This window comes from Anastrepha obliqua, chromosome 1 (genome assembly GCF_027943255.1).
Source record: "Anastrepha obliqua isolate idAnaObli1 chromosome 1, idAnaObli1_1.0, whole genome shotgun sequence".
Taxonomy (NCBI): Eukaryota; Metazoa; Arthropoda; class Insecta; order Diptera; family Tephritidae; genus Anastrepha; species Anastrepha obliqua.
This window is the reverse complement of record NC_072892.1, coordinates 153,153,514-153,272,489: the sequence shown is the minus strand read 5'-3', so window position 1 is coordinate 153,272,489 and position 118,976 is coordinate 153,153,514. Positions and strand designations below refer to the sequence as shown.

The 118,976-nt window shown below is 37.1% G+C and overlaps 1 protein-coding gene across 2 annotated transcripts; it reads right to left on the bottom strand.

Moving 5' to 3' along the window:
• Positions 1-11,501: 11,501 nt before the first annotated feature.
• On the bottom strand, positions 11,502-112,713 carry LOC129244984 (uncharacterized). Of its 2 annotated transcripts, none has more exons than XM_054884126.1 (7): positions 112,342-112,713; positions 32,266-34,004; positions 32,057-32,170; positions 24,093-24,245; positions 23,569-24,013; positions 18,713-18,989; positions 11,502-11,596 (listed from the first exon to the last, which is right to left on the bottom strand). In XM_054884126.1, the coding sequence occupies exons 2-6, from the start codon at positions 33,752-33,754 to the stop codon at positions 18,779-18,781; spliced, it is 2,412 nt and encodes an 803-aa protein (XP_054740101.1). In that variant the 5' UTR covers positions 33,755-34,004; positions 112,342-112,713; the 3' UTR covers positions 11,502-11,596; positions 18,713-18,778. The 2 variants fall into 2 exon arrangements, with proteins under 2 accessions (XP_054740101.1, XP_054739287.1); XM_054883312.1 differs by having other exon boundaries at positions 18,728-18,989.
• Positions 112,714-118,976: the final 6,263 nt, after the last annotated feature.

Genomic DNA, 118,976 nt, shown 5'->3' with positions numbered 1-118,976 from the left:
TCCAATACTAACAGAGGAGGCAGGCTATTCTAAGAACAACTAAAGCTTGCATTGGCTTTGTTACTCTTCAAAATCGCAGGACTTTTGATATTCTTACTGAACTAATCCCTGAAATCTCACTGCCATGGGATATGACGCTACCGGCGGTCAGTCCTGCCAAACGCTTCAAACCAGAAATTGACAATAAAGCGGGTTGGAAAGGGTTATCTAAAACCAAGAGGCAGTTGTCTGCAGACGGGCGAAAAGTTACTTGGAAGCGCTAAGCGAGAATTGAAGTATTTTTCAGGCGCAAGTCTACGCAGTAGAAAGATGCGCTCACTATAACTTTGAACGCAACTATGACAACAGCAGCAAAGCTATACTTGCTGATAGCCAGGCAGGATATAAAGACACTTTTTCCTCGTTTCACAGTGCCCCAAAGCCGGTTTCCAGATAGCTGAGAAGTGAGAGCTTACTTTCAAGAGAAACATGAAAATTAGGATCTAGTAACCAATACAGCCGTAGTAGCCGAATAGGTTGGTTCGTGACTACCATTCGGAATTCAGAGAGAACGTACGTTCGAATCTCGATGAAAGGCCAAATGAAGGAAACGTTTTTTCTAATAGCGGTCGCCCTTCGGCAGCCAATGGCAAACCTCCGAGTGTATTTCTGCCATGGAAAAGTTCTTCATACAAAAATATCTGCCGCTCGGAATCGGCTTGAAACTGTAGGTTCCTCCATTTATGGAACAACATCAAGACGCACACCACAAATAGGAAGAGAAGCTCGGTCGAACCCCCAAAGAGGGTGCACGCGCCAAGGGTGAAGGGTGGTAAACCTACCTGTAAGGCAGCCTCGGTGAACGAGTATAGAGAATAGGGGAGAAGTCAGTCGCGAGCAGTCAAAGATACACTGTCTTCCTTCCTACATACATATATATACCATATATAACCAATTCAGCCTTATGCGTTATATTCCTAGAGCCTTCATTTTGGTGAAAATATTGGTTGTCCATGTAAGTTTGTTATAAAAATGTATGCCAAGATATTTTGTAACGTTGGCTTGGCAAGTTTTTCGATTTAGTGTAAAAGTGACTTGGGAAGTTTTAATCTCGTTTGGCTTAATGCGCCACTCTTTCAACCGATGAGTTATTTTATCAGTCCTTTCTGCAATTTTTGGGAGACCACCTAGGAGTGGGAGTCAATTGTAAGTACGGTATTGCCATCCGCGAACGTTCCAACCATTGTTTCTTCAGAATCTGGTAGTTCGTAAGCATATAACAAGTATAAGATGGAGCCCAGAATACTGCCTTGGAGTACACCAGTTGTACTTTGCCATAGATCAGACTGTTTTTCGCCTAGTTTGACAAAGAAATATCGTTTATCGAGGTGGGACTTAATAGAGATGTAATCATTTATTGGAAGAATGTATTTTATTTTATAGAGTAAGCCGGCATGTCAAACGCGGCCATGTAAGTTACCGTTTCTAGTAAAATAAAGCTCTTTTAGTTAGCAATTTTTATTTCTCCGCTTTTACGAAGTGTTTTCTCTGCCAGTTTGCCAAGAAGTGAATTATTCTACTATTGACAGAATTTAGGAAACCAGAAGCTACACATTTAATCTTCTATTTTACCCTATCTATTCTGTTGTCACTGCTGCTGCCAACGCCTCCGCCTCTGCCACAGTTTGTTGTTGCAATTTTAGTCTCATTCACTTGCAACTTTATGGCAATGTTTGATAACACTGTGCGACAGTGAAAATATACTTTTATAGAGACCTAGTACAACTTGTAGGTATAGTAAAACTAAGAAACATGGTATAGGAGAAATTTCCAATACAGCCCCAAAATCTCATTTTATGGCCATAAAACCGTTTTTCAGTAGGTTGATGTGAACAATCACTCCTAACTTCGCCAATTTCCATCCGATTTCAAATTTGTTTTTTTAGTTCGAAAGAACAAAAACAAGCCTTTTTGACAGTGTGTTGACAATTTTTCTGAAATGACAACTGACGAGACTGTAGACGGAAGTATTCGGAATTTTTTTATTTTTTCTCCATTTTTTCAACTTTGACATCATTTTTGCGATATTATCCGATATTGAGGATGTTTTTTAGTGCACTACTGCTATAGTAAATTTCATTCTGCGTCGAATGAGCTATATTTGACTGTAATTGAATTAAAATTAATAGAGTTGTGTGAGTTTTAAGATTTTATTTTTTTTTTTACTAATTTTTTTGCCTTTATTGCTGATGCAGCACACAAGCAGGTACAGTTTCTGTTATTTCTCTGGAATTATTCTGTGTGAATGTTTTAGGAATAAGCAGGTGCTGTTTCTATTATTTTGTATAATTATGGAAAAGTGAGCTTGAAGCCGGTGTTAACTTATATCGGGAAAAGCCGCTGTGGACTATTTTGTTTTGTTCAAAGGCTTTGTGTATGGTGTTTATGAGTCTACAGACTTGTTCGATGGCACTGTGTTGTTTTCCTAAAACCGAATAGGTGATTTGAGATTATATTTCAGTCTTCAACTATCGGCGTCATTCTTTTACGAAAAAGGTATTCCATTACTTTAGATGCAATAGGCCGATGGGCCGTTATGATTCGACTTTTTCAGCGCTTTTTCCTGGCTTGAGGCCCATTTATACTTTAGCTACTTTCGATGCCAGAGGAACAAAACCAGATAATGTAATAGAATTGTATACAAGTGTGTACGTAAGAAAAGTGAGCCCTTCTTCTGGGAGTTGTTTCAGTACTTCTCCTGTTATTAGGTCATATCCAGAAGCCTTTGTGTTTTAAGTTTTTTTATTACTTCTTTAAACTTGTTTTTCGCGAATTTTTTTATGGGTGGGACCATCTGGTGCGAGTGTTTTGGGGTATCTTTAACTTTTTGAGCAGTGCTTGGAGAGGGTTCGATTTCGTGGGCACAGAACACTCGGGTTAAGGGGCGAGCAAATGTGTTTGCCTTCTGGAGATCTGTTTTTGCCCTTTGTAATTTTCCATTTTAATAGTTGATTGTGCCAGGGTGGCCTTTTTCAATTTTTTATTGCTTGCCATTAAAAAAATAAACTTGGTCCAATACTGCGTTTGGTTTGCACCAGACTGATTTACTGTAGGGCAACCACAAATCCAGTGAATGGATTTGTTGGTTCAACATTATGCAATTGCATTTCCAAGAACGCATATTTCTTGCACTTCATCGGGTAGATCCTGGCATTGGCGAATGAAAGCAAAGCAATGTAGCAAAAATAGGTGTAAAAGCTTGTGTTGTGTGCGTACAATAAAACTGCTTTCCTTCAAAAGAAAACATTCACTTTTTCTGATACATACGAAGAGGGCAGTCTGGATTTATTCGGTTTTTGTTTACATACTACATCTAAACATGCTTTCAGTAAGCCAAGGCTTCGGCAGAAGCGGTCAAAAAAATCTATTTCTCTATAGTGAGTTTATAGTGAAATTTTGCATTCTTTTAATCCTCACCGGGTAATCTTCGTCGATTCGGCGAACACTGGTGCTCTTGTTCCATTTTTCTTTTTATTAGTTGGTCTATTGCATTTTCGTTCCTTTCTTGATAAAGGTTATAGTCATTAAAAATAGTGTTGCAAGCAAACATTTTTCATACAAAATCGTCGATGTGACTAATACCTTCACCTTTAATATATGTAAAATAACGCCACCTTTGAGGATTAAAGGTAATCAATTATTACCTACTGATAATTCAAAATTTCTAAAATATTCATTAGTCCCTTATGTGACACTCCCAGTTGGCATGATTCAATATTACTAAATATTAGAAAAAGTTTTTTTCTACGAGGGCGGTTCACTAAGTACCCGTGTTTGATTATAGAGGGCGTTCCTGAGCGAAGTTGGTGTAAGCATCGTGTGCTGCCATCTATCAAACGACGGCAAAACAAAATTCAGATTGATTGATGAGTTAGTTTGGATTTGCAGATATTCGTGACTTTCGCTAAGATGGAAAAAGGTCAGTATCGTTTAGAGATTCCCTTTTTGTTTTTGGATGGGAAGAAATGCGAGGAGATAAAAGCAGCAAAATTGGGGACGCTTCGCCATCTATGACCACAGCTAGGTATTGGTTCAACGAATTTAAACGTAGACGAACATCCGTTTTTGCTGAGGAGCGACCAGGACGCATGGCAGACGTGGTTACCGTGGAAATCATTCAAAAAGCCTACTACATGATTCTCGCTGATGGACGAACGGAATTTCTAGAAGTAACAGAGGCCAGTGGTGTCGACCGGAATGGCAATTAATATTTTACATGAGAAGCAGTGTTTGGAGCAATTTTAGCGAGGTCCCAAGGAATTTTTGCGTCGAGCTGTCACCGTTAATGAAACCTGGATTCATCATTACACACCAAAAATTAAGCAACAATCAAAACAATGGATTTCTCCCGATGAATCTGCTCCAAAGAAGGCGAAAGCAGTCTCATCGGCCAAAAAGGTCATGGCGACGATTTTTTGGGATGCGAACGGCGTCATCCTTATGGATTTTTTGGAAGAACGATCACTGCACAACACTACAATGAGTTATTGGACCGCTTTCACGAAAAATTGAAGGAGATACGGCCGTATTTGGCGAAAAAGAAGGTGCTGTTTCACCACGATAATCACCAGCACAATTATCCGGAGTTGACGCCGCAGAACTGCATTAATTGCCTTATGAATTGTTGCCATATCTCCCGTATTCACCCGGTCTGGCTCCCAGCGACTGTTTTTTGTTCCCCAACCTTAAGAAATAACTCGCGGGAAAAAAATGTAGTTCAAACGAGGAAGTCATCGCCGAGACAAAGGCGTATTTTGGAGAGTAATAGCGGTCGGCAAACTACTGCTAATAAAGATATTACACGAGTATATTTTTAAATCTATAAATTATGACGAATCGAATGGTACCTTTGGATATCTTTACACAAATAGGCCTGTCAACAGGCATCTGTCAGTTGACTCCTGTCAAAATATAAACGTGCTGCGTCAGTTAGTTTGTGTTTTACAGCTACCTTTATCAGAGTACCCAGTAATTTGAGGAGAAAATGGAAAAAACTGAATTTCGTGTGCTTATTAAGCCGATTCACCCTTAGAAACCCACTGTTTCGACTGTTGTTTGGTCTCTGGTGTGTGGTAATGGATCCATGTTTCGTCCACGGTTACAAAACGGCGCAAAAACTCCTCCATATTACGATTAAACAACGCTAAACTTTCCTGTGAAGTTGTTACTCGATTGCGTTTGTGGTCGACTGTGAATTACTGGGTAGTCTGATAAAGGTAGCTGTAAAACACAAACTAACTGACGCAGCACGTTTATATTTTGACAGGAGTCAACTGACAGATGCCTGTTGACAGGAGCAGTATTTCTTTTTCAGTAAAGGGGTCAGAAATACAAAAAGCCACGGACTTATTGACCCGCCCTCGTACCTTGTATGAAATATATAAATTGGAAAGCCCCACAGGCAGGTTAAATGAAATTAAGAAAGCAGAAATAATTACCCATGTAGGTACTTGTGCATTGTACATACAGCCGCTAAGCTCTTTTGAGTGAAAAATTCATGTCATTTTCTTAGTAACACTGGAACATATGGTCATTTTAGGTAATTTCTTTTAATTATTTTAATAATGCAACACAGAAAATAAGTGACTTAAATTTTTTTCTATTGTATTTACCTCAATGAAATGAAACATGAATTATATTTTTTAGGTTTACTAATTTATTTAATAATATTTTCATTAATATTTTTTCTTAAGCAGCTCGCAGCTCGCAGCTCGCAACTATAAACAAATACATACTATAAATAACAAATAAATAAAATAAATATCAATAAGGAATTCTAATGACTAAAATTTGACAACCCATTGGGTGGCATTTCCATTGAAATTTTACATTAATAAATTAACTAAAATGCTTTTCTTACAAATGAGCGCCATCTTGCCAAGTGATTCAAGTATTTTGGATGCTATCGTCAATTCTTCTAAAAATTGGTTAATTTGTAGACTTGAATTTAGTAAAAAATGAGCTGAAGACATTCAAAAAAAATTGTAACTTTCTTTGAAAATTCGTTTACAGAGTTTTTTAAAGTGAAATATTTTCGCTTCGCTTGACAACTTCAATTTTCATTTTTTTGTATAAAATGTGCTTTTTAAAAACATTTTGTTAAAAGAAAAGCGAAAAAAATTATATATTTAATAAAAATATATAAAATATACATAAAAAAAAATTTCTTTTGTTGAAATTTATTTAATATTGAAAATTTTTTTAAATAGTTTTTTAAGGTAAGATATCTTTGCTTCTTTTTAAATTTTTTTTTTTTTTGGAAAAAAGTGCTTTTTAAAACGATTTTTTTAGAAGACAATCTACAAAAGAAAATTTTTTTTATAAAAGTATATAAAATATTTACCTATAAAAAAAAATTTTTTTTGAAATTTTAATTTAAATTTGTTGAAGTTTATTTAATATTTAAAATTTTTTTTAAATAGTTTTTTAAATGCAGACATCTTCGCTTCGTTTTAACATATACATTTTTTTTTTTAATTTTATTTTGTTGAAATTTATTTAATACTGAAAATTTTTATAAAAAGTTTTTAAAGTGAAATATCTCCAGTTCTTTTTAACACTTAAAGTTTTTTGGTAAAATATATGGTACTTTTCAAAAACATTCTTTTATAGACAAAGCTTAAGCAAAAAATTATTATTTTTTTTTTAATTTAAGTTTTTCTCAAATATAAATAAAAGAAATAAATATGTATTACAAAAAATATATATATACAATATATTTTTGTTTGTTTTAATTTTTGTGGATAAGATATACCTTACATAAAAGATACTTTACTTTTTTACAATAAAATATAATTATTTTTGCTTACACTTTTTTTTTTAATTTTTTGGATAAAATATACCTTTAAAATTTTGTTTTTAAGAAAAAAAGTTACAAAAAAAATTTTACATTTTACAAAAGAAAAGAAAATATAGTGTAGTCTCTCCTAACGGACGCCTGTCTTAAAAGCATAAGCGAACATTTTTTTCAGTACCGCAAAAATTCTTCGGGATTTTTTAAAGTTTTCTCTTTTGAGCAGACAACCCCCCCTGTAACAGGACGCGGACAGTTTTTTCACTTACAGAAGATATTTTAGTTCTCTCATAAGCGAATAGTTTAAAAACTCTGCCTTGGAGTTATTAAAATCAATAAATTTGTTATATCTTTTTTATTTCACTCAAAAATCATGGCAGCAAGTGAGTCCATAGACAGTGAAAAATTGACTTGGAATAACAAATTTCCCTAATGGCGTTAGGACGGTTATACCGCAGTTCCTCAGTTCACCAATTTTATTAATCTAGCTCAGAAATAAATTCAAGTTGACGACGAAATTATATTAATTTAGGTAATCAAGTCATCATAAATGATGAAGAAAAAAATATCAATACAGAAGTGGCAACTCTCGCTGGTCAACTCTTTTAAAGAGGAACTAGAAAATGAGATTGACGACTAATTCACTGCATGTAAAAAGTCTTATTAAGCAAACGATAAAACTAAATCATATTTCTTTATATCACAGCGACCTCAAAAGCATTGAATTGCTTACTGATCTTCATTTATACCACCAAGGTATTTAAATTAACGGAAAAACTCACGAAACTAAAATTTTGTCATTTGTCGTTTTTTACAAATTCTGTTTATTTTGTCAAATATTTATATGTAAATCAGTTTTGGTTTTGGAAATAAAACTGATTAAATATTAAAGATCAGTCACAAATTATTTTAACGTTTTTTTTTATACTTTTTTCATAAGTGGACGCATCCCATAGGGCGACAAATTTTTCAGTCCCATAGGAGTCCACTTAAGAGAGAGTACACTGTATTTCGAAACATATTTTTTGTCATTTTTGAAAAACAACCCTCCAGATTGAAAAATTGGCGTTTTATTAATAGCTGAGAGACCATAACAAACATTTTTAATCATTTTTAAAATAATAATTTATAATAATAACTATAGTTTTTATTCTAACATTTTTTTTCTAAACTTTTTTTTTGCATAAAATAAATTTGCATAAAAAATACTTTACTCTACTTTTATTCAAAAAAATTTAATTTTGTTGTATAAAATGTGTAAAATATACTTTCTAAGAACATTGTTTTAGAAAAAAAGTTATAAAATATATTATATTTTTTACAAAAAAAAATTGTTTTTTTCGAAACGCATATTTTTTGTAATTTTTGAGAAAAAAACCTTCAGATTAAATGTTGTTAATAGCTGTGACTAGGCTCTGTAATCTCTGCAAGTTTCATACTCCCATAACTTTTCGCGTTATATTCAAATCCGTACAGCGAACCAGTGCAAAATACTCTGTTTCTGCCTACTTGCATATGTACAATACTTATACGCATACTTAGCAGCGCCTCGATGGAGGTGCAAGCTGGTCGAATATATGTACAAGTACGCATGCTAACGCATCGCTGGAGCAGTCTAAGTTGTAAGTTATCTTAATTGTGTTGTAAATTATATTTTTATTTATAAAGAAAATAAGGATAAGCCTGGAGATAGCGTGTTTTTTAAATTTGCAACAAACAAATTTTCAAAAACAAAAAACTTCCAAAAAAAAGAACATTTAGAAAAACAATTATATATTACGTAATAAATATACACATTTTTTCCAAAAATATTTTAAGGGGTTTAGAGGTAGTCAGAAATTTCAAAAAATTGCATTTTCTTTGCATTTTCTTAAAGTATAATATCTTAAAAATATTGTGTGAAAATTTGAAGTGAGTCCGACAAATACTTTTCGAGTTATTCAACAATTAACAAAGGTCGCTCGGGCGCTCCCGAGCAGATAGCAAAACTTAAAATGCTTTTTTCTCAAAACTCTGTTGCTTCAACTGGTGATCACTGTGACTGAAAACCCGCTTGATAGATTTCAATAAAATGTATACTACTTTTGAAAAACATAAACAACTCGTGCCTGACGAAGGATTTTTGTTTTCCAAAATTTTGGATTTTTTTAAACAAATAATTGTCGGTTTTTTTCTTGAGAGCCTGAAAAATATTTCCGGAGGCCGGAAAGCTTCGATCAGGCACAGGATTATCTAATAATAAAACTATTTTCTCTTGTCCGATTGATTTGAGATGAATCTCAATGGATTTGTGATCGTCACCGCAAAGGACTTTTGGAGAAGCGGGCGTTACACAAACAGCGATAACCTTTACAATTATTTATTTTTTCTCGAATATTTGCTAAAGCCAAGTCGAAACATGATGTATTAATGGTATGTTTTTACTTCTGTGAATCAAAGCAATTGACTAGCAAAAAAAAAAGTTGTTGAAAAAGTTATTGAAGTCATTTTTCCGGCGTAGTTAGAGGCTTCTTAAACCCTTTAAAGATATATTTAAATTATACTCAAAATATATCATATTAAAAATTAAAAAAAATTTTTTTTTTACTTACGAAGATATTTTACTTTAAAAATCTCTTCATCAAACTTTTCAACACTAACTAAATGTGAAAATTTTAAAATTTTCTTGCGAAATTTCTTCAATTTATTTCTGATTACACTGAAGCCTACAAGTAAAGCATTTTATAGAAGAATTGACAACAATCTTCAAAAAACTTGGATCACTTGACTTGGAATCGCTTATAGGTATGTCTGGATATGTAAGTACTAAGTACTTGAAATTACAAATAAGCCATTAAGCGATAACATCAAGCAATAACTTTTATGGATAAATAAATAAAATCGAGTTTTTGTGTACATTAATATTAACTTAGTAAATGAAACTTTTTAAAACTAAAAAGTACGCCTAGGCGTTGAATTTTTTAAGAGTTAGTTGAACGTATTTAACAAAGGCTTTTGTTTTATAAAATATGACATAATTAATTAAATGACTGTTCAAATGAAATAGTTTATGTAGTTAAATACCACGAAACAGGGTATTGAAATTTTTTAATTTTAAATAAAATTTAACTTACAGTCTGTTACATTAGAGCTTGGACACTGTTAAATAATAACAACAATTGATTTTTCGAAAATTCGCAAATTTATTGATAATTTGGTCGTCAATACTCAAAGCAAATACCTCAGTAGCAAGTTCAATCTCCTGCATTGTCAATTATGGCCTGGCACCGTCGGGGCATACTTTCCAATAGTTTTTTTGCATATTCTATCATATGCGCCTTCCACTCGCTACACGCTCGACTCCGATGTTTCAGATCGTTGTCCTCTTGAAGGATCCAGCTTTCATTTTTCTTGACATACCATTGCTTAGCAGATGGTAACAACGCCTTTTGATATATTTTATTCATTTTTTCAGTACCGAAACCTTTGTTTGAGAGGCACCTCCAAACATAGACCTTGACGGGGTGTTTAACAGTCTGTTGAAGTATCCTACCGGTGCAGGTTGTCAGGCGTGTTTGATGCTCAGAAATGCCCAGAAGGAGGATTCATCAGTAAAAATTACATTGCTCCAATCGCGGTCCAAGTGCCTGCGAATCGTTCCGTAAGATATGTCAACACCTTTTGCTTTCAATTTCACAGCAGCTCCACGTAAAGTCAAAGTTGGATCTTTCGAGAACAATGTGAGCATCCTTTTTTCGTCTTTTCTTGAGACTTTGCTTGCACTTCCGCGATCAGGAAAATCGTCAACGTTACCGACCTTTTTATAGCGATTTATTCACGTGATAACGAACTGATTCGACTTTCCCATATATTTCGCAGCAGCAGTTTGTGTTAATTTGGGTCCTTTTTCATACAAACATAGAAAAATTGCCTCAAAGCGAGAGGCGTAAACAGCACTCATTTGAACACTAAATTTGACAGATAGCTGAATTTTTACAAAAAGCATGAAGGACTGAGAAGAAAGAAATAGGATGCTCTGATTTTTTATCTACGTGTAACAGCGACCACGCTCTTATGTAACAGACTGTAAATATTAAATTTTTAAATATTTTTAATGTATTTTATTTTTAAGTTGCAGTAACTAATATAAATTTATATATGAATATTTTTATTTATTTTAAATAGTATTTATAGTATTTTAATACATTTACAGCGTGACGCATTCAGCTTAAAATAATTCAGTAAAGGTTTAATTAACTAATAATAATTTTGTAATAAAATAATAATTTAAAAGAGTTTTACTACAATAAAATTCACGACATGTTGCGCCACAAATGGAGGCCTAGCCGCCGCCGAGCGAAATTTTTCCCACGGCAGGTGTATAATCAGATTATTGGTATTTCCTGACGAAGCCTGGGCAGACTTAGAAAGAAGGTATACTTAAAAAGACTAAAAACTTGTTTGAAAGAAAATGTTTAACTTATGACTTTAGGTTATTTTTCAAACAATATTCAAGCCTATGCAGCTAACGCTCACCTGTTTAGTTTTAGGATTCTAATCTTGTTACTAACTACAGTAAATAAATAAATAAGTAAACAAATAAATATTCAAATACACACATATAAACTGTCATACTAGTTATTTATACAAAATATAAATTATCAAAATAATTAATTAATTAATCTAAAAACTCAACTTAATATTTACAGAACGAATTCAAAGTTTTGCCGGCCTTTTGCTCTTTTTGTATTTGTCCATCTACGCCAATCAGTGTATCCTTTTGCACTGTAAAAATAAAAAAAAAATTAAAAATAAACAAACAATGAAAAAACATACGAAAGAATAACCAAATTAATCTTCTTAAGAAACCATTTTTATTCGAGGGATCATTTTATTAATTACCAAAACTAAAACAAAACTCGCAACGTGAACGGAAGAAAGCAAAGAAAAGTAGATGAACCTTTCCAAACAATACAGTTATTTTTGTAAGCATCAAAAAAAAAAAAAAAGAAAAAAGAGAAAGAAATATAAAATTGTTAAAGTAAACTTGTTGTTGTTTGGGTTAATTTTTGAAGACAAATATTGTAGGTACCTACATTTCCGAGCAGTTGTTCATAATTTAATATTAAAAATGAATGAATGCTCATAGAATTGCCTAATGAATTAACGAGTATTAAAAAAAATAAAATTGGTATACGAGGTTTGCGCTTTTGCAACACTGCGAGTGATGAGCTACAATTCAATATTTTTATCGATAAATTTGGTATTTTTTAGTTTAAAATTAGTTTAAGTTAGGATAAAAGGCTTCCAAATATTCAAAATTATCGCGTTCTGATACCATATAAGGGCCTTCAGGGGAAGGAAACAGACATAAAGAAGGGGCTTTGGATTAGAAGATGACGACCAACGGTTGCGATTTACCTTCGTATTAATCGCTTCAAGATACTCATGAATTTCACTAGACGGTTGATTTTTGAAGCCGTAATAGCCGCAGGTGTAGCATAAAAGTGGAAACACAGATGACTAAATCTTTACCCGACGTGAGCAGAACAGCTGAGAAGAAGGTGATGAAAAGATTCCTGCTCATTCTCTAAACATCTTCTGCAGAAAGGACTTCAAGCAATTCCAAGTCTCACCACATGAACAACTAATGGACAACGTCTGGTGAGGATACCTACCACATTCGAAATCTGCGGCTTTGTTAGGCTTAGAAGTTCCCTCGAGTACTCCCGATTTACTCGCCACCAGAAGGATTTCGCGACTTTGCATGTTTTCGCACCAGCCCAGCGCTTGCTGAGTTAACGTGAGGCCCATCTTTCCCAGAGTAAACCACAGGTTCTCAAGAGAACACCAACCCTATAATTTTGTGAAGAAACCATCTCCAGGGTTCTCTGTCTAGCCAGTTCATCAGCCCAGTAGTTTTCATCTATGTTGCTGTGATCGGTACCCCAAATTAGCCTAGTATCGAAGTATTCGGATGCGATCGAGAGAGAAGTCAGGCATTCCCCAACTAATTTCGAACACGCAAACAACAGGGCCCTAATTGCCGCTTGGCTACCAGAGTAGATATTTGCGTCCTCTACGTCCAGTAATTACAGAAGTGAGCAACCAATCAACTGCTAACTTAAATTCGACTACCTCGGCTTGGAAAATACTGCAGTGGTCCTGAAGCCGAAATTTGAGTTTTATGTGGAGCTCCTCGCGGAATATCTCCCCATTGGAGCCATCCGTAAACATGTTTGCCTTGCCCCGTCTTCGAATGTTGCACACCGCCCACTCCTCCCTTGACGGAATATGAATGGAAAAAGTTCCACACGGATCTAGCGAGGATTTACAATGATCCAACACCATGGGGTTGAACTCAACTAACATAAATTTACATATAAAGTGCTCACTTACGAGATTCATTGCTTTTTTTTCCTTGTGTTCAAAAATTCATTTCGCCCGAAAGATTGAATTAATTCGTAAAAATATTCGTGCAATGATTTACTACGATTTTTTTAGATTATCGAAACCAGCAACACTAAGTAATGTGGAAGAAATTTTGCCGAGGTGGGCAGGTGACGAACCTTGGATCCGTGTATACGAACCAAAAACAAAACAGCAAACGACAGTATGAGTGCTCCAAGATGAGCTTAATCCAACAAAATTTGTTCGCGGAAACAGCACCTCAAAGCAAATCGAAAAATCTGATCTCGCCGCCCCTGTACCACTAGAAAAATTTAAAACAGTCAAGTTCTGGCGGTGCATAACCATTTATTTTAAAGAATTTTTCAGAGAATTAAGGAAAACCAACCGCCAAAGACGAATCTTCCTTCACTAAAACAATGCGAGCTCTCTCGTAACGACCCGCCCAAGAGAGTTTTTGGGCGCTCAAAAGGCCTAATTTGTTAACTAATGAATTTTTTATGTTCCCGAACATCAAAAATAAAGTGCAACGTCGATGTTTTGCAACACTTGAAGAAGTTGTTAAAGTTTTTAAATGGCCCATTTTAGAGGTGTCCACTTCTAAGTGGCAAAAGTGCTTTTAAAAATTATTCAGGTGAATACCGAAATGTATTGACTTCCAAGAATAATATTTTGAAACCAGTAAATCCATTTTCATTACTATTGTAGTATACTTTCATTATTGAGCGTAAAATATAAAAGGTAACCCTCGTATATGTAGGCTTAATGATGATCAAAGGTTGTTAAGTAAAAAAATTTAATGTACCAAATTCGACCGGGATGAATTTTTTGTATATGGATAAACCTCAGGCTCATTTAAGATTTCTTAAAGATAACCTATGATCAAAAAAGACCGGGAAGGTGATTTTGAATGTTTTTTTCTATGGCCAAGGCGTACCTTCCATCGGGCCAGACAGTCAATAAAGAATATTATTTATCCATTTTGAGGCGTTTCAGATATGCTGTAAGTCACAAACGGCCGGAAATTTGGGCAACCAATTCTTGGATTTGCACACGCCATCCCATAGAGCCCAAATTTTGTTGGATTGTTTGATCAAACATCAAGTAAATTCCATCGTGCAAACACCGCATCCACCTGATATGGCCCCGTGTGACTTCTTTTTGTTTCCCAAGTTGGAGTTAGCACTTCGAGGAAGGAGATTTCAGTCGATAGAGGAGATCAAAGAGAATGCGAGCAAGTAGTTGAAGGTCATTCCTTCGTTGGCCTACCAGGGGTGCATGGAGAACTGGGTTAAACGTTGGTACTTGTGTGTTGCTTCAGACGGATCATATTTTGAAGGTGATAAAATACATTTGCTTAAAATTTAACTCTGTTTTGTTTTATTTAAACTATAGAAGACTATCTATGGTGAAATAAAAATGACAGGTCGCAGTATTCGGTGGGTTCGAATTTGAAGTTCAACGAAGACCATGAACATCCAGAAAAAAGTTTGTTTTATCGTTTTCACAGCTCGTGGGCACCAGCAAACCTCTGCATGCCTTTTCGTCATGAAAGCACTTCTCTTAAAAATTTGTCATGAAACTGTAGTAAAAATTCAAGGCGCGTACCAAAAATTGGGGGAAATGTCGACCAAATACGCAAGAAAAAATGTATGCGCCAATTAATTTATTGTTTTAATAAAATACTGAGCTTGAGTTTGAAGAAGCAAAAAATCATATAGTAAAAAAATCAAAAACATCGTGAATCACATCATAGTTATTCAGTGTTGTCCCATATGTGAATATATAGCGGTAAATACACATCTGTACATACTTATATGAGAGCTTTAATTAGTCCCGCGCTGCCCGCAGTAACATTTTTTTACTCTTCCTTGCTTCGTTTTTGCCTTCCTTTCATATTTTTTGCATCGACAGTTAGGGTCAGAAAGCCTTTAATTTTTTGTTTGTAATAACAAAGCTCGCAGCAACTGATACCAAAAGGAGTAATGTAATCAAAGTGCGGAACATACAAAAATGTTGCATCATTATTGGCAAGAAATTGACGCGAAAATTTAACTAAGTGGCATCCGGCATTGTAGCTTTTTGTGTCCTTCGCAGTACTTCCAATTTCCTGTTTTCATGCATTCGGTGGGATGCAAAATTATAGGTGGGCAGACCGGCGAGTAATTTGTATCCGGGCTAATAAACAATGCATATGCAAGGTGGTCCGTATAATGGCTTATATTTGACAGTGGCAAATCTTTACTGCAAGAAATCTTCACAGAAAGTTAGTATATTTGCTCGAAAAATCATATTTTCTGAGAAAGTGAATTTTTATCTCATAGATAGCGCCAAAAATCGGCATCAGGTCTTGGAAAAGTGGGTTAAGAGGATGTGTTACGGGGAAGCCAGCTACTACTGAAAATCCAATTCCGGAATCCTACACAGATCGTTACACTCTTCATATGAACGCATTTGCAGTTTGATTTTAATCTGTGAATTCATTCTTTGTCTACCGACAATTGAGTACCGACGGGTCACAGTTTCTTCTACGATGGAATAAATCGAGTATCGTGCAGTGGTTGAATTTTTATTTTTGGAAGCTTTAAAAGTAAAGAAAATTTATGAACGAATGTTGAAAGTGCCATCAATTAATACAATAGAAAAATGGTTAAAGGTGCTCGTACAAGTCTCGAAGACGTCCAAAAACAGGGACAACACCAGAAATCGTAAACAAAATACAGGGTATCGTATTTGAATATCACCGGGTGACTGAAAGAGATTCAGTGAACACCCTAAGCATCTCATTGGGCAGTGGAAGCAATATTTTGCCCGAAGTAAACTGTGTGCACAATGGGTGCCGTATTCGGTAATAACAGAACAAAAACACATTCGAAAGTGACTCTCTCAGCATTGTTTAAAGCGTTTTCGAAAGGCTAAAGTGGTTTTGTGTGTCGATTTATCACTAGGAATGATACTACTACCACGATCTTAAATCAAAACAATAGGCTAAATTGTGGTGTGGGTCTGGTTCTTCGGCTTCGAAACAAGTTCGTGTCCAGAGAATGTTGAGTAAAAAATGGTGTATCCAACCAAAACTATCCAATTGGTCCTACACAGCCATTGTAAGGCCAATACTAACATATGCGGCACTAGTCTGGTGACCCGCGATGTATCTATATCTATAGGAGCGCTTAGCACCAGTCCTACTGAAGCCCTCAATGTACTAACTCATCTATTACCATTAGAGTATTAGACTAAAAACAATCGCTACTTGCAGCGCGGTGAGACTCAGAGGAAGCTGGACAACAAAATCGTACGGTCACACCAAGATCCTCCTACATGTACCCTCGCTGTTAAAAATAAAAAGCAGACTACACAGTTCCCGACCTTAATTTCAAGAAAGGCTTTATGGTACATTTTCCACCGAGGGAAGATGATTGGAAGATACAATATTGAAATCTACACTGACGGTTCTAAGATGAGCTGTGGTGTGGGAGCTGGCTTCTTTCCGGAGTCGCTCAACCTATCTCAGTCAATTCGACTTTCTGACTATGCCAGCGTGTTCCAGGCAGAACTTTTAGCGATCAAAGAAGCATGTAAATCACTGAAACTCTACAAGGAATTTGGTGCAAGAGTAGCTATCTTTTCAGACAGTCAAGCAGCTATCAAGACCTTAGACTCCAACTCCATTTCATCTAAACCATTCTTACAGTGTAGAGAGGAAGTAGAATTGCTCAGTCATTGGTTTGAAATTACTGTGATATGGGTTCCCGGTCATAGGAACATACCGGGTAATGAGACAGCAGGTGAGCTAGCAAGAAGAGGTTCAGCACTAGACATAGCAGAGGCAGTCGCCACTCCACTCAACACAATAAAAGCATCCATTGCTTCACACTATCATGCTATAGCTGAAAGAAGGCGGATGCAACTAACTGCATGTATTACAACAAAAAATACGTGGTCGTCGTATAAAATCCAAAGGACGAATGATATGTTAGGATGCTATCGACCAAACATTTCACGCATCACTGCAACTCTTACAGCTCATTGGAAAGTAGGACTATGCAGCCAGACTCAACCTCCCTTTCAATCCCATTTGCAGAAGCTGTCAAGCGGAAGGGGTGAAGTAAAGACTTTCCCATTACTTATGTGAATGTCCAGGGCGAGTTCGCTCTTTCGGTAAGACTTTCTTACAGCAAACTAATGAGATATCAGGCATCGAGATAAAGAATTTGCAGCTATACCTGGATCTCACAAAATGGATCTGTCTTAGAAAAAAATAAAAAAAAAACAGGACATCATCTCACGATGGTAGTGAAATGGCGCTGGTCGCTAATTAAGATTATTTCTCAACCACTTCAACAACAACAACAGCCTATGTTAATATATATGTATACTACCTAGGGGCCCAGTTTACCCATTTGCATCATCTCATTAACTCATTACTTTGACTTTCCGCACTCTGCCGTGCGGCGGTTGAGAAGTGTATCCGATAGCGTGAAAATAGTGTGGACATGGATGCATGACTTTCATCATTTTCGTTTGCTGGTAGTTTTTCTGTGAAATCACAATTTTTTTCTGATCCTCCTCTTTTACTTTTACAGAAATTTCACTCTTAGCTTTTTTGTATATTATCTCAGATGCTATTTTTAGTTTTCTAGTTTGACTCAAAGTGTTAAAAAAATTCTGATTTACACCCACTGGCTATCTGGTTCTTTACAGTTTTTTTTCATCAACACTCCCTTTGCGATTTTTCTGAGCTTTCGTTTATGTTTGCACGTCACGTTTACACTGGCCTTTGGCGTCCTTTGAGACGCACGAAAGTAATTTCGCAGGGAGAATAGGCGACTATTTTAGAAAAGTTTAAAAAAATGTTAAGCAAAGCAAGCAATAAGCACACACAGAGGACTACTACATTCCGCAAGAATTTAAGTTTCGGTTGCACTCATACAGAAATTTAATAAATTTTTGAAGAATAGCTACAAATACGAAATAGAGATGAATTTTAAAATAATTTAATTAATCAACTTAAAAACATTTGTTGAACTTGAATTTTTTGCCATTGCCTGTCGAGGGGCGTCTGCTATTAGCAACAACTTTTTCTATCATCTTGCTGTTTCGTGCACAGAGATTCGAACCCACGCGTCTCCACATTCGGCTACGCAATATACGATTTTTGTGTAAGTAGTTTTAACCAACCTTTCGTAATAAATATCAAAGATTTTTCTCTTAAATGAAAACTTTTTCAAAAGTTTGTTTGCATACAGAAAATATTGAATATTTCCCATAGTGCGTAGCAAAGTATGTATCGCACTTGACTACAAACTTAAATCTATACTCCTACTTCAGTTTTTAGCTATTAAAGATATGAAACTTTCGCATCTTCTTTCCCACTAAACAAAAACATGCTAACTTCACACAGAAATAGTCCCTTTAACACTTGAGTGCTTTTGAGCTTACTAAAGTTCGTTTACTCTACATATTTCTAAATTACTTTTCTCCTTAATTTACATGAGCTTAGGGCACCTTTTGCGCTTTCCTTAGCCTTGCAATCCTTTTGTCGCCATTCAAATTCATCTACGTCAACTTGCGTGCCTGCACCAATTTGTTAATGTCATGATATGTCGAAACCATTGCCGGATTCTCAAAGTCCTTAAATTCTGTGCATCGATCAAACGATTTCTCACAATCAATTCCATCTTGCCCATCCTTGGCGGCGCGCATATACTTGAAAAAGCGTAAAATATCCGGATTGTCGGAAGTCGGCTTACGTAGCTCGTTTAGTTCGCTGCAAAAGGAAAGAAAAACAAACAAAGTCAGTAGAGATAAGAATAACAGATAAAAGTATTCATATTAAATGTTCAACTGGAAGTAAAGCAAAGTAACAAAGCGACATTTGAGCACACAGAATAATCAATGCAAAAGCCAAATTACAAAATTCCACACATTTACCAAACAAATAAAGATTATCAAAGTGAGATTTTTCAATAAAAATGTACAAAGACTGGCAAACTCTTCCTCTCTCCTATCGTACGTATGCCTTACGTTAGCCCTTATAAGCAACGAACAGCAAAACAAGAACAAGGGCAAGTATGTATGTGTGTAAGCGTAAGCAGTTAGCAGTAAGCAATACAGCGCAGCCATTATTATCTTCTATATATGGCAACTAAACTGGTACTTTAACCACAACGCGTATCTTTCGTCTACCTTGGCGTATAAGCAACATTTATTAGGAATACAAAAGAAAAGAGCAGCTCTCATGCTGTCTCGCGTCTCGCGCATTCCATTCAACATAGCAAGCAAGTTTTGAAGCGTAAAGCGCTGGCAAGTTAAAGAGATTTGTGGAAGTGCAAACATACTTTACAATGGAATCAAATAATTTGTGTGGAATTTCATGGGTTTGCGTAGCAGGGAGAGTTTATTAAAATGCAAGTTGAGGCTGCATGAAACTACGCTAGTGCTTTGAAATTGTTTACCGGGCTAAATGAGAAAAATATAAAAGAAAGACTTACAATGGGTATTCCACAATACGATTTGCTCTTTTGTGAGGAAGATTTTCCTGCTACGTGATTTAAATGCTGTTATTTACTTTGAAATTACTTTTTATGATAAAATCGAAGAATGGTTTAGTTGAAGTTAATTAAATATCTGTTAAAATCAGGCAATAGCTGATCGAATGAAAATTTAAAAGGATAGCTTTATGAGCGTTCTAAGGCAAATATATGTAGAACGAATTGAAAAGAATAATTCTCATTAATTTACTATCGAAATTTAAAGTTTATGTTCCAATGTTATATTTAAACAAGGTGGCGCAAAATTAATCATCCAGTTTTGTTTTTGAATAACTTTTTACTAAAAAAACAAATTAAGTGATGGAAATTTTATCTTGATCATTACGGACTACGATGCAAGGTGGCGCAAAATTAATCATCCACTTTTTTTTAATTACTTTTTTACTAACTAAATTTTGTCGTTGACCTTTACGCACTTCCTTGCTGTCGGTTTTTATATAACAGCTGTCTAGTTCAAAAATGTCAGAGCTGATTGACACCATTTTCGCAAAATTATAAATCATTCGATAGGTTGATTAATTCTACGCTGCCTTGTATACTCTAATACATATTTATTTAAACTATTTTTCAAGTCGAAAAATTTCAAGAAAAATTGAACAAATGTATTTTCAAATGCAAGTTTTCCTTAGGTTAGTTTAAACGAGCGGTTTTCGAAGAGTAGAGCGATTCCATTCAAGTGATCCAAGCATTTAAGACATTGCTTTAAATTTTTCTCAAATTTGGTTTATTTTTAAATTTGAGTATATTAGGAAGTGAGCTGAGTTTTTAGTTTTTTTATTCTATATTTTAGAGATTTATTCAATGCTGAAAATTTTCATATGGAGTTTTTTCTTCTTTTCTTCTTTTTTTTAAAGTTCTTATAGAATTTTTTTTATCTTTTAGGATAAAATATACTTTTACAAACTTTGTTCAGAAAAAAAACAATTTTTTTCTTACAAATGTTTTGGAAAAAATGTGTACTTCTGTTTTGTTCAAAATTTTTGGAATATCTTTTTTTGTCATTTGTGATAAATCCTTTTTTTTCTTACTTCTTTTCATTAATAGCTGAGACTATGTAGAGTATTCCCAGAAAGTTTCATAATGTGTTTCCCGAGCTTACGCACTCACATTTCCATAGAAGCGTCGAAACTTTTGTAGATTAGTAAGCAAATATTTAATCGGTATTTTTCGCGTGTTTAAGTTTTAAAATTATAAAATTTTTTGCAAATTTTTTAAGTTAACTTCTTAAATTCGCCACGTCTACAGATAAACCAATTTTTAGAAAAATTTAACCTTCGGTAAACACACATATTTTTTTTAACGCGATACATAAATTTTTTTCCACAAAGAGTTAAATTTTTTATTTACACTTTTTCTCTAAATATTTCGATAAAATAAATTTGAAATTAATTGCTTAACTTAATTTATTCAAAGATATCAAATAATACGCTTGGATTTTATTTAAAATACATAGGGAAAATTTTTATCAGAAGTAGGCTTTGCATTCTAAAGAAAAAAAATGTATCGAAAAGCTATCTTGGACTTGGCAGTAAAAGTACGAAAAAGTAAAGAATTCATAAAAATTAGTTAGTGTGTAATAACTAATAAGTTAGTTAATTAGTTGCATTACGTCGTTTTTGTAGTAGGTTGAACTATATTTTTGTATAAAATTAAGAGAAATTAAAAAATATGTAAAAAATAGCCAAAACTTATCAAAATGCTTGCTTTCTACGCTGACAATGTGTAAGTAAATATAATCAGCATAGTTTGCTTAAAGGTGAATTGTTATCTTATTTTCTATCCTATTCTCTAACTTTTTATCTTCCATTTCTATAAGGAATGATTTTCTTTTAGAGCAATAATTGCATTGTGGTCTAGAAGTCGGGCTCTAAAGGAAAGTGAGGTGGAAATTTTTTTATCTGATTTGGATGATAAAATAATTGATTTTCCTCATAGACTGGTGAACACTTTCTTTAGACATTGACTGTATATGCCAAAAAAATATGCGAACTACCCACTGGAAAAATTTCACTCAATCACATTTTTAAATATGCAAAAACTCGGTGCGCACCAACTACTTTATGAAATCTAATATAAAATCGGCGTGCCAAAAAAAAATTTATTTATATTATTTCCAGATGTCAAAAATAAACAAACTACAACCCATCAAATATGTTGTATGGTGGTCTGAGTCACTGGCTTGAGTATCTTCCGAAGGTTAATACCCTGTCCAAAATACTTGAATCACTTCACAAGGAATCGCTCGGTAGTGGCCTTGCTGTCACTAAACTGTTCAAATTCTTGAGTAAGCGTTGACTAGACTCTACTTTTTTCAGCTCTTTATATCTCGAAAAAAGATCACTATGTGGGGCTCCGAATCTGATCGTTATATGAAAAATAATCCATTGTGATGTTTGGTTCTTAAATTCTTCAGCAAGTGCATAATAAATATAGTTTAGCTTAGTTTTAGTTTAGTTGATATAATCACAAATTTAAAGCTAAATTTTTAATTTAAAGCGATTTTTTAATTTAAAGCAATTTTTTCATATGAAGCCAATGTATATTTTCATTCGGTTGAAAGAACTAAGATATTTTATTTTTTTGTTTGCAAGAAGAAATGCCTAGAAAATACAAAAAAGGCATATAGGATGATTGAAGTGTTAGTTTTTTTATGAAATCAGTCCAAATGTGAGTATCGAATAAAAAGGGAGAAATATCACTTGCTTAGGTAAATACTTTCTTTTGTTGCGCAAGACTGGTAAAAGAACTTTTCAGTTGAAATATCAAGCCTATGGTGATGAAGGCTTAACACCTGGCGAGTTAACTGAGAGTGATATAAGTGGTAGTGAGAATATAAATGAAGCCCACAATCATAAACTCCAAAAAGTCATTCCTGAAAGTCAAAATTGAAGGCAGTATTGCCGTTTTCCCCGCTCGCTATCTCTCTGCTCGCTTAACTTGACGAAATATTTGCATGCGAAAGCAACAACAAAGTTATCGAGTGAGATTCGCCGCTAGCTAGTATGGCTAGAGCTCATTAGGCCGCACTGCCTCACCAACAATGTAATTTAAGGCAGTTCTCTTCCCGCGACATATATTCATTTGCATGATACCAGTTGCTTCAACTATTCACCACTTGCGAGTGAGAGGGCACTTGGCGAAAAGAAGAGGCCTAGTATTGCCCACAAAGATGAATCTCGCCTAACCAATAATAACCAATTCCACTTTGGTATTTTAAAGCATTTGGTGCTAGGTTGTTCGTATTTAAGGACAAGACTACTTCATGCCACCTTTGGATATTCCTGACTGATTTTTTAAAAGTCGTATTTTACTTGTAAACGCTTTCCAATAGTCGTTTGAATTGATACCGCGCAGCTTCTATGCTGTCAGAAAATTTTATTTTTATTATCCGCAGATCCCTGCCGGCCATCTAAACCACTTACTAGACTTGCACTTTGCACGCTCATCAGTGCATTAAGTCATAACGAGAGTAAAATAAATCGGATTTGATGAGAAAAAGTTTTTCAATCTCATTTATAAAAAGGAAAGAATCTCTACTGTCGTTCAACTGATTTTGTTTAATTTATGAAAGTTAGTTTATTTTTGTGAGCATTACCACGCTTTACAAGCACATACACTGCCCTAAAAACCACACTCATCCACAAGCACAAAACGTTGCATCTAAAAATAGCTTCCACATCAAATCCAATTGCCTACTTTTAGGCACTATCTGTCATAAAACAACACATTGCCATTACTTCATCTAACAGTTTTTCTTTCTGTTCTTTTATTTTTTCTAATATCTATTGTACTTACCGCGATAACTGCGCCGACACCAAATTACTATACGGTGCATATTTGGCCGGATTCGCATACATCAAACAAATCAATTTCTCACGACAATTCTCATTATCCGAATTCAATTTCAGTTGAGCAAATACTGAATCCAAACGCGATAGCAGCGGACTGTAGAAGGGATCATAGTTGGAGAGAAGCAACGATGAAGTGGGCACCTTTTGGAAGGTCTGGAAAGTATTGGTGTTTGCTGGCGCAATCGGCTTCGTGCGTAATGGCGCGCCAAGACCACCACCACCGCCCAAACCGCCGCCAGATAAGCTACCAGAAAGTGAACCAGAATTTTTGAATGACGCGGAGCCGATTGTCTGTATTGCACTTAAATAAGTATCTGGCATTTTATTCTGCTGTTCAATGCGATTTATGCCACCTGCCGGATTGTAGGTGTAGTGCGTTTGCGAAGCTTCTGTGGATGACAATAGGTTTGAGAATAAATATGGAAAATAGCATATAAATTTTTTAGGTTAATATTAGTGTCCACTTACCTGCTTGATTGTAAGCATAGCCTTCTTCTTTGGTACCCTCGTCGACCACTGCAAATTTGTCATCATCGAAATTGATTGTATTGTCGCGAAAGTCAAGATCTTGGGGCGCATCAGCTGGGCGTATGAAAAGCGGTGCAGAGCCGGAGACAATGCCTAGAAAGCAAACAATTATTTTTTTTTTATGGCACAACTATGATTAATAACTTATTATACTATAAAGTGGTGCAAAACTAATCACCCTACTATACTATAATTTTTGCAAATGGCGTCTTACGCCAGTCATATTGGACACTTCTGAGTTAGGCAACCGCAGTATACAGACAGACAATCAAAGGATGGTGTAAAGAGCAAAATAAGGATTTCCATCACTCAAAATATTTTGTTACTTTGTAAAAAAGTCATTCAAAATCATGATTGGATAATTCATTTTGCATAAAAGAACTATAATGGAATTTGTTATTCGAGGCACTAAATTTGACAATTTCAGACAAGTAGGGACGTTTCCGATGGGAGACAAGTAACGTTCTCACGGGCGCGCTATGCTCCAAATAGGAAAGATCACATATATCATTTAATTTTATGAAGTTTTTTTTTTATCAAAATATTGGTTTTTTTGTTTACATAAATCATATAAATCCAAGTTTCGGACTTTGAATAAAATTTAAAAAAATTCGACACGAAATATGAAACTGAATCATTAATTAACATTTCTTTTCAATGTAAACATTACTTCAACCAATTATTTTTTGGACTAAGTAAAACAATTTTTTGGTTTAATATCCAACTTGCCAATTACCACTAATAATTTCAATTTGCCCTATACATTTATTTATATAGTTCGCTCTGATTGAACCCTTCATGCATCGGCGACATCAATAGTCTCCGGGTTATCGTTGTACAGTCAGTTGAGTGGAGGCCCCGCTCTATGTCGTCTTTATAGACTTCCAAAAAGCGTTCGATACTTTACATCACTGTGTGATTCCTAATATTCTCGAATGCAAAGCGGTTCCTTCGAAATTGATTCAACTCGTCGAGGCACTTTACACGGGCGGAAACTATATGATAATGCATGAGAAAATCAAAATATTATTGTAGCAGGTGTACGACAAAGATTTGGACATTGTCATGAAAAGCGCCTCGTCATCTAGAGGCGGATCTTGACTATACAGATGACATCTGTCTTCGATCCCACAACTATCTTGCCATGCAAAATTTCTCAATTGATGGTATCGAAACCGAAGATGTAAAACTTTCTGCCATTCTGGCAGCGCTGTGTCGGTCTCTGGAGGTTCGAGCGATGATATTAAAAGCCGAGTAAAGAAAGCTGTGGCAATTTGGAACGCATCACACATTTCACGACGCATAAAATTGCGAATTATTAACTCCAATGTGAAGTCAATTGGTTCCATGTGTAGAAGTCCACGCAAGTGGGGAAAGTTACTGATCGCCATTCACTTGGGAGTGGCCAGGACGATTCTTCTACATATGGTTCAAGCAGCTCACAACGTCCGGGATTAGCCCACGTATCCTCTGGTTAGCTTCCGAACACCCGTTCGGGAGTGAGCTAAAGTGAGAAGGCGAAGCATCCCAGCATAGCTGGTTGTGCGCTGGGTTTGGGACCCGCCACTTAAAAAGCCCCCCCAATGAAAACAGCAACAAAGCCTCGGATGAGAACTTCCAACACTGATGACGACCCCTGCAAACGAAATAAGGAATACGATTTGAGGGCATGCACCTGGAATGTCCGGTCCCTTAATGGGGAAGGTGCCTCTGCCCGGCTGGTTGATGTCCTCGTGAGAGTAAAGGCTGACATCACTGCCATCCAAGAGATGCGATGGACGGGGCAAGGTAAGAAAAACATAGGACCTTGCGACGTCTACTACAGCTGCCATGTAAAGGAGCGCAAATTCGGTGTCGGATTTGTTGTGGGAGAGAGACTTCGTCGCCAAGTACTGTCGTTCACTCCGGTGGACGAGCGTCTCGCAACAATCCGCATCAAAGCGCGATTTTTCAACATCTCGCTAATTTGCGCCCACGCCCCGACGGAAGAGAAGGACGATGCGACCAAGGATTCTTTCTATGAGCGCTTGGAACGTTCCTATGAGCGCTGCCCCCGCCACGACATAAAAATCGTGCTTGGCGACTTCAACGCCAGGGTGGGCAAGGAGGGAATTTTTGGTCCCACAGTCGGAAAATTCAGCCTGCACAACGAAACATCCGGTAACGGACAGAGGCTGATCGACTTCGCCGGGGCCCGAAACATGGTAGTCTGTAGCACCAGATTCCAGCATAAGAAGATTCACCAAGCTACCTGGCTGTCTCCAGATCGAAAAACGCGAAACCAGATCGACCATGTTGTGATAGATGGAAGACACGCTTCTAGTGTATTAGATGTACGTACGATCCGAGGACCCAATATCGACTCGGATCATTACCTTGTTGCAGCCAAACTGCGCACACGCCTCTGTGCAGCAAAAAACGTACATCTACCTACGCAAAGAATGTTCGACATCGAAAAGCTGCAATCACAACAGACAGCCAGAAGATTCGCCACTCGACTCTCACTCCTGCTCTCGGAGAGCACTGCCCAACACACCGGCATGCACGAGCAATGGAGCAACATTTCTCGTTCCCTACGTACCGCCGCCGAAGAAGAAATCGGATTCCGGCGAGCCCGAAAAAACAATTGGTACGACGAGGAATGTCATACTGCCGCCGAAAGAAAAGATGCCGCCTATAGAGCCACGCTGCGATCGGGCGCAACGCGAGCCATGTGGGAACGCTACAGAGAGCTAAAAAAGGAAGAGAGACGTATTATCCGACAGAAGAAACGAGAGGCCGAAATACGTGAGTGCGAGGAGCTTGAGATGCTGGCCAATAGGAACAACGCCCGAAAATTTTACCAGAAAGTTCGGCGGCTTACAGAAGGTTTTAAGACCGGGGCGTTGTCCTGTAAGAACAAAGACGGCGATCTGGTGACTGACGTACAGAGCAATCTTAAATTATGGAGGGAACACTTCTCGAACCTGTTAAACGGTGACAGCTGCGCATGTCATAGAGAATGTGAAGATCCCGATACCCCAATCGTTGACGACGGAGTTGTCGTTCCGTTACCCGACCATGACGAGGTGAGAATAGCGATAACGCGGCTAAAGAACAACAAAGCCGCGGGCGCCGACGGACTGCCGGCTGAGCTATTCAAACATGGCGGCAAGGAGCTGGTAAGGTGCATGCATCAGCTCCTATGCAGAGTATGGTCGGATGAAAGCATGCCTGCCGATTGGAATTTAAGTGTGCTCTGCCCAATCCATAAGAAGGGTGATCCTGCAATCTGTGCCAATTACCGCGGGATTAGTCTTCTAAATATCGCCTATAAGGTTCTAGCGAGCGTATTGTGTGAAAGGCTGAAGCCCACCATCAACCAACTGATTGGACCTTATCAGTGTGGCTTCAGACCTGGAAAGTCTACCATCGACCAACTATTCACAATACGCCAAATCTTGGAAAAGACCCATGAAAGGAGAATCGACACACACCATCTTTTTGTCGACTTCAAAGCTGCATTCGACAGTACGGAAAGGAGTTACCTGTATGCCGCTATGTCTGAATTTGGTATCCCCGCAAAACTAATACGGCTATGTAAGATGACGTTGCTCAACACCAGCAGCGCCGTCAGAATTGGGAAGGACCTCTCCGAGCCGTTTGATACCAAGCGAGGTTTCAGACAGGGTGACTCGCTGTCGTGTGACTTCTTTAACCTGATGTTGGAGAGCATCGTACGAGCCGCAGAACTTAATCGCTCAGGCACAATTTTTTATAAGAGCGTACAATTGCTGGCGTATGCCGATGATATTGACATCATCGGCCTTAACAACCGCGCTGTTAGTTCTGCTTTCTCCAAACTGGATAAAGAGGCAAAGCGAATGGGTTTGGTGGTGAACGAGGACAAAACGAAGTACCTCCTGTCTTCAAACAAACAGTCGGCGCACTCGCGTATCGGCACCCACGTCACTGTTGACAGTTATAATTTTGAGGTTGTAAAAGACTTCGTTTATTTAGGAACCAGCATTAACACCGATAACAATGTCAGCCTTGAAATCCAACGTAGAATCTCTCTTGCCAACAAGTGCTACTTTGGACTAAGTAGGCAATTGAGCAGTAAAGTCCTCTCTCGACGAACAAAATTAACACTCTACAAGACTCTCATCATGCCCGTCCTAACGTATGGCGCAGAAGCTTGGACGATGACAACATCCGATGAAGCGACGCTTGGAGTGTTCGAGAGAAAGATTCTGCGTAAGATTTTTGGACCTTTGCACGTTGGCAACGGCGAATATCGCAGACGATGGAACGATGAGCTGTATGAGCTTTACGACGACATAGGCATAGCGCAGCGAATAAAGATCCAGCGGCTTCGTTGGCTGGGTCATGTCGTCCGAATGGATACAAACGCTCCGGCTTTGAAAGTATTCGATGCGGTACCAGCTGGTGGTAGCAGAGGAAGAGGAAGGCCTCCTCTGCGTTGGAAAGATCAGGTGGAGAAGGACTTGGCTTCACTTGGTGTGTCCAATTGGCGCCGGTTAGCACGAGAAAAAAACGACTGGCGCGCTTTGTTAATCTCGGCCAAAATCGCGTAAGCGGTTATCGCGCCAATTAAGAAGAAGAAGAAGTCAATTTTACTTTATGATTGTGAAACTTGGAATGCGACTTCAGCTGATAAGCTCATTAAAAGTTTTTGTACACAGATGCCTTCGAAAAACTCTCAAAATATTCTGGCCAAATATTACCTCGAATGTCAGCAATATTAGCCAAAGCCAAGCAGAAGACAATACTATTCCAAAGAGATCCGAAAGATAAAATGAGGCTGGTTTGGTCATATTCTACGCAGAGGAAATGGTGACTTAACAAAAGCCGGCATTGACTGGGACCTCCAAGGAAGTCGCAGACGTGGAAAGCAAGCGAATGCATGACTGCTGAAGTCAGAAACCCGAGCCATGCAACTTAGATGGAATGAAGCTAAAAGATTGGTGCACAACAGACCTGTTTTTTTTTTTTTTTTACTTTACAATGATTTGTCTGCTGTTTGGCAAAGTGTAAGTACTCGGTAGAACTCTTTCCGCTCTACAAAATTGAGTTAATTGAGGTTTGGAAATGGAATATCCAGGAGGCAAAAATCAATATTTTCGACACCTGCTTCTCTTCGCTTTTCATCGAGGTCAAAAATCTGGCGAAGCAACCCGGAATATTTGCAACGTGTGTGAAGAAGGTGTCATAGGTAAGTCTACAGCACATAAATGGTTTGCCAAGTTCAAAAATGGCGACCTTGATGTCGGTGGCATGTCCCGCAGGGGAAGGCTTTCTGGATTCGATGAAGAACGTCTCACATCACTTTTGGAGCAGAACGGTCGCCAAACCAGTCGTGAATTGGCGGAAAAAATGAACTGTGATCATAAAACGATACTCATTGACGTTTTCTCAATGGGATTTACCGAAAAGTTGGTGCCTCACGAGCTCAACGAAACTAAAAACAAGAAAGTTGCCTTCAAATTGCTTCTCAACATCTCGCCCGCCATCGAGCAACACGCGGTCGATGCACTGTACGGAATCCTTACGGCAGATGAGAAATGGCGCTTATGCATTAATATGAAGCAAAGCAAGGAGTGGTTGGCTTCAAGAGATACGCCGAAGGCGAAAATCAAGCCGAGTCTCAATTCAAGAAGATCATGATATGTGTTGGATGAGTCTGGTAGAGAGTGCATGATGTACTAGGAAATGCTCGAAAATAATGCCACGGTCAACAAAGAGCTCTACATCGCACAGCTACACCACGTGAATGAGGCTTTTCGACTGAAAATACCTGATCGACATGGTGAAACCATACTCCTGCACTCACAAACCCAGACCCCATGTTGCACAAGTCGCCAAAGCCGCACTCCAAGAGCTCGAATGAGAGGTCCTTCAGCATCCGTCGTATTCCTGGACCTTGCAACAACAGATTATCATCTTTTTCGCTCCCTGTCAAACCATATGAAGGGCGTTACCTCCGATAACAAAGAGATCCTTAAAAACCGGCTCACCAACTTATTTGTTTAAATAAAAGAGTTTTTCACTGAGAGAGAATGTTAAGTACTTAGGACTCATATTAGATTGGAAACTCACATGGAAACCTTATATTGAGGAAAGAGTAAAAAAGGCGAACGTTGCATTATATACTTGCAAAAAAGCGGTCGGTATTAGATGGGGGTTAACACCTCGCGCTACTCATTGACTACATACTTCGGTAGTTAGACCAATCTTAATTTATGAAACATTTGTATGGTGGCCATCTGCTCAAAAGGCGAGTTACGCTAAAATCATGAGTAAGGTCCAAAGAACAGCTCTTTTATGCATCTCTAGTGCTTTAAGGACTACCTCAAACAAGGCGCTAGAAGTGCTAACATATTTGCCTGCTCTAAATCTCGTAGGGAAAAACATGGCCGCCGCCTTGGCGCTTAGACTCAAAAGTATGGCGGTATGGAAAGAATTATGGTTTTACCACGCCTGTATTTTGCACACTCTGAACAGTCACAAACAAGAAATAGACTATTCTATTCCTAGACTTACCTTCGACAAGCTCTTCAAGACAAGTAATCCGTCAAGAAGGGAGTGGCAGACACCAAGGCCATGGAGAAGGGGGAATTAAATTTTTATACAGATGGTTCCAAGCTAGACGATAAAGTTGGCTATGGAGTATTTTCGAAGGAATTAGGACTGGAATTATTCGTTCGACTACCAGGCTCCTCCTCATAAAATATCTCCCGTTCGGAGTCGGCTGGAAACTGTAGGTCCCTCCATTTGTGGAACAACATCAAGACGCACACCACAAATAGGAGGAGGAGCTCGGCCAAACACCCAAAAAGGGTGTACGCGTCAATTATATATATATATATACCAGACTACAGGAACGTTTAACAGGCAGAGGTTCTAGCTATAAAAGAAGTGGCTACATACCTAAATACTCATGCCGTAACAAAAACGACTATAAATATATTCTCGGATAGCTAAGCGACCATTAAATCAATGAATGCGGCTATACTAAGATCAAAGGTTGCACAGGAATGCTGGGCAGCCCTAAATGATATTAGCGTCGTATTCAAGGTCAGCCTTATTTGGGTTCCGGGACACAGAGATATTGAGGGAAATGGTAGAGCTGTTTAGCTAGCCAGAAGGGATGCTGCTTTTCAATTGTTCCGTGATAAAAGTACCATTGGAATACCTTCGGCCACGAGTAAACTAATAATAAAAAACATCGTTACCCAAGAGGTCAATAGGTCATGGGAAGATGAAGATAGATACATGCGTAACAGCTAGGCTACTATAGCCGCAATTAAACAAGAAAAGGAAAAAGGAATTGCTTAGCCTCTCAAGAGATGAATTCTCGAAGGTCATTGGCTATTTGGCACGCATTCCTTGAGATTCGGAGTTTTCTCCCATTAATATTGTAGGAGTTGTAGAGATGAGAAAGAGGAAGAAACAGTTGAGCACTTCGTGTGCAATTGTCCAGCCTTAGCTGGAATTAGAGTTGGTTGTCTAGGTAATTCTCTTTCAATTCTCTTACAGAACTATCTGGCGCGAGGATTAGACCAATCCTGCGTTTCATAAGAGCCTCATGAAAATGAAAATAAATAAACAAGGTTCCCGCGTCGCACAGTGGTATCACAATGGACCTGTAAGTTATTTTTACTCGGATAATAAAAATCATTTTAAACAGAAATCACTTGTATAAAACTCATATAACAACCCAATTGTGCCCTAAAGACTTGGTTGGTTGCTGCAGCTGTCGCTATTCGTCTAAGGAATCAATAAGGATTAAATTCTTTTTGCTGTCTGCAATTAATTTGCCCTAAATTACTGCGTCCTATAAGTATTTATATACACCACACTAACACAAGTTTCGAACAAATATTTAATCCGATTGTGCTTACCTTTGCCCAGCAGTTTGCCAAACGATCCAATCAATGTCGGAAGGAACAACGCGAACAGCAGCGATTTTAATACCTGCAAACCCATGAAAATTGGCCAAAGCGCCTTCTTCAAGCCTAAATAAACCAATTAGTGGAATTGAAGTAGAAAATTAAAATTATATATACCAACGTGTGTATGTCTACAAATCTACGTAGGTATTGTAACGCACCTGCAAAGAAGAGCAGCCGTCCGGATTCCATAGCACGAGGAATATTCACACTCACATCGCCATCTGCCTTGCGTATTATTCCCGCCAAAGGGAGCTGATGCTGGTACTCATGGTGGTGGAGGTGGTGGTGGTGGTGGTGCGGACTGGCGCTGGCATGTCGTGTTGGACGCTTTTTATATACGCCGCCTGCAAGCGGCAACCCATCTGTGGTGGTATGGTTTCTTTGCAGCGCATTAACCAGCTCAGTAGAAGGTGCGAATTGTGCTTTGTTGAAGAAACTCTCAGCGTATTCGACCAGCAATGCTTCCAATTCTTTCATATCATCGCCCACTACATTTTGGGTAACATCAACCAAATTCGCTGGCACTGCAGATGTGTACTGTGGTGGGCCATTAGCTTTGCTGCTATTCGGTAGTTTTCTGTTTTGTACCGCTTGTTGGGTTGTAGTCAAAGGATTTTGCAAAGCTTTGCCTTTGTGTGTGTGTATTGCTTCGGATTCCATATCCTTGGTTAGTGTTGGCATTTTGGTAGCTTTTTCTATACTTTCACCTGGTAGTTTCATTTTATGCAATGTTTTTCCGCGTATGCTGGGCGTTGATTCCTCCGCACTTGTTTGTGTGGCACCGCCCTGAGTTATTGCATTTGTACCTTCAGCTCGTTGTGCCACTGTTGGTCGTTTGGTCAGTGCCTTTGCAATTGAAATTTTTTGCTTAGCATTTACCAGCTCAGTATTGTTGTGTACAATATTTGGACCATTTTCCTTTCCTTTTTGCTCCATTGTCACGGCGATGCGTAGGTCGCTTGCCGGCGGCTCGAAAACGCGATACTGACCTGTTTTGGTAAATACATTCTGTGCAATATATTCTGGACTAATATCCTTGGGGATAATCGGCCGGAAACTATTGTTCTCATCACTCTCCGCCCATTGTCCGTCGGTGGATAACAGTTGACTAAATTTCTCCGCTCGCATCGCTCTGTTATGTGATTTAGTTTGCTCGCCCAAGCGTTCCGTCTCGTGAGCCATTACGCTGCTATGGCAAATGTGTAATATTATTGCAGCAAATAGCAGAAATATCCATGACATTCGGCGCTGGGCAGAGTGTGAATGGAAGACGGTGTGTATGGTAGCAATGTTGGAGCTGCTGGTAACTGTGGTGGGACATGTGTCGCATGCGGGTCGACTTGCCAACCATTTTTCAACATGGGCAGAGTCCATTTGTATATTCGGTTGGCTTATCTCAAGCCTGGTTTTATTTGTACCAACAGCTGGCGTTGTTATCGTCCTTTGGGCTGTGTAGTTTGCTGTCGTCGAACTGACATTCATTTTCGCTGTTTTTGCTGACTGTTTACCTTGTGGTAGTGGCATTTTTTGCCTTTTTTGTTTCGTTTTTGTCACTTTGATTACTCGTGCTTGCCTGCAAATTTTGTCGCCCATACCGTAAGACTCTGTTTTTATGGTATCGTTTCGCTTTATTGCCCACAGCTGCATCTTATTCACCTCATCTCGCGGGAATAATGCTGGGAAATGAAATTTATTATATTTAATTTTGATGATTTTCGGTATCCTTATTTCGTGTATATGTTTTTTTTTTGTTTTTGTTTCTCTTCGACTGGCTGCTATTGCAATTTGTTATTCGGTCTCGGACATTCATATGATTTCTCTCACACTTTTGGTTTCATTTTCAACAAAATACCACTGGAGCTTTTATGATAGATTAGATTAAGCCAATTTTTGTAGCCTGAAATGGTGAAAAAGAAAAGAAATGTTGGATTATAACGCAAGCATCAAAGAAGTTATTGAAAACGTTGACACATAAACGCATATATAAAAATAAGTTAGTAATAAATAAAAATAACATACAGCCAAAAACTAAAGATCTATAAAGCCTTTATCCACCTCGTGCTCGTCTACGGACGTGAGTTATGTACGCTGAAAGTTGCTGAGAATAAGCAGCTAATGCATTTTGAAAGAAAAGTAATAAGATCAATCATTGGCCCTACGGCCGCCGGAGCCAAATGGGTGGATGCGTGATTACCATTCGGGAGTGCGTAGGTTCAAACCGCCGTGCATGAACCTCAAATAATCGAAACAGTTTCTTCTAAAGCGGTCACCCCTCGGCAGGCAATGGCAAACCTCCGAGTGTATTTCTGCCATGAAAAAGCTTCTCATAAAAAATATCTGCCGTTCGGAGTCGGCTTGAAACTGTTGGTTTATTCATTTGGGGAACAAAACCTAGACGCACACCACAAATAGGAGGAGTAGAAGTGCACACGCCCATTCCTTATTTATTTAAGGCAGTATTATTCAAAAAAAAAAAAAATCTTGATACCGTTAATTAAGTTCCAGAGAATCAGATGGCTCGTGCATGTTTTGAAAATGCCCAGAACGAACTACACGTAAAGCGCTTGAATTGCGCCCGGTTGGAGACCGAAGACGTTCAAAAAAAATTTGGAAGCAGACCCTAAAAAGCTAAACGTGAGGCGTTGGAAGGAGATGGCTTTGAATACGGAGAGATGGCGCGTGGTTCTTAATAAAGCAATGGTTCATCAAGAACTGTGGTGCTAAGAAGAAGAAGAACGTACAGTCAGTGAACAATATTCGCAATGTTTTTCATGCTACATTTTTTCGTAATTTTGGTGTAAAGATACAGAACATTCACGAATAGTTCAATAGGAATATTTTAATACTTCTCTTAATTTACACAGCACAACAACCAGCAATAAAATAACAACATCCTGCCCCAGCCTAGCGGAGATTAAGGATGCAATTAAGAGACTGAAGCTCAACAAAGTAGCGGGCGAAGATGACATACAGCCTGAAGCTGCCCACGAAAGATGATCTGCGTGACTACGGCGAGGAATAATCCTACTTCACACCGTCTACAAAAATGTAGCCGCGATCATACAAAGCAGGCTCAAAGATATCGAACGCTCCTTAAGAGACGAGCAAGCTGGTTTTCGCCCTCACCGAAGCTGTGTTGACTAAGCCAACACACTTCGGATTATAGTAGAACAATCAGTTAAGTGGCGTTCCCCGCTCTACATGACGTTAGTAGACTTTAAGAAGGCGTTCGACACTACCAAAAGAGACGCAATATGGCTGGCACTGAGTACAAAGGGAGTTCCAGCCAAGATAATCCGCCTCATCAAAGCCCTCCACGAGAACTCCGAATTGGCTGCTTCACAAAGGCGATATCAGCGATCCATTCACTACCAACGCAGGCGTAAGATAAGGTTGTCCTCTCTAGTCCCTTCTCTTCGCCATCGTGTTTGATGACGTCATGAGCCAACTGACCCTGGAAAAAAGAGGCATCGTATGGAGTTTCAGCAGAAATCTTTAGGACGTGGAATCTGCCGATGACATCTGGCTCCTCGCTCACAAGCCCTCTGACATGCAAGCGAAGATGGACAGACTAGTCGCGCTGGCACACACTGTCGGACTGGAGGTCAACATCGCCAAGACCAAGGCTATGCGAGTTAACCACAATAACGTAAGGCAGATATTGGTTGACGGATGCCCGGTGGAATTTTTCGAAGGCTTCTGCTACCTCGGCTGCATCATCACAGCAGATGAAGATGTCAACTGCAGGCTAAACAAAGCAAGGGCGGCATTCGGGCGAATGCGTACAGTATGGGGTGGTTCGCAAATCTCCAGGCGATCTAAACTGCGAATATTCAGCTCCTGTGAGAAGTTTTTATTGTTGTACGAAAGTGAAATATGGCTGGTCTCCAACGTCATCACACAGACGCTACAATCTTTCGTTGACAAATGCCTGCACTTCATTATTAGAATATTCTTACCGAACACCATCAGGAACGACGCGCTCTGGAGATCAACGAATGAGGAACCCATTCTTACGTAAATCAAACGCAGAAAGTGGCGATGGATAGATCACACGTTGAGAAAACCAACAGATAACATCACGAGAATGGCACTGAACTGGAACTTGCAAGGAAGCAGAGGTTGCGGTCGACCAGAAAATCCTTGGAGAAGGTCGATGTTGCGCGAACTAGCAGATTCCGACATCTCATGGGACGGTGCCTTATGCACCCGAGTGGAGTGAAAAAGGAAAAAATAATAATTTAAACTCACTTCTTGGAAATAAAAAAAGGAAATATTTATTAAAATATACTTGTTTTTAATTTTTAGTCGGTGAAATGAATGATTAGTGACAGAGTAAATCAGTGTTACAGTTTAGTGATGTGGGCTTAAAGCTCATTGAACTCGAATGCAATAAAGTGCAAGTTTTAAATTGCTAAAAATTTCTTCTTTTTTTTTTAAATTTTTCAGCTTTCTCTCTCCTTCAAACGTTCAAGCTTTATATAAAGAATTTGTACAAGACCATCGCGAAGAAAAAGAAAAATTAAATATAAATCAAGAGGTATTTTCGTCAACTTCAACTTTGCACTTTGTTACGCTGTAATTAAATACGCTATAAAACTGCATACCAGAAAACAAAATAACAATTCTGAATAAAAAGTTCCACTTTTTTTTAATTTTGTGAATTTTCTTTTATTTTTAGTTTATGTAAAGAATGGAACTTTAAAGTAGGTTTCTTTTATTGTAGTAATAATTATATTTGTTATACAAAATTTGTGAAAATAATTGCAAATATTTCCAGTGCTTGCATTAACTAGTTCGTAGCAGGAATTGCAACGGAAAACATTGCTCTTCTCTCACTACTGATGAGTGGTACTCTCACTTGAACGGAAGAGTAGTAGAGCAGGTAGCGCGAGATCAATTCTTTTGCTCCGCTTCAAGCTATCTTTCGCTACGGTTAGCAGCTGAGAGCAATAGTAAAATAAGTGTAAGGGCACTCTGCGGTTGGAGTATTAGCAAAAGAACTTGCAGTCGGCCGGAGTGCTACTTGAGAAATTATCCATCTGTGCTCCACCTACCACTACTGCTCTCGTTTCTGTTGCTCTGCTGCTACTCCAATAGCTGCAATTTGGACAGTATTCGTTTCTCTTTTGTTGGATGCATTTTTTGTGCGTTTTGGCGGTGCTACATTAAAAATATAACCAGCAAATTGTGTAGTGCAGGTTGTAGGTATGGTTGAACTTAAAATTACCACAAGTTTCAACAAGTAGGCGAGTGATAGTGCAACAGCAACCGTCATACCAATCATATCAACGGCCGTATAAATTTCAATTTGTCGTTATTTTTTCGTATTTACTTTTCTTGTAACTTCTGCGTATAATTGAATTTGAAAAGTTGAGATTTTGCAATGCCTCTAATATCTTCCGCTGGAAAAAACTTTGTCAAAGTTAACTCCAATAAGCTTGCAGTGTGTAATATATATACTAAATGGCAGAAGTATTCTGTCACTTGAGGGAGAGTTTTCCCGCAGGCAGAAAATACAATTACACAGAAAACAAAATGTTTTGGTGTACCTCAGAGGAGTTGGGGACCATTTTTTTTTGGTATTGTCCTTTGTAAAATTTAAGCAAAACTAAACAACAAATGAAGGTTCGACCCATACTAAAATTAGAAAAAGGTCATACTTTTATAATTTCGAAGTTTTACTCGATTAATGAATATATGCGATACTTTTTGCCAGTATTTATTTAGTGCCCGATAATTTGATCCGCTACCAAAATCAAGTAAAAGAAACGATACTTGATGTCTTCCACAAATGGAGGAACCTACCGGTTTATGCCGCCTCCAAAGCCAGATGGTGTTTTTGTGGAACTCTTTCATGGCAGAAATACACCTTATACGGAGGCTTGTCATTGCCTGCCGTGGAGCGAACGGTATTAGAAAACAAAAGCCAGTACATTTAACAATTTGGTATTTGATGAAGGACGCCATACTACTTTGAAAGTGTCTAAAATTGTACCAGTTCCAAAAATACCAATTTAAGGTGTATACAAAACCAATCAACATCAACAATTCCTTTTACTTAAATGAAACACAGTTTTGTTGAGATTTCAGTGATAGGACTATTTCCATATACACACAATTCTCCACCTCCACATCCCAGGAACTTGCAGCAGTAAAAGTTGGATTTTCCACATTTATGTGGGTTCCACTTGGAGACTGTAATCCTTGAGGATTTAAATTCAATTGTAGCTGGAAAAACATATAACACATCTAAATATAAGTTACAAGCCCAAGAAATATTTGGTGAGCTCCATGTCAAAGTAGCTCACCGAAGCCTCTTCCCTCTATAGCCCTGACCATGCCTCCCTCGCGGATTAGATACCTCGTCTTCAACTCGTGTTGGATATAGTTTGAGGCCAGAAAATTCGCAATATGCGGCGCAAGTAGCGATTAAGGAAGGTTTGGACACACCGTGTGATCATTGCGGGGACCTTCAACGTTTTATAGCCGTGTAGTAGGACGGACTTGACGCATGCATAGAAATAATTCGCAGTTTGACGTGCGCAGTTATGTTATTATTTCGCCAAAGCGGTGCAAGAGTGCCGAACAGCGCTTTGGCTGTGGTAATTCTGCTTTCAACGTCAGTCTCACTTCCTCCATCTGCGGCGATCATATAGTATCTGGAGCATTCCATGGTTCGTACGGGACAGATCGTACGAATTTTTACAGTTTACAACCTTAATTATAGACAAACCATAACTTTTTAAAACGAGTTATTTAGTGCACTAATACTGTGTGGTAGTTTTCTAAACGAAACCTATAAACGTGCTTTAAAATATTCGCATATCTTTGCAAAATCAAAAAAAAAATTATATGTTCGTACGGGACAGCTCCAGTCTACCACTACTCTGAGTTATAGTGAATTAAGTGAAATTTCAGCGAAACTAATATATTAATATTAACAAGAAAACGAAAATGACATTTGATTGTGATTGTATTAGAGTTTATTAACACAATAAAAACATTTAAAACATATTTAGTTTAAATGACTTATAGTGTAAAAATGAAAATGTTCGTACGGGACGCGTACGAAATTCAGCTCTTAAATTTTGATTTTAACGTTCTCTAAAGGGAAAATTTGATGCTGTTGTTATCTTGAGCATGGCTTTTACATGTAACTTCGCGCCCATTTGCTAATATTTCGTGGAATTTGGATATTCCGGGTATAGGCTTGGACGATTCCCAGGGACGAACATCCCAGCTATTTCGGATGCAAAAATATAAAAAATGGATGTTGAAGGACCTAAGCAGCAACTTTTGCGAAATCATTCGCGTTTTGGATTACAGTATTGCTTCCTTGGTTATGGGCTTTTTGATTAACAAGTCTTTTTATATTGCCACCGACTCCGTCTACAACTCCCTTACCATGGGAAGTGGCAAAATACTTCCATTCAAATTGTTTGCTATATCTTTCAGAGAGATATACCAATAAGGATACCATATAACGATTTTTGAATTCAGAAGAAGGACCATCACTCCATATAACTTCTTTAATTCTTTCGACATGATCTGCTGCAAACATTTTATCACACAAATATGTCATGAAGGCGAATACACTTTCCCTGCTCCATAAAGCTGACTGCACCTCGTTTTGTTATGCGCAAGAATAAGACATAGCAAAATCAATTTGAAGTATTCTTGCATGTTCATTATTTTTATCGCTTAGGAATGCTTGTGCTTGTACTCTTTTTATAATTATGTGATACATGACATATGGTAAGTCGGATATAAGGTTTTCGTGTAACTCTCCACAACTGATTTCTTCTGTCTTCAGTTTTACTCGTTGATCGTCTCCTTTTTTCCATTCCTCATAAATTATATTTTTTCCTGGCTCATAAGGTATTACTATTTTACTTCCATTTTTACATGTATCGCACACATTTCTCCAACAGCTTGAATCAAGGGCCGTATCACAGAGAATGTTGCTCCAGTAGGAGCTATTGTAGCTTATTTTCAAACACTTCAATTTTAGAATAAAATTCTCGTGAATCATACATTTGCACTGTTCTGATGGCGTGTCTTTTAATAACAAAACATTTTTCAACTCTCTTTTTTTCTTTTTCGTACTTCTTCCTCTTCTGTATATCTTCCTGGGTCATGGCTTCAGTTTTCTTTTCCTCCACTGTTTCACTCTTTCTTTTTCGTTGTTTTTGAAATCTGGACCTTTTTTTCGTTTCTCGTCTCTCCATTTTTATAACGTGACACGCTATGGTTGTTATTATTTTCACTAATTTTCTCCATTTTTTAGTTAAAAGAAAAACGTATACGCCGTGTTCGTACGGGACAAAATTTAATGACTGAATATTGAACTTATTTGCGATGCAAACGGAAATCAATGCTTTACAAGTAAAAAGAGCACCAGTAGTTTGCTTTAAATGTAAAGTAATCGAAACAAATAAGTTACTCGGATGAGCACAAAAATAACTGTACAGTGTTAAGTGCGTTCGTACGGGACATCTTCGTACCATTTTTTTAAAAGAGCATATCTGCGTTGTTCATAAATAAACTTTGTTTTTAATATTACGTTTCAAAACGTAAAAGTTTGTTCTTTTAACACCAATTATCAGTTTCACGCTATATGTCACACATAATGAGAACTAAGCGCTTGACCAAATTTCGAAAACTAAAAAATAAAATTTTTATGAGTTGTTTTTGTTGTAAAAAAGATACTTCAAACTGAGGTCAAGTAAAAGGTCGATGTTTATAATGAAGATTGATATATTTTAAATACATTAACACTAATATAATCATCCGGAAATGCAATTTGTTCGGCGGTCGAAATTTACCATTTTCCATGGAATGCTCCATCTACATCCCAAGTAGCAAAGAAATACTAAGTGGCCTACATTTCCTTGGCAAGTGACATTTTTAAAGTCAACCTAACTTCAAAAGCCAATTATGTGCAAATGTGAAATCCGTGTAAGTGTATTTGTTGCATAAGTGTTCCACATTTTTTACGTGCATCGTAAAGCTCGCTTATGTTTTAATTGGCCAAAATATTACATCATGTGAAATAATTGTTCATAGCCTTAAAGTATTAGACTTTATAAATGCGGAGATGCGAATTTGCACGATTCAAGTTGCATTTAATTGTATGTGCCGTTATAAATATGGGGGGAAAGTATCATAAACATGCGAGTTCACAATCTCAGCATTTACTTCGATGACATTTTTATGCAAATAGTCAAGCCAACTGTGCATAGGTAATGTTTGGAACGTGATAGCGACAGAGTTTCTTTATGAGCATAGAGCTTCCGGAATGCAGACAGAGTTGTAAATACATACACCAGAGCGGGTGAAATGTGTTCTTTATTTTGCCTAAAAAAATACTGATGACGGTATTGAAGTTAATGGCGTATTTATAAACGGTATCAGATACGCCGATGACACAACTTTAATATCGGACGGCATGGATGGCCAAAGAATGGTCGATAGAGTGACAGAACAAAACCAAATATATGGTTTAAAAATCAAGGTAATAATGTCAATAAAATTAATGTCAGTCGTAGGAATGTCTACAATAATCTTACAATGACAAGTAATGACGTGCCGATTGAACGAGTTAATAAATTTAAGTACCTTGGCCGCTTTATTAAGATAACTGCGATGATTCCATGGAAATTGAATGCCGCATAGAAATGCCTAGAACAGCTGTTTGTAAATGCAGTAGTATTCTAAGAAACTAATTTAAATTTGATTACCATTAAAAATATTTTGTAGCGCTAGACAGACTGAAAAGCTGTTTGTACACATTAAGAATTTGCCCTTATTATTTGTTGCATACTCTGTCGTTTGAAGAATAGCCAATGCCTCGGCAGAAAAATTGGAGCTATTCGGAGTCAGTCAACCATTGGACATTAGGCTTCCGTCATTCTCTACCACAGCAAAAGTTGTACTATCGTAAGTACGTAAACCATCGGTGAAAATCGTTACCCAATCCTTGAAAGACTGCGAATGGATTATTTTCATAAAACGTTGTATAAAAACTATCGCATTCGTGTTAAATGTACGGACAGCTTGAAGATCTACGGCATTTATTGATGCAGGAAGGAGTTTCCAGGGACAATGACTACTAATTTTCGAGCAAGATGCCGGTAAAGATATACCGAGTTTGTTGCAGTTGTAGATGCAACGACGGATGATCGACCAAATTTTGAAAGACCGATTATGCTGAAAAGCGGCCTTAAATGTGCCTTAAATGTTTTAAAAAGAAGTTTATTGGTAGTGCTAGAAAATTTGGCTATTTGTTTAAGAGTGGTTATTTGACATCTTTCGGTAATAGATAGAAGACCAGCTTCAGCTAAAACACACTTGATAGGAAACGTTGGGAAGGCGTTAAGACTACGCCTGACCGCTTAATGATAAGGAGCATTGAGAAGGTTTAGATGCTGTTGGCACACTTGCCGTAAATGGGTAGACAGAAATCGATAGTACGAGTGATCGAGCAATGGTGATAAGTGTGTTTTGATGTATTCGAAGGTGCTTTGAAGCCAAATATTTAATAATGTTCAGCCTGGTGAAAAGGTTAGTTCTTACATAGTATTGAACAGTGGGGTTTGAAATTGTATATATATATATATATATAAATGGCGCTTACACCCTTTTTGGGTGTTGGGCCGAACCCCTCCTCCTATTTGTGTTGTGCGTGTTGATGTTGTTCACAAAATGGAGGGACCTACAGTTTCAAGCCGACTCTGAACGGCAGATATTTTTTATGAGGAGCTTTTTCATGGCAGAAATACACTCGGAGGTTTGCCATTGCCTGCCGATTGTCAATTTTGGTGTTTGACCGAGATTTGAACCAACGTTCTCTCTGTGAATTCCGAATGGTAATCACGTACCAACCCATTCCGCTACTTATTATAAAAAATTACATGAAGTATTTTAAGATTGGTCACGTTCTTTTTTTAGCAAATTGTTTACGCTAAGGTTTGTACGTTGACAATTATGCTTTCGGCACATATGTAGCACTTTGCATTTGCTATAGGTCAGTGTAGTCCCTGAGTATTGCCCCAAGCATTGATATCATTTAGCAAGTTGATGAAATTCCTTTCGACGGATATTTAGTATAAGAAATAGCATCATCAGCATAAATACGGAATCAGGGATAAATTAATAAAATATCCTAATGAAATGAAGCTTCTATGAATACCTAGCCACATAGGCATCCCTGGAAATGTAAAAGCTGATGCAGCAGCCGAAAATACATATTCCAACCCATCATCCATCACTGTCGACACATTCTCATCGAATGTCATCTTTAATGCTATCAACTTCCATTCTTCCCACTTGGAAAAGATTGAATGCCCCCAATTTTATCATTCATACACTCTTATAAACCCTGATTGTAAAAAATCCCTATTCCCACCTTTCCTTTCCAAACACCAGATCACAACTTTCATACGTCTGAGACTCGGTCATACTAAACTAACACACGAAAATCTTCTCCTCTGCTCTCCTTCCCGGACTTGTCAGTTTTGTAGAGGGCATCTCTCAATCCAACACCTCTTAGACCTCTGTCCTCGCAGACACGAATAGGAGAGGAAGGCCGGCCAACACCCAATAAAGGGTGTAAAAGCCAATTATGTATATGGTATATGGTATAGTTTTTTCTAATAGCGGTCGCCCCTCCGCAGTTAATGGTAAGCCTTAACTTTCAGTGAAAGCTTGGTAACATTCGGTTCAGTCGAAGCGAAGTTATTGCGTCTCAAGTGTCAGTATGTTTGTGTCATCGGTGGAAAATTGAGTTTCGAACAAAGATCTAATATCAAATTTTGTTTTAAAATAGGTAAAACGTTAACCGAATTTGAATTGATGAAAAAAGTTTATGACCTATGGTTTATTTCAGAGATGCTTGTGAGGACATAAATGACAATGAACATACGGACTACCCAAAATCAGTTATCACCGAAAACTCCATCGAAATTCTTTCTAAATTTATCAAAAATGAATCGAATTCAATGTTGAAATTCATGAAATCGTAGTTGAAAAACTACAAAATATCAATTTATCACATTTTAACTGATCATCTGGGCCTACGAAATTTCTGTGCACGTTTCATTCCGCAGAAGTTAACTGAGGCACAAAATTTGCTCAGAGCTCAACATTCGAAAAAGCTCATTACAGAAGGGAGAAAAGATAAGAACTTCCTTTACAACATTGCAACGGGTGATGAAACGTGTTGTTTCCAACTCAAACCTGAAACTAAGGGTGAAAGTGCCGAATGGAAGGCCCCAGACGAGCCACCACCCAAAAAATCGCGTTTGGAGAAGTCATTAATCAAGTCGATGCTCATTTGTTTTTACGATTCCAAGGGAGTTGTCCACAAGGAGTTCGTGCCAATGGGCCAAACCGTCAATGCAATTTTCTATGTTGGCGTTTTGAAGCGTTTGTTGCATCGCATTCGTCGAATTCGCTCTGAATTCCGCGAAGGAGGAAGCAAGCGCTTATTGCATGATAATTCACCATCTCATCGATCTACTTTTGTGACTGATTTTTTGACTAGAAATCGAATTTTAACCATCAATTACTCACCGTATTCGCCTGATATGGCTCCCTTTGACTTCGACCTATTCGGAAAATTGCATTTGGGAATAAAAGGAAAACGTTTTGCGTACGTAGAGGCCATACAAAAGGCTTGTACCGACACCGTGAAAGATATTCCGGTCAATGACCTGAAAGCGTTTAAATCGCGTAAGACAGTGATTTGAGGCCAGAGAGGACTATTTTGAATAAATAAACTCCAACCTATTAGAATAAAGTTCCTGTCGTTTCTATTTTAGCTCAGTCGTGTTTATTTTCGACTTGACCTTGTTTGTATATTTTATTTCAGAAAAAAAGGAAAAAATAATAATAATTGCAATAAATAGTTTGTTTTTTATTTAAAGATATAGATAGATTTTCTGTTACATTTTATTTTCTATTAAAATAAGGAGCCTCGAAATCCCGTTTTGAGGTATTTATTATTACTTTTTTTATTTCTTTAGAAATTATGCATGTAGATGACATGAAATAAAAATTAAAAACAAAAATTTAAAAATGTATTTAAATATTTAACAAACATCATAACGCATTTTATATCGCTCCGAATTATAGTGCAAAATTCCGTTTCTTGAGTGTATTAATTTTTCGATACAACTGCTTTACGAAAGCAAGCAAGTGAATTTAAGGGTCCACGCAGCTCTTACAACCATTTGGTTGTTGCCTTCTCACTTTAGTTCACTTCATGACGGTTATCAAGAAGCTATCCAGGGAACACCTAGCCGAAGCTGGAGGTTCTGAGCTGCTTGGACCACCCAACAGAGGAATCGCTTCTGGCCATGGCCAAGAGCATAGCAATCTGAGATCTTTTCGCCATATGCATCTCTGTGAATAGCCCCGTTCCCCGTTGCCCGCTTTTGAGCTACGCTTCCATGGAATTTTTGTTCAGTATTGGCGGTAGAATACTTCAGGCGCTGAATCAAAGTTATATATACTTTTTCAGAACAAATTGACCCGTCTTAATATACAGTCATACTTGCATAAACCAATTTTCACACCTACTTAAGTATGTATGTGTGTATATGAGATGACTTTCCAGGAGAAGAAAGCTAGTCTCTTGCATAATAGCTACACCACGATATAATACTTATCACGCACATATTTGTCCATATGTAGTTACATATGTATATATATGTATATGTACGTGCAAGCATGCAAATACAATTGACATCGGATATGTATCCGATTAAATTTAATTTAAATGTTTTTCACGTGACGTGCACAAAGCACAATTGTAGATCTATACACGCATGAGTAGATAATATTTTGCATGAATTTGTATGTATGTCGCATGGATAAGCAGTTAAATCGGTGATGTGAAAGCGATAACATGATTCAACTGCCATTAAATTGCAGCAAACTTTATAAAGGCCAGGTAAAATAAAAGTAAATAAAAAATTTAATAAAAATAAGCAAAGAGAGAAATAGCAAACACGAAGCAATTCTCGATTACATAGCAGCAATAAAACAGATAAATTTGTAGTGCACACATACACATGTACGTATGCGTGAATGTTCATATACTGCAACAAATAAATACATAAATAACAATAAAACAGTAGCAGTGCAGGCAATTGGCCTCACCATTCGAATGGAAGCGCGCCAATTTTCACTTTCTTTCACAAATTTAATGGCTTTAAAATAAAAACAATATTCCCATACATACACACACACACACTCACACATGTGCATATATGTGCTTGGTATGTATTCCAATCTTGCATGCAATAAAACAATGCAGTTATGGCAAGAAAAATTGTAAAAAATAATGAATTGAAAAATTACAAAACACGAGTGGATAGAAGTTAGCAGCAAAAGAAAGGTGAACAAATTGTTGGTACGAATACCATTGAAGTTAAAATCATTAAATATATGATAATGTAAAATTATTACTCAATGATTAAGCCTACCTATGTACGTAAGTCTCAGGCGACTAACTCAGAAGAGGGGGCAACAATTCAAGCGCACTCAAATGGTGAAGAAAATATAATAGAAAAAAATGAGGAGAAATGCCGTGGGGAATTTGTGCGCATACACCTTCAAAATCTCTTTTAATGAATGCTCAAATACGAACATCTCCAGCGCCAGTGCTTGCAAAAACAAAAAATAAAAATTAAATAAAAATACAAGCATCAAAATTTGATTTATTATGGCAGGTAAATGAAGTGCGAGGGTGAAATAACTCGCACAGCACAGCCAAGTTTTGTGAGTAGTGCATTCTTGTGCCACCAGCCTGTACGATTTTCAATAGACGATGCTCTACTATATACCGATAAATGGAGTATTTATGATGCAGGGAAATGTACATGAAATATCCATACATACATAAAATATAATCAATTTTGACTAGCAGGGATGGTTTGATTTTGTGATTGATTTTAGTTATTTTGTAAATATGACAGCCTAAGTGAGAGCACACAAGTAAAGTATTTTTTAGTGATTACTAATACAAGCCCTTGGGGGAGCCTGTTGCCCTTAGAGCGTACATCCCCAGGTGCCGAATAGAGGAATGCCTTCCAGATATGGCTGGTAGGAGAGAAATGTGTCCCGTAGACACAAAGATGGGAGAAGTAAACTTCGTTAAAAAACGTACTCTAGGCAACATCTGATTTATTTTATCATGTGAGATGCAGTTGAAAGGGGGTGACTGTAGGTGAAGCAAGCGGCTCGCTATAAAAATGTGATATGACAGGCAGAACTGGGTGCCTTAATGTAAAGGGTTTTCCAATAACACGTGTTATTTTCAATAACCCGCTATTTTAGTATATGTCACTTTTAAAGCTTCCATTTTTTGATATTTGACAAGTAGAAACTACGTCATTAATAAAAATTTAACGGTACACGCTTAAACAACGCATTGAAAGTATTAAAATTCACTATAAAACTGGTGAAAATTTGGCAGAGACGAGACGAGTTCGTAAAACTCGAACATTTTTGGGTCATCGTGAAGCACCTTCTCGGACCGCAATACAGAAATTGGTGAAAAAATTCGAGCTGTTGGGACAAGTTAGTGACGTGAAGAATAAAACCCGTGCACTTCGCTCAAGAACAGCCGAAAATATTGCTGCTGTAGCCGAAAATGTTGAAGAAAACCCAGGTTTGTCCATTCTTCGTCGATCTTTGGAATTAGGCATTCCGCAAACGTCATTACACCGTATTTTACATAAAGATTCGGGTCTTAAGGCTTATAAAGTCCAGTTAACGCAAGAACTCAAGCCGCCCGATCATCAACAACGTCGGGTCTTTGCTGACTGGGTCGTTGAAATGCATGAAAATGATCTGGAATTCCATCGAAAAATCATCTTGAGTGATGAGGCCCATTTCCACCTCGATGACTTCGTCAACAAGCAAAATTGTCGGATCTGGGGCTCAGAAAATCCAAGAGTTCTTGTTAAAAAGCCTCTCTATCCTCAACGTGTGACTGTTTGGTGTGGTTTATGGTTCGGCGGAGTCATTGGACGTTACTTTTTCGAAAATGAAGCTGGAGCAACAGTTACGGTGACATGATGATCGGATTTGGATGATATTGATCTGGACAACGTTTATTTTCCACAAGACGGCGCTACGTGCCACACAAGCAACGAAACCATGAATATTTTATGGGAATAGCCCCTATTATTGGAAAACCCTTTATATTCACCAGTGCTGCCCCTACTAACTGGCGTGGGGTTACGCAAGATTGATAGCCCTGCCGTAAAACCAAAATACTCAAGAAACGGGTTCTCCTCCCTATGTTCCGACTAGGAATGACGGTAAATTGTAAGGTTACATAATTTTTTTTGTATTCAATTTATTGTCTAGGAAATAAAAAAAATAAAACAAGGTGGACGAATGAGCAAAAGCTTGTGAAACAACATCAAAACGCATACCACAAATAGGACGAGGAGCTCGCTCAAGATCACAATAAATGTTTCCATCGTTAAAAATATTTTTTTTTATTTAGTAAAAAAATTATTCAAAAACAAAACTGGATGATTAATTTTGCGCTTGGTCTATAAAGGCCAAAATAATAATTTCCATCACACAAAATATTTTTTTTATTTAGTAAAAAAGTTATTCAAGAACAAAATTGGATGATTAATTTTGCGCCTAGTCTGTAAAGGTCAAAATAATAATTTCCATCATACAAAATATTTTTTTATTTAGTGAAGTTTCTGTAAAGGCCAAAATAAAGATTTCCATCACTAAATTTTTTTTTTTATTTAATAAAAGGGTTATTCAAAAACAAATTTGGATGATTAATTTTGCGCCACCTAGTACAGTCTAATAAGTTTAGACTTTTTTGCACAGAGTAGCCATAATATATTTCTGAAATAGGTAGTAAAAGTATAGTCTGTACATATATGTACATAAATCTGAATGCAGTTGGTCTCTTTACCTCTGCTTTCTTAGCTGTTACAGCTATCATACAATAAAATCCAACCAGCGCTACCTTAATCAGCTACTTAGTAGGGTGGCTATCGTAATTTTTTCACTCTCAAGAGCCTTAAAGTCATTTGAGTTGCCAGGGATATGCCCCCTTCCAGTATCATAGACAATAAAAGCTACAAGCTACACTACTTACACATACACAGACAAAAGTAATTTACATTTATGTCGAGAGTTACAAAGAAAATAAAGATGATTAATAAATTTCAATTCAACTTAAATGAAAGAAAGCAAAATTGGTGTAATGATACAATTGAATTATCGTCAATTAAATAAGATTTTCCCATTATCTTTGCTTTTCTCGTCTAGCTCCAAGAAACTAAATTTTAAGGGCATCTACCAATCTTCGCTGAGGCTGGGAAGTTAAAGAAAACTACGCGAATGTGTTGCACGGTGAGATTTTCTTTCAAGCCGGCGGAAAGAACCATTGGCGGAAGAGTATTCTGCAGCAAGCTCCCCATCAGCCTCATAAAAATCTATTCCGACAGTCAAGCGGCAATCAGAGCCTTAGGCTCAATAACGGTGTATTCGAAAGTGGTCACGGAATGATTGGTTTCGCTTTCGGATGCAATTTTTTGACAAAAGGCTCAACTAGGCACCTGGTCAGAGCGACATTGCTGGATTACCTGCGGTCTGGTTATGGAAAGATAGGCTGCACGTCATCTCAGCGAGCGCTGAGCAACTACACAAACATATAAGGCAGCGAAATCCTTCTGGCGACGTGGCGCACATTTAATTGGCTACAAAACTGCGTACCTAAACTGTCTGAAAATAAAATGTTTTTTTCTTTTTTTAATTTTGTCTTATTTGTACACAAAGAGGCTTATTTTCTCCTATATATGTTTTTGCTCTTCTTCATTATTTGACAGCAAAATATAATTCAAAATATAATGAGTAGAAAGCCTCTGCTGCTGGCGCTGCGTTGGCTTCAGTTTACCTAATAATTTGTTATCATGTAAATAATAATAAAGTGTGGCACGAAGGTCTAATCCGTAAGCTCAGAGCGATGCTCCCATATCAATATACTTTGCTATTGGAATCATATCTCACAGACAGATATTTTAGAGTGAAACAAAGACAAGCATACTCAAATATTAAAAAAATTGAAGCTGGTGTACCACAAGGCAGCATTCTTGGGCCAGTACTGTATTTGCTATATACTGCAGATCTACCTGTGTCAAATACAAGTAAGATAGCCACTTTTGCTGATGACACGTGTATCTTAGCCTATGGAAATAACGCAAATGAATCAACTAGAAAGTTACAGGCATCGATAGACGAAGTTGTCGCATGGACTGAAAACTGGAGAATCAAACTAAATGAAAGCAAATCTGTTCACGTAGACTTTACAAACAAGAAAATAGCCTATAACCCAGTGAAAATATCATCTGCTACTGTTCCATATAGTAATACAGCAAAATACTTGGGTATGACTTTGGATGCAAAGCTCAAATGGAAAGAACATGTCAAAATTAAAGCAACTGAAATCAACTTAAAAATTAAAAAAATGAAATGGTTAATTGGCAGAAAGTCTACATTGTCAATACAGAATAAATTATTAATATACAACCAAGTAGTTAAGCCGGTATGGACATACGGCATTCAATTATGGGGATGTACCACTAAAACAAACATTGAAGCTATACAACGCCTGCAGAATAAGATTCTCAGAGACATGGTCAACGCACCTTGGTATGTGCGAAATTACGATCTGCACAAGGATCTGTCGGTGAAAAAAGTCGCTGATATAATCCAAATTCTTGCAAGTAACCATGAAACCAGGCTGAAAGAGCACATAAACCCGGAGGCCGCAGAGCTTACCAAAACAGTCTGCACAAGAAGACTTCGAAGAACTAAGCCACGAGATTTAGTCGCCAACGCTGAATAATTGTTTTTAAAATATTTATAATTGTTTTTAAATTTCAATGTTAAGGATAGAATAATGTTACTTGTTAGCTTATGCTAGGCGTAATACCATGAAATGTATACAAATTTTATAACGTTTCAATAAAAAAAAAAAAAAAAAAAAAAAAAAAAATGTAAATAATTACCAAAATTAAATACATGAATTAATTTGGTAAAGTAAAAAATTATGAGCATTTTTTGCTTTATTTTGACAATGAGCATTTTTTAAAGAAAATATCGCTTTCAAATCTTCGCATAGAATGATGCGATGCAAAGTTCGCATACATCATTAAATTTGCCTCACAAAAGGCATCTGGCGTATAACGCATAGAATTTTTTCTCTAAGAATATAAGCACATACAAACATATTTACAACTTGTTGGCTGTGCACAAAGATATTTGAATACCTACTAAGCTGGAGAAAGGAATGAAAAGAGATAAAATAGAAGATGAATAAGAAGAATATCTGTAACCATCGCTGAAGTGCACAAACATTTTACTTATAATTTTCAAGTATCTTTTTAATAAATATCCTCATAGTAGACTGAATCACAACTCATAACTTGCCTCTTCACATGCACAAGGCAGCATTCTAACGCTATCGCCATAGGATATAAGATTGGTTGTGCATTTTCAGAGACTTATGGCCTCTGGTGACGGACAAGCATTGTTTGACAAGAACTTTATATGTGTGCGTGTCGGCTGATTGACGCTAATATCTAAAATTTTTGATTTTCATCATTCAAAAGCCGACAACAAGTATGTGTGACACGACTACACCCGACTGCACTAACACACACAAAGCTCAGTCAAGCATGCTGGATCGTCTCCCGAGGCCATTAGTCTTTCCATAAATTCTGTGACAAGTTTTACAAGCATACTGCGGGAACCAATTCTCAGAAAAAAATTCCGTTATTTTTGCTTCTTTTCATATGCATTCTCTACTCATAAATGATACTCAGTTTCATAGCAAATTTCGCTTGTTAACAATGGAGTGGGGAGCCAAGGAAAATCGCATTGCGGTGACTGCATTACAAAATTGTGGTAAAAGTGCACGTGAGATTTACGGATTGCTAAATAAACTTAATATTTCGGGAACATTTGTTTACCGCATGATGAATCGTTTTTTCCAAACGTCTGAAGTGACTGACAGAAAGCGAAGTGGTCGTCCTCGCGTAGTTCAGACTAGCGCAGCCATAAAAGACGTTCGAGAAAGACTTCACAGAAATTCCCTTAGAAAGCAGACAATCATTTCTAGGGAAATTAATGTATCGACCAGATCCATTCAAGACTAATTAGGGATGATCTTCAAATGAAAGTCTTCCGTCGCTCAACTGCTCATCTTTTGGCAACGCACTCAAAGAAAATTAGACTCGACATATGCAAACAGCTTCTTCAGTAGCAGCCGGTCAACGACCATGAAAATATTATTTTCACATATGAGAAAATGTTTACTGTTGAAGACTTTTTAATAAACAAAACGACAAAACCTATGCTAAAACTTCTAAAGACACAAAAAATGTTGTTCCAAAGGTTTAGCGTGGCCACCATCCAACCTCCGTAATGGTTTGGTGGCGGGTATCTTCTGAACGCGTTACATCTCTGCATTTGAGTGGTGCGAAAAAGGTATTAAGACCAGGGCAAAAGTGTGGGAACCAGGGCATTCAGCGTGATCGTAGCTGAATGGGTTGGTGCGCGACTACCATTCGGAATTCAGAGGGAACGTAGGTTCGAATTTCGGTGAGAGAACAAAATGAAGAAAACATTTTTCTAAAGCGGTCGCCCCTCGGCAGACAATGACAAACCTCCGAAAACATCAAGATGCACGCCACTAATAGAAGGAGGAACTCGGTCAAACACCCAAAAATCGTATACGCGCCAATTATATGTATAAAAGTGCTCCTGTCTTAGAAGGCAGTTTTGAAACAGTTCAGCAATTTTCTCTTCAATAGAGAGTGTTGGATCTTCCAGCAAGATTCCGATGCAGTCCCTTAGGCAAAAACCACTCAGCAGTGGCTAAAAAAGAATATTCCTGGGTTCATAGTCGCAGAAGATTGGCCATCTTGAAGTCCAGATCCGAGTCTACGGGACTACAGTTTGTGGTGGGAATTGTAGAAAGCCGCCCGTCGAAGATCTCACAGAAATTTGGCGAGTCTCAAACAATCTTTGGTTCGAGCAGCGACATCAAATTAACTTACTTAGACCGTTGCCGATCCATTGTGATAAAAGCCAATAGATATACCTAGCAAAAAGATCTCGACATTACTGTAAAATTTGAGATGGTTACACCCGCCCTTGGAATTTTCTAAGTTACTACCAGACTACATTTAGTTTCATTACTATGTCAGTTACCAAATTATTAGCCAGTAATCACTTCCTGTGAATTCCTCTCTCTCGGATGCATTAACTCACGCTGCAGCAAGTAAATTAGTATAGCCATAACCTTTGTTCGCATTGCAGGTTTGGTTTTTGTATCACCGAAAAGATGTTAGGCGACGCCTCATGACGCTACACTTCTAGACAGCGCCACGGCAGTTCTTGCGTAGTGCGCTTTTGAATTTAATGGTCTTCTAATTTAATAATTATACCTTCTTGGCCTTTAGTTTGGATCCGACACTCGCTTGCAGACGTAGTACGCTTTAAGAAGTACAATTTTTAAATTTTGCTTCTGGTCACTGCTTCAGCTTTTTATAATAATTAATATTGGGAGGAAACTATAAAACTTTATTTATTTTGCCTTCTTATGAATTCTAATTGAGCTTCAAGCCCCATACTTTCGTCTCCTTAATAATATTCCAGATTATGGGCATAATATTGTTTTGCGGAAAAAGAAATTAATTATTTTTGCGCAAATGGGCTACCATTGTTTTATGCTCGATCTTCAGCTACTGGGCGATGCTACGACTAATACCTTGCCGGTCAACTTCGATTATTTCTTTGATTTTATCGATATTTTCGGCGATAACACTGCCCGTGTGAGGCACATCTTTAACATCAAAAATGTCTGAACGGAATCAAAGAAACCAAAATTGCTTTTCACAATTTCAGTATGACTTGCATTTTATCAAAGAAAAACTTTAAAATGTACCGAATTTTCCCTTTGTTGACTTCTATTGCTAAAACCTTGTAACTCCGAACAAAAAACTGCAAGCAAATTTTTTTAGTGTGAAATGTCACCTTGACAACTCGCATTACTTTGAAGGGGTTAAGGAGTAGTACGAATTTTAAACAAATTGGTTTTTTTTAACATTTTCTTAAAGTACGATATCTCAAAATATTCTGTGAAAATTTGAAGTGAATCCGACAAATACTTTTCGAGTTATTGAACAAATAACAAAGGGAGCTCGGGCGCTCCAGGGCTCGCTGGCGAAATTTTAAATTCGTTTTCCTCAAAACTATGTTTTTTGAACTGGTGATTACTATAACTTAAAAACCGCTTGGTAGATTTCAATAAAACGTATACTGCTTCTGAAAAACATAAAAAACTCATGTCTAATTTTTTCGAAATTTCAATTTTTTTTTGTCGGATTTTTTCTCGATAATCTGAAAAATATTTTCTGGGCCGCCATATTGCTAATTTTGCAAAAAAAAAACAACTTCGATCGGGCACAAGATTATCTATTAATAAAACTAATTTCTCTTGTCCAAGGACTTGTGATGATCACTGCAAGAGACCTCTGGAGAAACGCACTCCACACAAACAGCGATAACTTTTGCAATTATTAAATTTTTTTTAAATTTGGCTAAAGTGAAGTTGAAGTATGATGTTTTTAGTTTCTTTAAAATAAATCAATTGACTAGCAAAATAAAATTATTGAAAATCAACATTTTTTTGGGCCTCTGACTACCCCTAACCTCTTAAATTGTTTGATTGACTCTTTACGACACATGGACAGCCGATATACCGAGAAAATAAAGGATTTCTTTCAGTTTTTCAGATAATTTCTTTTGGCTGAAGAAGTAAATCTGAAAGGGTTGGTACCAAGTGTTTTACTTTTTTCTCAAGAATTTATTTTTATAAAATCTGTAATATATTTACCTTTTTGTGTACGAATATTGACATCAAATACTGTTACAAAAAAATTATTTTTCAAAAAACCTATTAAAAAACGGTTAACATGAATACTTTAGCTCTGAGGGTTTGAAAAACAAAACACTAGTTATACAAAGTGGCGCAAAATAACCACCCTATCGGAAGATTTATAATTTTTGGCAAATGGCGTCTTACGTCAGTCGTATTTGACACTTGTGAACTGGACAGCTGCAGTATACAAGCAGACAAGCATTGGAGCGCGTAAAGATTTCTACCACTCAAAATATTTTTTTATTTAGTAAAAAAGTTATTCAAAAACAAAATTGGATGATTGATTTTGTGCCACCTTGTAGTAAAGAAGAGACTTGTGCCTTTCACTCGAACTACCGTAAGCTGATTAAAAAAGGTAAATCATTTATAATGAATTATGACTGAAGTTCGTGTTTCTCTATCTCTACTATTTTTTACCAAAGTAGGGTTTCCCCCAACAATTCTACAAATGCTTATTATAAAATTTTACACTTTTTAGAAAACAAATAACTAACTCTTTATTCTACTGATGAATTAATTCTGCAGCTAAAAAAGTCCAGAACTCAACGCGTAAAAACTCGTTTGTCTTTCATTACGACGCAGTGCGAAAACTAGCAGGTGGAAAAGCTACAAAAGTGTTAGGTTATTATTATAAAAAAAATATCATTAAGAAAAATGCAAAAGCTAGCATTATGTAAATTGCGTAATATGAAAAGGTAAATGCGCAACTGCGCAATTCAGTGATTAAAAAAATATATTTTTTATGTTAAAAAATTAACTGACTTCATTTAATCTGAGTTACATATGACAGACGTAAAAAATTGTTGAAAAAGAAAATTCAAATACAAATGCAAAAAATATTGCAAATCTTCTTTACTGGCATTAGAATGTGAGTTCAGCTATGCGAATATGGCTATGGGAGGTATTATGCCGCCATTCTGGAAAATTATGACAGCTCGTGTGAAATATTTCTGCATAGCTTTCGTGCCATATTATATGTGCCGTATTATTCATAAATATACTCGCATACAGATAAGAGAACTTTCCAGTAGCTGTGAATGCTGGTATTAAGTTAAGTTAGTGCTGAACTAATGCGTCAGATTTAATTACATAGTAAAGAGTGCATCAAAGAAATTCCAAATGCTAAGGTGAGGGGTTCATTACGGTTGACAACCAGTGTTGCTACCAACTAAATTTATTTTGTAGCCAACAATGCAACAAATCTGGCTGAAATGAATACATATTTTTTGTAAATCTTCAAATCATAATTAGCGAATAGTTTTTGCTTTAATTTGTTTGTTTACAAGTGAAACATACATGCATACATACATTGTTCACTAAATACAAATGTACATTCACAAACAAGAATTATTCTTTAAGGGGTTAGGGGTAGTCAGAGGCCCGAAAACATGATGATTTTCAATATTTTTTTTTTTTGATAGTCCACTGCTTTATTTTACAATTTACAATTATTACATAGCATTAACACATCATGTTTCGAATTGACTTCAGCAAAATTTAAAAAAAAAAGTTAATAATTCCGTTTGTGTAGAGTCCATTTCTCCAGAAGTACCTTCCGGTGATCATCTCAAGTCCTTGGAGATTCATATAAAATCAATCGGACGAGAGAAGTTAGTTTTATTAATAGATAATCTTGTGCCTGATCAAAGTTTTTTTTCAAAATTAACATTATGGCAGCCTCAGCAAATATTTTTCAGATTTTCGAGAAAAAAATCAACAATTAATTGTTTAAAAAATCGAAATTTTTGAAAAAAATTTCTTGGACCAGGCACGAGTTATTTGAGTTTTTTATGTTTTTTAGAAGCAGTATAAATTTTATTGAAATCTACCAAGCGGTTTTTAAGCAACAGTCATCACCAGTTCCAAAAACATAGTTTTGAGAAAAACGCATTTGAAGTTTTGCTACTTGCTCTCGAAAGCTTCGGAGCGCCCTTTGTTAATTGTTGCATAGCTCGAAAAGTATTTGTCGAATTCACTTAAAATTTTCACACAATATTTTTAAGATATTATATAATATTTTAAGAAAATGCAAACAAAAAAGAAAAAAAGTGCGTGTAGCGTAGTACACATAACAGAAGTGAAACTCTCAAGGCAGACAAAGAAAGAGGGAGAGATCCGGAAGAGAATGAGAGAGAGGGAGAGGGAGAGAGAGAAAGAATATATATCTAAATAAATTCACAACATTTGCAGAGAATACAAATAGATAAAAATTACAAAATCAAAATAATGGTTTAAGATAAATCAACACTTATTTTATGTTGAATTTCAATTTATAGTTTATGTATTCGGCGGCAAATTACATATGCAGGTATATACATTTGTATATGAAAATCAATAATGCACAAGCGCAAGAACATCATCCTCCTTACATATGTGCATATGCATGTATGCCCAAATAACCTTGACTTATTTATTCACATGTTATAGCTTATCACATTCCTACAAGAAATCAGACACACAAACGCACTAGTGAACGAGTTTCTTCCTAACAAGTGCAAAAACAATTCTGCTCTAAAGCCTATGTGGGTGTGTATGTATATGTACCCACTTTAAGTCCTAGCATGCATACATACACACATACCTACTTGCCTTCTAAACTTCCTACAAAATAATTGTAGTCAGATGATACTATGTACATCCATGCACGTTCAAACATACATGCATATCTGCGCGAGCACAGTGCTGCCTTCTTGCTTCCGTGTACTCTTGTCTTCCACCAGTCGGTATTCCGAATATTGCACTTACAAAAACAAAATACCTTGATTCACGAAAAAGCAATAGCAAGCGCAACGCAAAGGCCGCTTTGGCACAAGAACACACTAGAACACAACAAAAATACAGCGCATTCACTTCATTCGTATGTCGTCCAAGCCCACATTCTAAGCCTAGCGACTACAAAAACAAAATACATTCGTAGACGCAGTCGCAGGGGCCATGATTCTTTTAGTCGCGACGGCGCTGAGCAACTTAGAATATTATATGGTACAAAAACAAAAAATGGGAGACGTAAATAGCCTAAGGTGTATCTAAGATATACATATATAAGGTATAGCTCTCTCTCTCCTTTTCCTCTATGTTATATCTTTTTTCTCTCTCGTGGAACGAAAAAGCCCAAAACGTTGCATGGCCTTGAAATTTTACTCTCCATTCTCGCTCGTCCATCGACGCCTAAGAAGTTTCTGAAAATTCTGACTACCTCTAAACAAAAAGCAGCTCAAATAAAGACTAATTACACAGGCCGACAAAATTTAACCAACATTCAGACCCAGAAACCAGACTATATATTTCCGAAGGTTTATGATGCGCTGAATCCAAATCTGGCCTCAGAATTGCTCTATCAGCTCTGGTTTTCGAGACATCCTAACCTAAAAGTGCAAAAAACCCCATTTTTGCCCATATTTGAGGTTATGTAGCCTTGCAGATGTTTTCTTTCACCAAAATTAAAGGATGGCATCTTTAAATACAATTCTTCTTTTTTCAAATGGCGTTTTGTTTGCTCAAATATCATTTTTTTCGCAGAGATATCGCATTTTGAAATTTTCATGTTTTTTTTTGTATTTTTTGCACTTTTAGGTTAGGATATCTCGAAAACCAGAGCTGATAGAGCAATTCTGAGGCCAGATTTGGATTCAGCGCATCATAAACCTTCGGAAATATATAGTCTGGTTTCTGGGTCTGAATGTTGGTTAAATTTTGTCGGCCTAGTTCCATTAACTCGTTGAGCCCGGCGTCGGTCCCTAGGGACCGACAGTGAACTTTCCGTTTGGCCGGCGTCGGTCCCTAGGGACCGACAGTGAACTTTCCGTTTGGCCGGCGTCGGTCCCTAGGGACCGACAATGAACTAAGACCGATAGTTAAAAAATAAATGTATAGTAATTTTAATGAAGTTTATTGAAACACTCTAAACAGAATATATTTTCAAAGTGTACTTTTGTCTGCTGCAATTCGTTTCTAACTAATCGCTCCAGTCTCCAGTCTGAATATTCCCGATTGCTCGCTCGTTGCCGGCCAAATGGAAAGTACAGTAATATCGATGCCGGGCTCAACGTGTTAAACACGAAAGATACGATTATCGTAAAAACTCAAACTAATAAATTAATTTTAGTTATCAATCCGAATTTTGCATTGACAGAAAAGCAGATATTAGTTTAAATTATTTCGGATACTTTTCCTTGTAGACTAGTGTTATCCGTTAACTTTCAATTGCTTGTGTTTGCAATATTCAGTTCGTACTCTACGGTTATTGGTGCTAGCTGAATTACTTCTTCTCATCTTCCACTCCTCGCCGTCATCTTTGTTCCCTTAAGCTAATGAGTCATCGGCTTCAGGGCATTACGCTCTTCAATTTTCCATATTATTGAATGTACACCGATTTTGAACGAAATGGATTTTAAAGTTTCATCTCTATTTTCATTTCTACATCAAGGTGGCAAGATTACCCTAACTTTAAACTTGCAACTGCTGTCGCCATCCATGCACTACTGAGTGTATCATCCAAGCTTAAGCTGGACTTCATACCACTATTTAATATCAAAGTATTTTCACATAAAATGCACGCGATCCGTCAATAATTAACTTCCCGTCTTATTTTCTTATAAATTTCGCACGCCACATTCGATGGCAGTGCGTATTTCTCTGCAGTAACGAAAAGTTTCTTCGAATCTCACCAATCCATGCTGCGTAGAATCAATAGTTCTTCAGGCGTATTTCTGCCTACACCAACATAAAATCTTTAGCTTATCTTTGATGGAAGCCAAAAGCTATGAGAAATAAATTTTAAATAAATTAATTACCCCTCCCCATACATACATACGCATGCAACCGTTTCAATTGGGCGTATAATTCATTGACCTTTGAATTTTGGCAAAGGCAAATATCACAAATGATGGAATTGTGCCTTACAGCGGCTTATCCTACTACTAGTGTTGCGAATAAAGGAGGCTGCCTCCTCCTTGGCCTTGAAAATATGCAGTAGAGCAGGGCTGGGGTTCACTTAGCGTTTTTATTTCGGCGATGGTTAGCACGTTGCAAAAATGACTGGCGCAAAAAGTTGAGTCAAAATCACTTAGGCGTTTCAAACAAAGGAATATTATTACATTAAAAAATATTATTTTAAGAATGGGCCGGAAGTTGCAAGATATATATTTTGGACGTTATCTGTTCACACTTAAGTGGACAGTTTTTATTTGATTGAAGGAAAAGAAATGACTATTTTCGCCGAATCATTTTCGTTTTGTTTCTATGATATTTTCTTTATTTTCATGAATGGAACTTCAAAACAGGTATGGGATTTTAAAAATGAAAGCTAAGTATCGTGCGTAGAGGAGCAAATAATATTTATATACAGTTTTTCTAATGGATGCATGACCGACAAAATTCAAACTTGTACATAGTTCCTTTATAAAATAATTTAAATGATGCTAAATGGGCTTTATGCTTTTCACGATACGCGTTGTGCAATTCGTTAGTTTTGTGAGAAATTTAAAAAGCGTACGCCATTTTTACAAAATGAGTTCCTTGTTGGAAAAACGATTTGTAGCAATGTTTCTATGTACTTACACATAATAAATGCCCACCCTACCTAAATGCCCAAATTTTTCACGTTCATCTGCAGTAAAATAATTGAAGAAGTCGTGGACATTCACAAGTAAAAAATTTTGACGTAACTAAAAACCTTGACAAATTCCCCAAACGAGGTCCAGAAAACTTTAACTCACTGATGCAAAATCAGAATATCATTGATTTGTTTGTGACAATGCCGAGTTTATCGTTATGCGGAGCTAAAACAGTTTTAATGAAAGGGGGTGTTAATGAATCCAAAGGCACGATTCAAGGTCATTTATGTGCAAAAGACCTTAAATTCCTGAGCATATTGAAAAAACCAGGTCTAATTATCACATATGGAAGAAAAAAACTTGCATGGACTCAGACAAATTCAGAACGGAATTAGGGGGAATAGTTGCACCCGGCGATTCTGGTCTAATGCTGATAATCGACAGCTTCAACGAACTGTTAAGTGTCCAGTTAAGGTCCATGTTTGGAGCTGCTTCTACGAAAAAAGATTTGGTCATTTATTTGTATTTTCCGCCAATTTGAATGCAGCTTTGATGAACGAAATTTATTAAAAAACTTCATTGCCATCAACTCAAACACCAAGGCTCCTACAACACTCAGGCTAAAAAGCCCATTGTATTTAGAGCTCGAGAAAGAGGGTAGATAGTCAAGGAGGAAAGGAGAAAAGTATCAGAGAAAGAGATAGGAAAGAATAGAGGCAGAAACAAAGGTAGTTAGTCCTATGAGAGTTTTCCAGATTCTTTGGCAAATCTGTAGATATCCTCCAGTTTTAGAGAATGAATATTACTCATTCTCATGAAATCAGAACCCAAAACTCGTGCCGTGCTCTAGCAAAGGCAGGACACTCACAGAGAAAATGCACAGTGTTATCCGCCTTCTCCAAGCAAGACAAGGTCCTCAATGAATCCAACGGTGGTAATATGCTGACTCCATGGGTTATGTCCTGTAATAATACCGACCATCAACCGAACGTCTTTCCTTCCAAGTTTTAGTAGAAAGTTTTACAGTTTTCTGTTCGGACTTGTCACGAAATACTTTGCAGGTCTGCAGCGTTCTAGACCAGACCATCGCTCCTTATGTAAATTGCATACATACGTATCTTTCTTTCAAGTTTTTAATGACTCTCTCGACTGAGAGATGCGTTCTTCAAACGGTTTTTCCTATTTCGCGAAACATTTTTCTCTCCTTCCACAACCTTATAATAATTTTTCTTTCACCAACTTTAATTTTCTTTCTTTTGACCTCCATCATCTTTTGACCATCGATAGCTTAGAGGCAAAGAGGGTTAAGATTATTCTTACTTTAAGTAAGGATTGACGACGCCCCTTGAATACATACTTGACTTACCACCGATAAATCTGTCTGCCAAAAACCTTGCAGCGAAATCTGCAGGAAGACTAAAAGCCCTAAACTAACTCTCATACAGAACCTATGAACACAGTTCAATAAAGCAGACCAGATATAGTCAATATGAACTATATGGCTGCTTTAAGAGGGCAAAAAGTTCAAGATCACTACTGCAGAGAGGCTGTAGAAGATTGGCAGCGAATTGTAAAGCTCCAATTCGTTTTTTTTTGGTGGTTGAGGTAGGGTTCAAAATGGCAAACATCGGAAGAAGTTGCGATAATATTATACAGTCTTATGACGTCGTGAGCACATGACTCGAACGTCTGTGATTTGTCGTCAGTTCGTAGATAATCCACCTCTTATTAAGGGCTGATTTTTTTTCTCTGCGTTTTGCGCTGCCAATCCTAGCGTTGCGGATGATGACTGACTCCACCACCCTTACCAGGAGGTGCCTTCAGGCGCCTTGCGGTTCGCTTATGTTTGGAAGAATTCTTGTAAGAGCAGCGTTGACTGCCGCTGCTTTGGAACCCACAGTAGCTAAGTGTTGCTTAAAGCATAGCCGTCCATTAATCATTACACCCAGATACTTTATTGTCTCTTGGGATAGTATTTCCTGGCCACCTATCCGTAATTTCATGAACTCTTTTTTTTTGGTGCAGTTACGAGGACCACTTCTGTTTTTTTATACTGCCAACTTCAGCCTTGCTGCAGGGAGCCATAGTTGGACTCTAGCTGCTGCATCATTACACTCTTCCTGTAGGTGCTCTTGTCCGTGACCACGAGAGCGATGTCATTGGCATAGTCTACCAGTGTTGTTTTAGCCGGCAATTTTAAGCTAAGTACTCCGTCGTACCTGGCATCCCACAGTGAGCGTCCAAGGACTGATCCCTGAGAGACGCCACCAGTGACTTTATATACCTTTAGATCGTCTTCCATATCATACTGCAAGATTCTATCCCTAAAGTAGCTTTGTCTTATACGTATTAGATATCCAGAGACTAGGAGAAGCTGTAGTTCTATTGGGTTCCAGCCCATAAGGACATTAAAGGGAACGAGATAGTAGACAATTTAGCGAAAAACGGCTTCTTTCTATCTTCTATCGGATCTAGTAAACGAAATACCAAAGTCAATACAGTTAGGATAGGATGGGAGAGTATGTCCACTTGTAGGAAAGTAATACATAGTAATGTGTAAGCACGACGATCACAATCGTACTCCATTTATAAATACTATCAATAACACGAAGATGTTGTACAACTATGATAGATGAGCTGACGGGATATAGCCCAGTAGCTGCGTATGCTTATAAGACTTATAATATGGGAATCTCGGATAGCGAGGAATGCAGGAAATGTAGGGAGCAGTGCTCAAAGAAAACTGTAGAGTATCTACTTTCGGGATGTCCTGCGTTAAAATATTTGAGGGCAACACTGTTTGATGGATTGGAAGACCTCTCAGCAGTAGGTTGGAAATGCTTCCTTAAATTTGCAATGGAAACAGGCACCATGCGGGTGGACTATTTCAAAACATATAACCATGAACACCATCTAGTATCGTTATGAGCCGAACCGGTCTATGCGTGACTGCAAGTCAAGCAAACTTAAATTTTGGTAAAAAAGAGCAAGATTGAAGTGCATCAAAAATAGCTTTGATTTTTGACCTTTTTTTATAGCGGTCTTGCGCACTTTCTCGACTTAAAAAAATGATGAGCATTCTTTATATGGATGAAATTGAATAACACCGTCAACAAAAAAAATGTGAAGATTTTAAAATTTGGGTTATATGATTTTTTTGTAGTATAGACTTTACTCATATTAAAAAAAAAAACAAAAATAAAAAGTTAAATAAGACATAAATAAATCGTCAAAACTTTGCAATATGTCGCGAAGCTTTTATTGTCAACATAAATGTAGGTATGTATATATAAAAATTTTTTTAGTGAAAACTACATCAGCTACGCGCATATAAATCAATTCAACTCACGCGTACCCATTTTTCATTTTTTTACTTTCCAAAACTTTTCAAGTACAAACCAAGTAGATAGTCATGAAAATAAGAAAGAAAAAAGTCCACTTGAATGCAAGGAACTGTGTAAGCACTGAGAAAACTTTTTACATTAACATTTAAATAAATTTTTGAAGTGACAAAGTTTGTTATGCCATGTTGACAACTTCGTTTCCACAACCCGCCCATAACAGGAAGCTCTGATGGCTGCAATGCAAATAGACAAGTGTACAACGGCGTCCAGCTGAAAATGTTATGCTAAGCAAGGTTTGTTTTTTTTTTGTTACTTTTGAAAGATCTGTTCATTTGGCTGGTTCGTTGCTATTTTGCGTTATTTTTGCATTTTCGCAGCAATAAATTATTTTACGATTGCGCTGTTTTTCATGTCCGCTTCCTGAGGTGCCTCGTTGTTCGAATAGTTTCATTTTAAGAAAACAGTGAGCATGAAAGTGCAAACTTTGTCGTCTGCAAGTGGCTGAGTATGAAGGTGAGTGTGATGAAATTGTGGCGACACGCTCTAACTGAAATTTGTCATTCCGTATAATTCGGTGCTAATTGGCTGACAACTTCGACTTGTTTCGTACTTTTTTGATTGTATTCTAATATCCTTCATATATTTACTGGTGGCTCAAAAATGTTGGACGGAGTAGGTGCAGGGTATTTGCGCAGAGCTAGGCATCAGCAAGCCGGTCAAGATGACTGATCACTGCTGAATCTTTCATGCAGAAGTCCTTACTGTAGGTCGAGCTGCAGAATTAGGATTCGTAAAGACATCGGACAACTCCAAAGTAAATATTTAAGTTGACAGTCAAGCAGCGATAAAAATGTTCTAAAAGGCAGGGAAGCATAGAGGGATTGACCGCAAACAGACGGTAACAGCGTCATTTGAACAAGAAAACGGCACATTAAAACCGTTAAAGACGATCTGCAGTGGCATCGTTGCAGACATGAAAGGACAGATGGACAAGAGGTGTAACAATTTAGCCACTCGCTAAACCACGAAAATCATATGTGCAGAGAATGAAGATATGTACGCCAGTACGAACTAGCTCTGTCTAGAAAAGAAAGCAGAACTAGCGTAAGTATATTGACAAGCCACAATTTGCTAGCGGCCTTGCATACAAGATAGCCACTACAAATAACGATAACTGCAGATTTTGCAATGAACTGGAAGAGAGCGAAACAGCTGCTATGTTCGTGCCCTGCATTACCTATAGCACGAATGAAATTCTTAAAAACGTTACAGTATGAGAAGTGGGAATGTATCTCGCGATTAGAGCTTTAGAGTCTACTTAGATTAGCAAAAGGCGCAGACTTATTGCAAATTGTCTACTACAGAGAAACGTTTAGTAGGTCTAGCTCCACCTGGCACCACTACAGACCAATAGATCTACTATATGTGATGGCTTTCAGCCAGCCAGGTCAACCAACCTATCCTAATAGTTAGTAAGTAAATACTTCAAATTCAACTGGCAGTATCGCGCCGACAAATAAATATTTTTTGACGTATGAGAACGTGGATTTTGCAGAGAAAGAGTTGTACTTTAAATTACTGTTACGACTTTTATATAAATTCTGAGTACATATATCGAAAAACCATGACGGAAAGAATAATGAAATGTTGTCTATCGTGGTACCGTTACTTTGTTCTCAGCGAATTTGACAATGAGTGACATCGTATTAGCACTGGCATCTCGGAGTTTTAGTTCTTTCTTCATGACATTTTTCTAGCCTGTTCTAATTAAAAGTAGTGTTTATAGTTTTGTAAAATATTCATTTTTTAAAAATTAGTTCAATAATTCACTCAGATTTATTTAGCTTTACTTTTTTTAACATCTGGCCGCATTGCCCGCGATTGCAGTTGATGTTGGTGTTCTTCTGCTTTCGGTAGTCAAATCTCTCTCTCGCTATTGTAGTGTTGCCTAGCTTTGGATATAAAAAACCACTAAAATGCCCATTTAAAGGAAATGAAATACCAAATTTTTATTGAATTACTTAAAGAACTTTGTAAGTGAGAAAAATTGTCTTTAAAATGTGGGTTTTTTTAATTAAATGTGTTATAGTTATATACAATTTAATTTATGAGTTTTTTCTTAAGCGAACGACTTTTTTGCTATATTTGAGGTTACGTAACAAGATAAGGTACTCTTTTTATAAAAAACGTCGTTATGGCTTCTTCAGTATTTTCTAGTATTTTGTTGCTTATTTTAACTATGAATACACCTCTTGATGCGCTAGGTCCCACTAAGGATTTAGGACCGGAAGAAGCGATTGCACCTATATGGTTTTAGTTCGCATTTAGTAAATTCAAACGCTTTTTAAAATGTGTAAAAAGCTGTTGAATATTAAAAAGGGTTGAGTGAAGAACGTTTAATATTTTTGCATAACCTTAAAAGGAGTAAAAATTAAATTACACTAATTAAACACTAAAATCTTCTCAGAGTGACATTTTTTAAGCTACTTTTGTTTAATAATATAGTTGTTTTAACTGACAGTTTTGGTAGCTTTAAATTAAAAAAAGAAACAAACTTCAAACTTAAACATTTTCGCATTTTGGGTAAAAAAAAGCACTAAATTTATTGCGAAGAGCAATGGTTGGCAACACTGCACAACTCAGCAAATGTGACGTCACGCCGAGCAATCTTTTTTCTATCATTCTTGTCCAAAAATTGTGTTTTTTACACTTTTTAGCACTTTTACACTTTTAAGCAGAAATATTCCAAAAACGCGACTTTGCAACATATCAAAATTCTTTGGAAAAACCGTTGACTGGCTTTTGGTTTTAAAAACCAAAACTCAAATTTCGATGGCCTGTATCGACCGTTGAGAGAAATTGAGAATAATTTTTGGAATCAAATTGGACTTTTTTAGTTGGGATATTAATTACACAGCATCTCACAGCGTTTCAATAATATTTAGACTTACCTCAATTATTCAAGTTTTCTCTGCGGGGCGGTACTTATTTATTTATTTATTTATATATATTATTCATTTATATAAACCAAGTTGACAGCTATTGTGCAAAATCCGATTTCAATCTAAGTTTTGTTTAAATAGCTGAAATGTGCAGGCATTTTAAAGCACATTCAATGTGTATGTATGTGTAAGGATATGCAATAACACACGCAAATACATATGTATATGTGTGTATGTACGTTAGTATATCAATTTCAATGGTGAAAATAACAATGAACAACAACACTTCCCAGCCATTTAAATGAACTTGCGTCGGAGCCGAATGCAGTTTATTATGCAATAAATTGGCTGACGCACACGTAAAAGCGTTTAAATGGAAATGGTCAACAATAATATGCGGTTTTGCATTCAAATTGTAGAAATAAATTTAATGTGGTAATCAATTCGATTAAAATGATCAATAATTGGTTTTGTTTTTATCTTGGCATTAAACTCAGTTAAGTCGTATTATACAGAAACTTTCGAATTGGAGTTTATTTTTTAAATTTATGAGGCACACATTTATATAAGAGAATTCATAATTTGTTTATTGGCATTGGCAGTGGAGAGTCTACAGTTTATGAACGATAAATTTTACTCTCTAAATGTACATGCAGGTGATTGCTTAAGAGATTTCTTTACACTATTTTATTCCATTTGTGGAACAACATCAAGTCTCACGCCACAAACAGGAGGAGGAGCTCGGCCAAACACCTAAAAGAAGTGTACGCGCCAATTATTTATTTAATTTTTTTTTAATTGGAGCTCTCTTCCGGAAATTTCAAGATGTATGTTTTTAAGACTCTTTCAAATGTGACGCCTAGATGCACTGAATAATTCCTGTACAGTGCCTTTTTATGTCAGCCTTCATATTTGTCACGCAGACAGATGTTAAAATGTAAGTAAATCACAACTTCTGGCTTCTATCCTATTATTTTAAGATAATTATACACCGAAGAAAACAAATATAACTTAGAAGGATCGGGTGGAACGTCTCATCACCTCAATGGGCAGTATGCGCTAAATGGAAAAAATGAAGAAGGCCGCAAAAAAAATTCTTAAAAATGTCAAACTTATATATCCACGTCTCATCACCTGTTATGATGCGCTGGCAAAAAGTTGGATCCGAATTTACTTGCTCAGGCACGTCTTCAGCCACCTTCTTCCGATGAATTTTTTGAAAGAAATTCAACTCTCTTGGAACGAGACGAGCAGCCACGCGTCTCTTGCCCGATTCATTTTGTAAGATGTTGCGAATTGATTTGTGAGATACGCTAAGGTCACGAGCTACCTCCCCAAACCTAAATGATGGTTTTCCAGCACCATTTCCTCTTTTCATCGTTTTCATCTGTCGAAGACGTTGATGATCGACAAGATCGGTGCAAATCTTCGACGACTTCCCGGTCCTCTGCAAAAGCTTTAAATCACTCGTAGACTCGTGATTTGGATAAAGCTCATTCTCCATAGGTTTTCTGCAACATTTTCAACGACACGAAATTCCGTTCAAAACACAAAATTTAAGACACATTCTTTGTTCGATATTTTTATCCGTAGTGAAAATCGCAGAGCAAACCTGAAGTTGACTATTATAATTGAATGCCAAAAACAAGCTAATTGACAGATCACGCTTAAACTCTGCGACACTATAGAGGACAACGATCCGAAGCACCCCTCCATGGTTGTCAAAATGTGACTCATCTGCAACTGCCCTAAGCTAATCCAAACACTCGCTTGATCTCAATATAACCGAGCATGTTTTAATAAAAATTGTCCGGAAAGAAAAGAAAAGAAATTTTTCAGAACACAAACAAACTGAAGGAAGCTCTGAGAACCGAATGACATAATATAATATTTCACCAGACATATGCCAATCTGTATGAGCTATGCCAAGATGTTTAATGCAAAAATAAATAGCAAAGAATTCGCCACTAAATACTGATCAGGGAGTTTTCTTTTTTGAAATATTATATTTGAAAAACATTAAATTTTGTACGTTTGGACGTGAATTCTATGTTGTTATTTTTATTTCACAGTATAAACATTTTAACGTTTTTTCGAAAGTTGATTAATTCACAGTTCTGTTTCAATGTTGAACAGTGAGTACGTACGATTAAGCGTTTAACCCAATGTATGTATGTAGAGACAAAGAATAATTCAAATAACGGATCTAAGCAAATACGTTTATGCTCGTACGAAATTTATAGACGCAGATGTTTTTAACGAGCCTCTAAGATAACACATGTATAGGGTCTTGCAAAAGAGAGTAAAGCAAGCTATTTGCGGGCCACTACGACTATATTTTTTTTTTATTTGAAACACCTACAAACATATACATTAGGGCGGGTCGATTTAAAAATCGCTCATTGCTCTGTGAAAATCGTATTCTAGGGATCAAAATAAGAAACTTTGCCGAAGGAACCATACCTCTAAAACGAATTCTGATGTCCCCCAATTTCAAAATATCACCATTTTTGGCCTTTACATGAAAAATCAGCTTAATGGCTATGTTTTTTCTTTATTTTTATTTATTTAAATATAATAATATCTATTTTTTCTCTTAAGAAATTTATTTAGTCAGAACATATGTAAATGAAAAAATTAATTTAAGTGAGTTGCAGAAAAGAAACTAAAAAGATCGACCCAAATTGAGGGGACATCAGAATTCGTTTTAGAGGTATGGTTCCTTCGGCAAAGTTTCTTATTTTGAACCCTAGAATATGATTTTCACAGAGCAATGAGCGATTTTTTTGCCTCCCCACAAATCGACCCGGCCTAATATACATGTTTTCCATTATAAGGGTTTTGCAGAAGTGGCGTCTATATGTCGGTAACGAGTAGTTCATATGCGGTATCATCGTCCCTGACATTTGTCAAGCAGACATTTTGGAAATGGTTGAATGTCATTATTGCGAAATGATTGCGTGATTGGTTTTGTTTGGTGAAATAATCGTCTGAATGAGTTGATAATTCAAAGGTTGGGGAAAATTTTCTGCAAACTGATTCTGTCGAGTATAGAAAAATGACTAGCAGACGTACTGCACGTTCTGTTGATATCTCGACGATCTCAACAATTAGACATTCATGAATCGTTTGATTGGCGGTTCTCATCGGCGGTGCAATCGTTTGGTAGAGGTGTTCATGATGAAATTTTGAATGACGTCAGTTTTCGCATTTAATTGAGAATATTTTGAATAAGAATAGCCTTGAATAAGAGAACCTAAAAATGTATATATTTTTAACTTTAAAACCCTTTTTTCCATGCTTCAATTGCTTCTATTTTATCCAAAGAAACTTTAACTTTGAAAAACAAAGAACAAATTGTCCACGATTTCTTTCACAATAGTTTTTTTGATTCATTCATTCTGTAGCAGCCTGAAACGCACAGTGTTGAGAGAGTGGGCAAAATAGAAAATAATTGATGCTTGAATTTGATAGAAAAAATTATGGGTTTCTTTATTACTGAAAATTGGGTAATTTAAAAACATGCTTGCATTACTTTCGTTTAGAAGCTTGAAATTGAATGATGGAATTGAAGAAATTTTTGATTGTTGAATTTCTTTTGAAAATAAAAATTTTTTATTTGATAACAAACTGCGATTTATTTTTTGTTTTTGCTTCTGTTTCTGTTTTGTGTTAGTCTTGATATTACGTAACTTTTTTGTAAGCTTGAAGTATTTCCTTAATGACTACGTTACGAGAGCAATGTTACTTTCAAAACATTATAAGAAAATAATAAGAAAACAGCAAATGAAAATTTTCGTCAGAAAAATACAAAACTTACCACAATAACTTCCAAAATTTTTTGCTCAGTACAAGGGACAGTCTGTTTATTCCAAACAAAAAAGTGTTACAAAAATTTTTAAATTGTAAATTTCAGATTCTCCACTTCAGGTCGGTAGAAAGGAACACCAGCGACAGGTGTCATAATAAAATATTTTTAAACAAAGAACACAACAAGCAATGAATGAGGTTGATATGGCAACATTGCGATCAATCACAGGACATACTCGCAGAGGTCGTATACGAAACAAAGAGATTAGAGAGATATCCGACACGCAAGAGATTATTAGGGGGAGTCGAAGACGAAGAAGAGAATGGAACATTTACGTGTTATGCATACCTCCCACCCGAAGGCCCTCCACAACAACATTCAAACCCGTTTTAATTATTTTTCGCGTTCATTATTTATGTTCATTATTTCTTTTGTATGAAAGTATCTAGTGCAATTGAAAATTTGAAAAGGCTGAGCCAAGGAGCACCAAGAGAATTGGTGGCTCCTAAAACACTTAGGCTAAAAAGCCCATTGTATATAACTCAATTGGTGTATGGGCAAAATTCGCAACACTCTCCAGAAAATTGTATGAAAAACCAACGTGATTATTAAGTCGCTTCAAGTTTGCACTTTAGTTTACTAAAATTTAATGTACCATAAAACTGCATATCTGAAAAAAAGTTTTCATTAAAAGCCTTAGAATGTGCAACACTTTCAAAAACAAAAAAAAATTAAAAAAATCAACGGGATTTGTATCCAACTTCAAACTTGCTTTTTATTATATTAAAATTTAATAAGCTATAAAACTGCATCCAAAAACATTTTCCAGAAATTTTCATTAAAAAGTCCAGAATCGGAATGCAAAAATTGGTGAATTTTCTTAATTTTTGTTTTAAGTTTGAAGCTCTTATATACAAGGTTTTTTGCTAGAAAATGAGCTATACTTTTATAAAAAAAAAATAAAAATAATGAGCAATAAAAAAGTCGAAACATCTTCATCGTGCCATCATTTTTCGCGAGCCGTACTTGCACATTAAAACAAAAAAAAATACCAACAAAATTGTTTACTTTGCCCTTTTCGAAATTTAATATTTAAGTATTTTTTAAGTGTGCATTAAGGATTTCATTTCATAAGCAAGGAAAGCCGCGCGCAACCACTACTAAATAAATAAAATTCGTATCTCGTATTTGAACTTTAAACAAACTTTGTATTCGTACAAACGTTTCATTGCGATTAATTGCGATTTGCGCAATTTCGTTTTGATTTTAGTCAATAACTGACAGCAGTTAATGCCATAACTGTACAACCGATCAGCTGGTTGCCAAGTGCATACAACCGCAGGCTTGACTCATGACAGAAACTAATAAATACAAGACTTCTTACTGTTGGCCAGATAAATATTTTGCGGCGATGGTTTCTATCTTAGAAATGCCTTACTCGTAAGGTAACCCAGTAATACTATTTCGATTTTCATAAGAACACACAAAGCTCTTACATTCAAAGTGAACAAAGAGATAATTAAATATAGTTACTGAGAAGATAATTAAATACATTCACTGAGGAAAGAGAAAAGGCGATCATACGAACATTAGCCCAGTTATCCGCTCTAATGGTTGTAAGCGGCTAAGAAGCAAATTGCCAATGGCACGTCAATTAATTAAGCTGCAACGTTTCTGCTTCTATTAAGCTGTGTATTTATGCTTGGGTACTTATATATGTATATACGTATGAATGTATGTGTGAGCAGTCTGCTTATTAAATAAAGATACCTGGTTGACCGCCGAAGCCAATAATAGGAGTAACGTAGTAAAACGCAGTCAAGGAGACTAGAAGGAATGTAAATATATTATATAAGGCGTGAACAGATTGGAGGTACTTCTTCCCGTAGAGTGTTTTTGACAGATCACGCCCAACTACCGTCAAACTACATAAATATTTTTTTCGATATTAATTGGAATTTCATCATGAAGAAATTTACGTCTCAACAAGGTTTACAAATCGTATAACTGTGTTACGAAAGCCGACGCTCTGTGAAATAAGTTCATCTCCCGCTCAGGCCCATTTATAGTGTTCAATGATAAAACCCATTTTTGGCTATATAAATAAGCAAAATTTGTTGTATTTGGGCTGATGAGCAACCCGAAGCCATTCAAGAAGACCCATGATATCCATTGAAAACAATCGTTTGGTGCGGCCCATGGGCAGGAGGAATCATCGCCCAATATTTCTTCAAAGACGAGGCTGGCGCCAATGTTACAGTGGATGGCGAATACTTTCGCGCCATAATAAACGACTTTCTGATGTCGAAAATTGATGCGCGTGATCTCCACAACAATTAGTTCCAACAAGGTGGCGCTATTTACCGCCAAACAGCCCGCTGACCTCAGAGAAAACAGAGCTAATCCTTCTAACCAACAGACGTATCCCATTAGAAGTAGATATATAAAAGTTCTCCATGCCACCTTATCGACAAAAAGTGTGGTCAAATACCTAGGAGCGCAATTAGACACAAGGTTAACTTACTGGTGGCACATAAATCATGCCACAAGAGCTGCCAAAGGAAGCGGCGTGTTAAGTACGCTCATAGAGAACCTTGGTGATCCAACGCAAAATAAGCGAAAACGTTTAAAGGACACGACGAACTCGATTATTTTATACGGATGCGAAATATGGGCCGATTCGCTAAGGGTGCAATGCCGGCGGAAAACTCTGCAATCGCACCTGCGCTCTCAGAGTGGCTTCTTCATACAGCTATCTGCGGAACCATCCCTATAGATATTCTAGCACAACAGCGCAAACGGTGATGGGAGGCAGGAATCCCAGTACCATGCTTCTCCGATATTAGAATTGAAACGCTCACACTTTAGCAGGCTAGATGGAATCTGAATGATACGGTAGATGGACAGCGAGACTACATACATACATAATTGGCGCATACACCATTTTTGGGTGTTTGGCCGAGCTCCTCCTCTTCTTGATGTTGTTCCACATATGGAGGGACCTACAGTTTCAAGCTGACTCTGAACGGCAGATATTTTTATGAGGAGCTTTTTCATGGCAGAAATCCACTCGGAGGTTTGCCATTGCCTGCCGAGGGGCGACCGCTATTAGAAAAATGTTTTTCTTAATTTTGGTGTTACACCGAGATTCGAACCGACGTTCTCTCGGTGAATTCCGAATGGTAGTCACGCACCAACCCATTCGGCTACGACGGCCGCCTAATACCCGATCTAATAAAGTAGGTAGAAAGAAAGCACGGTGGGGTAAACTATTGCCTCACACAGTTTTTATCCGGACATGGGTCCTTTCGCAAGTATTTGTGGGGAATAGGAAAAGTAAGCCTACCAAACTGCATATACAGAGATAATGAGTATGATGATGCGGAGCACACCTTCTGAAAGTGAACGAGAGGTGGACCATAGAGAGAACAGCTCTGCAACGAGCTATTGATGTACTTATACCTGAAGAAATAATCGAGAAAATGATGATAGACGAAGAAAAATGGAATGCCATCGCAAATTTCGTGGACGATATTATCCGCAAACAGAAGCTTGAAATGGAAACTTATCCTGAAGGGCCTTGAGCATAGGTTTCCCAAAACAGACGACCCTGGAGACGCAGGGCGAGTAAGTGAGTGTTCTTTTTAGGACGCCGACTTGCCCCTCTACCTCAAAGCAATGCGGAAGCGGTCCCGCCAAAAACAACAACAACAATGTGGGTCTAACAAACAATAAATGTGGGTCTAAACAAAAATAACAACGATTTTCCAATCATTGAATTTTCAATTAAAAATCCGATGTTTCTAAATTGAGCACCCTCTACATAGGTACACGGCTTGGTATACATACAAACATTGAACATTATATAATACGCACGCTTGCATTTGTCTGATGTTAAGAACAATAAATTATTTGGTGCTTACAACTTGGAGCCTTTCCGCAACGTGTCGCAGGTATTTAATTTTTTTTCTAACCAAAAATATGCTCTGCAGTTTCCCGTTGTCGTTGTTTTAGTAAGAACTTTTCCACAGCTATAATGCATTCGAATATTTTCCACTGCCTCTTCCACATTCTTTATTCTAGATTGTTTTTGTTTTTTGATTTTACATTCCCTAGAATTTGCATCAAACAGACAGCCTTCCGACTGTAATCTGATATGCAAACGCACACTCTGCACACATTTTCCCGCTACCTTATTATGATACATTTTCTTTTATCATATTTATGTCTGTACGTATTTTTCTCACTTTATTATTCACTCATGTCACTAAGAGTCTTAATGGTCTTTTACTGTTACTGGTAATACCTCCGATGACTTTGCTTTTATCACTTAACTACGTAAATGCATACTTTTGAGTTCCGTAACCATTTTCCATACAGTTTTTTATGTATCACTGCTTATGTCTGTCTACATTAAACTGGTTTTAGTCTAAGCTATGCCGGTCACTGAATGACATTAGAGTAGACATTTACGGTTTTGTTTTGAGCTCTTCTGTTTTAATAATTCCACTTTTTTACCTCTTCGTGTAAAACCAAAATTAACTAAATTAGAAGAAAAACTATTACAGCCAAAAACACAAAACAGATGTTATGTCACTTTCTGACGCCACATACCCGCAGGTCATTACCATGTCCGAAATATACTTCACAAAGTGAATGACGGCAGGTTAAAACGGGATTTAGCTGACAAGCTGACTTGGAGTCGCAGTTGTTACCGCTTGACAATCACTGTGACTTAGAATTACTTATGTAGAATATCGTTCCGAGCCAGCTGGTGTCTACTTAGGCATGCCTAAGTAATTGATGCGGTTGAATGCTTGACTAACGGTACTGAAAACGTTCAATCAATGCTCGAAATACGAAAAAAGTAGTTTGATAGTGTCCATTGAGTTGGAAAGGGTTAACTCTTTCAATATATTTTTTGTATTTAGCTTAGGGTAATGAATGGTGCAGCACGGAGGTACGTCAGGGAACAAAATTCAACTTGAAACGAAACCTCAATAAAAATTGAAATGTGTGCTGACAAAGTAATACGACGTCTTGGACGCCTTTACATTCTCTGTCATTTTCACTGTTCTTCATTTTCATGCATCACCGCAAAATGAAGAGCAGTTTCATCCAAGTCTATATGTTTTTATTTATTATATAAGACAAGTTTACGATGCGTTTTAGTACGCTTTTGTATTTGAGAGTTCAAACTTGCCCATCATTTCATGGTTTTAAGAAAAATGCTATTTATGATTTTTAAGAACGATATAAAGAAATGTTTTTCCTTTACGAATTTCTTGCTCTTCGCGGATGATTCAACAATTTTGTCATCTGTTAAGCACTCAGCGAAAACAATCGAAGTTAGCCGGCGTGTTATTAGTCGTAGTGTCGCACAGTGGTCCGGCGACCGGACAAAATTCAATTTTTCAACATTTTTGAAATAAAAATTTGATAATGCAGATGTTTTCTTAAATATTCAAGGCAGATTTCCTGAAAATATTACTTAATTTAACAAATTTTTCATCGTAGTTTTTTGACTTTAAACATGAAATTGTATGCAAATTGCACTTCATACAAGAGTTTCATTTTCATGTCTGCAAATAAATATTACCATTTGATTGTTAACCAAATATTGAAAAAACAAAAGATAATTGAATATATTAGCGGAAACAGTAATAATTCTCTTAAGTTGTGGTACAAAATCTAATTTTTTTTTTTTTAAATTTCAAAATTTTTCGAAATTTTTTTTTTTAAAGATCATTTTTTCGAGTGGTCCACACCGGTCCACTTGAAATCGACATGAGTGATGTAGCCACATATTTCAACTATGATTTCAAACTGAAACCTGTTGCGCAAATTAAAAATAATGTCGCTTTTGTGCATTTACCCACAGGCAAAACGTTACATATGGTTTATGCAATTTTGTGTAAAAGACAGAAAAGACATCACAGACCCCATCAGCATTAAGAGACAACTAAAAAAAACAAAAAATTTATTAAAAAAACAAAAAAATTTTTTAATATTATTACAATATTAATATGATATATGTATATATAACACTATATACAATAAAATTATATATAATAATATAACATTTTTATCTGTCACTGGAGGAACGGGCATAAGCCGATTAGAATATTAACGAAGCTTCAATACCATGATGATAGTGTGAAAGAATTGAAAGATCAGATTTTCAAGATTGTTAGTAATGTTTGTGAAGATATTAATAGAAAATTAGAACGATCTAACGGACATTGGGGTCGCGTATTAAACGAGAATGCATCTTGGTTAGCTGAAAAAATTGATTTTCCCTTAAACGACAACTTTAAATCCTCTTGATTTTCAAAAAAAGTTCTTGCGCTTTTAAATTTGAAAAATTATCCAGCCTCAGAAAACAGCTCATCAGAAACCGAGGATGCTGAATCATAAAAAAAAATTAAAAATGAAAAACAAAAAAACAACTAAATATCCAAAAAAAAATTAAAAACTATTGTAAAACAAAAATTTAAAAAAAATAAAAAACAAAAAAAGTCTAAACACAAACAAAAAAAGATGAGGAGAGAATAACCTTACCGTAAACCTCCACGTGGTACTCTCTGGGGTCGTGAAAAATGTAAAAATGAACTCAACAGCTAATTACGGAAGTAAAAATGTATTTATAGTATTCAATGAATTTAAAATTTGCTAAAACTAAGGTCAGATTCGTCATCACTGATTCTTAAAACCTCTAAATATATATTTTCAGCTTAATTAAATGAGCTTTTGAATTTTGTCCGCCAACGCCTTCTGGTCGGACCACTGTGCGTCGCCCAGGGGCTAAAGGCCGACCATTAACAAATTTAAAACCATTTGCGCAAACATTTTACGCAAAAATAAATGATTTTCCTCTCCCAAACTAGCATAATTAACAAAATTTTACTAATGTTCTAGAGCTTCAAATAAGAGTGCATTGCCTTAAATCTAAGAAGAAATCGATAACTCTAATGGATATTACCCTTACCGGGTAATGATTTATTAACTCTGTCCCACGATCCCTAAGCATTTTGCATGCATGCAGGATCGCAAAGAGTTGTGCCTGAAAAACACTAGCAATACGAGCATTAGTACTTGGTCTTCCAATAGAACGATTTTCCCATACCTGCCCAACCAACCAAGGTTCGAACTTCGGCATTTATAAATCCAACGCCAGCTTTACTTCCGAACACCCGAAGAATGTGATTGAATTGAAAATTTACTATAATCTCAACTTTCTACACAGCCTAGAATAGCTTTAAAGCGGCAGAAGGTTACAATCCTCGTCGCTTAAGGGGTGCCGAGATCGAAGGCTTAGGGTATTATCAGCAATTTTTTTTTAAATAAAAACAATGAAAAGCGATATATTTGTAGGTTTTTTATTTAACTTCTTTTACATACATAAATGAAAATTTTTTTTTTAATTTTAAAGTTTTAAAAATGGCGCGGAAGTTGACCTTCCCGAAAAATTGGATATGGACGGTGTTGTCCATTTGGGTTCTTCTTTTTATCTAAAACAAAAAAACAAAAAAAAATATTAATCAGTATGACTGTAGCTATGTCCCGTACCAGAAAAAAAAGAATTGACAAAATGACGCGGGTTTGAATCTGACACTTTAAAAATCGTTTTTTTTCAGTTTTTTTAATAAAAAAAAAACGAAATAACTGAAAAGATTCTAGTACGGGCGATAGCCATTGGTATTGTGAGCAACATACATACATATTAAAATTTCAAACGATTCGGTTGAATAGTTTTTTTATTTCAACACCAGGCCAAAAAAATCGTTTCGAGATAAATGAGTTTAAAGTTTGAGGTACAGGAGCGCGCGGACCGCGCTCTACCTACATAATTAATGGGCTGTAGAAGCTATAATATTGGGAATTTTCGCATGAAAATTTCATAGTATATTTTTAAGATACTATACGTTCGAAATATCGAAGCAACAAAAAATCGGTTTTTTTTTAATTTCTAGACCACCGGGTCTACTTGAGAGCTTAATGTAGTTATCGATGGTCTTCGTGTAAATGAAGTCGTCTCGCAGGTGCTCTGGGAGCTACTTCGTTCTACTCTTGATTACCATCAAAGCCTTTTGTATCGGTCCTTTAATCAAATTAGACTGCAACGACAATGATATAAATGGAGCATACATCCTTCGTCAGGTATTTGGCGGAGCATCTTGCTCAGTTTATGGTACGTATCACGATTACGCCGCCTCCGCGTGATTGATGGATACTGTGAGGAGCAAGTGTTGTTCATGGCATATTTATCATACCTGCCGAGGGGCGACTGCAATTAGAAAAAAAATGTCTGTCTTTTTGAGTATTTATATATAAGGATGTATGTGCCACATGTTCGTAGTGGCAACGGGCTCAAGACCACTCGCAACACTACTCTGCTATGGCGAGTGTAATTAAGTAATTTGGAAGTTAAGGAATGGATAGGAGAAATAATAACAAATAAGTCACTTGTGATAAAATGAACTAAACTCTATTTTTTCATTGTTTTTGTATCTAAACACACAAAGAGGGTAAAGGTGGCGATATCACCAAACCTTATCTTTTGAAAGCGTTCACGTTTCACAGGGATAAATTCTCGTTCTTCATGCAAAACAGCTAAAGAGCAAAACTGAGATTTCAGATATTTTCTTTTTATTTAAGCTTGAAATTAAAATGAAGCTAAAAAGCGTAATTATAACTTTACTTTGCTCTAGTTGATATCTCATAATTTGATAGTATCCATTCGATGCCAGTACTATAAGTACTTACGCTCTACTTCGAATCTAGCGAATAGCTTTGGATTTGTAAAAGAAAATGTGTATGTATGTATAGAAGCTGTAAATGTATACGCCAACTCGCTGAGTACTTTCCACTTGCTTTCGCTAAAACACTGTTTTCATTGAGATATAATATTATTTCCTTGTACAAAAACAATTCTCCTCAGTACCGAAACCTTAAACTTGCAGCCCAAAAGTTTGCTTTGCAATGGCAACGAGATAAAAACAAATTCTTACTTATCAGTTTCCATCTGTTCTTTCGCTTACAAATAAGTGTCATTAAATTGTTTAAGCGAAAAGTGGAGCAGCATAAAAACTATGATTGTTCCATTTACACGGCTGGCATACGAGATTCAAATAACTATAATTTCATTAGGGCCCCAAAATACAATAACAAATAAATTCAGTGTACAACAAATGCAACGAATAGAGAGAGACAAGAAAATAATAACAATTTATGCTATGTGACTTACTCGTATATAAAACGAGAGATAGAAGAAGAAACACATTAACAGTAGGAGAAACATATTAACAGACATTGGCCGACTATGCACCGTAGACCAGGAAAATCAAGTTTAAGGTCGGAGAAATAAATATAGCAAGTAAAAAAAACGGAAGACTGTCATTACGAGTAAAAGTACAATGTAATTTAATGCATTCTCTCCTGTGCAGTTGGCGCGGTAAGGGAATAAAACATGGCGTGAAAATTTTAAATAGCGCTAAGATTATCATTCAAGGTAATTGTAGGCCTCGAGTGTGACCGTAAATAATTATTGCTCAAAATAATGATGAGTTGCTGATAAGTGGATGCTAGATGAAATAACTATGTCTTTTGCATAGAAAAATGTGACAAATTATGATAGAATTTGATACGATGGCAATGCCAAAATAAAGAAATATTAAGAAGTGAAGAAGGATAAATTCAGCCCATAGCACTTGGCGCTCTGCTAATGGGCTATCACGACTGGTATTGTCCTCTTTGCTAGAAGGAGGAAGCTTGATGGACTCTTTCTGCCTAAGCTAAAAGGAGTCACAATCCAGCTATCCAAAGCAAAATAATAACTTGGAGTAATCCACGATAGTAAATTCCTTTGAAAGTCACACGTTGAAACAAAGGCATTCAAAGCAACGACAGCCTTTGGGAAAACGTGAGGACTTTCTGCTTGCAAGATCCCATGTATCTACCCAGCTAAGATAAGACCTATGCATTAGTGGTCTTGATGAGTAGACTCTCTCTCGTGAGAGTCAGGAGGATCTTATCGCGACTACTACGCATTGTAGTCATCTGTTGCACCGGTGCTTTTCCGACTACTTCAGGCCCGGCATTAGATGCTCTGGTTAGTCTACCACTACTTGATGTTTTCATCCAAGGAGATACCTTGAAAGCCATCTGCAGGCTAAAACACAATGGAACTTGGTATTGCCTCTGTCCGGCATTGGACAACAGAGAAATCATGGACTTCGGTCCAACTAACCTCTCCATGCCTCTTGACTCCATGCCATCAGAGTCGTACTTAAAAAGAGTTACAGAGTGGTGCTGCCAGATGCTCAATTCTGATCAAACTCTGGAATTAAGCCCGGCAAACACTGTTTCTGCATTTTCACGGATGGCTCCAGGACCAAGCATGGATTCGACTTTGGTGTCTACGTGAAATCCAGCAGGACAAAACTACACTTTGCTCTTGGAATGCATGCATCTGTGTTTCAGGTGAAGGTGTATGCTATTCGAGAAGTGATGAACTTTGTTGTGGAAAACAGATGGAGAGGCAAATCTGTAAGTGTCTGCAGCGACTGCAAAGCTGCGCTCATGGTCTTAGAAAACCCTCTTCCAACCACTTCAAGGATAGTTGAGTCCTGTAAGTCCAGGCTGTACTATGTCGGTAGACACAATATCCTGATGATAACATAAGTCCCGGGTCCCGTGGGTATCACGAGTAACGAGACCTCTAACTCTTTAGCTAGAATGGGATCTGAGGCCAACTTCTTTATCGCGAAGCCCTTTCTGCCACTTACTTCAGCATCCATCAAAGCCACGGTTAAGACTGCAGATGCACAATGGTGATGTTACGTGTCATGCCCGACCGACTGTTGCGGATCCTCCTGCCATTAAGCAGAAGGTACTGTAGGTAGGTGGTTGGACTGATGACGGGCCACTTTGGACGAAGCACATGGAAAAGGTAGGCATCTCAGACAATGCACAGCATGTGGAGAGGATGATGAAACGGCGGACCACTTTCTGTGCGTCTGCTTGTCCTTCGCTCGAATCAGGTTTGAGGTCTTTGGCACTGATGTGTTAATAAACGACCACCTCGGTTTTTGGCGCCCCAAGATCGACTCAGATTTCTTCGGAAGTGGGATAGATTTAAGGAAAATTAAAAGGGAACCCGAGTGCAGTAAAATGGACATAATGCTGACTGACGTACGTGAAATATGGTTGGTACTCTAAGGTTTAAAAACATTTGTTAATTTTTTTTTGTTTAATTGTTAAATTTGTGAAATTTTTTGTATGCTTAGCCAAACCATTTTTCATTCATTAATTATTACATTTACAAAATTACTGTACTGAAGAAATAATAATCATTGCTAAAAATATATTTCATTCACAATCTCTCTTGAATGCCCATTTATTTTTCAAAGGGTAATCACTTCAAATGTGTAGTCGCTGTTTTTTCTGGGTGCGTGAGGTAGGGTTCAAAATGTTTTCGCACTTATACCGACCGTCGTCTACTGCGTTGATTAGTGTGGCCACTAAAACAATGCCTCCTCTACTACTTCCCTTCTTTACAAACATACACAAATATGCACAAATTACCGGTCTGCCTGCCCGCAAGCATTTACCGGCATTTCTAACGCCTCTCTCTCAATCTGTGCCACTTGAGTATACAAACTGAACTTAAATAAGAGCTTAACTTAAGAGATATTAGCTCAGGGTATTAAGAGCTCAAACAATTAAAAGCCCGGGCTATGTATGGACGTGTGTGTGTGTGTGTACTATTTCAACAACTTTCACTTGTAAGTCAAAAAAGCATGAAATATACATATATTGGAAGTTTTGTGTGCAGTGGCCTTTGTCTGTTCGATTATAGATAATCGTTTTCTTGCTATTATAGTTGTTGTAGCCATTAACACTACCAAAAAAAAATTGCAAATTTGCCTAAGGCGTTGTGAACTGCTATGGCAACATTCTTTTGTTTAAGTTTTGTATGCCTGTGAATGAAATATATGCGGCGTATTGCGCGTAGATTAGTACAGAGTAATTAAATTGAAAAAATGTTAGCCCAGCATACAAATCGGTCATATCTCTAACAACTTACTCGCGCTGAAACGAGATGAGTTAACTAAATTGTTATTAGTAGCTCTTTAAAAGTGAATGAGTTGGTGGAAAAAGTGGTGTCTATATAATTCGAAAAAAATTAAATCGATATTTTCATTTTCTGTTACTATCGGGATGCTTATAATATCAGGGTAGTGCCTACATCCAATTACTTTTTTTTTAATTTTTTCTCCGTTGCAAATTTACTAACGCGTGGTAGTCCATTTACCTATGTATTTTCATCTGGTTAAAAATAATTTATGTTAAAAAATGTTAACTTTCTGCCTTGATTATTTTTATGCCGCTATATTTAAGCTTTTAAGTTTGTTGTTCAGGGAGTTTTCAATTTAAACGATTATTTAAATAAATGATTTTTTAGTATTGATACGACATGGCTGGCATCTCGATTGTTGAATACTACGTTTTTACTTGTAATTTTTAATCAAATTACTCTGCGTGATAATTGAAAACTAATTACGCAATCACTGACAACGCGCACTTTTTCGCAGATTTTAATGACAAAACATAGCAGGTTATTTTGAATCTGCAAATTGAAAACGTTGTTCTAATTCTGAAGTTTAACGAAAAAGCTGTTCAATAAAAATTATTTCATAGGAAATACTTTTTTCGTTGCCAATAAGAGTTATTTCCCAGCATTTGCTTTTTACTTTGACTAATTACGCATATATAGAAAAATATTTTTTTCGGTTGAAAATTTGTATTCATCTCTATTTAAGTGCCTGAAATTGCGAAGGCATTTTGTGCCACATTCCGCAGTGCTCCGTCTCTTTACAAAAAAGCAGGAGTAGTCAGAATTTATTAAAAGGATTACATCACTCTAATTTGCCAAATTAAATTGGTTTTTCCGTGTCAGTTACAAATTTTTAGAAAAAGAAGAGTTTTTTTTTACTTTTTGACATTATTGACATATTCAATTCTGTTAAAAATATAAATAAAACGGTCTATAGAAATCAACAGGATTTTCTGAAAATTGAAAAAATAAAACGACATAATAACTGTTAATAATAAACAAAATTGTTGCGATAAAAATTATAACTGTTATACCCTTGAGAGACTTAAATAAATTTATTTCTGCATTGCTTCACTTCACTATTTGTGCTCATAACTACGTATTGTACATTTGCGGTTGTTTGTACAAATAAATTCTGGTATTTCTTCATAAAAACAAATAATCACTATTAGTGCAAAAAATTACAATTAATCTTCAATTAAATAAATAAATAAATAATTGGCGCGTACACTTCTGTTAGGTGTTTGGCCGAACTCCTCCTCCTATTTGTGGTGTGCGTCTTGATGTTGTTCCACAAATAGAGGGACCTACAGTTTAAAGTCGACTCCGAACGGCAGATATTTTTATGAGGAGCAGAAATACACTCGGAGGTTTGCCATTGCCTGCCGAGGGGCGACCGCTATTAGAAAAATGTTTTTATTAATTTTGCTTTCACCGAGATTCGAACCAACGATCTCTTTGTGAATTCCGAATGGTAATCACGCACCAACCCATTCGGCTACAATTGATATATTTTAAAAACGACCACTAAAAATTATAATGGCTTTGTGCAAGTTAAGCGTAAATAGTTACTGGTCACCCACAGCAAACGGATTTGCTCTCTGTTGCCTTCCAACTAAAAATCAGGAGCATAAAACTTTACAGCTTCGCTAACAGTTGCAGTGCCGGGTTAACAGTTGCACTGCCGAGCTAACAGTTGCAAAGAGTAAGTAGGCGAATTTCCGCTTATTACATGATGATTAGAGTTACATATGTGAGAATTGGGAAAGAAATCTCGAAGCTGTTTGATACCAAATGTGATTTCAGACAGGGTGGCCTGTTTTACTTCGTCGTATGACTACATTAATCTGAAGCTAGAAAAGATTATGTGAGCCGCAGAACTTAAGCTCAAAGAGAGAGGCGCCTTAACCATAACCACAGAAATCACTCACTGATTGAACTATCCCATAGGTTGAAACACTGTAATCGAATAGAAGTGACATACCATAATGTCGTAGTCATAACTGTAATCATACAGACCAATTAAATTTTGGTTTTTCGCCGTAACCATAACCACTTTTAAATGCACAAATAAATGATAATAACACGTCGGGTGAAAAGGCCCGGGCCTAACAAAGAAAACCAGTTTTTTTGTTTGTTAGAAATAAGCTTTATTCATCAACGTAATTTTCTAACATTTCAATACCACTTTTGCAGAACCATTTATCTTTTGTCTCAAAATAGGCCTCAGTTTCAGCGACAACCGCTTCATTCGACCGATTATTCTTACCGGCGAGCATTTTTTTAGTTCTGCGAACAGCCAGTAGTTGTTGGGAGCCAAATCTGACGAATACGGTGAATTTGGGAGCAATTCGAAGTTCAATTCATATACCATACAATAGTTTTGCCATTGTTTTACCATCATCAACAGAGCTTCAAACAGGGATTTTTCATAGTCAAATGCCCATGCAATATGCACCCCAAACGTTCCTTTGATATCTTTACGATGTCAGCTAAACTTTACTTTTCAATCATCTACAACCTCGTTTGAAGTCAATAAACCATCGTCTTATTGGTGTTTATTATTATTTATTATTATTATTACTTTATTTTTTATTTTATTTTTATATTATTTATTTATTATTACTTTGCTTCAACGGTATTTTTTCCCAACAAGCAGCAGTGTAAAATTAAAACACGAAATTCTTTTTGATCCATTATTTTGAAAATAATAAAAGTAGCGCCATTCTTAGTAACATAACTCATGAAATAATGAATAGAATACCATGAGGGTTAGTACTAACTGAAAAAGAGGTAAATGGAATAAAACAGGTGTCGTCTACGTATTAGGCCTGAACTTTTAACCCCTTGTGTTATATCACAGTAGAGAACAACCGTTTTTCTTTTTCATTGTTGACACATTTGGTCTTTAAGTTTTACTCTTTTCACCACTGTGCAGTGCGATTACTCTGTACTCACCAACACACTCGCAAAGTTAATTTTGTCGTCCTCTGGTATAGATCAGTAGAATCAACCAGAGTTTAATAAGCATTGGTCTGTAAACTAAAGATTTCGAGATATGGCAGGTTATTTTTTTAGCCTCTTTATTACTTGCATGGTTTGATTCCTCCTTTTTCACTTGGCTATTCTTATTATAATTCCCAAAGTTTTGAAAATTTTTTGTGCTAAATTCAAAGAAAATTGGCCGTTGCCTGATATACATATTATTTCAAATTCAGTAATTTGGCAGTTTTTCATTTGCTATGGCTGTTTCTTTTAATGCAGAATTAACTGATATGCAGCTGGTGTAAAGTTCAAAATAAGGATATCCAGCACTCAAAATTATTTTTTTACTTATTAAACAAATTATTCAAAAAGAAAATTGCAAGATTACTTTTGCGCCACCTTGTACATATGTAAGCTAACAGTCTCATTACGGACAGTCCCAGTTTTGTAGCTCACCTATTTAACTTTGTGGGTCTCATGCCTCATTGGGTTTCAACTATTCAAATCGCGTTGCTTCACGTCACCGTCGAAGCAATCAATTGGGGGTTATGAAGCGCTTGAAGTCCATTCAACTAATTAGCTCATTAAAACATTACACAACTTTCGCAAGCACTAGAAATTCTCCCATGCGATATAAAAAGTATTGCAAAAACTCAAAAAGTTTTTGCTCGATGGGATGATGCGAGTGCAGAGTAAGTTATAAATAGGTAATTCTGCAGAATTAGAGCAGACTAACATAAGTTGCATGCGGCATGTTGCTGTTGTTGCTGGGGTAGAAGCTGGTAGACGTTAAACTTTATTTCTCACCAGAGTTAACTGGTTTTAAACTGAAATGGATGTGCAAAATGTAAATGTATGTATACGTAAATATGCTTGTGTACTTACATATACCTGTATACACTTTCATTGAGCTTAGTGTAGTTGTGTGGCCGTACGCTTTTCTAATTACTACAGTTGCTAAATCTCGTGTTTGCTACGCCAAGTGAGAGTAGCCGATTATTGCTTTTTAATGGATTGCTTTTTGCCCTAATTCTTTGGATACTTTAAGTACAGAAACTTTTAAATGATTCATTGAAATGAAAATTTCTTATTCTTCTTTTGGCATTCTGGTATTTCTTCATACAAAAAAGTAACCATTAACCATTCATAAATTTACAATTAATCATCAATTGATATATTTTAAAATGACAACTAAAAATTATAATGGCCTTGTGCCAATTGAGACAAAATAATTACTGGCCGCCCATATTAAACGAACTTGCTCTCTGAAGCCATCCAATATCACAAGCGTAAAACTTTACAACCTCGCTAACAGTTGCAATGCCGGGTTAACAGTGGGAATTCCCGGTTAACAGTTGTAAATGTAATTAACAACGCAAAGTAAGTAAACGCGAAAATGTTGATAATCTAATGTTTTCTACACTTTTTTAATATTAAATATTGCAAATTTGCATTTTAGTTCTGAATAAATACAATTTGCAATACATAAATTCAAAATATTTGTAAGTTTTATAATATAGCCAATCTTAACCCCTTGCCGACCCTTATGGGGTTACATGGGTTTCGTTGCTTCGAAACATCGACTTATTTTTTTTAGCTTATTAATTTCTACAACATCTCAGGAATATTATCTTAAATTTTCAAGTCGATCCGAATAATAAATTCGGAGATACAGCCTTAGGAAGGTGTGCGCTCCAAATCACTTTTATGGTTACTCAAAACTTTAAACGCGTTTTTCTCGGAACCGTGTTTTCAAAGCCGGTTGTCAAATATTCTCGAAAACTACTCTACCGATCTTGATGAAATTTTACACAGGTGTTTGAAATACAATTTACTCGTGCTTGAACGAAGGATTTTGTTTTTTTTTTTTTCAATTACAACTATTTAAAAAAAGCAAAATGTCAAGCAAATTTGACCGAAATTTTCATTGTTTGCAAAATTGTCTGCCAAAATTCCAATTTTTACTTTTTTTCTTTCCTTCGTTCAAGCACGAGTTTATGGTCTTAACTAAAACACTTATGTTTGTCTGTTTTTTCATTTTTGATGAGCCCGTCAGGAGTTATGCTGACAACGCGGACGCACCTTTTTTTCGAGGGGTCACCGGAAATGACGTCACAAAAAAATTGAATTTTTCAGAAATTATTCTTTAAATATGTATCTATAAAGAAAAAAGTTTGAATTAAATAAATAATTTTTTACATAGAAAAAAAAATATTGAAAATATGCCTTTTTTTACCCGACGAAACCCATGTAACCCCTTAACGAGTCTGACTTGTGATGACAATTTTGGCCCAAACATGAATATGACGAACCAGGCTCGTGAATAGATCGCCGGACCAAACGGGAATAGATCACGAGCCGAGGTCGTGTATATAGTCGGATGAAACATAAACATCACGAGACTGGGTCGTGATTGAATGTTAGTTTCTATCTGTACGCCATCAGAGTTCGTCACGAGTCTCATAATGGCTGTTACATCATATCGCGCTTCAGTCTGATCTATTTACCACGCGTTGGCGCGTAATACTTGGGCCCGAGTTTCGTCGAGCTAAATGGCATGACAAGGGGATAATATTCCGATTTTGATTCAGGTGTCCAACATTCTTGCCAAGGCGTATCTATAGTAGAAGTGGTTCGCTTTGAATGCGCGACAAACTATCAAAATTTTATCTATTTGTCATTCATTCCTTTCTTCTATTCTCTTTCCCTTCAAATTTCTTATTGAAAAAATTTTGTTGTTGCTCGAATTCCACCACCTTGTACAGATTCGCCTTCATTCTTGCCATCTTCTAGGAGGTCTTCCTGGTGGTCTAGTTGTGGTGGGTCTTTCCAACATATACGATCTCACGAGTCGTTCTGTGGGCATTCTTTTAATGTGTTTCTTCCATTCTTTCCGGCGTTTTCTACTTCATTTGATAATACCCTCAATTTCCCATCTGCGTCTGATATCGTCATTCCTCTGGCAGTCAATACTCAAGTAGCTCGTATCGTAAAATCTTCATTTGTGTGGGTTGTAATACCCTGCGTTGTAAGCTCGGGTCGATACGGATTTTACTTTTGATATTAGTTACGCTTATTTTTCCATACTACATCGCGTAAGAACCATCATGCTCGCTTTTATAGTTTGCATTCTAACTTCTTTCGTTAGATCTTTGGATGATCTTAAGTTCCATGACCTGCTCCACACTTTTACCATTAATAGCAAATTTTCATCAGAGAGGGTTTCTTGTCAATGATTTAGTATATGTTACCTGCCGTCTTTGTCTTCAGACTTTGTTTTGCTGCAGATTTCCCAAAGCTTAGAAGTCTTCATTGCAAGTAATCTTCGTCTTCATCAAATTATCTCGTAACAAGTTATTTAAAATTCCGTGTTTATCGTAATAATTGTGAATTGCGAGTTGAGAACCGTACATCCTTCTCAGTATCCGTACGGGTCTCAGCATTTTCAATAAAGAGTTTTACAAAGCAAAATTTTAAAATCCGTCATTCCGCAATAAATAATTTTATCAAGTAGAATTTTACAATTTACAGAATTCTCAATCTAGAATATTGCATCACAAAAATATTGTATCCAACCCTTCAATTACATCTGCTCCTCACCATGGCCGCAGAGAAAAGTTTCGTTGGCGCAACGATGCACCGACACATTTCCTCATTCCGAAGTACCTTTAGTATTGAATTTATTATAGAGAAATGAAAGTCTATTTGTAATTTATTTTCCATTAACTTAATTAAAAACTTGGATATTAGTAATAAATAAAGCTCACAGCAATTTAATGATTTAGTTCACTGATTCAATGTCGACTACTAATCACCACAGCAAATTCTATGCATTCGTCCTCCTCTATTGAATGTAAATATTGATTTCTTCCTCATTAATTTGCTTGACGGCTCATTATCAATTGTTTAATTCATTACTTTAGTTTCGCGCATGAATAATTTTATTGCCGGAAAGCAGGAAACATATTTTTTGATACATCCAGAATGTTTGCTTGTAATATTTCATATCCATTATTTACTTGCATTGCTACATCGCTGCCGTTGAAAATGTTGCTATGTGGAAATGTAAATATTTGGTATATCAGTAAGGTAAAGTATTTCTGGAACAACATCAAGACGCACCCCACAAATACGGGAAAGAACTCGGTGAAGCAACCAAAAACGATTCAGCGCCAATTATATACGCGTACACCCTTTTTGGGTGTTTGGCCGAGCTCCTACTCCTATTTTATGTTGTTTCACAAATGGAGGGAACTACAGTTTTAAGCCGACTCCGAACGGCAGATATTTTTATGAGGAGCTTTTTCATGGCAGAAATACACTCGGAGGTTTGCCATTGCCTGCCGAGGGGCGACTTCGGTGTTTCACCGAGATTTGAACCTACGTTCTCTCTGTGAATTGCGAATGGTAGTTACGCACCGACCCATTCGGCTACGGCGGCCGCCAAGTCAGCGCCAATTACTACTTATACATACATAAATAGGATACAATCTACTTATTGAAAATAATATTAAAATAATATAAAATCAGGCACAAGCGGCCTTAATCACTCCAAAAGGTTTTTGAACTTCAATGCCAACAGAGCAAAATCTGCTCTAACCCTATATAAAAAAGGCCTCAGATTACTCTGTGGGGCACTCACAGGTCACTTTGCCTGCAATAAACACTTTAATACAATAGGATTATCTAGTACAAGACCATACAGGTTCTGCTGTGGTAAAGAGAAGTCTATGGAACACTTAATCACCAACTGTGAGGCATTAGGCCACAGGAGGCACTCTTTTACTAAATGAAAAAATTATTTTAAGCAATGGAAATTTTTTCTTTGACCTACGCGCAGCTGTCTATACAGTCTACAAGTGTCAAATATGATTGTCATTTGCAAAAAATATAAATCTTTCGGTAATAGGGTGATTAATTTTGCGACATCGTGTATAATGTATGTATAGAATATCAACCCTATAAATCTGAAGGAAGAGTATAAGTACGAGTAGGTCATTCCATTTTTTTTCTTTTTTTAAGTGGATCAAAGCTATTAAATTTTAGCCATAGAAATCTTAGTAAAAATTCGGAATATTAATTTGCAAAACTTGGCAAATAGTTTCTGTGTTATATTATTAAACGCACTGTATGTACAAGTTGGCGCATAATTAATCACCTCATCGGAAAAATCACCCTTTCAGAAGTGCCCAGGTTCGAGTCTCCGTGCATAAAACAGCAATTGATAGAAAAAGTTTTTCTTAAGGAGCCCCGGTGGTCTAGAGCTCGAAAATTTAGAGTATTTTCAGATTTTTCTTTTACAATAAAAAAAAATTAAAAACCATATATGTAGCTTCTGCTCAAATATGAACGAGACGTTATCAATAAAACGGTCCGCGGATGACATATGGCAAAAATAAATTTTTTGTTTTTTGGTAGGACTGTTATAAGCTTACATGGCAAATTTCAGCGTGATATGTCACATAGTTTGTTTTCTGTGCTACTGTAAACAAGTCAAGCTCGAGTGTGTTCTTCGAATTTAACGATGAAAATTCAAGTTGAATAAAGAATTTGTTTGAAATTTTGTTATTCCAACAAAATTTCGGCTTCAGACGCCTTAAAAATGTTGCAGACAACCTATGAGGACTCTGCTCTATCGCGTGCACGTGTTTTCCAGTGGTACAAATGAAGGAAAAATGTAACAGAATAGACCAGCAGGAATGCCAAAGTATTGACGAACAAATGATTAAATATAAAGGACGTCACAATTTGAAACAATACCTTCCAATGAAGCCCAATAAGTGGGGCTTTAAAATGTTTACGAGAGCTGGAGTTTCAGGTATCGTATATGATTTTGCTCTCTACGTAAGAGAAGGAACATGCCCATCTTTTGGACAAGGGATATCATCAGATATAGTATTGCATTTAGCCTCAACTGTTCCCTCAAATAAAAATTATAAATTGTTTTTTTGATAATTGGTTCGCTTCCATAAGCCTGATGATTGCGTTAAAGGAAAAAGGCAGCAGCAACAATACGAAGCAACCGGATGAAAAACTGTTGCCTTATGGATGAAAAGGAACTTATGAAAGAAGGTCGTGGTTCTTATGATTTTAAATATGAAGCAACATATAATTTAGTTGCTTGCCGCTGGTACGATAACAAGAGCGTTCAACTGGTATCAAACTATATAATATAGCTGAAAATCCAGTTTCAGAATGCAAACGCTGGTGTCGTAAGCAAAAAAGTACATAAATATAGTTAGACCTGCTAATGTTGGCTGTTATAACAAGCAAGAAGTGGTATATGCGTATAGTGTACTGGTGTCTTAGCACAGCAGTAGTCAATAGCTGATTAATGTATAGAAGGGACCTAAAAAATTAAGCTGGGAAAACGAAACATATGTAAGTCATTGTTAAACTTTCAACTGATGATATCAAACGAGCTTTTACACGCGTCTGATATGGAGCCAGTAAACCAACGCAAAAGAGGTCGCCCATTGGCAGCTCTTTCAAGCATAGACTCAGATTCATCATCACCGTCGTCTCCAGCATCATCAAATATTTCAAACGTTTCATCACAAGGTTCATCGCAATCTACAAAACGATCATATATATCTAAACCTCAAAAATCCATGCGCCTCGATCAAGTTGGTCATTGGGTTGAATGGGGAGCAAAGGGAAGGCGTAGGTTATGCCATACCGGGATTCCAAAATCCAAATGCTCAAAATTTAAGGTACATTTATGTCGTAACCCCCAAAAAAACTGTTTTGTTTCATACCATACATAAAAAATTAATAAAAGTAATAAAAAAATAAATAAACATCAATATTCCTTTGTGTTTTGAAATATACCACTATGGCTAAATGTTGCTTATAGGCAACCTCTCATAACTGTAAAACCAGAAGTCCTAGAGCCTTGAAATTGATATCAGTTCATACTTAGGACTCTAACATCAACCTAACGTAGTAAAAATATTTTTAACCGCGCCCACTTTAATTCTGACATTAAAGGGTTAATGGCGCTGACGTTGACTCTCCCGAAAAATTGGACCTGGACCGTGTTGTCCATTTTGGCGGTTTTACTTATCTGAAACACAAAGACCAAACAAATTATTAATCAGTATGACTGTAGCTATGTCCCGTACTAGAAAAAAAAGAATTGACAAAATGGCCCGGTTTTGAATCTGACACTTTAAAAATCGTTTTTTCTTCAGTTTTTTAATCAAAAAAAGACGAAATAACTGAAAAGATTCTAGTACGGGCGATAGCCATTGGTGTTATGAGCAACATACATATTAAAATTTCACACGATACGGTTGAATAGTTTTTGTTTTTTTTGTGACAACACCAGGCCGAAAAAAGTCGTTTCGAGATAATTCAGTTAAAAGTTTTGACCATTTAAATGCGACCATTGATGCCGCCGCGTGATAAATCTGATCCTACCTGCTAAAACGGTTGTATAATCGAAAATACTGGGAATAATCTTTCAAAAATTTGATAGTATATTCTTAAAAGACTATACTTTCGAAATGACAAAAAAAAATAGAATTTTTGAAAATTATTGGCCACCGAGAGCTCTTATTGGCGGTCGCTTTTCGGAAGGCAATCGCAAACATCTTAGTATTTCTGCCATAAAAAATTGCCTCATAAAAGTCGTCGGTAGGTCCCTCCATATTCGACACTTGCGAACTAGACAGCTGCAATATACAAAAAGACAAGCAATGGAGCGCGTAAAGGTCCAAATAAAGATTTCCATCAATAAAAATTTACCGTTATAGCTTCAGATGCTATTGCAATTTTTCTTCAACGTTTGGTCTATGATTTTCTTTAGCACGAATCGATTTCAGCAAAGTGTCCCCCATTACTATTTTCAAATAAGTTTTCTGGTGTGCAATTCCACTACTTACAAAAATGTTGTTCATATATTCTTATGTAACTTCCTGTTATTTCTAAAAAAATGTATCTTATGTAATACCAATTTAGGAATAATATTAGCATTAAAACATTCAAAGAAAATGCGATTTTAATGAGTCACCGGAATAATGTTTGGTTTTTTCTTATATCCAGGTGCGTGTTAAACTTTCCAGCAACATTTCATTTTACCTTCAACTTTAACTTCTTTATCTCAGCTACAGTCATAGCTCAGCTACCTAATCATCACAGCCTTCCACATAATTATACAACTTTTCAAATGCCTATAAAAAAAATGCTACTAATGAAACTGACCTAAACTCGTCTATGACATTCCCTTGGCCTCTGCCGCTTTCTTGTTGATTACTTTTGGAGAAAGAGGGAGAGAGAAGAAAGGTTTGGTATTTGAATACGTTTGCTTTGTTTTATATAACTACATTTTTTTTTTTCTTCTTTCTTTTTGTTGAACACTCATTCGGCAGCCTCATCTTTATGACACTTTCGTTTATACAAAAATTGCGCTGTTGCGTGGTACGAATGTCAAAAACAGGTTAAAATAAAAAAAAACGTAAAAAAATCTCAGAAGTAGAAAACGAAAATGTAGAAAAAATTGGAGAGGAGGAAAACAATCCGCATGTTTTCAAATATTCATTGAATCAGTTTACTCAACAGCATCAACAAAAACAACATCTTACAAACTTGCTGTGCATACAAATATTTCACCTCCACGTTTCAGCTACGTGGAAATCCATGAAAAGTTTTCATTTCATATGCACTCAACTATTAATTATAAAGTCATCACTGACTGGATCGTTGGCAGCGATGGTTTTGCATTGGAAGGTAGTAAAATTATTTTTATATGGATTTTGCGATTTCGCCAAGCCTGTATGGGGTAAATGACCGGTGGTACTGCAAACGCAAAAAAAAAAAATCATTACAAAAGTACCGACTACGACTTTGTGGGTTTTTTTTCTTCTTAAAGCTATGCATATTAATAACTCGTATACCCCTTTGACGATGTTGCTTATAACGGGTGGTTTTATCATCTTCTGGACTAAAACCCGAATAAATTTCATAAATAATGGATATTTACTTCTCGTATCGTCTAATGTTCAGTGTTCAGAGCCCTTCGAGCTCAGTGCCTTTGAGAACAACCTTTTTTGTATGTACGGGTTGCCCATATTCGACGTACCCATCTGGCGACCCTGTATCTTTTGACAGAGACGTCAGATCGCTTAATGACATTTCGCTTTGGAAGCGTCAGTCCAAGCAGATTTTTACCATGGAACAGTACATGCCACGCGAGCGCTCCCAAATTGTTGAAATTTACATTCAACAAAAGAAGTAAATTGTGAAAAGAAGAAGAAGAAGAAGAAAAGAAGAAAATTGTGATGCCAATTATTCGTCGAAAGCGTATGATGCAGTTCTGGTTTCAACAAGACGGCGCTCCACCACACATAGCTAGCACCACAATCGATTTTTTGAAGAAATTGTTTCCTCGTCGTCCCGCGTTCGCCCGATTTAACGCCACCTGACTTCTTCTTGTGGGGATATTTAAAATCAAAGGTTTATATTAATAAGTCAAAGACCATACAAGAGCTCAAAAACAACATCCGTGAGGAAATAGCCGCTATTCCAGCCGAAATGTTAGCTAAAACTATGGAAAATGCTGCAAAACGGGCACAATACGCCATACAGTCTCATGGTGGCCATTTGAGAGATATCATATTCAAAAGGTGATGTTGACAAATCTACTTGAACCAAATAAAATGATTATTATCGTCAACATCAAAAAAATTGTATTTTTCTTTGATTTAAAAAAAAAAAACACATGGGTCCGTCGAATATGGACAACCCTGTAGTGAATCTACATGCCTCAAGATGTAGCCATTATTGCAGTGACATACAGGCATGGAATCATCACTTCCTTGTGATACACTTTTGGCGTTCGAATTATCATAGGATAATTGGCCATTTGGGTAAAGTGTTTTCACCCTTTTAGACTACTTTTTTGGTAAGCCTATTCTTCGGACTATACAGTAGAATTAACTATGATTGATTGGCGTGGAAGCCAATATCTCGCGCTCTATTACCGAGACAAGGCCGGCTATGCCATAAAAAGAATAGATGCAAAATTTAACCGACCGGCCGATTTCCATAAGACTCCGTTGTAAGCCCTAAAATTTTTGTAAGCAGCAAATGGCATAATACGAAATAATCAATCATAATTTTTGTAATATTATTTTATGTTATTAAAACAAGCTGTAGTCTCTAAAAAAATCCTCCTTACTTTTGGTTGCATTTAAAATTAGTCAGGGAATACCTGATTTCACTCTCAACTGTATCCGAATACTTAGATATTAGGCTCGTTTGGGTTCGTGGTTACAGTGGCTTAGTGGGAAACTGGTGGGCTGATGAGCTAGTCAGGCAGGGCACCCAGGAGACGGTTTCATCACAAAATTAGAGTATTTGGGTTCCCTTGAGAACCTGTTACATACTCATGGAAAGGTGGGCCTCACGTCAATTCAGCGAGTGCTGGATTAGTGCGCGAATGTACAAAGTCGCGAGATTCTTCTGGCCAGGGTAGATCGAGAGAACTTCTAAGGCTCACAAAGCGGCAGCTCTCGAATTTTGTGAGTATCCTTAACTGACAGCCATGCGTTGAGACTTACGATTGCTCTAAATCCTTTCTGCAGCAGCTTTTTGGAGGATTATGCGGAATCATCTTAGCGTCTTCTCCTCAGCTGTCTTTCGCTCATTGGGCCTAGATTGAGATATCTTGGATCTCACTTTTTTGATACACCTATGAATATGGCAGGTTTAGATATCACAAACCTGGTGAATTTCATCAGTTGCTTGAAGAGGTTAAAGTAATTGTAATTAGCCACCATTTGGTAGTTTGGTAGTCAAAGCCACTTCTTCCTTTATTCCGTCCAATCACCAACGGTCCAATTTTTGTTTCGTTAACGGCATGACTAGCCACTACCTAGTGGTGATGTTCACGACTTTAAGCGCCATTGTAGAAGGGAGCGCATCGCTGTTGTTCACAAAAATTCATAAGATGGCTAGAACAGCAGCAACTTGTCTTTCCTGGCCTACTTTCTTTGTTCTCAGAGGGGGAAGGAATCGAAGGAGCTTGGTTAATTATTAATATTAGAAACGTGAAATCAAATTTGGGCCTTTCTTTTACGCTGAAAGATCTGCAAGCATCATTAAAATGGGTAAACCTTAATTAAGTTTTATTTTGTTGCGCAAGATACGTACGAGTTCGGCTAACCATTAAAATGGGTAGAAAGTCTATACTAAAGCCTCAATAGAATAATAATATTTAATAAATCGAGCAACAATTAAACACTCCTCCTAGCTGTGTTTCTATTCGTTTAGCCGCACGGGTGGTGGCTAGAAAGCGTTTCACAGTTTCAATTCAATTGTTCGAAAGTATTAAATTCTTGCAGTTCTATTTTCTTTGTTCTTGGAAATGCTGTTTTTGCAAAGTCCAGCAAATTCGTTTTATAGTTCTTTAACAAATAACAGCAAGAATAAATAAAATTGCACATACATACGTATATACTTTCACCATTTCACTACTTTACAAGTTTGCAACAAAAACCGTAAACAAGAATTGGTTAACTCCAGTTTAAATGCATACACCTCTATTGGTGCATATACACACACGTACATACATACATACGTAAATTCGTACGTGCAAAATAGGGATTTCAATATTAACGGATCCCGGAATTGTGGGGTATTTTTCGGGATTCATTTCGAGGCTCACCTTGGGAAATAGCTTTTTTTTGTTTGACTTAAAATTCAATAACTGAAAGCATTTAAACGTACCATGAAATACAGTAAAAAAAATTGAAGTTTAAAATATGTTCGGGTAAATATTTACCATAGAAAGAAATTAAAAAAAAAAATTAGTTTGGGGAAAAAGAAATACATTATTTTCTCTATAGATGGCTGTAGTGGTCGATGTCTCGAAAAGTATTGGCAAATTAATTTAAAGTTAATGCTCGTTGTTAACGTGGCATTTTACACTTAGAATCTTTTTAATTATTTATTACAAAAGTAATTTCCGCGTCATCGCTTTGCATTGGCCTGCACAGAAGACGTCTGTAAATTCGACACTCCAAAACCGCTACCATCTTTTTGTTAGGTCCAGTGATCCCATGCATTGTGCTTGACTTACACTTGATTAAAATTCAACCAAGCTTTCATCATTTGGGTATGCTTAAAAACGCAAAGTTGCTGCCAGTTGAAGTGCTGCTTGAAATTCGCTCAACTGGGGAAATTGACTTTTTATTAAAAAGGGCAGAAGCTACTTTATGGAGGCGATACAAGGCTAAGTTTTCATAATTTTTTTTTTTTCTCCTTGTTCACTCCTCTCGGGAGCATAGGGCGTCGACAAGACTCAATCTTGCGTTGGTTTCGTTAATCTATTTCTATTTCTGACAGAGTAGGTAATTAGCCTGGCGCTACCAGTCCTAAATAGTGGGAATACCCACCTGACGTTGCTGAGGAACAACGCCTTCTTACTGCTTTCAGCACCATCTGTGTTTCACATTTTTCTGCCAGAAGGATCGCACAGATAGTATTAAAAAAGGAGACAACCGCTTGCTCCAAAGAATTGGTCACTTAAGGTTTTCCGTTGCACCTTTTCAGACGTCTTCATTTTTATTAAGAAAGCAGCTGCTATTGCGGCACTCATCGCATTATACAGGGATCGGCACTCGAAGTGTAACCAACTGCTAGTATTGCACGGGTATCAGCTGTCTGTTTGTTGACTTAATGGCAGTCCAGAGTATTGTTTACAAGTGCGCGGAGGCATTTTCCCGAGAGTAAACGCGAAAAAAGAAAATCAGTAATGCATTTCAAACGTCAGAATGTGATTGCATTATATTTGACTGGAAAATCACAACCAACGATTGTTCTTGAGCTCGACCAACTTAAAGCAAATAAAGTTTTTTTATTTATCGCAACATTCCTCTTTACAATGAAGCTGGTATCATCCTGAAACGTCACGGATGTGGTCATCAAAAGACTGCAACGTCACATGAAATGGTTCAAAAAGTGAAGAAGCGACTTGAACGAAATCGCCAACGAAGTGTCAATCAAATGGCGAAATAACTGAAAATATCTGATACCTGACCGTAGCATCCGCCGCCTACGAAAAAATGATCCACAGTCAAGCCTTACAAGATCCAAAGGCGCTTGAAACGGCAACAAGTCAGACTTGGGAGAGCAAAGGGGATGCTTCGTTTGGCCGAAAGCGACCAATTTCGGAACACTGTGTTTTCTGACGAGAAAATTTTTCAAATTCAGCAATTCGTAAACTCCCAAAACTATTAGTTTATTTGACCGACCGATCGAGAATACGAAAATTTGGGTCATCGATTGCCCACCAGGAGACAACACCCGCCACAAGTAATGGTTTGGGCCGCTATAACCGCAGATGAGCGCTCTCCAAAATATTATCGGAAAAGTATTCTGGAAGTTGCTTTGAGGCCGTAGGTACACAAACATTTCGGTGGCAGACAATGGACGTTTCAACAGGACTCGGTACAGTCTCACAAAGCTCGAGGGAACCAAGAACGGCTAAACCACAACGTTCCGAACTTCATAACGTCCACACAATGGCTCTCACATTCACCAGACGCGAATCCGTGGGATTATTCTCTTTGGAGCATTTTGGAGAGTAAAGTCCGAACTAAAAGATTCACAAATCCCAAGGCGCTGTCCGCGAGTGAGCCAAAATACTTTCATGTCACATTCGGGTAGCTTGGGACTCGTTTCTGGACCGTCTCAAGGCCATAATCAAGACAGAAGTTGGTGATATGGAGCAAAAGTAAATTGATTCTTAGTTTCGTATTATTTTCACACATTTTTTACTTTAAACTGAATGAAAGTAATTTTCTAAACTAAATTTATGGCATTTTTAATTGCTTACACTTCGAGTGCCGGACCCTGCAGTATGAGATTTTTTTTTCCAAACAGCTAAGAATTAATTATTATTTTTTTTTTTAATTGGTTGTCTTCATTTCGTACTTCTTAGCAATTCAGATTGGACATAATCAAATTTAATAAACCCAATTTTGCTCCTCTCAAATCGCTATTTCAAATCTTTCGGCATTCCGGAACCAATCTTTGGGACTTGAATACCGGGATCCCGTTGAAAACCTTAACATCCCTAGTACAAATGCAGGTTTACATGAACGTACCCAATTGCATACCTTCATGTCTGCTCACCAAAGCAGCAAATGAAAGTCACCAGCTGCCAATGGCAACAAAAACAAACAAAAAATGCAAATTCATCCTTCTTAGTACTGTCTTCTGAAAAGCGCTCTTAGCTTATCTACCAGTTATTTGTTTTGACTTTTTTAGTAGTTTTGAGTGCTTTAAACTGCTGATGCATGCAACTTGCAACATGGTTGCATACATATAAGTACGTGTCGTGTACAAACAAATATGCCTCTGCAGGTGCTTAAATATGGTGAAGCCGGTAGTTGGACTGAAGTGGCTGTTGGTGTTGGAAGATTTCAAGTGACAATTAGGAGGAATATGCAATAAACGACTTTTTATTGGACGAGTGAAACTGTCTGATTTGATATGGTATTTATATGTGCGAGTGTATACGTAGACATTTAACCTACTGCTGAATTTTAGTTCATAGACTTGCCTGTGGTAGGTGTAAAAAAAATGTTGTCCACTTGAGGAGGAAATTTGGTAAATTAAATGGTTAAATTTTTCTTGCCTGATATTGACAAAATATTTCACTGCTTTCTTTAATGACATCTCAATCCACGAAAATTTCCATGACTATGCTTCATTAAAAGCTTTAAAATACTTGTGGTATTCGTATAGTAAAAATTCGTTAGTTATGTGGAAATTGTGCGTAAAAAATTAAATTTTTTTCAAAGAGTAGGTGATGTCAATTTTTTTTTTCTAAAGGCTTTTGAGGTTATAAATATAAATACGCAAATCTGTAGGCATGCAACATTCGCTTCAAATCATAACAATCGGTTGAAATTTGTGTAGCCACACATTTTGGATCGGTTGACAATTTTCATTCCACTTTGCTCGCCATCGAGTAAACAGGGAACGCGGAAAGAAAACGATTGCCTTGTACGTTGAGGTGTTAATGTCAATGTTGACATTTTTGCGCTCCTGTGCACACTTCTAAATATCAAAAGAAATGCCAAAGTCGTCAACTTTGCACACAACCGCTTGCAATACCCGAAGTGAAATTAGTCAACATCGCCACACACGCGCAATCGATTGCAAGAAAAACAGAAATTTTTGTCAACTTTCAAGCTGCTGCAAACCACTCCATACATATTTCGATCCGTTGAAATTTCGTTCATCCTGATTCTTATGATTTGTTGAGAGTTTGTGGCCCGCTTAAGCCACAGCAGTATTATTTCTGTAGTGAAATTTATTTAACCAAGTAACTTTGCAATAATTTCGCACAACAAATATTTGCTTAAATTTCTTGTGATATACACTTGTATATACATACATAGCTCATAGATCTACAAGGTGGCGCAAAATTAATCACCTTATCTGCAGATTTATAAATTTGCAAATAGCTCGTACCTCAATCATATTTGTGGATCCAATCCATAGCAATATAGCGCGTAGAGATCAAAATAAAGAATTCCATCACTCAAAATCATTTTTTTTTTATCCCAAAGCAAAATTGGATGATTCATTTTACGCCACCTTGTGGTACTTAGTCTTGCCATAAATTCTGTGACAAATTTTGCAATGCATACAGGGGGAACAAATTCTCCAAACAAACTCCGTTATTTTCGCTTTTGTTCGTACGCATTGTCTACTCATAAATTCTACTCAGATCCGTGGCAAATTTCACGTGCTAACAGTGGAGTGGGGAGCTAAGGAATTTGTAGTGATGGCATTACAAAAAGGTGGTGAAAGTGCAAGTCAGATTTACGAATTACTTACTAGTTTCTTTACAGCTCGATCAGTCGTTTTTCCCAAACGTCTGAAGTGACAAACAGAAAAAGAAGTGGTCGTCCTCGCGTGATTCGGACCAGTGCAGCCATAAAAGCCTTTCGAGAAAGAATTTACAGAAATCCCCTTGGAAAGCAGAAAAGAAAGTCCAGGAAAAATTAATGTAGCGACCAGATCCAGGTCAAGACTAACTCGAGGTGAAAGCCCTCCGTTGTTCAACTGGTCCTCTTTTGACAACGCGTTCGAAGAAAATTAGACTTGACATATACAAGCAGCTTCTTCGGTGGCACGCAGTCAACGGCTATGAAAATATTCCTCTCACAGCTGAGAAAATTTTCTCTGTTAAACTTCTAAAGACGGACAAAATGTTATTTCAAGTGTTTAGCGGGGCTGCCATCCAGCCCCCGTAATAGTTTGGTGGGTAGTATCTTCTAATAGTGTTACATCTCTTCACTTCTGCGAAAAAGGGGTTAAAACCGGGGCAAAAGTGTACCAGAAGGATGTCTTAGAAGACGTGGTGAAGCAGTTGAGCAGTATTCTCTTGAATGGAGAGCGTTGCATCATCCAGCAAGACTCCGCTCCAGCCCATGAAGCAAAAACCACCCAGCAGTGGCTAAAAAAGAATATTCCTGTGTTCATAGCCGCAAAAGATTGTCCATCTGGAAGTCCCGATCCAAATCCACGGGACTACAGTTTGTGGTCAGAAGTGGAGAATATGGCCTTTCGAAGATCTCACAGAAATTTTGCGAGTCTCAAACAATCTTTGGTTCGGGCAGCGACTTCAATATCCATGGAAACCGTACGTGCTGAACAGATGAATAACCTGGTCGTTTGAACGCTTGTGCAAAACCAAATGGTGAACATTTCGAATGAAAATTAAATTTTTTGTAACATTTATATAATTAAATAAAAGTAACTTCGATAAAAAAATATATTAATATATAATTTCATATCTATAACGGACTTGTAATAGAACTTATAGCAGGGCTAAGTATAGAATTTTATTTTCCGCTACGACATGGAAAAAATATAAATCTTTGCTCCTGAACATCGTGATTAGGTTGCAATCCACTAGCGATACAACCCTTGGGGGAACTCCAGCGTCGAAAGCTCTTTGAATAACAGAATTTTCTTAACACGAATCGGGTTTGGGTGTTTAAGAATTTTTTCCAGTAGGGAATACCAACGGCACAGTGATAGTTAATTTCACATTATAGAGATTTGCACTAGAGCGGCATTTACAAATTGTGAAAATGTATTTCAATGATTAATAAAAATGTTCACAAAGCGTTCAGCGTTCAACGATGCGTTCAATTATGAGTTTCACTTCTGGTTGTGTGACTTTGTGAAAAATCGAAATTTGTTTTAAAGTGCCTCAAAGCAATGCTACTGATGCATGCCAAAATACGCGACTGAGAAGCGAAATGCGTCAACGTAGTTTTGCAAGTCTCCAGTAATACCAGGAAGCTGAAACAGAATTGTGGATGGCCGTACATTTTTCCAAGTACTTATGCAATATTGCCCATTGCACCTAAAGTCAAGAGATGGGATTTAAGAAGGAGAGGGAGGGGAAAGTGTGATGAGTACTCATTGCTTCTCAGAAAATTTCCTAGAGTTTCTTGGGGCGCAGAAGATCATGAGGTCGAAGTGCAAACCTCGTAGAAAATCTAAAAAAAAAATCTTACACTTTCTAAGAATCTTGGCAGTTTGTCGAGGTAATAAAAGACAGTACATCCGACCCGGAAGTGCACCATCTTAGTCCGGTGAAACCCGGAGAGCGGCAAAGAAAACACTCTGTGCTATTTTCATCTCCAAGTATCTCTGATACTTATGGTCCCATGTGTCGTCGCTTCGGATTGTGTCCTCCTCTGTCAGAGAAGAAATTTCGCTACCACTCGGAATATTTCAGGAATCACTTGGTTGTTTTGTAGGTGTCAGCACTTATGAACGGTTTTAATGAGACTTATTAATGCAAGCCTTGAAATGCTTGACTACTCCCGCTATGGTAGGTGAGGTAGATAGGTGAAATAGTTGAAGTGTCACTCTGACACTCCTCAAATAGCACTCATCAGCGTGGTTTAGATACCCTTATGAGCCCTCCAACAGGCAGATATCTACAGCCAGCCAGAGCTGTTGATATAATGGAGCAGAATGATGGGTTTTAAGTTGGCGCGCCTACCCAGGGTGTCGAAGAAAGGAGCACCCAGTGATCTTAATCATCTAACGGCCAAACCCGGACATTTAAAAAAAGTGCTGAACAGTCTCCTTCTCTGAAAGGTCCCCACAGCTTCTGCAATGGGGGTGAAATGCTAACATTAGCTTTTCTCCTACCTTTTTCAGTGACCGGTAAGCACAGCTACCAGTTTGGAATTTGAATGGCGAGAAGTCCAAAGGACTTTCTGTGTCTTCCGTATATAGTAGTGGGGTCAAAGGATTTTCGAAATAGGACATGAAGAAATGGAGCTCCATCTTTTCTGTGCTTTCCTTAGAAATACAGGGTGGCTGATGAAAGCCGCTACCAAAAAAAAATTGAATAACTTTTTTTCTTTTTAAGTTATCTGTTCCATTTTTGATTTAATTTGCAGATTGATCTGTAAAATTTATTAAAATGGATAACTGGGACACGCAAACAAGAATTTGGATAGTCCGTCGCTATCACGCACTGGAGTCCGTAGTTTTGGTACAGAGAGAGTACTGGCGGATGTTTGGCGGCGATCCCCCGAGCAGATGGACCATAATGAGACTGGTGAATAATTTTGCTGAGCAAGGAACAGTCGCAAGAAGGCCTTATCATCGAAACCCACCAGTTCGGACGGAGAAAACGATCGCTGCTGTAGCTGCAGCTATACAAAGCAATCCAAGGGTTTCAACAAGCTGCTGCTCAACTTGGTGTCAGCCGACAGTCTTTGCAAACAATAATGCACAAAGATTTAGACTTATTTCCCTACAAAATTCAAATGGTTAACAAACTAAATGCAGCAGACTTGCCGATTCGCTTGGAATTTTGCCAGAAGATCCTGCAAATGGTGGAAGAAGACCAAAACATGTTAAACTGCCTTTTCATGTCTGATGAGGCCCATTTCGATTTAAATATGGAGTACTTCTAACTCACAGATACTCCACGAGACGGAATTGCATCCTCTTCGCGTGACAGTGTGGTGTGCGGTTTCTTCACGCTGTATTGTCGGGCCTTATTTTTTTGAAGAAAATGGTCACACCGTTACGGTTACTGGAGACCGTTATTTGAAAATGCTGAAAGAATTTTTCTATCCAGAACTACGCCGAAAGAGAATTCCTTTCAACTCTGTGTGGTTTCAACAAGATGGGGCAACGTCTCACATTGCCCAGACTGTTATGACAGAGTTGCGATGAAAATTTCCCAATAAACTGATTTCAAGAAACTCCGAATTTCGTTGGCCCCCCAGGTCGCCTGACCTTACTGCACCTGACTTTTTCTTGTGGGGTTTATGTAAATAAGAAGTTTATAAAACAAAGCCAACAGATTTGGATGAACTAAAACAATCCATTCGGGCAACAATTGCAGCTATTCCTGTCGCAACTCTCAAAGCAGCAATGAACAACTTTTTACTAAGATGCCGCACTTGTGTCAACGAGCATGGGGGCATTTAAATTCAATTATTTTTAAAACTAGTTAAGCTACATTTAATAAAATTTAATGACCTTCAACTTGAAAAAAAATAAATGAATTCCATACACTAAAAAAAAAGTTATTTGAGTTTCTTAATGTAGCAAAATTCATCAGCCACCCTGTATGATACTTTGTGCATTTAACAACTGTCAGGAAGATGCCGACGCACGGGTAGAAGGTCTCTGAGGCCATTCGGTCACCTTCCTGGCAAGCTCATCAGCAATTTCATTTCCTTCTATGTCATTTCCCGCTATAATTGGTTCTAAAATTGGCGCCGATCCAATTGGACACTCTAAGTATCACAGTTTCCCTATTCATCATTTAGTTCGTTGTCATGAAAATCACAGTATCTCGACACCCACATAAATTCAAGTTAGTTAAAGTGTTTTTTCCGCTTGAAAAACACTACAGTGATCCGGTAGGCAATGTAACACTGATCCTATGCCGGTATCCATTTTAGATCCGTCCGCGTAGATCTTAACGGGTGATGTTGGGTGATGGATCTTCTTCGAGCCATTCTAGTCTAAAAGGGATTTCTTCAAAGGAGATTCCTTTCAAAGTAGAGAATAGGAGGGTGATAGTCGCAATCACGGGTATATCCGTATAGGAGTCTAAGATGGTTGAATGTTTATGTGTGACAGTCTTCCATTGTGACCTCGCTTTGAGCCTTAACGTGGAACAGGCTGCTGAATATTTGCAGAAGAGATCTAGGGATGGCAGGTGCAATATGATGTCCAAAGCCATGGATGGCGTAGTTTTCATGACGTCACATATTGCTAACTCCGCTGATTTCTGCATCTTACTCAATAAATTATAACAGTTCTTTTTCTGTATAACACAATATCAGACAACATTTCCATATAGAAGAATGGGAAGAACAACAGCAGCATAAAACCAAAGAGCAACATTAGGTTTAACTCCCCAGGTCGTACCTAAAGATATCTTACATTCATTAAAAGCACGACCAGCTTTTTAACTCTTTCTAAAGTGCTTGTCTTCCAAGTCAATTTCCTATCTATGGTTAATCCCAGGTACTTGGTTTCTTCCGATATCACAAGCGCTTTTACCTTAAGCATAATTGTACTTAACTGAGGGATTCAATGTTTCCTAGTGAGCAATATGAGTTGTGTTTTGTCTGGGTTAACTCCTAGACCACACTTTTCTGCCCACCTACAAAGTATATCTAGAGCATTTTGTATTAAGTCTCTTAATGCAGATACAAATTTACTAGAGACCACAATAACAACATCGTCGTCGTTAGCTATCACCTTACAACCCACCGATTTTAGTATTAACAGAGGTTTATTCACAACTGCGTGCCATAAAAACGGCGAGAGAACTAAGCCTTGCGGCGTATCTCTACTCACCAATCTCATGAGTACCGATTCTCCTAGATTCGCTTAAATGATTTTGATGGCTGTCTCTATATAGACCCTGATTTTAATTCCCCTCCTTTTTTCGCCAATTAACCAGTCTTTATCCTGCTACTTTAAGTATTGCAAATATTTCTGATTGAAAGACCGTTGTCATCATACCTAAAACAGTAAGCATCTGAAGTTACTATCCCACTTCAGTACCATTTTCAGTCTTGCAGACGTGGGAGTGGAAATTTCCGAGCTTCTCAAGAAAGTTTCTAGTTATCTTCATTACTCTCCTGTAGGAACTAACGACATATGTACTTTCTTCCAAGAGGAATTTCAGGAGTCAGTTTGTTATTAGGTGGCAAAAACAAAGGTTACTTCTGTGACAAACTTTCAAGGATGCACTGCTTGGGAAATCATCCATTTATTGCAGGAAGAGTTCACCGATGAAAAGATCTCCGGAAATAGCTATGTAAGCTAAGTCTACAAGTAAATATATGTGGGTTGGCGCCTATGGGCTGTTAGTTGAGGTCAATGGCACACGGCATCAAGCCAGCAACTCTAGCAGCTTTGGGAATCAATCAATCGTGTGCGCCCAACAGTCTCTAATCTTCCAAAGAAACGAAAAGTGATATCATGCATATGTCCCAGAAAGTCTCTAAGGAGACTTATTCATTTAATAATCGATCAGTAAATAACTGAATTTAATATGAAAAAAAAAAAAATCCGAGAAAAAAAAATAGTTCGAATGGATTTGCAAACTGTAAGCATTCTATTGCCATAAATATGTGTGCATGGATTACTATGCTTCGACATCACTTTCGGTTGCCTGGTCACTGCAACAATTTTCACGTTGAAGTATCTATTAGCCGTCCTGCATGATTTGAATCAATCTAAAGTATTGCATTGCCCAATGAGAGAAAGGAAAATTAACAAATTTTTATTTTTTATACCAACTTAATCGCTTAAAAAATGCTTTTGAAAATACCAAAATGTTAAAATAAAATATTAAATCAAATATTCTAATACTCCCATACAATCAATTAAACGCATAAGCGCAACTAAAATCGCATAAAATGCGCTTAATTTACTTTTATATAAAAAAAATTCCAAACAGATTATCAAACTGCAATCATTATTTCCCGATGAGCTATGCTGTGTGCGTTTATTGCGATTATTTATAGTAACAAATTCTTTTTTGTTTTTGCATTTAGCAGGGAAATTTAAAGTTTTCATTGAAGCGCGTGTGCATCCAAGTTGAAAAATTTAACCATGCGCATGGAAACCTAAACTAGTAAAATACATTTTTGGTTCGGAATTGGTGCGCTTTCTTTAGTTTCGAACTAGTTTGTAATTCACTCGAAGGCGCCAAAGAAAAGTGCAAAGAATCTGTTAAGGTAAGCCAATCGCCGAAAATGGTATTACAATCATGAAAATCATCCATTCGTACTACCATGCAAGCATTTATTGATTTGCCAAGGAATTTAAGATTACACTGAAAACGTTTTGGCACCATTTGCATGCCGAAAACTATTGCAAATTTATTTTCATCACCAAAATAAAGCGAGAAAACACTCTTAATTTCATCTAATAATTTCTTGAATTTAAAAGCAGATTTCATATAAGCCTCAATTGAAATTCATTCTTAGCCACAGTTCAGCTGTACAGGAAAATAAAAAAAATTTCTGGGAATTATTGCTATAACAGAATGCGTTAACTCTCTTTTAGAACAGAATTAGCAGGCAAATGCTAGCCTAACAGATGAATGAGCAAATGTTATGTTAACAGTGAGAGCCGTTGTACAGATGTTAACATTGTTTACAGTGCTACTCTCAGGTGCTACCAAAGCCGTACCTACACCAATAAAAAATTACTGTTCTCTGAAGCAATTATTATAAAAATGCCAGCTTCTGTTAAAGCTATAAATATTTTTCAACTTATTTAGTCTTATAATTTATAAATATTTACTATAATTTACTATCATTTGACTAAGTCGATATACCAGGGCTATCGGCTAGCGCGATTACAATAGATTAATCTGTAATTTTAGTTATATTTTAATAAATAAATAATAATAATAATAAGTTTATTCCGTGATATTTTTCCTTTATTTTCAGCGTAGCTGCATATTTTCTGTAGTAAAATGAATATGAATGACCGCGTTTTCAAGAAGTTAGTTTGCGTGCAAAAAAATCAACTTTGAGCTTAAGACTCTAAAATGCAATGACAAAAAAAAATTTCATTTCTTGTTGCTGCTGTAAAGGTTATTAAACGCTCTTTTCTTGAATATGCAAAATTATATAATTTGTACATAAAAATTTCGAACTTTGAAGGCTCATATTTCGATCTCGGAGGCTACTTCGAAAATCGTAGGACGCACTTTCTTACTTTTGGCACAATTTCTTAAAAAAATCGGTTTGGTGGTTGATTTTGTCCAATACATCATAAATATCTAAGTATGTATTTGTACTTATGTTCATGCATTCAAAATTCACTAGTGGTTCGGTACCATTTGATTTGCCTATAGGGTAATGAATATACGAGTACATACATACATTCATTGCAGCTAATACGTTTAATCATTTATCTGCTTCAATTTCGCTTACGGGTTTATTGTATTGCAAGTTAATGAAAAATTTAAATAATTACCAATTTTAATGATGGCAACGTCTACATTTTCAAATTATTGGGAAAATCGTGCTTTAATGCACTTTTAGTTGTAGCAGAATAGGAAAAGTGTTTTATGAAATGGACGTAGTTACTCAAGGACATACTGCATACAGCATTTTTAATTTTTAAAAATAATGCAAATTGTTTATTACACAAAATTAATATTCTTGTTGTTCTTTCTTTGAGGGCATGCGAGTAAACCATATTGCGAGGCTACAACAAATTTTAATATTAATATAACCAAGAATTATTTTGTAGTGCTTATATAAAAAAATAAATAAATAATTGGGCCGTACACTTCTGTTAGGTGCTTGGCCGAGCTCCTCCTCCTATTTGTGCTGTGCGTCTTGATGTTGTTCCACAAATGGAGGGACCTACAGTTTCAAGCCGACTCCGAACGGCAGATATTTTTATGAGGAGCTTTTTAATGGCAGAAATACACTCGGAGGTTTGCCATTGCCTGCCGAGGGGCGACCACTATTAGAAAAATGTTTTTATTAATTTTGCTTTCACCGAGATTCGAACCAGTGCTTATATACTTTGCTATTTATTTTGGGAACTCGGTGGTCTAGAAATTTAAAATAATTAATTTTTTGATTTTCTCGATATTTCGAAAGAACAGCGGGTAAAGTCAGATTCGTCACACGGCGGCATCAATGGAAAATATTCACTCTCAAAACTTTGAACTCAATTATCTCGAAACGATTTTTTTCGGCCTGGTGTGCTAAAAAAAAAACTATTCAATCGAATCGTCTGAAATTATTTTTACCTGGCGGGTTCCAAACCCAGCGCACAACCAGCTATCCTGGGATGCTTCGCCATTTCACATTGGCTCGCTCTCGAACGGTTGTTCGGAAGCCACCCAGAGGATACTTGGGCTAATCCCGGAAGTTGTGAGCTGCTCGAACTATGTTTAGAAGAATCCTCCAGGTAACTCCCAAGTGAATGGTGATCAGTAACTTTCTCTACTTGCTTGGACTTGGACTTTTGCACGTTGGTGACGACGAGTATCCCAGGCGATGGAACCATGAGCTATATGAGTTTTCCGACGACATAAACATAGCGCAGCGAATAAAGATCCAACGGCTACGTTGGCTGGGTCATGTTGTCCGAATGGAACAATCGCTCCGGCTTTGAAAGTATTCGATGCGGTACCGGCTGGTGGTAGCATAGGAAAGAAAAACCAGGTGGAGAGGCATTTGGCTTCACTTGGTGTGTCCAACTGGCACCGATTAACATGAGAAAGAAGTGACTGGCGTGGTTTGTTAAGCTCGGTCAAAATGGCTTAAGTAGTTATCGCAATAATCAAGAGAAGATATTAGGGACTATGAGTATCGAAGCTCAACATATAGTAGCTTGGGTTACGAGGTCTGCAAAGACACTTTTTGACATTTACCATAAGGTATAAGCGCCCTAATCGGATATTGAAAATGCGACTTCAGTGAATGTCCACGGTTGCTTTCGTTTAACACTCAAAGGCAATTAGGGTTTGGCCTCACCCACGCAGATGATTGAAGAATTTGCAAAAGTTTTTAGGCGGCAAAAGTGAGTGAACGACCCGAAGGGCTAAGCTAGGATAGGATAAAATAATAATAATTGGCGCGTATGCCCTTTTTGGGTGTTTGGCCGAACTCCTCCTCCTATTTGTCGTATGCGTCTTGATGTTGTTCTACAAATGGAGGGACCTACAGTTTCAAGCCGACTCCGAACGGCAGTTATTTTTTATTTTTCATATCAGAAATACATTGGAAGGTTTAACACTGCCTTCCAGAGGGCGACCGCTATTAGTAACAATCTTTTCTTCACTTTGGTCTTTCACGGAGATTCGGACCTATGTTCTCTCTGAATTAAGAATGGTAGTCACGCACCAACCATTCGGCTACGGCGGCCGATGTCATACAGAAGGGGGAAAAAACGAACAGCAGAAGTAAACAGAAAGAAGGGACTGTGGATTGAAGGATAACAACCAAAGGGTGGCTAATTACATTGCGTTAACGGCTTCAAGCTGCTAATGAAATTCAGCAGGTGTGTAATGTTTTAACCTGCTCTATCCACAAGTGTAGCAAAAGAGTGAGAGCCCAGAGGTATGTATCTTAGAGCGGCGAGAACAGGGCAGCTGAGGAGAACGCGCTGAGATGATTCCACCTGATCCTTTACACAGATGATGCACAAAGGACTTGCGTTAATCCCAGGTCTCACTGGATGCATACCTAATGAACAGTGCCCGGTAAGGATACCCACCAAATGCGATAGCTGCGACTTTGTTGGACTTAGAAGTTCCCTCGAGCGCCCCCGATCTACCCGTGATCAGAAGGAACTCGTTATCTAATGAGCTAAGATGAGATCTAAATTAGTTTGGGATGGTGTAATAACTTTGGCTGCTAGGTCTGGTCAGGACTCTATTACTTTTCTATCACAGGGAACAGGAGTTCTTGGTGCGATCTCATATTTGTTCTTGGTAATAAGCCTTTAGGGTGTTTTATGGCGGTTGTGATTTCACACCCAAAAGGGGTTTGAGATTGGACTTTTAATGCATTGCAAAGCTCAGCAGAAGTTTTAGTTAGGTTTGGAACTTTACCAAGGTCGTCCATTCTACGCTGCTAGTGCCAGTGTTTCCGGGCTGTGCTCATTAATTCAAACTGGAGTGCTTTCGAGCGTCGTGAAGGTAGGCGGACAGCTGCCTGCACAGTAGAAAAATATTTAAGACAAATATTTTTAATAAAACGATAAACGTTTTTTTAAGGCAATTCAGATGGGTGCCGCTAATAAAAGTTATAATTTTTAAACTTAAATTTTCTATTTGTTATTTTTATTTTATTTATTTATTTATTTTTTTTTTTTTTCAGATTGCTTCCATGGGTTTTAGTGCATAAAATTATAACGCCTTGAGATTTCACAGAGGCACTACCTGAAAATATTTATACGTATTCACTTACCACTTCCGTTTCGATGTTTCACTTTCTCCTTCGAAATTCCTTATTATCTCGTGTTTTTAGTTGAACAACCCATTTCAGTATAGCTTTGCAATAATCCAATGATGACGAATGCAATAACAACAACGTTTACTTTTTGAATTTTTACGCAAAAAAATTTCACTTTCCAAGTATATGCATTTGGTGGGCACTTTTAATATTTCTACATATATATTTACATAAATGCATATGTATGTATGTATGTATGTATGTAACTACTTTAATTTTGTGAAAAGAAGTGCATGCAACGAATAAAAATCGGGCGTTGAACACTTAAATTTACTTATATACACAGAAAAACATGCTCATATACACTTAAGCATACGTGGGTATGTATGTAAAGGCGTAAGCTGGAAAGAAAATAAGTCGAAATGAAATAAATCGCAAACATCCACGCGGCAAACAACACTGCAACTGCATTCGAATGACACAAAACCGAAAAGCAGATGTCGAAGAAAAAGGATGCACCTTCATACATGCACCTATGTGTATGTATGTAGGTATGTATGCGCAAGCAAGAGAATCGAACGGGTTTAGGTGCGTGGCGGTTGCTGGTGTTACAACGTTTTCAAGTGCATTTGACTCCTTTCACTCGATGCAAATACGGCGGCAGAAACAACGCGCATGCAAGAAACAAAAAATTTCGACGCGACTGTTTGAACTTAGCTATGCGAACTACAAAAAAAATATGCGATAAAAAAAACAAAAAAAAAAAAATTAAAAAATTTTTTAAATTCTTTCCTCTATTCAAGTTGAACAATTTTTTTCGTAAACTTTCCAAAAAAGAGGTGGTAACTCAGTTCGATTTCAATTTTTTTTTTCATTTGCTCAAATGTACTCACAATTCTTTGCACTAATGACTTTTTTGCAACAATTTTTTTTTTTTTCATTTTCCTTTACTGCTAATTTTTAGCGTTTCAATTCCGAATAGACTCCGGCGTATTTAATGACTACACGAAACAATTAACTATTGGCACGTAATCCGCTTACTTAGAAAGTCAAGTTGACGGCAAAGTAAAATTGATATTAAAAAAAGAGATCGCAGAAAATTCCCAAACATAAATATTGCCATTTATAATGTTGCACGTAGCACCCGACCAAGTCGGAAGTCAATACAGCAGCATGAAGCGGTGATTAAAAGCGAAACCAGAGTGATTGCTTTCGACCGATCGAATTGTAGTAGCGCGCTGCTTACACCAACATACACACACATACACACACGCACGCACGCCGACTAATCGCACATACACACACAATCAGCAACAAGTTTTACACTGCATGTAAATAATCGCCGCTACCACTCTTACTTCAACTTCCACTAAGTTACTGCCAAAAACACTTTACACAAAATCACCCAACAAAGTTCAACGCGCATCGAATTATTTATTCATTTCACCGACCTTCAATTGTCGCTTTATTCTTCCGTACACGCGACCATTGCGTTGCAAGCGAGTTCCTTAACTGATCGGTTTGAGCCGTATCGCAGTTCAGCCCAAGCAAGATAAAAGCCTTCCTGCCGCCGCTAGCGCGCCACCTCAGAAGCTCAAGACTCTTTAGCACGAAGCTTACGGCAAAGAGTTTACTCATCCGCTAAGCTGGCGCGCGCGCTGCTAAGTGAGGCTTAGACGCTACATTTAGAGCGCACATCAAACAGTTCTCTCTCTCGTATTTTCTCTTATTTTTTCTCTTTCTTTACATTTTCTATTTGCACAATTCGCACATAGTCTCGTGGTGCTCGCTTTGCTCTGCATGTCGATGACAAAGCACCTTTTCCATTTGGTATTCCGCATTTGTCAACTTGCCACCAGCAGCAACTTACTATCTTTTGTCTGCTGGCCAAAATGACGTGACAAAGTGTGCCAAATGCGCCACGCTATTGTCATCTGCCGTGTATGCTTCTATTATTACTTGGGATGGGGGTTTTCAAATGCAGCCGTTTGGAAAATTTGTTTTTGGAAAGTTTTCTATGACATGCATTGTTTGACAGACACACATACACACAACTGCAAGCATGCCTGTGTAAGGAGATGACTTCTAGAATATAAAAAAATATGTGTGAAATAGTCAAAAGCTATGTATATCAGCTCCGTAAATCCTGGCAGTATCATGAAGTCACTGTCGCAGAGAACGTTAAATATAGAGAAGTCTCACGAGCTACGAATGGTGTGAATTGTCAAAAATGAAGTCTAACCGCGGCCGGGGTTTAACAGAGCTAAGTCTAACCGCGGCCGGGGTTTAACAGAGCTGATTGCAGTGAATTCTCTCTTCCTATATTGGCTCTGCACACAGAGAACGTTCTCTGTATATCATAACGTTCTCTGCTTTTGCTTCTGTAGAAAATCAAATTGACGATTAGCCGACGGCATTTTGCAAAGAATTTGCTTGTTCATTTCTACATGAATGAAAATTTATTCAACTAAATGATTATTGTAAGGGGGAACCCAAATGAGCCTGATATCGAAGAATTCGGATGCAATTGAGCGAGGGAAGCCAGACATTCCCGACCAATCTCGTACGCACAAACGACGAGCGCCGGTTGGCTATTGGAGTAATTATTTACTTCCTTAACGCTAATTACCGAAGTGAGCAACCAATACACTGCTTCCTTTATTGCAGCTGCCTCCGCTTGTAAAACACTATGGTATATAGCTATTGAGGGGAGAAACACTCTAGGTATTTTATATTTCCTCATAAATAAGACGAGCTCCGTCTTCGGAGAATTTATCGAAAGGCCGCAATTCACAACTTTATCCAAATAACTCTGTATCAATTCTATCAGAGTATCTAAAATCTTCCCTCCGACAATATGGGCCACGTTATCCGCATAAGTAATCTCCTTGCATCCCTATCATTGGAAGGCTTTCGAAATCAGCTTCATATCTCTAATAGATTTAAGCTGGAATTAATGGTGCCATACCTTAAGGTTGATCCATCAGAGACTATATTTAACAAAGCTTCGTAAATATGGGGATTTTGCTGATTACCTGCTCATCTTCGCGAGATATATAAATTTTCTCAGATAAGTATTTCAAGCACTCCGATAAAAAGCAAATTTCGTCGGATTAAAGATCAACTAAAACAAAACGTAGTACCTCGCACGACTTAACACATTGCGAAAAGCGCCAGATCTTAGAATTGTCGGTCATGAATTGGAAAGCGTGGATCAAATTAAACACCTCGATTGGTATCTAAGACCGTGAACAGGCTGCAAACAGAACATATTTATTTTTCCCACGTTAAACTGTTAAAAGCAAGCTCTTGAGTAGGAAAACGATGATCAAAATATATACAACATTGATTCGACCAGTGGCAACATATGACTGCGAAACGGGGACATTGAAAGCAGATACAATTAAACAATTAAGCATATTTGAGAGGAGAATATCAGATCAAAACGAGTTGGGGTGCTGATGATGGTGTTAGCATCAGTTTTTTGGGATGCGAAAGGAATTTTTTTGTGGATTATTTGCAAAACAATAAATTTTGAATATTATTGCAGCCTTTAAGACCAGTAGAAGGAAAAAATTGCAGATTGCATAAGAAAAAAATTATTTCTCATCTGTACAATGACAATGAATTTCTCATCTGACACGGTGCCACAAGAGCATTTTACCAATAGCTAAAATTCGTGAATTAAAGTTCGAACTGTTGAGCATCCACCGCATTCACCAGATTTGGCCCCTACCGGCTACCATCTGTTTCCAGACCTAAAAAAATGCTTGCATGGGACGCGTCTTTCATCAAATGATGAGGTCGCAACAGCGTATTTTGCGGCCCTTCCAGATTCTCACTTTAGGGGTGGAATTCATAAACTGGAATCTCGTTGGAGCAAATGTATTGATCTCCAGGGAGACTACATTGAATAATAAAGTGTATTTCAACCATAAAATTGAGTTTTTCTTATCGAACCGCAAAACTTGTTAAACCACCTAGTACAAATCAAAATTAGTCTATCTACACCTAAGAGTATAGCTTCAGCCCCATATTTTTGCTGGAATATGTAGGTATGCTTGAAACTGATTTTCATTTTTTTAACCAAGCTAATCTGCCAAGCAAAACTTTCCATTCTTGCCTTGTGTAAAAACCACTTTATTTCTGCGTCTTACTCTTTATACAATTACAATTTCTTTTTTCTATATTTTATTCCTTATGGCAATAAAATATTATTCCTTCATGAAATATTTATAGCTGCAGTGAATCAACAACTTTGCGTACCAACAAAAACGAGCTATGGATATGTTGGTGTGTGCGTAGGTATTTTTGTATGGGCCCCATTTGTGGTATGCAACATACGCAACGAAAGCCATTGCATCTACTCACAGATGTTGACGCATCACAAGTTGACAGTCACTCAACCAAAATGACATTGGCAAATGCACTTGTCTTTGTTATTGGACCACAATGGAAATTTTTATAAAGCTCTATTCGCATTTATTTTATTAAATGACATGGAAAATAAATTTCTAAGAGGATTTATTGAATACTGCATAAATAATGTCCAATATTCTTACGTATTTGCAGAGAATTTGCTATTAAGAAAATATGTTGTTGTGGGCAGGGCCTAGAGAAATACTTCAATAAAAATTATGTGAAATTTGACAGAGATTATATTAAGATTAAGTGATTATAGATTGAAATGAATATTGTTTTTTAAATCTGATTTGTAGGAATTTAGAACAATAAATCATACGCATTTGCGCCCACCTCAGGCACACCTCAAAGACCAATCTTATTTATCTTATTTTATATAGTGATATTTGTTCCTGTTTTAAACAATTCAAATTTCTTCTCTATACAGTTGATCTGCGGCTTGATAGATTATGTGCCACTCAGTTGCTTCTTCACTCGAAAATAATTTGAAAAGTCAAACTGAGTGGAGTATAAGAAATAAACTTGTTTTGTGCATCTTAGAAATGCACGCATTCCTTACGAATTGGTTATTGGTGTAGATATTTGGCAGCCTTATTCGCAAGAAAAATTATTTAAAAAAAAAATCTTTTAGACCGCTCATAAGTCCGAAATAACGAGTACAACAAATTAATACGTAAATGCAAGTTAGACCTCGGAAAAGTGGAGCACTCAGTTTGTCGGATGATGGAGAAATATCACACATGCAGTACTATATCGCGTAAAAAATGGGGTCTCCAACCAAAACTATCCAATTGGTCCTATACAGCCAATACTAACATATGCGGCACTAGTTTGGTGGCCTGCAACAGAAATAAAATACAACAAAACTAAGCTGAAGAAGATACAAAGAACAGCGTGTATCTTAACTATAGGAGCGCTTAGCACCAGTCCTACTGAAGCGCTCAATGTACTAACTCATCTGCTACCATTAGATTAACACATTAAAACAATAGCTACTTGCAGCGCGGTGAGACTCAGAGACATAGGAAGCTGAACAACATGGTCGTACAGTCACAGTAAGATCCTTCTACAGAGACCCTCGCTGCTCAAAAACAGATCAGACTACACAGTCCCGACCTTAACTTCAAGAAAAACTTTACGGTACGTTTTCCACCGAGAGCCGTATGGAGCGAAGGGAAGGTGATTAGAAGATACGATATCGAAATCTATACCGATGGTTCTAAGATGAAATGTGGTATGGGAGCTGGCTTCCATTCGGAGCCGCTCACCCTATCTCAGTCAATTCGTCTTTCTGACTATGCCAGCATATGCCAGTTCCAGGCAGAACTGTTCAGATCTGCGATCAGAGAAGCATGCAAATCACACGAAAACTCTACGAGGAAGTTGGTGCAAGAGTGCCAGCATGTTACAGGCAGAACTGTTCAGATCTGCGATCAGAGAAGCATGCCAATCACACGAAAACTCTACGAGGAAGTTGGTGCAAGAGTCAAGATAAAGACCTTGGACTCCAACTCCATTTCATCCAAACTAGTCTTACAGTGTAGAGAGGAGCTGGAAATGCTTAGTCATTGGCTTGAAATCACTCTGATATTGGTTCCCGGTCACAGGAACATACAGGGTAATGAGATAGCGAATGAGCTAGCAAGAAAAGGCTCGACACTAGAAATAGCAGAGGCGGTACCAGTCTCCACTCCACTTAACACTGTATCATATCTCCGTGGTACTAAAAATTACTTTAGGCTTGAACAGCCTTCATAATTATTAAGAGCCGTAGTTGAAGCCAAAGTATCTGTTTGCGGAGAGGGACAATGCGATGCTTCTTTGAGAAATGCGACTGTATTTCTGTCACGAAATGGCTTCTAATAAGAAATATTTGCCGTTTGGAGTCGGCTTAAAATTGTAAATCCATTTGTGGAACAACATCAGGACGCACGCCACAAAGAGAAGGAAAAGCTTGACCAAAAACCCCAAAAGGGGGTGTACACGTCCATTATAAAATAAATGACGGCATCTTTGCCATTTTTAAGTTATTTACCACAAATTTCAGGATTTTCTTGATTTGACATTACCCATTTGTATGAAAGATATATTCCTTTTTATGGCAAAGAACAACATCAAAAAAACATTGAAAAGTCAAAAGACTTCTCCTCCGTTTAGTAGCATTTTATAGTAGTTCGCGACTAAAATAAAATAGCTAAATATAAACGATATTATCAAGATATTTGCAA

What these genes read in the sequence shown, in the direction of transcription:
- LOC129244984 (XM_054884126.1), bottom strand. Translation starts at nt 33,754, where the DNA reads ATGCAGCTGTGGGCAATAAAGCGAAACGATACCATAAAAACAGAGTCT. An exon ending in CTATGCTTACAATCAAGCAG is followed by an intron (nt 24,014 to 24,092) that starts GTAAGTGGACAC and finishes TGTCATCCACAG; the next exon opens with AAGCTTCGCAAACGCACTAC. An exon ending in GTGTCGGCGCAGTTATCGCG is followed by an intron (nt 18,990 to 23,568) that starts GTAAGTACAATA and finishes TTCCTTTTGCAG; the next exon opens with CGAACTAAACGAGCTACGTA.